Consider the following 119,539-nt stretch of genomic DNA (forward strand, 5'->3'; position numbering starts at 1 on the left):
TATCTCTGTGAACCTAGATGCAGCAATACTTAATAAAACATTAGCACATTGTGTTCAACATATTAATTGTACACCATGATCAAGTTATTTTTATTCTAGAGATGCAAGGATTCCATCTTCATGAAGAACTCAATAGATGTAGAGAAGGCCCTTGACACAATTCAGCACCCATTCATGATAAACACATTGAAGAATATAAGGATCAAAGGAACCTACCTCAATATCAAAGCCTATCTTTGAAAAATTCAAATACAACCTCATAGTAAATGGGGAAAACTTAAAAGCATTTCCTTTAAAGTCTGGCACCATACAAGAATGTCCACTCTCACCACTCCTATTTGATATAGTGCTAGACATTCTAGCCTAGCCACAGCAATTTGGCAAGAGAAGGAAATAAAAGTGATAAAACTAGGAAAGAAAGAAGTTAAAATATCACTGTTTGTAGGTGGTATGATACTATACCTAGAAGATCCCAAAACTCCATCAAACGACTGCTAGAGGTAACAAATTTGGCCAAATAACAGGTTACAAAGTCAGTATACGAAAATAAATAACTTTCCTGTATAAAAACATTTTCATAATACTGGTAAATACTTCCTCATTCCTGGTAAAGGCAGCTTGGGGAGATAAATGAGATATACAAGTGGCAGGGGGACCTTGTGTAGATGGGGGGACCTTGTATAATTATCTAAGTACAACTTATTAAACCACAAGTGTAACGTTTTCAGAGCTGAGAGGACCTTGGATATGACAAAATCTGGTTCTGGTGAGTTCTTCAGGGAGATGTCTCTTCAGGTGCTGCTGTGGTGGGCAAGGCAGGGCCAGACATGTAGCATAGCAAGTCTCCACAGGAGATTTGGATGCAACCTGATTATACACCACTGAACCATGCCAGGAAGTGAAGTGACTTCAGAGCAGAATGTCCCAGAAATGACACAAGAGTCATGTCTCCAGACCCCTGGTCCTCTACCACCTGTAGCCCAAAGCACCCAGCCAAGACTCCTAAGCTCTAACAATTCCATTAGGTAAGTATCAGTAAATTCCATCAAAGACATGTTTTTCAGTCATCATGACTTTTCTTATCCCAGAATAATACTGGTTTTTCTAACATATTTTAGATTTAATACTTCCCATAAAGCATTCATACATCTGTTACTAAACAATGGCAGATTAGAGATTCATAGCCTATTAAAACTGGAGGACTATCAACTGGCTTATTCATTTTGAAGATCAGAAAACTGATACCAGAGACATTAGTAACCTGACAAGCATTTCTAGAATTTAATTTTCCTTTTTTTGTCAATAAAATAGACTATGTTTTTTCTTCCTGGTCTGTAGAGATGAACTAGTATGCAATGCATAATATTAGTAATTTTTGACTTGGGTTCTTTTGTGTATAATGCAGTCTATTGGATTTTTCTGAATGTTTCTATTGAAAATAATTGTTGCTATATAACAGTGTAGTGGCAGCTGACCACAAGACCACAAAAAGTCTTCATCACATACTTAAAATAAATCCTTTTGAAGCGAGGGCAATTCATAGTAAATTAAAGGGGAACTTAAGGATATTTTTTAAGAAATACCAGTTTTAAGTAGGTAATTGTGAGGAAGATAATAATCATACAAGTCAAACTCAGGAGATTCTTCCATAAGCCCCAAAGTGAGATATCGATGCCTTGGATTGTCAAGAGTTCTTCACCAGTACATCTGAAATTCAATAAAACAATCTAAATTCCTAGCATCTGTCAAATTTTACTGAATACATTCCCTTTTCTTTTGTTAAAGAAACCTATAGTTTAACCAAATCATTAGGAGTTAGCCTTTCATATATAATAGCTAAAAGTCATTAAGTGCTTAAATTTTGCTACTATGCCAAGCAACTTGCACCTAATAGCTTAGTTATATCTTAAAACAATCCAAGGGGATATAGATATACACATTTAAAAGAGGAGGGGAGTAGACTTAACAAACTTGACCAAGCCTACAAAGATACACTGTGGAGCAAATTTCTAGCTTCTTTTATTTACAAATCTATAGTACTGCTGTCTTCAAAGGAAATATCTCATCTGATACACTTTCACTTACTTCTAATGGGACACCTTCAGTTTTACCTAATGACACCTATGACCCTTGCTAAGATGATCAAAGCTCCACACAGTTCTGCTCACCCACAAGACAGCCATCCTAAAAACATAGGCTAAGTATTGTAAAACTAGGACAAAGGGGAAGCAAGAGTTTCCAGCCAGAGTCATGTCTGTTGGCTCTTTGACCAAGACTGTGAAGAGCATCACAGATATTCAGCTCTAGAATGTCACCTGCAGTCCCAGGAATCAGACTTAGGGCTGAAGTACCAGCTGGAGCACAGCAGGAAGCACCATTCCTGCCACTGGTAGAAAAGCATGTGATACTAAAAACACCTAGTGTAGCTACAGTTATCAACAGCTGCCATTTATGTGCTATTGTCCCATGTTTTGGAATTTAGCAGTTATAAAAACATCTGTGACCTCTCTTTGCTGTAAGAGGAGCTTCATCCTTCCTCTTGTGAGGATAGGGTCCATGTAAGCATGAAGCCTGTGGTGGCTCTTCCTTATTTGTTCCCACTTTCCCTGTCTACTTTATTCTGACAAGCAGCCTTGCACAAATTTTGTGTTACAAAAATGCCATGCCCAGATCAAACAAAAGAGAGTAGAAAGGTAAGGAAAAGTCCTCTTCACAGATTTTCTGGTTGGTATAGAATTATTTCTATACTATTTGAAATATCCAGGAGAGTTTTAGTATTCTAGCATTCTCATTCTCTCTCTCTTTTATTAACTTAAGCATCAAAGTCAAATCATTTTCAATCATTGAAAAAGTAAGCATTATCAAAAATTTGAAGCAAGATACTTTAATTTTTTTTAATGACATTATATGAAAATAAGACTTCCTTCTCAATTTACTGAAATAATGTTTTTTTTTCTTTAAAGGGTATTTCCTTTAATAGGTAGTATTCAGTTTACACACACACACACAGAGAGAGAGAGAGAGAGAGAGAGAGAGAGAGAGAGAGAGAGAGAAACAAAAACAAAAACTGAGCAGCCTTTGATTTCACTACAGCTCCAACATATGTGAACAAAGGGAAGAGCCAGGACCTGGGGGACAATGTTCATTCCCTTGATGCTATCACTGCCCTGTTAGTTCTTACTGCTATCCACAGGCTAGGCTCATAGATACTATATAATCCATTCAGTCCAGAGATTATGAACCCTTGCTAAATTATTGAAACACCCATTTCAACTTCAAATGTTCTGAAAAATAAGAATTCAATCTCATAATCAAAACATTAAAATAATTTTTCAAAAGGGTGAATACAAACATTTCTCCACATTTAATACAACATTGACTGTAGTGGAATACAAGTACAGCATGTTCACATGCACTAGTATACAAGGTCTCACTTTATGAGTGGGAAAACTTACATTCAGAAAGATTCATTGAGCTTGGGCTCTAAACCCAGGGCACTTTCTATATCTTATCATACTGGTAAGAAATCTCATTATGACATGGAATGGAAACTTACATCACATAGCTGGCACAGCCACTGATTTCTGTTGCATTGAGTTCTGGACAGAAGTTTTGTCCCAAAAATTCATTATGCTGCAAAGCCTATATAAGGGGGACAATACAAGATAAAAGGTTGTGAATTTCAAAAGTGTCCAGGTACATAAGTGCATACCCATAATCCCAGATGGTGGGGAAACTCAGGCAGGAGGATGGCAAGTTCCAAGATAACCTGGGCAACTGAAGGTAAGGAGACTTGTCTTAAAAAATAAAAAGTGCTGGGGAAGTAGCTCAGTGGTAGGGTGCTTGCCCGGTATGCACAGGACTCTAGGTTAAACTCTTACTGAAAAAAGAAAAAGTTGCCAAAGAATTATCACAATTATGTCCTCAAGCTTAATCTCCATTACTGTTTCTAAAAACATACCAAGTCTTACATTCACAGCCTTTTTCACAGCATAGCGGCTAATATATTTGCCCTGGTAATCAAGAGGCCTAGGTCAGAGATGTTGCTTCTCATTGTAAAAAAGCGAGATCTCTGGCTATATAAGCCAAGCTTCCTTCTTCTCATTCAATTTTATGATCCCATAAAAACCAAAATTAAAATAATATGATAGTGCTTAGTGAACATTGTCAGTTTATAATAACAATGTTATTATAAATGACAGTTTATAATAACAATGTTTCCTCAGTTGTTTTCATCAAAAACTAGTTGTAATGATGGGAGTTAGAAATTTGGTTATATTGTGTTGAGACACAGCTTCCTTTGGAGCTGATTAACTTGCCAATATGGCTCTGGGTATTAGACAGTCTTCTTATTCTCTTTAAATTCAGCTTTTATTATTAACAATGTGCTCCAGTCTCCCTTCCTCCTAATGATTCCCTTATTGGACTAAAAAACAAAATATGTATTTCATTTATTAGTCAATTTTTTCTATTTACTAGATTTCTCCCCACACTTCATCTTCCTCAAACAGTGAAAAAACTGGGAAAACCCCAGGTGCCTTCCAGAAAGACAATTCCTGGATGGGAGAGGTTCATAGCCCATAGCCATAGATTTGGTTTTATTTTCATTGTTCTCACTTTGGGAACTCTGTCACAATGGCAGATAAGGACATTTTACCGTATACCCATAATGAGGAATACTCAAGTATTCAAGCCAGGATAGCCAAGGTGTCATGGTTCCAAAATTCACTGAAATACCCAACAAAACCTACAAAAAGCAAAACCAAGTGTCAATCAGTTCAGTGTTTTTATGAGGAACTCTAGATAAGACCCTACACAAGAACTCTACAACCTTCAAAACATTTCTGCTAGGACCTACTCTTTCTTGAAATATCTTCCACTTACTCTTAAATACTGATTTTGGTCCTTTACATGTATATACCTCTGTATAGCTAAGGCAGTTTATGATATTTAGTGAAGAACAATATACCTGTAATCAATATTATGTATTCTACTTATTTCAGGAGATTCTTTATTATCAAGACTCTGTCCTTAAATTTCTATGCAACTGTATACAAAGGAAGATTAAGTAGTAAGTTCATCCCTTGGTATCCAAAAGGAATTAGTTCCAGGAGCCCCCAGCAAATCCCATCCACAGATATCAAAATCTGACAATGCTTTTATCTATTATTTCTAAAATAGCATAACCTTTGCATAGAACCCTGCATATCTTTTATGTCTAAATACGTACATTCTGTATATTTTAAATCATTTACATATTTCTTTTGATACATAATACAAGTCAACCATCAAGGAAAAAAATTATACTTTATAGTGTTGGAACCAATGACAAGAAAAGAAAAAGTGTATATATTCAGAGACAAGTTTTGTATTGAAAAATTCTGATTAATGATTGGTTGAATCTTTGGATGTGGAACCCATGGACATGAAAGGCTGATGGTACTGACAACTTAAATTGTACCACCAGTATCTTCCCCCTTCATGAACCTGGACATCTAGAACAAAAACCAGAAGAATCCTGAGCATCACATGCTCCTCTCTACTTCTACACAATAATAAGATTTATCTTTTACAAGGGTTTGCATTTTGTGCCCATGCTATCGGAATTATTTAGGATTCAAAATGCTTGCATAAATACTCCAAAGACCTAACACAAAAAAAGAAAGAAAAAAAGAAAGAGTAACATGCTGAAGTTCAGCAGAACATGCAGTCAATACTTCCATTTTAAGCTACCATAAAACAGTCTCATGGTGGAAATGCCAGGAAAAACTGCTAGAGATAAACAAGAGACAGCTATGAGGTTCACATAACACTTATCCTAACTGGTGTGAAGTGCACTGGGATATGCAGAACAATGACTATGTAGAAGTGTGTCTGCATATGTTTAGACTGGACCTAACTAGGTGTTTAGCATATAAGTCAGCATCTCTGAGTTAAATGTGGTTTTATGACTGATTTTTTTATTTCCATATAGAATTCTTTACACAACAATTAGTCAAAGCATCAAATCAAACAAAAGTTCTTCATTTATTGAATGAGGTATTATTTGCAGTATGACGGTATAGAAACTGTAATCAAGATTTATCCCTTTCTCAATGATATACATTGTAGTTGCCAAATTCATAAATGGAAGAATTAAACTTTGGCACAAGATTATGCTAAATATGTATCATTGGAAGATATCTCCTCCTCCTGAACAGAAAAGATGTGTGTATTAATCGTTGATGCAATTGGGAGAAGGTTGGTAACTAATTATATGCTGATTCATCATATTGAGTGCAAAATTTAAGGCATATAAGATTAAAACTAAGTAAACATTAAAAACAATCAAAAGATGTACAGGAATATGTTGATATAGATCATCCAGGAACCCACAAGGGAGGGAACCTAGCACTGTGGACTTTGGATTTTCCAGTGCCTTCAATACTTCTTTTCAAAATATAAGAGGTACTCCAGTTAGACTTCTCATGCCACACACTGTTAAACTCCTCAAGGATCTTCACTTTCATCTTGAAGCCTACATAATCCAACAAATCATCTCTGCTGATTACAGAGCTGGCAATTCTCTTAACACCAGCATGAAGGTCAGGCACAGAACTTGTTGTTCTAATGAGGGAATTGGCCAATCATAATTCTTATGGGTTTTGAGTTTCCAGTTTACCAAGGTTTCATAATATGCCACCCAGAAGTATTTTAAAAAGCTCATTAGTGAGTATATGGTTAAAAGTTATAGTAACAAAATTAGGATACTAGCACAAAAAACTGGATAAGGGCCAGGAGGAAAGCAGCACATTCTCTAATATCAACTGCATGGCCTCGAGAAAACATTGGAGTCCTGTACAAAGTCCTAAAAGCAGGTTTCACAGGACAAGTGAAGAAGCAGGAAGGAACATGGTACAGATTCCCTCTCAAAGCAGTACAATTCGCACTCACCATCATAATCCCCAAATAGACATTCACAAAAATTGTCTCTAGGTCCATCGTCTTCTCACCTGCTCCCAGGACAAGTGCCATGGTACCAGTGGCATAAGCCACCAGCAAAACAATAAACATCAGCATGAAGAAAGCACCCACATCTGGTTTCAACACTTAGAAGGAAAAGAAAGGGTCAGTCCAGCTTCCTAGGTCACCTTGTATTTGAGATTGTTTATTTTGCAAATAACACTAAACATTCTGAAAAACTAATATCAGAATGAAAAATGTCACTTACTCTCCAACTATCATTAGTGTTTCCTTCCATGTAACCACATGAAGTTATCACACAATTTTCTTTTTTTTACATTTACTGCAGAAATACTTTTCTATGTAACATCTATGCTCCTTTATGTGAAACAATGCACAATTTCTGAGTTGCTGAGCCAGAGAGATATAGGCAACACAAATGGACCAAATTCTACTGTCACAGGAAATTTCTCAAGAGCACATTTAAGTAAACTGACATCTCCACATTGTTTATTGTTTTTTTTATAAATGCATTAGTGAAGAAACTGGGATCAGAATTCTATGATGCCACAGTGGGAGGAAAAGGGGAAGTAGTATGGACTGAACAAGAGCAAATTAAATTCTATGATTGTATAATTATGTCTACATGAACCGCAATATTATTTATAATGATAAGGTACTAATAAGACATTAAAAAATACCTGGGGTAAGGAAAAATGCTCCTATAACCTGAGTCCTTCTAGACAGTCTGATTGAAAATGGGCTAAATTAAGTTTCCTAAAGTACTCTATAAATTATACTGAGCTAATGATCTGGGTCATCCCATCTGAGGGTTTTGGAACAGTTGCAAGAACACTGATCAGAAGCCTGGGGGTCTAGATTTCATGATTAATTCTTTTTTTCTTTTTCTGGGGTACCAAGGATTAAACTCAGTGGCACTCCACCACTGAGCCACATCCCCAGCCCTATTTTTATTTTATTTAGATATAGGGTCTCACTGAGTTGCTTAGTGCCTCAGTTTTCTTGAGGCTGGCTTTGAATTCATGATCCTCCTCCCTCAGCCTCCCAAGCCACTGGGATTAGGACACTAGCACAAAAGACTGGATAAGGGCCAATCACACCATGCCCTGATTGATGAATTCTTTATCACACACCTGATTTTCTAAATGGAAGGCTTAAACTCTATCAGTGGTTCTTATCCTGTACTATGCTGTTACAAACAGATATTTCTTGTGTGTGTGTGTGTGTGTGTGTGTGTGTGTGTGTGTGTGTAAGGGGGTGGTGGAAATTCTGATATAGTACCTGAAGTGAAGCCTGAGCCTAATGCACAAAGGAATCTGTCTACAGCCATCAAATACGTATTTTTATTAAATGAATAAACACCAAAGTTACCAACTTTGTTTCTATGACTAGAGAAGAAGAGAGAGAAAGAATATGTGTGTATATTGATTTTTTAATTCCTCCCATTATATCCCTTTACATAAGGATATTACCAATCTGTATTTTATCTCTACAGAGATATATGTAGATACAGAGAAAATGTTGATAGATAAGCCATATCTTAGCTCCTCTGGCATAGCCACAAATAGTTATATAAATTTATTTCATATTTGTATATGACATATCTCTCAGTAAACTGCAGTTTTATAAATTGTTTTAAATTTGGCTGGCCCAATCATAGGGTGCATACTTGGAATCCCAAGTGTCTGGGAAGCTGGGGCAGGAGGATCCCAAGTTCAAAGTAGGCCTGAGCAATTTATCAGGACTCCATATCTAAACAAAATAAAAATAAAATGGCTGGTGATGTAGTGGAGTGGTATAGCACTTGCCTCTCATATTCACACTATGGGTTCGAGTCCTAGTAGCAATTAAAAAAAATGGTTGGGAAAACAACTTGACAACAATGCCATTGATAAACAGTTATTTTAGAGAGTGAACAATGTGTACATGTACTTCCATAGCTTACATACAGCTTGGTTTGTAGTTTTAATAACCATGAAACTGCTCACAGAGAGAAATGAGCATCACCTCATATGCAAGACTAAAGACACATCTTCTTCATCTTGCTACTTACGTAACATGAAGTATAGTACAGAAGTAAATAAAATAGTTGGAAACAACCTCCTGGGTATTAATTCAGCTAACAGTTCTCCAAAAAAATAAGGCAACACTCTGTAGTATCCACTGATGTGCTCATGTCTGGGGAGGAAAGAAAAAGCTTGCCACACACTCCAGATTAGTTCAAGAAGACTCAGCCCAGAAGAGGTGCTGCTCTGCAGACTCCTGCTGCCACCAGATCTGACACTGCACCTGCCCACAGGATCTAGTCTGATTTCCCACACCCTTCTCCACCTCAGGTACAGCCTCCCTGGGGCATCAGCCCCCATACTCTTGCTGTGCCCCTCTCTCATGAAGCACCCCCCCTGCTGCCACCCACTCTGACCCATATCAACCCTCCAGGGACAGAGTCTGCACCTCCTCACTCTCCTCAGAGATTCTGTTTCTCTTCTGAGGCTAGCTGTGCCTGAGAAGTGAGGAGCTAATCCCAGTGTAACAGAAGCTTCTCTTCTCCCCACTTTGAGGATAAAGGCCCCAGTGCACCTGAAGACTTTTAAAAACTCTTTATTTCTATTCTCAGGTTAAAAGCAGAAAAAGCCTTCTTCTCAATGATCACACGTCCAACATGCAGCTATGTCAGCTACCAAATCCTCATCTTTCCTCTTCCTAACATCTTTCTCCCATAATTCCAAATGCTTCTACCAGTGTCCTTATTTTTTCCCTCTCTGAGGATTCCTATCCTTGGCATATAAGTATAGGCAAATCTCTTTCATTTTTGAAAAATAAAAGAGATAAAATCAGTCTGCTTCTTACTGTAAGGCTGCCCTCTGAGTCTTTCTACTCCTCCATCCACTGAGGGCTAAACTAAGTCACATTCTTTGCCAATTTTATTTCCCATTTCTTATTTGCTGGTGATACTATCACTTACTTCCAAGCACCTGAAATTTTTTTTGCAAGTGTCACAATGACCTGTTATTCCCTAAAATATAAAGATACTTTTTACTTTGTTCATTGTTTGCTTTTTATGCAGCATTGGGATTGGTTGCTCATATCAAACCAAAAAACTCTCTTTCCTTTAGTGTCTGGATCCACATACTTTTAATTTTTTTACTCTCCTATAAGTGCATTTTCTCAGTTAATATTGGTAATCCCAAGCGGGTATCTCCAAAGTTCACACTGTGCATGGTAAGTATACACAAGTTATGGCAATCTCCAAGATCATATCCTTGTCCTCATTCTGGAAGTGACCTGACTGACCAACAGCTAGCTACCAATGTCCCTTTCTGAAACAGAGAGCTACTCACTTAAACAGTTTCTTTTGGAGCTCAAAGATCTCCCCAGCAGTCACACTGCTGAAACACTGGAAGACAATCAGCACATAGAGTGCCCAGGCCCTGCCAGGACAGAAAAGGAACAAAAGTAAATGGTAAACTCAATGTCATCAGCTCAGTTTTCTACCCACAAACTCTTTCCACAAATGACATAACATTAAATAAATTTTTTTTTCTTTAAAACATTTAGACATGTTCTGGTTAAAACTGAGAGGAAAGCATGTACTCATGAGGTCTTTCCCCATTTCTGTATCCCCACCATGGTGCCCCTGAAATTCCATATTATAGCCCTATTTGCAATTCATGGTCTTAGCTTACTGTGAGCTGAATTGTGTTTTTAAAAATTGATATGTGGAGGCAATCACCCCCAATATGAGGGTATCAGGAAGTAGGTGACTTAGGAAACAATAAGGTTAGATGAGGTCATGACAGTAGAAACCCCAAAATGTGATTAGAGTCCTTATAAGAAGAAACATCACATCATGCTCTACCATAAGAGGGTACAGAGTGAAGGTTGCTACCTGCAAGCCAGGAAGAGACCTTCATAGGAGAATGACCCTGCTGGAATGGAACCCTGAGCTCAAATTTCCATATTCGAGAATTTGAGAGAAAATAAATTTATGTTGTTTAAGCCACCATGTCTAAAGCATTTAATCATGGAATCTTGAGCTAATTCATAGGTTACAGAAATACTACCACCTTCAATTTAAGAAAAATGATATTTTTCCCAATGTATATTTGGAAGATCAATAAAGACCCAAAGTGTTAAAAAATTCACTTAGCCAGTTTGGTTTTCAAGTGGAGTAAAGAAAAAAAAAGGAAAACATGTGGAAGGAAAATGTCAGACAGCAGAGGGAACCCACATTATCTCTATACAACAGACACCTGACCATCAGCAAAGTCTTGACAGTTAGCCTTGACACGGGACAAGCACCCTCCTACCAGGCTTCCAAAGTGCTTCGAAAATAAATCAAACTGATCCTGATTCATGAAAAAAAATTGTGCACCTGTGTGAAAAGGTAGACTTTTAATGCTTCTTTTTAGCAAATTAATTGAGGTTTAAAAAAGAAAATGTCCAGTTAATCTACACTTTGATGGATTTATGGATGTCATGAAAGCAACCACAAGTACTTCAAATGTGAATGGGCTGCACTTCACAACCAAACAGTTTAATTAATATTGAGGATGTTAGTTGCAACTTTTTTTTTAAAAAAAGAGGTGATGTGACACATCATTTAAATAACAAAAACAAGAGAACATATTTAAAATTGTAATCCAAGTGAAGAACCCCAGTTACTCTAAGGTAAAAAATAAGAGTCTGTAGACAATAATTTTACATGAAGAAATAAGTATATAGGCTATTTTAAATGTAAATATTTATATAATGATTAAAAGGAGTAAAAATCATCCAGGCCTAGTAGAAAAGCAGCTACATAACTTTTGATACAGGACTAAACCTAATGTCAAGTTGAAACCTAATTTGAGAAATGAGGGACATAATAAGATTCAGTTTAATTTGTTGTTACATCTAACAGTACAGTAAAATTAATGATTCTGAAAAAAGGAGACTATGAATTTCCTTCTAAAACATAAGATACTTTATTTTATATTAAAGATTTTTTTTTTACTTTTAGGGAACTTCATTGATTAAAATTCTTTCCAAGTTGGTAAGCCACATCTATATTATCTATTTATCTGATTTATTTAAAATTTTTAATGATAAGTTCACAAAATTATACTTCCATGTTTACAGGTACAAAGGTATAGTTCAGGAAACATAATGTAAAATCATTAAATTGAGCTAATTAAGGTAATATCCACACCTCAAATATTTATCATTTTTATGGTAAGAACATTTGAAATTAATTCTCAGAAATTTTGAAATATATATTAGTATTTATTATATTCATCACATTGTATAATGCATCTCCAAGGAAAAGAAAAACCCTTATTCTGCCTGAGACTTTGTACACGTGACTATCTTCTTCTTGTTTTTCCTATCCCTCTTCCTTTGGCAACCACCATTCTACTCTTTGCTTCTAACAGTTCAATTTATTTAGAATATTTTGTTATCAGCTTACATTCATGATGTTAGGAATGCCAAAATTTATTTCTTAGAGCTGAACAGTACTCCATTGTGTATACACATCTCACTTTTCCTTATCCTTTTCCCTTTAGTTGAGAATGGACACTTAGATTGAGCGCAAATACCTCTGGGAGTGCAAATATCTCTTCAACAAACTGATTTCAACTATTTCATGTCAATACCTAGAACTGATATCCAATTATTTTAAAATACTTCCTAATTCATTTAATAGTCACCACAACATTGTACGATGATGAAGTCAAAGAAACTCTCAGTCCACACAGGATTGAGACCTAGTTCCTCAATTACACAGATTATAGAGAGTGCAAAGACAGTGCTTGATTCCAAAGAAGAACTAAACCATTGGCCTCCCTGACAATTTCAAATGATGAGGCACTGATATTAAGCCCTGAAGAAAGCATTAAGAATTTGGTTCCAGAAACGAAACTGAAACATTGTTTTCTAAAAAAAAAAAATGAATCATTAATCACCCAAGACAGATTACACAAGCTACACACAGAGTCTATTTTCTCACAGTCCGAGTTTTTATTTAAAAAAATAGCAATAAACTTAAGGCAAAATAAAATTAAAAGAAGGAAATTGTCCAATTTCTCCAGAAAACATCTGAAAAAATTACTGTATTTCTCTGGAGTTTTCTAGTACTTTAATGCCTTGCTTTTTAGTTTGTCTTTAAGTTTCCAATTAAGCATAGATTTCTCAATATTTCTCCTAAATGCTTTCAGGGATATAATAGACAGGAGCACAGTCTTTGGTCCTATTGGATTAAGAAATGGAATCTACACAGGGTACAAACCAAATATTAGCATATTTGGAAATGACCCAGAGATCTAAGCCTCTAAGGATGGTAAAATTATGATATAACTTGGGAAAAAAAATCTCTGTATAATCATATTGCAGAGAAACACTACCTGATTCCACACACAAGAAAACTTATTTTTGCATGAGGAAAAACTTATTTTTGCATGATGTTTAGCCAGGTGCAATGATGCACATATGCAATCACAGCTACTGGGGAGACTGAGGCTGGAGGACAACAAGTTTGAGACCAGCTTAGGCATCATAGTGAACCTTTCTCAAAATAAAAAAAATAAATAGTTCTGGGCGTGTAGTTCAGTAGTAGAGTACCTGTGGATTTAGTCCCTAGTGGAGGAGGAGGAGGAGGAGGAGGAGGAGGAGGAGGAGGAGGAGGAGGAGGAAAGAAAGAGGAGGGGGCTGGGGAGAGGAAAGAAAAAAGAGAATTGACTTTTATGTTTATTCTTTCTTTCAAAAATAATCAGCCTTTAATAGACATCAAAAAAGACTTGATATAACCTTTCTCAAGTGTCCTCAGTAGTAAAATGGGGATAAGACCATGTACCACTCTGGCTCTTGGGAGGGGTACCTAAGGTACTTAAAGTTGTGAATATCAAGCATGGAGTTCAGTGTCTAGGAAGAAGTGGTTTGCATACATGAATTATGATGAGAACCCTGAGTTCTGTGGTGTTGCTAAGCACCTATGCTATGAACATGACATAGCCACTAAAATGTCTCATCCTAAAATGATATTTTTGAAGGCACATTGTAATTAAACTAGATAATGATCACAACACTAAGATAAGTGTTATAAAACAGAAAAATAATTTAAAAAGATAGGAAAAGCTGATTCCTACAAATCTAACCTACACTCCCAAATCAAATGAATTATAAAACCATGAAGGAAATTAGCTCACATGTAACAAATGTCAACAAACAAGACTACATCGAATTTAAAAATATTTGTGTACCAAATGCACTATCAAAAAGGTAAAAGCGAACCTACACAATGGAAGAAAATATTTGCAAATCACATATTCAAAAAGGAATTAATTCAATTTTAAAATGAACAAAGGACATTTTACCAAAAATCCAGCAGATATGTATTATTTAGAAAAGGAAAAATTAACAACTTTTGGTAAGAACATGGTGAAATTGGAACCCTTGTTTGCTACTGATAAGAATGTAAAATGGTGCAGCACAGAGAAAGACAGAAGGCAGAGCCTCAAAAAATTAGCAGAATTACCATGTGGCCCAGCCATTGTATTTCTGAGTATCTATCACAAAGAACTGAAAATAGGGACTCAAAGAGATATTTATAAACCCATAGCAACATTATTCATAATAGCTAAAAGTTGGAAGCAACTCAAATTTGCATGAACTGATGAATAGATAAACAAAATGAAGTATATAGATATTACAATGGAGTATTATTTAGCCTTAAAAAGAAAAAAATCCCAATACATGCTACAACTTGGAGGAATCTTGAAGATATTATGCTAAAGGAAATAGGTCAATCATCAAAAGACAAATATTACAGGAGTACAATATATAATAAGGTTCTTAGTCAAATTCAGAGACACAGAATTGAATAGTATCAGGCAGAAGTGAATTTTGGGAATTACTGATTTATGGAGATTCCATTTGGGAAAATGAATACAATAATCTGGAGTTGGATGGTGGTGGTAGCTGCAAAATGGGAATATATTTGATACCACCCAACTATCAACTTCAGAATGATGAAAAGGGTATAAAATTTTAATTGTTTAGTTCACTACTTCATACATACATACATACATCTATAAAAATAACTCTTTCATTCAGTCTTTAATGCACTAACTCATCCTACCACAATAAAACAGTGGCATTTATTTACCATAAATTCAAATATTTAAAGGATGTTCATAAGCTTGAAAACAGTAACAGCATTTTCTCAAATTGATATCTATATTTACTTACCTATTCTGGACTTCAGTACAATCATCTTTTAGCATAAGGAAAGTGGTACCTCCAACCAGTCCCAGAATGAATTTGGCAAACATCTTATCAAAAAGAAAAATGGAAATAATTTCAATTTGAGGTAAAATTTTCACACATCATTTATTATTACAAGATATATGGCTACATAATCAAATCTCTCCATTGAAATCAACACTTTAAATGACTTGGCCAGAGTCCCTGGGAAAATAAACAACGTACATTATTAGACTACTTTCTAAATAAATTTAAAATTATCTGTTGTTTGGAAAACTGATGAGACAACAGATAAGATGATTGGGCAAACTAAGATTTCTGTCAGGGTCTAACAAGCTTTCCTGGATTAGGGACAGTTGAGGTCCTTCCTGAACCCACAAATGCCATACAGGGTAAAAGAGTCAAGCACACACTAGGGAAGTCATTTTTAGGAAAAAAAAAAAAACACTAAAGTCCAAGTGGATAAAGTTTTATACTTAAATGAATTCTCAATTTTTGTGTCCATGAACATGCATAGTTTCATGCTTTAAGAAGTTCAGATGAAAACAAGACATCTTTACTCTGATGATTAGAAATAAATTAAATTTCAAGGCTGGGAATGTAGCTCAGGAGTACATTGCTTGCCTAACATGCATAAGCCAATGGATTTCATTCCCAGCACCATAAAATTAACAAGTCATAAAATTTTAAAATCATATACAAACAATTTCTAGCAATGGAATTTTGTACAAAAAAGGAAGAAGGGTGAGCAGGATCCTTCCACTTCACCTCTGGTAAGACCCCATTTGTATGAGAAAGTACTTTGTCACTGTCACCAAATCACTCAGCCAGCTCTCTCTGGGGGCACCCAAGTGCTTCTATTATTACCTCCTCCACCTCCTCCATCACTGCTTGCCTTCAACCTCAGCCACTGAGGCCTACAGTCAACATGTCCCAACTGAGAGGCCCATCCCCACCCCCCAGGCCTCACCTACCTTCACCTATTCTGTCTGTGTGAATGGCTCCCAAAGAGCCATCACTTTTGTTTTTATGATAAAAAGTTTTAAAAGGATGCCTCAATTAGAAAAGGCTTAAGGGTAATGTATCCAATGTGGTATTTCCTAATGCAGGAATGGTCAGAGGTAAAAGGATTGGTTTATGAGAGCTGGAACTTCATCAGTGGTTTGATCAACTTGATGGATTAATAATTTATAGGCAGGTGGGAATGACTAGAGAAAGTAGGTGACTAGAGACAAGCTCTTGGGATTATATCTTGTTCCTGGCTCCACCTCTGCTCTGCCCCCCACTTCCCAGCCACCAATGGCTGAGTAGCTTTCCTCCACTATGCCCTCCCACTACAATATGCTGCCTCATTTTGGGCCCAAAATAATGGAATTGGCTGAAAATGTAATGAACCTCTAAAGCTAAGCCCACAATAACTTTTTCTCTTCTAATTTATTCTTGTCAGTTATTTCAGTCACTGTGATGAAAAGCAGATGAACAGTTATAATAGAATTTATTGAAATAACTATAATTATTATTATTCATGGGAAAATTATAAAAATTATAAAAATTATAGAAAAATGTTAATCTAAAGAAAACAAAATATCCCACTATTTATCTTGAAAACTTCAAACCTGAAAAGAAAATCTTAATATTACAATAGTTTCAAATCATAAAGTGTCCTGTAACAGACATTCTAGATAAGAAGCAAGCCAAAGTAGAAAAATGGACTCATAATCAGAAAAGATTGGTTTGTGAAGACCACAGCCTAGAAGAATATTATTTAAATGTTTTCTTTGCAAGATGTCTGTAAACATCCCTTTGCTAATAATAGAGAAATCCTGAAGAAAACTCCATTCTGCATATCTTCATTACTTTCAGAATAGACTCTCTTTCATGTCAGCAGAGCAATGTTCCAAATCAATGTCTATTGCTCTGCCAACATGCAGCATGAACATGTATATGAGTCTGTATTTTCATATGGTATACTTTAGAATATTTAGTGTTTCAAACTAGACTATGCATTTTTTGTTTCTTAGCATTCAGACATGACATTTTATACAGAATGTTATTATTGGAATGTTTCTTAAAAGTTTCAAAGCTTTTAAACTATATTTTAGTCACTTTCAAACACATTGACAAATCTCTGAATACTGTAATCATGTTATACTTTTATGAGGTGTCCATGTGTAATTTTTCTTGTATGAAGAAAAAGCAAACCAGTAGGCAAACTAAATATTGCAAAATTGGGCAAAGGATACTCTATGAGTTTTGTACATGTGGCTTCTGTTTTTAACAGAAGGATAAAAAAATAGATTCCTGAACAAAGTTTTTTTGTTTTTGTTTTTGATTAAATGTGTTTAACCAACATTTCTCAAGGTGTGTTCTGAGGGATGTTTTTTTTTGTTTGTTTTCACTAATAAACCAAAGGCTTAATATTCTAATGGAAAAAATGATTGTCTCAAAAATTAATGATAAAGACCTTCAAATTGATTAGATCAGAAAATCTTTGGCACATTAAATAAACTCTAAATCTTCTTATACAGATAATCAGTTCATTCCAAGATGTTCCAAATAAATGCAACTTCTGGTTACAAAGCAAGTCTGAATCATGTATGTAACTAGTTCAACTCAAACTAGGGCTCTGAGAGAACAGACACAAGATATTATAAACAGAGAATCAGAAAAACATTTTCACAACTCCATGTTCAAAACTTAGGAACCTAAAAAAAAAAAAATAGAATTTTAAAAACCCTAGGCCAATAAACTGCAGCCTAGAGGCCATAATAGGGTCAGCACCTATTTTTGCTCTGAGCAAAAGTTAGAATGGTTTTTATATTTTTAAAGAGTTGGCAAAAAATAGGTGAAGAATAATATTTCTCACTATATGAAATTTACTAGATATTCAATGTTTATGAATAATGTTTCATCAGAACACAGCCAGGTTCATTTGCTTATGCTGTTTTCACATTAAATGACAGGGTTGTCTATCTGAGATAAAGACCATGTTGGTCTGCAAAGTCTAAAATAATTACCATCTAGCTCTTGACTAAAAGAGTTTTCCTACTCCTACACCAAACTCCAGTATTTAACAAACTTAACAAAAGTTGCCCCACTAAGCTTGGGAGCTACAAGTTTCAACTCTTATTCTAGAAACCACTGTTCTCTTAACCTTGCTGGAATTGCCTTTGTGGAACAGAGTTTACTGATGAGGCAAATGGGCTGAACATGCAAACTGGAGGCTCTAGGCCTGCTGCTTGCACCTTAAGGAAGCCCAGGAAATGGTGCTGCACCCACACACATACACACACACACACACACACACACACACACACACACGACACACACACACACACACAAACACACACACACACACGACACACACAAACACACACACACAGAAAAAAAATAAGAAGCCTAGGACTGAAACAAAGCACAATTTACATAATTCGGGTACATTGCAAATAGCTGTGCTCTTATCATTCCTGCCCAAACTAGCTACCACATATGTGTTTTGGACAAGACACTTATAAACCAATTTAGAGGTAAGTAATTCAAAGAAAAGCCCAAATCACAGGGAAGAATCAACTCATTATATCACATCACTGTTTGAAAATGGGTAACTCAGGTTGATAGATCTAATACACCTAACATGCTCCAAATGACATCAAATATATTCTCAAAAAAGAAAACTGTACCCTTGACTGACAGGACATGAAAGTGTTCATGTTCCGACAGAAATGCCAAATCACAAGGATCAAAATATTTGGAAAAATTGACAGTATAATTCAAAAGTCATCTAGACCCTCAGATATAGTTGGAAAGTGATAATACTTCTATATGACAATTATGGTGCACAAGTAGCCACCAGTATTTCTTAGAACCAACCACATAATATCTTTCAGCACTCAACAGAGACTCCATGAATGATAATAAAAATAATACCCCCCCAAAACTAGTAACATTGATTTCCTTATATAAATGATGAACCAATGTCTGGAAGAACTAGTGTTTTGTGTGAGACAGAGATTAAAAGTAAAAACAACAATAACAACAAAACCTTCAAGAGTGATAATCAACAACCACACTAGAGCCAAACAAAAGAAAAAAGGAGCATCTTCTCATCTTAGTTAAGAGAGGTAATGAGAGAATAAATAGCCTTGTTAGGTCTGGCGGTGCACACCTGTAATCCCAGCAACTAGGGAGATTGAAGCTGGAAGATCACAAGTTCAAGGCCAGACTCAAAATTTTAGTGAGATCCTGTATCAATTTTTTTTAATGTAAAGGACTGGAATACAGCTCAGTGGTAGAGCAACCATGGGTCCAACCCCCAGTTCTGCAAAAACAAAAAACCAAAGAAAACAACAAAAACAGCTATCTATATGTAAAAATGTATGTTTTACTTGTTCTACTGACAATTTTTATATATCAAATGGAGTGGGGATGACAAGTAAATGGAATTGTACATAGAAGATACACATAATCCTGATAGAGACTATATCAGAACCAAATTGTTCCCACATTAGTATAAAAGAGCACAAGAGTCTGGTAGGTTACCTGAGGAATAGTGACCCTGGGGAAACCTAGAAGGTTTTTGGATGCACGCCAGAGAATCCATCTGAACTGATAGCAGAAGGAGGTGACGTGAGTGATCTCCTTAAAGCCTGAGCTCCTCTTCTGTCCATCTGAGAGCTCCTGTAATATAGCTTTTGTGTTTCTGTAGAAGGAGGAGTTGGTATAAAATTCAGCTAATGTGTCTACGACTGGCTTTTCTCTCTTGGAAATCTGTTTGACCCCGTTAGCTTTGGAATAAAATGGATAAAGAAGGGAAGTGTTATTAACAGATAACAGCTGATTTAACCTATTTTTATGTGACCCATTTCTTGGATAACACCTTAATTCTAAAGCTTGAATATATAAAAATCACAATTGTTGCCATTGCTTCACACTTTAATAAATATGCTTAATTGACCTGACTTCTGTCATAATCTTATGGATACAGAAAACTGACATCTTCCTAACTATTGGGACTCTAGTTCTTAATGTAGAAATCTTACCACAGTTATGATTCTTAATATAAAATCTGGTCCTTGCTTTCTACTATGTGCAAATGTATTAGGTGCCAAATTTCTTATTTTAAAAGCATATTTATTTTTAATGGAAACACACTTTACAACTCACAGTATCATATAAATATACATTAATAATTTAGATAAAAATACAGCACTCATGGAAACAAAGTCTGTTGACTTGTATCAGAACAAAACATTAATGTGAATTCAAAAGCAATGTTTAATGAACCAGTAGATTTCTAAGCTTTCACCAAATCAGGCAAAAATTTAAGAGAATCTAGGAGATTTTAGGAGATTCACATACCTTCACTGTCTTCTTCCTTTCTATTTAATACCACAGCAGAGAAGTCTCTCTTAAGCACATCCACAAAGAAGTATCCAGGGTTGTTGTAGGGCTCACACTGGTAGCCTATGAAAGAAAACCAAAGAACACAACCTGATGGTCTTGGGAACAAACTAGGATCACCTCCAGAGAGTGATGGAGGTGAGGCTAGAAAAAAGTAGAATCTAACAAATTCTCCTTCATCTTCTTACTCATTTCTCCGCTAATTTGACTCTTCAGAACATTTGACATTAGTCCTTATTCATCATAAATCATGAAACCAAAGAACCATTAAAATGCCCTGGTGCTTATCAGGACTTCTTCATAAATCTAAAGCTAGGTTCAAGGAAAAAAAATATTAAATTCCTGGGGTCACTATGCTCAGTTCACCTGGAAAATCCTGTAATGACGCTATGCATGTCATCAGTGATTGCTTCTCTTCCATTTAATACAGAGGTCCAAATGATCACCTCTCAAACTGCCATAATTCCAAATAGATGGGAAATATCCAAAGCAGCATTATCAAGAGAAGGTGACCAGAATAGCACACTCAAATTCTTGTGGCACAATCATCTAAACTTTGTCTAAGGTCTGACTCCTAAGCTCATCTACTCTGGATTCCACAAACTCATGAATGCTTCATCATTTTTAAATAATAGACATTAAATAAAAATTAAGAAAACTATCTAGTGAATATTTAAACTGCATTTGGGATCATAGAGAAACATCTATAATCATATCCAAATCTCTAAAATAAAGTAGATCACACAATCCATTTAAAAAATCACATAATTCAACCTGAAATACAAAGAAGCAGGTAGGCCAGAAATTTTGGTGCATCAAAGTCATATTTAGAACCAGCCACTCTAATGACTAGCAGGTCACTCAAATACATTCAGGGCCTAAATCTGCAATCTAATCTTACTAGAAAATAAAGTAACATGCCAATGAGCCCTCATGAAGGTAGAGCATGATCATATGTCAGAAGCAAAGCTGAAAAACCACAATCTGCTATATGGTCAAGATGAAGATAATGTTGGGCCTTTCAATAAATATTCAATTTATGGAATAACTGGCTGTTGGTCAAACCAGTTAATCATAGACCTTTTAGGGAAAGATCACTATAACTGTGAAGCAGAACAAAAGTTTAGTAGAAACACTCACATGCACACACACACACACACACACACACACACACTCAAATACAAAAAGGAGAAAGACCTACAGAACAAGCAAGTGCTGCAAAATGAAGCAAAATTTTGGTGCCCAAAATTTAGCACCAAACTGACTGAAGAAGCTTTACAGTGTTGGAACCCAATCTATACAGAGATCAAGCAGCACTCCTGCTTACCCCTCTGCTCTTTCCAGGAGTCTATAAAAGAAGGATCTAGTGCATGAAAATGTCACCATACCTGCTAATTTGAAGTACTCCAAAGCCTCCTGTGCAGGACCATGGTACATTAGTTTTCCTGAGGCCAATAAGGTGAGGCTGTCAAACAGCTTGAAAATGGAATAGCGAGGCTGATGAATGGTGAAGATGATTGTTCTTCCCTGCTTAGAAATGCTAAGTTAAAAAAGGAAAACTATTAGCCATTAAATATCTGATTCTTGCACTTCTTGCACACATATGCATACACATACACAAAAAACCTTATAAAATCATAAAAGGTATTATACTTATTGTATTTTCCAAAAAAACACAGAAGTATATTTATATATGTACATATATGTGTATACATACACATTCATATTGTGTATTTCCTAGGTCTGTCTATTAAAGATCTAGAAGCAATGTCCCATAACTAGCAGTGAAGTCACTAAAAAAAACATATCTTAGTTTCTAAATATTAACTACAGCAGATGGAACCAGGGACCCTATAAAAAACATCTCACATAGGAAAAGTACATGATGAGCCTAGAACATTATAGTGACCATAAAGTAAAGAAATGCTAGAATGATTTAGAAGATGTCAAAAGCAAAGTAAAGCCACATTAAAGAGGCTTCCACTGGTCAAATCAGGACAAATTTGGTCATCAAAACAGTGAACACCAGGTTTAATATATTGAGTCCAATGGGAAATGAATAATGAAGGAGAGAAACCTCTTCCTTCTGAAGAATATCAACTAGGACAAGGGCAAGCATTATTTGTGTGTGCTAAAACTGTTGGGGGAGAGATTTGATAAGGACAGAATGTTGACATAAAAACTGAATACCCTTCCCAACAGAACAGTAATCAACTACACAGGAAAGAAATAATAACTTCCCATCAGAGAAGTCCAACAGCCACCACTATGATCAGCTGATGGTGGTTCTCATCATTAGAGATGGGTGAAGCCTCAAGTACATCATGCAGAGGAACTACCTCATTTCATAGTCTGAATCTGCAGGTAGAACACAAGTATGGCCCCAGGCCAGGATCACCCCTTCAACTAGCTAAGAATTCAAAGGACATGACAGACAGGGAGGCTGAGGAACTCTCCAAGGTTAGAAAAAATGAAAAAAGAAAAAAATTGCATATTTCTATAAAGGGTCCAGAGGCAAAAAAAAAAAAAAAAAAGAAACTGACTTCAGGGAGACCTGGTGACATCTGACTGAAGTCCAGGGACTGCACAGTGGTAAAGCCATAATTGTTGACTTCCTTCTTGGGAAATGGCATTGTAGCAGGTCCTTGCCTCTTGGACTTGCCCTTGGAGGTGCTTAGGGGGTGGGGCATGATGTCAGAAAAGTTATAGGAAGAGAGAGCAGAGTTGGAGGAAGAAGCAGGAAATGTACTAAAATGTAATAGCTGGGGAGTTTAGGTGATAGAGATGAGATTTCTCAGTACTCTTCTTGAAGTTTTTCTGTCAATTTTCAACTAATCTTTTGTTCATTATAAGATGTGCAAAATTTAACTTTGAATGTTTCCTATAAATATTAACACCATAGCCTCCTTTCTTGATTGAAGAAAATGACATTTTATTTGTCTCCTTTTACTTCATTCTTTTGTTCAGTAGTCTTTCTCCCAATCTTCACACCCCAGGTTCACTTTCTGAGCAGATCCTATTGATTCCACCTTCAAAACAGATCAAACCCATATTCTTCTCACCTCCTCACCATAAGCATCCTGGTCCAGGCCCCATCATGCCTGAGTTCCTCCCTGGTGTCCTTCACTCTCCCTGGACTGTCTGCACAGCCTTCCCCACAGCCATTGCTCTGCTCTGACCTTTCATGACACTCCCAAATTCTCTAGAAACAGGAAAAGCCATGTCTTACAGTGGACAATGAAATCTATATAACCTGCCACCAGTCTACCTCTACCTCGCCTTATATTCTAACTGTGATGGGCTGAACTGTGGCTTCCCGAAACATGAATGTTGAAGTCCTAACTGCCAGTACCTCAGAATGTGGCTACATTTGGAGATGAAATCTTCTCAGAGGCCATTAAGGTTAAATTAGGTCACCGAGGGTCCTTGTCTGATAGTCAAGAGGAGATTAGGACACAAACAGAGAGAAAGAAGATGGCCACCTATAAGCCAATTTTCCTTCCTCAGAGTAAACAATCCTATGGACACTTTGATTTAAAGTTAAAATCTCCGGAGTTGAAAGAAAAGTGATTTCTGTTGCTCAGCCCCCACCCTGTGGTCTTGCTATAGCAGTACAGTGGCCAACCTCCACTCTCTTTGGTCACTGGTTTCTTTCCCTCTGGTTTTTCTGATGGTCCACAGGCATCAGGCATTTTTTGCCTCAGAGTCACTGGCTGGTCCTTCCAACCAGGATTCTTCTGCATATATATACCAGCTCTTGCTCACTGTGTCCCTGCAGTTCTCGTGTCACATGCTTGTGGTCTTCCCTAACCTCCCGGCTCTTTAAAACAGCTTTCCACCCACCACCAAGACTTGCCTTCCCTAATATTTTGTTTCATAATATTGATAATACTTCTTTGTTAATTGACTATTTCCCTCTAACAAAGAATGAAATTTTGCTGTTCATGTTGGAATTCCCTACAGCAGGAATATCAGGTACATAGAAGTAATCAGATATTAAATAAATGAAAGAAATTGTTCCCAATGAAATTACCTTTTCAGGAATGAAAGGACAGAAATTGCTATGCTTGAGTATAAACCAGTTGTGGGTTCATCCAAGAACAAGATGGAAGGATCACTAATCAGCTCCATTGCTATACAGGTCCTTTTTCTTGCTCCACAACATATAATCTAAAATACAGATTATTACATTATCAACAAGAATGGTCATGGTCACTATAATTAGTGTACTAACCTGTGCCAGCCCTACTAGAAATACTTAATCTTGTTATCTTAATTCTTCTGAACAGTAACTAAATGGAACCCTGGGAGAAAGACAAGTTTTTCTCTTTCACAAAATGAATAAATGAAGCTCAGGGAAGAGATGTCAAGTGGCTGGAGTTGATACAAGTTACTTTCTACATTTTTTCTTATTCTTGTCCACAATTGTGCTTCCCAGTCCTAAAAGATCCTGACATATAAGAATCTAAAAATAAATATTGATAGAAGAAAGGAAGAATGGAGAAAGTAAGGGTTTGAGAGAAAAAAACTTCCAAAGAAAAGCTATAGAATACTACCTTGATCACTACAAAAGTTAGAAGTAAATACTAATAAATATACTAAATATAGTTATGGAAGCCAAATTACCCCATAATGAGACATAGCAAAAGTCCTTGGAATTTCATCTTTTATCATTTCTAGAAAAATATCTCAATAGAGCAATGGAACAAAATTCATCAGAGGAAGAAAGGAAGTAAAACAGCTAAAAGGGGAAGAACAAAATGGGAAGAACAGTCAGTGCAAAGACATCAAATTTGCCTGACTTAACAATGAGGGTGGGCAGACCATAGAAATGCCCATGTGAGGAGCACCCTCTACACTGGAACATAATCCCTTCCTGGGATTCACCCATGATTAAGATTGTTTCTCCAGCTTCATTTCCACCTTCATATTATAGAACCAGTCATTTCCCCCATCACTACAGAAAACATCCACTGTGAGCACACACATTCTAGGAAACTTCTGATTAAGGTTACATTGTTGATCCAGGGAGGTCCTCTTTCCTGACTGACTCTATCGGGTTTTTTCACATTACCTTAGAATCAGCCACTGTTCTCAGGCCTAACTCTTGAATGACCTTGTTAACCTGTTCCTTTCTTTCATTATTCGTCATAGTTGGAAGCTGAAGAGCCGCTGAAAACTGTAAGTTTTCTCTCACCATCAGGGTGTCCATCACAGGATTGCTCTGAATGCAAATGGTATTTCATTAAGGCACAGTGAGTTTTTTCCTAAGACCACCCTTATAGTGAATGTAACTTAGTCCATAAAAATAACAAAGCCAAGGTAAAGTTATAGCTGATGGTAAACTTTCAGCTCCACAAATTGCAGAGCTTCACGTACAGAAAACTGCAGAGCCTAAAGGAAGCATTTCATCCCTATCTGCACACCGAGACGAAGCAAGAGTGAGTATGCTCACTATATCCAGACACTTCCAGATTGTTTAGTATAAAGATTTAACAAATGCATCTTCTGGGGGGAAGGAGAAAGGTGCAATAAGGGCAAAATGGGAGAAGAAGAGACAATTTTGGAATAATACAACAGCCAGAAATGACACCACTACCTTACAGGGGTCATATTCAAGGTCCTCTCAGTCTTTTAATTTAATCCCACCCTCAATCTTATAGGAGATTATGAAAAGCTGGTAAAAAGAAAGGTGGTTCATGAATCATGTCTTATATTCAATTGGAAGCATGGTAAACTACAAGCCAAGGATCTTGCATATATAGAAATAGGGGGAAGCTAAAAGGCAAATCCACTAATTCTTACTTGTGCCACATAACCTGAATGATGTGGGAAATTGGCTGGTCGAGGGGCTCCATTTACCAAAACTTCTCCAGATAATCCACGTGGATCTTTCCTTGCAGCTAAGACATCCAACAACCTATAAAAGGATATATATTTTGTGGGTCATTTTCTTCCTGCATACAGCCCATATCCATCAGCTTCTCTGGATTGAAATGTTGTGCAAATTGAAAAATGAACTAGTCAGGAAGTCTGTGGTTCAACTAAAATTTTGCATATACATATATGTGTGTATATATATATATATATATATATATATATATACATGTGAATACATTTATATTTTCACCTTCCTTTTCATTATAATTTATGATAACACCCAAAAAATAAGACAAATTTGGCTTATTCAACAAAGACCTCCAAAATGACTTTCCTGACTGAAGATCTTGGTGGATCTAACCCAGGCAATATATTCCTGTCTCTAAGAATGATGTCTTCAATTATACCTTTAGCTCCATCTCCCCACATTTTATATCATGCCCTACCTTTTTCTCCTCATTAGCTCATAATATGACCAACAGAAGAATGTCAATCATAAATTTGACCTAATAAGACTTTCTGGTCCTTGGAATGGAATAAATCTACAAACTAGCCCAACTGTATGTTATCCCCAGCACCTAAGACCATATTGCACATGCACAGCAAAGGCTCAATCAACACTTATTCCATAAATGGATTTTTAAAGCACACTGAAACTGCACAGAAAAGTCTTGCTTATACTTTCTGTTATACTCATGAAGATTTGCCTCCACTTGTTAATCCCCTGATGGCATTGAGACCACGTTTCATGGGACCAATGTAAGCATAAATATATACAGATATATTGCTACATTTTGAACAAAGTTCAATTGAGGTCTGCATTGAATACACTCAAGGAAGCATACTGATTAAATTTCAGACAGAAAATAAGAACAATATCAATGAAGAAAAAGGATTATTGAACAAAAGTCTAGTATACAAAGGATGTCAATCACTAGTCAGGACCTATAAGAAAGAAGACTCAGGCATCTCTCAATTCCTTTAATTTGTTTTGTGATCCATTTATTTCTTTTGGAAAACAACACATCTGATGATCAAAGTTTCTTCAATTTAGCCTGGGGATACAGCTCAGCAGTAGACCCAGTGCTAAGCATGTAGGATTCCTGAGTTTCATCACCAGCAGAACAACAACAAAAGTTATTTGAAATAACTAACAGATTCTCCTAAAGCCTCACTGTTCCACTTACACCTGGTTACACTCTGTAAAGTACATATCAGCATCTGAGAGATGTTTAAACACCAGCATTTTCCAATAGCCTCAACTGTAATATATTCAAGTTCTACTCGATTAACTTGAATATATTACAGTTGATATTCATAGAATATCAATGGTAATGGTCTCATTAGTAATACCTAACCAGACTGAAGAACAATGTATCTTAAGTAGAAATTCAAAATCTAGAATGAAGTACTCCAGAGGATAAGAAAGCATGACAGGTGCTTAAAACTTAAGAAAGATGTTTACTGATTAGAAAAGCAAACACAAACACAGAACAAACTGCAAAAGGCTCAGTTTAAAATTTGGAGACATCACTCCAACATGGGATGTCTTTTAAGGATGTCCAGGCCAGAATAGTATGTTTCAAACAATCTGGATGAGGGAGGTTACTGAATATTCAGATAGAGCAAGAAGAAGGGAAAAAATACAGCAGAACCACCATGGGTTACACAGGTTTGATAAAACAGAGCCTGGCTTACCCATGGAGAATTTGTAAGTAAGTCAAGATGTATTGCACAAAGAAAATAGTATCAGTGCAAGATCCAAGCTGACAGTTACTTTGTTCTCAGGTAATGATTTCCACAGAGGTAAATCCTATGATTTCACAACTGTCATTAGTGTGAACTTCCCAGTGCCATTGCCCCACAGTGCTTATATCCAAAAGGGCCTCAGCACTGACTGTTTGAACTGTCACAAATATTCTGTGAACCAGTGGGAGTTGAGGTGAAAGGTACATTTTGCTTTGCTCATTAACTGAGGTACCTCTCCTTGAAACATCAAAGACAGTGAGAATTCCATAAAGCTGAAGCAAGCTATAACACAAAGAAATCTCTCATTGTTTTTGTGTGACCTTTTCTTTCCTAAGGAAAAAATATACAAGTGATTGGGCAATCTGTGAACACCAAGGTATGTGTTTTCAGAGCTGCATTGTAGGATTTACACTGTCACATACAATTTTAAAGTTTAACATCTTGACAATTATGATAATTTAAAACCTATATGGAAGTTCTTTGTCAGTAATTTTCCAACCCTTTACCTTCTCTCCAATAATGATCATAACTCCCCCTACCTCAGTCAAGCATTGTCTCAATTTACAGTGACAACTGTAAATAAAGACACATTCTTGTCACTCCTATCTTTCTAGCTTTCTCCTTCCAATAAAGCATTATAATTAACAGGTATCTCTCTTATTCTCGATGGTTTTAAACATTTGGACAGAGCTATATTGGTTTAGATCGTTTAGAGTTCATTAGATACATCCCAGAGAAGCTCAGAGGGCCTTTAGTCCTGAGTACAGAAAGGGTAAGTTTGGGAGAAATTATTATTTTGTGTTTAAGGTGATCAAATTCCAAAAATCCTTGATGTGTCTAAAAGCAGAGCTCCAAAAAGAACTCAGTTGTCATAAATCCCTCCCCTTAGGAATAATTAGGAAAGAATAACTCACACCACAGACATTTTCACAAAACTATCACATCTCACATCTATCCTCCTAAGGATCCATTCAGCTAAATGTCATAGTATTCCATTTCATGCTGCTCTGCCACTGCAGCTTACTTTGAAAGTAATGCTTTTTCCCTTCCTCTTTTTTCTCTGTCCTTCCCTAACCACAGAGGAAGCAAAATTAACCTTCTTCCTGTCCAAAGCTGAGTTTTCTGTACTTTGGCTCACAGGCCAACAGCAATGAAGGAATCCAGTCTTCAGGGCTAGCACTGGAGGATCTAAGAAGTGGCTACCTCTCAAGGCTACAAATGAATTTTGACTCCTTAAATGGCAAAGCTGGAGAGTAGTCTTTATGTTCCCCCTCTAAAATCCCTGTCCTGTGTATCTAGCCTAACAATATAATTTCTTTTTCCTTTTTATGAAAACATTTTCCTTATTATTGGATAAGCATCAGGAATAAGGACAGAGCTCTCAGTATCAAAGTGACTTGTTTTCCCATATGTGCCCTTCTCTTGGCATACTACTTTGAGTCATACTTCTCTTTGAATCTAAGATTAAGTTATCTTACTAATCATATTAAAGTATATAGTTAGGCAGACACAAACAGGGAGTTGGGGGAGCAAAAATAGGGCTCACTCCATCTCAAGTGACAAAACTTCACATTGGGTGACAGAGAACCCTACTCATAAACAATTTCTTTCATAGCCAGATGTTACCTCCTTAAAACTAAAAGGAACTGGATGGAATCATATTAAGGGACTTTCCAGCCTGTGAGAATGCATAGGACATTGAGTCTCTGTCCTTTGGATGTCTCTGATTCACTGTAATATTATTTACATTGTGATTTTAATTTCCCCATGGCTTTCCCTTAATTACTAATGAAAAAATTTCTGACATGGCAGAGTTGATGGAAGCCCACTGAGTCAAGGCAGGAAGTGACTGTAACCACATCAAAGGAAAAATTTATGGGATACGAGGCTTCATGGGGTGACAGCCTATAAAAACCCACAATTCAGAAGAAAAAAGGCTAAGCCCCCCCCTCCTAGGACAGCCTACTTTACATTCTCTGAAGTGTACTTTCACTTTCATTTCATTAAATAAGCCCTTTGTACTTGCTTATTCTTGCACTACAAAACATTGTCAGCAAAATATTTCATGAGGAAGAAATGAAGAAGAAGAAGAAGAAGAAGAAGAAGAAGAAGAAGAAGAAGAAGAAGAAGAAGAAGAAGAAGAAGAAGGAGGAGGAGGAGGAGGAGGAGGAGGAGGAGGAGGAGGAGGAGGAGGAACAAAGAGAAGAACTACATTAAAGGATAGGTCAATATAAGAAGAAACAAAGTCAAGTTAAAAACCAAAAATGAACCAAAATGACTAGAAACACAAATCATATCTCAATACTAACCCTAAATGTTAATATCCTGAACTCATCAATCAAGAGACAAAGACTGGCATATAGAATTACAAAAAAAGGCCCAATAATATGTTGTCTTCAAGAGACTCATCTCCTAGGAAAAGACATCCACAGACTGAAGGTGAGATGTTGAGAAACAACATATCACTCACATGGACTTCGAACACAATAAGAAATTTTCTGGTGGAGTTTTCAGTAGTGTTGGTCTTGAAATTTCTCTTTTCATCATAAATTTTAGTAATTTGATTTTTCTCTCTCTTTATCTTAATTTGTGTATCTAAGAGTTTATCAGTTTTATTTGTTTTTTTTCAAAGAAAATTAGACAGATAAAAGAAATTAAAGGGGTATAAATAAGAAAAGAAGTACTCAAATGGTCACTGCTTGCTGATGACATGATTCTATACTTAGAAGACTCACAAAACTCCACCAGAAAACTTCTAGAACTAATAGATGAATTTAGCAAAGTGCCAGGATATAAAATCAATGCCCCTAAATCAAATGCATTTTTATACAAGTGATGAATCCACTTCAAGAGAAATTAGGAAAACTATTCCATCCATAAAAGTCTCAAAAAAATTAAAATACTTGGGAATCAATCTAACAAATGAGGTGAAAGATCTCTACAATTAAAACTATGGAACATTAAAGAAAGAAATTGACATAGACCTTAGAAGATGAAAAGATCTTTTACGCTCTCAGATAGGCAGAAATTAATATTGTCAAAATGGACATACCAGTAAAAGTTTTTGCATATTTAATGCAATTGTGATTAAAATCCCCATGACATCCTTTATAGAACTAGCAAAAGCAAGCTTTAAATTCATGTGGAAAAATAAAAATCCCAGAATAGCCAAAGCAATCCTTAGCAAGAAAATTGAAGCAGGAGGTATCAAAATACCAGATCTTAAACTATAATAACAGAGCAATAGTAACAAAAATGTCATGGCATTGGAACCAAAATAGACATGTAGATCAATAATATAAAATAGATAACACAGAGACCAACCCACATAAATACAGTTATCTCATACAAAGGTGCCAAAAACATACATTGGAGAAAAGATGGCCTATTCAACAAATAGTGATGGGAAAACTGGAAATCCATATGTAATAAAATGAAATTAAACTTCTATCCCTCACCCTACATAAAAATCAATTCAAAGTAGATCAAAGACAGAGTCACTAGAACAGAGATGCTGTGCCTAGTAGAAGAAAATATAGGCCCAAACAGAGATGCTGTGCCTAGTAGAAGAAAACATAGGCCCAGATCTTCATTATGTCTGAATAGGACCTGAATCTCTTAACAAGATTACTAAAGCACAAGAGGTAAAATTAAAAATCAATATATAGGATGGATTCAAACTAAAAAGCTTCTCCTTAGCAAAGGAAACAATCAAAAACATGAAGAGAGAGTGTACAGAATGGGAGAAAATCTTTACCACACACATCTCAGAGCACTAATCTCAAGGGGATATATATATATATATATATATATATATATATATATATATATATATACACACACATACATATACATACACACATACACACACACATATAGATAGATATAGATTGATATATATATATATATATATAGATAGATAGATAGAGATAGAGATATATAGAGATATAGATATAGATATGTATGTCCAAGAAACTTAAAACAAATAATCTAGTTAATACATGGGCTAAGGAATTTAACAGACACCTCACAGAAAAGGAAATACAATCAATCAACAACTTAGGAAAATGTTTATCATCTCTATCAATTATAGAAATGCAAATCAAAATATCTCTAAGATTTTATTTCAATCTAGTCATAATGGCAATTATCAAGAATACAAGGAGGAGTTGGGGTTATAGCTCAGTGGTAGGGTGCTCACGCAGCACTTGTGAGGCACTGGGTTTGATCCTCAGCACCACTTTAAAGTAAATAAAAGTAAAGGTATTGTGACCATCTACAACTAAAGGAAAATAAATAAATAATAAGAATACAAGCAATAACAATTATTGGCAAGGATGTGGGGAGAAAAGTACACGCATACATTGCTGAAGGACTGCAAATTGGTGCAACTACTCTGAACAGTGGTATGGAGATTCCTCAGAAAACTTGAAATGGAACCACCATTTGACCCAGCTATCCCACTCCTCAGTTCATACCCAAAAGACTTAAAATCAGCATAATATAGTGGTGAAGCCACATGAATGTTTATTGAAGTTCAATTCACAATAGCTAAACTATGGAATCAACCTAGATGCCCTTCAACAGATGAATGAATAAAGAAAATGTGGTTACATATACATGATGGAATACTACTCAGCCTTAAAGAGGAATGAAATTATAGCTTTTGAAGGTAAACAGATATAACTAGAGAATATCATGCTAAGTGAAATAATCCAATCCCCCCAAAACCAAAGGCTGAATGTTTTCTCTCATAAGCAGGTGCTGATCCATAGTGGGGGAATGATGGGTAGGGAAGAATGAACAAATTTTGGGTAGTGCAGAGTGAAATGAGGTTAGGCGAGGGACTGTAGAGATGGGAAGGTCAGTAGAACGAGACAGACATTATTATTCTATATACACGTATTATTATACTACTGTTGTATCTCTACACCAGTACAGCCAGAAGAATAAGAAGTTGTGCTCCATTTGTGTACAAATTATCAAAATGCATTCCACTGTCATGTGTGACTAATTAGAACAAATTAAATAAGTAAAAAAATAGAAAAGATTCATTGGTGGAGAAGGAAGTGCCACTACACAACGACTGATTTTGTGAGCTAAGTCTGAAACTGTAGAGGTTAGGAAGCACCAGATAGAGGTATAGAACTTGACAAAGTTAAAAATTATGAGTTTTCTTCTATCCACAAAGTACACAACAAATTACTTACAATAATATGATTCTTTATTTGTCAAAAGAGGTCTACCAAAAGACTCCAAAAAGCATTATTTATCGTATGTATTGCAGCTTAACATAATATGATGTGTCAGGGTAAAAAGTACCTGTGCTGGGAGGGTTTCAAGAGACAGAATAGAACAGGTTGCTCTCATGTCTGCTGTGTGGTGTGAAACCAAGTAAGCAGACAGTCATCTTCTCAGAAATATAGGTGAAAAAAAGCAGGGAAACTTTATTGGAATTTAATACTGATAACTCAAAGAAGATCAGGGACTGAGGAAGTTGGATATGACATTAAGAAAGAAAAAAAGGGAAGAAATCTCCAATACTACAGCTGCTACTGCTGCCAGAGGTAACAGCCAGAGTGGTCCCTCTGCAAGCACAGTGGAGGGAACCCACATTTTTAGGACTGAGGCATGTCTGGATTCAGAGAGATTAGAGATCAAAGATACTACCCAACTAAAATAAAAGGCACACTGCACAATAGTCTTGTATGGGAAAGAAACTGCATCTCTCCTAGCATAGGGAGGACAGAGAAAGGAACAATTTTGAAGCTGAAGCACAGGGACCAGCACCTAAGGAAGCTGAGTCCTGGCAAACCTTGGTCTGGCCCAAAACAAAGGCCAGGCAAACCCACACTTTATGATTTAGAGTGTGCCTAAGTGACTAGGAGAAATTAATCATGGAGATTCACACAGGGGACAACTGGTCATAGGAATGTACCCAGCTCTCACTCTCCTCCTCCCCCTCTAATCTGGCTGCTTTCAGGACCAGCTGGGAGAGACACACCTGGACAGGATTTCAGAGGGTGGGAGTGTGAAATACTGAATCTGGAGACTAAACCCAAGACCACAAAAATTGAGGTCCATGGGTGAAGTAGTGGACTAAAAAGTGGCTCCTCTATCACAGGAGTGGAAACCAGGGGAGACCTTGGAATGCAGTCTTCCAAGGTAGATTGTCTACTGCTAGGATCTGGAGGTTCCCTGATTTTGAATCTTCAGAACAATTGTCATCTAGTAAAGAGCCTGGAGCCTAGCTAAGCCTAAACCACCCTTCCAGCAGTTCCATCTATGGAATGACTTCTTTCACCCTAGCAATCCCACCCTGAGGGTAGAGCAAACATCACAATCCAGACAACCCTACTTCACTGCTGAGAAGGAAAGCTAAGAATCTTCTGAACTCCAGTGAAAATAATTCTTTAATTTTTTATTGAGATTTTTTTTTCTTTTTTCTTTTTTCTGCTCAATTGTGGCCTGAATGATTCATGGATATTTATACATATTCATTTTTGTTTGTTTTTTTCTCATTTCTACCATTTTTGAAACTAGTTATTTTTTATGGATAAATGTTTTTAGGACTAAGAAGTTTAATTAGCATATTTCACCTTTGTTTTGTATCTTATTTTTATTTTTAATTTTTAAAAGTTTCATTTTATATATTTTTATCCCACTTATGTTTTTTCCCTTGAATATCTGTCCTTTCTTCTAAGAAAAGCCTCAATTTTATATTGCACCTTTCCTTAATTTTTACTTTACCCTCTTTCCTCCTCCCTCATAAGCATCACATCCTATATCACTTCTGTTATCTCCCTGTCTACCATTTGAAGTTGTAAACCATTTGGCATATTTTCTGTTTTTATTGTTGGCACTTACTGATCATGTTATTTGTGTTTATTGTAACAATGTTGTAGAGGTTATAGTCATCAATATTTGGCTTAATGCTGTATATTGTTTGCATTTGTTGTTGTTATTATTTGTCTCCCTCTAAACTGTAAGGTACTGGAAACCTTCAGGGACACTGTAAGTCTTCTGGATAGAAACTCTACTGTCTTACTGATAGATGGGTAGACACACACACAACATGAAAAACAAGGGAACAAATAATCCCAAAGAAACCAAGCTACTTCAATAACAGAATCCATCACTACCACAGTGGAAGAAATATCTGAGAAGAAGTTTAGAATATACATAGTTCAACTAATCTGTGAGGTAAAGGACTATGTAAGGAGAGGAATAAAAGATGACTTCAATGAAGAGATTGAGATTGAAAAAATTAAGCAGAAATCCTTAAAATGGAAGAATCAATAAGCAAAATTAAAAATTCAATGGAAAACATCATCAACAGACTAGATTACTTGAAAGAGCATTCCGGACAATGAAGACAAAATATATAGTCTAGAAAATAAAGTTGACCATGGAAAAAAGATGTTAAGAGACCATGAACAGCACTTCCATAAAATATGGGACAACATGAAAAGACAAAACTCAAGATTTATTGAATAGATGATGAGTCAGGGATACAAACCAAAGAAACTCACAGTCTTTTCAATAAAATAATATCAGAAAACTTCCCAAACCTAAAGAATGGAATGGAAAATCATATAGAGGAGGCTTACAAGACCCCAAATATACAAAATTACAGAAGACCCACACCAAGTCACATTATTACAAAAATGCCTAACATACAGAATAAGGATAGAATTTTAAAGATTGCCAGAGAAAAATCACAAGCCATGTTTAAAGATAAACTAATGTGGATCTCAGCTGATTTCTCAACCCAGACCCTCAAAGATAGGAGGTCTTAGAATAATATATACCAACCTCTGAAAGAAAATGGATGCCAGCCAAGAATACTATACCCAGCAAAATTAAGCTTCAGATTTGATGACAAAATAAAAAAAAATTCCATGATGAACAAAAGTTAAAAAACTTCACAACTAGAAAGCGTGTTTTACAAAACACACTCAATAAAATATTTCCCAAAAACTAAATAAAAAAGAAACGTGACAAACAGCAAAGGAAGGGAATACACTAGAAGAAAAATCAAAGAGGAAACTAATTCAAATTAAAAACCAGAAATAAGTCAAAATGTCCAGAAATAAAAGTCATGTCTTAATAATAACATTGAATGTAAATGGCCTAAACTCATCAATCAAAAGACATAGACTGTCAAATTGGGTTTAAGAAAAGACCCAAGAGTAGGCTGTCTCCAAGAAACTTATAGGCAAAGACATCCACAAACTCAAGGTAAAAGAATGGGGGGGAAACATATCATTCACATAGATCTCATAAAGAAGCATAGGTTTCTATCCTCATATCACATGAAGTGGTTTTAAGCCAAAGCTAATCAAAAGGGACAAAAAAGGCCATTCATAGGGCTTAAGGGAATTATACATCAACAAGTCATAACATTTATAAATATTTATGCCCTAAACAATGGACTATCTATGTGCATTTAAAAAAGAAACTTCTCAATTTTAAGAATCAAATAAACCACAACACAAAAATAGTACTGGGTAACTTTAAAACAATTCTCTCACCACTGAATAGATCCTACAACAAAAACTAAATTAAAAAGGTAAAAAACTAAAAAATACAATTAACATTTAGATGTAGCAGACATAAATAGAATATTTCTTCCATCAATGACTGAATAAACTTTCTCCTCAGTAGCACATGGATCCTTCTCTAAAATAGACCATATCTTAGGCCACAAAGCCTCTTAGCAAATACAAAAACAATAGAGATAATTCCTTGAATTCTATTAGAACATAATGGAATAAAATTATAAATCAATGATAAAATGAAAAATGGAAACTATTCTAACACCTGGAGACTAACTATATGTCACTAGATGACAAATGGATAACAGAAAAAATCAGGAAAAAAATTAAAAACAATACTTAGAGACACATGAAAATAGTGATACAATGTATCAAAATCTCTAGACACTATTAAGGTAGTACTAAGAGAAAAGATCATTGTATTGTGAGCATTCTTTAAAATAATAGTCAACAAATAAATAACCTAACATGTCTACAATCCCTAGAAAAAGAAAAAAATCAATATGAAAAGCAGAAAAGACAGAAAATAATTAAAATCAGAGCTGACATCAATAATATTGAAACAAAAAATTACCAAAAAATGTTGGTTCTTTGAAGAAAATAATATTGTTAAACACTTAGCTAAGCTAATGATGTGAGAGAAAATTCAAATTACTAAAATTTAAAATGAAAAAGGAAATATCAAAATAGACACTACTAAAATACAGATGATAATCAGAAACTATTTTGAAAATTTGTACTCTAAAAAATTATAAAATCTTGAAGACATTGTAAAATTTCTAGAGACATAAGACCTATAAAATTGAACCAGGAAGCTATGGTAAATGGCGTCATTTTCTTAGTTTCTCTTCCAGAGGATTTGTCGCTAATGTAAAGAAATGCCTTTGATTTATGGGTGTTGATTTTATATCCTGCTACTTTGTTAAATTCATTTATTAGTTCTAGAAGTTTTCTGGTGGATTTTTTTTATTCTCTAGGTATAGAATCATGTTATTAGTAAATAGTGATAGTTGAGTTCTTCTTTTCCTATCTATATCCCTTTAATTTCTTCCATCTGTGTAATTGCTCTGTCTAGAGTTTTTAAAACTATATTAAATAGAAGTGGTGAGAGAGGGCATCCTTGTCTTCTTCCAGTTTTTAGAGGGAATGCTATCAATTTTCTCCATTTAGGATAATGCTGGCTTTTGGCTTACCATAGATAGCTTTTACAATGTTGAGATATGTTCCCATTATCCCTAGTTTTTCTAGTGTTTTGAACATGAAGATGTGCTGTATTTTGTTGAATGCTTTTTATGCATCTATTGAGATGATCATGTGATTTTTATCTTTAAGTCTTTTGATGTGGTGAATTACATTTATTGATTTCCATATGTTGAACCAACCTTGCATCCCTGGAATGAAACCCACTTGTTCATTCAAAAGCATATTATTTAGTGTCCAGGTGTTGTAGTAGCTTCTTTTTTAATTTTATCATTGATTTCTAATTTTATTCTATTATGATCTAATAGAATGCAGGGTAGCAACTCTGTTTTTTTTTTTGTAATTTCTAAGAGTTGCTTTGTGGCATAGTATATTGTCCATTTTAGAGAAGGATCCATGCTCTGCTGAAAAGAAAGTGTTTCTATCATTGATGGATGAAATATTCTATATATGTCAGTTAAGTCTAAGTCATTGATTGTATTATTGAGTTCCATAGTTTCTTTGTTTAGCTTTTGTTTGGAAGATCTATCCAGTGGTGAAATAGGTGTTAAAGTCACCCAGAATTATTGTGTTGTGGTCTACTTGATTCTTGAAATTGATAATAGTTTGTTTGATGAATGTAGATGCCCCATTGTTTGGGAAATATATATTTATAATTGTTATGTCTTGTTGATATATGCTTCCCTTAAGCAGAATGTTGTATTCTTTTTTATACCTTTTGGTTAACTTTGGCTTGGAAGTATGGAGGTTCCTTGGAAAACTTGTAATGGAACCACATTTGATCCGGCTATCTCACTCCTCAGATTATATCCAAAAGACTTAAAAGCAGCATACTACAGTGATGCAACTACATTAATGTTTATAGCAGAAGAATTCACAATAGCTAAATTGTGAAATCAACCTAGATGTCCTTCAATAGGCAAATAAATAAAGCAACTGCAATATATATATATATATATATATATATATATATATATATATATATATACAATGGGATATTATTAAGCATTAAAAGATAATAAAATCATGGCATTTGCAGGTAAATGGATGGAGCTGAAGAATATCGTGATAAGTGAAGTAAGCCAATCCCCAAAAAACAAGTACTGAATGTTTTCTCTGATATGGGGATGCTGATTAATAATGGGGATGGAGGAGGAGCATGAGAGGAATGGAGGAACTTTAGATAGGGTACAAGGGAGGGAGGGAGGGGTAGGGCAGGGGTATGGGCAGAAAAGATGGTGGAATGAAATGGACATCATTACCCTAAATATATGTTTGAAAACACAAATGGTGTGACTCTACTTTGTGTACAACCAGAGACATGAAAATTTGTGTTATATATGTGTGGTATGAATTCAAATGCATTCTGCTATCATGTATAAAAATTAGAATAAATGAATAAATTTTTAAAAATTGAACCAGGAAGACATAGAAGATTTAAACAGATCAATTTCAACCAATACAAATAAAAACACAATCAGAAGCCTACAAGCTAAGAAAAGCCCAGAATCAGATGGATTATCAGCCAAGTTTTACTTGATCTTCACAGAAGAACTAACACCAATACTCCTCAAGTTATTCCATGAAATAGAAAAGGAGGGAATGTTTCTAAACTCATTCTATCAAGCTAGTTATCACCCTATTACCAAAACTAGACAATGACATATCAAGGAAATAAAACTTCAGACCAATATCCCTGGTGAACATAGATATAAAAATTTTCAACAAAACTCTGGCAAATCACATAAAAAAACATTTTAAAGATAGTACACCATTATCAAGTGGGGTTCATCCCAAGTATGGTTCAAAATATGAAAATCAATAAATGCAATTTACCATATCAATAGGCTTAAAGTCATGAATCACCTGCTTATTTCAACAGATGCAGAAATCATTTGACAAAATATAGCATACAATACATTCAAGCTCAAAACACCAAAATTACTAAGGGTAGTAGGAACAAACCTCAACTTTGTAAAAGCAAGATGTATTAAACCCAAGTCCAACATCATTCTAAATGGAGAAAAACTGAAAGCATTCCTTCTAAAAACTGGAACAAGATAGGAATGCCCTCTTTCACTATTTCTGCAACATAGTCCTGAAAATGCTAGTCAGAGCAATTAGAATAAAAAAATTAAAGGGATACAAATAGAAAAAGAAGAGCTCACACTAGCCTCATTTGCTAATGATATGATTCTATATATAAAAGACTCACAAAACTCCACTAAAAACTTCTAGAATTCATAAATTTAGCAAAGTTGCAGGATATAAAATTAACACACATAAATGAATTGAATTTCTATACATCAGTGATGAATCAACTGAAAGAGAAATCAGGATAACTCTCTCATTCACAATAGTCCCCCAAAACAAAATACTTGGAACCATATCTAACAAAAGAGGTAAAAGACCTTTAAAATTAAACTATAGAACTCTAAGGAAAAAAATTAATGAAGACATTTAAAGAAGGAAAGTTATCCCATGTTCTTGGATAGACAGAATTAATATAGTTCAAAATTGCAATACTATGAAAAGGGCTATACACATTTAATATACTTCCCATGAAAATTTCAATAATGTTCTTCAGAGAAATAGGAAAAGTATTCACAAAATTCATTTATAAAAATAAAAGGTCCAGGGCTGGGGATGTGGCTCAAGCGGTAGCGTGCTCGCCTGGCATGCGTACACCCCGGGTTCGATCCTCAGCATCACATACAAACAAAGATGTTGTGTCCGCCGAAAACTAAAAAATAAATATTAAAAAATTCTCTCTCTCTCTCTAAAAAAAAATAAATAAAAGGCCCCAAATAGCCAAAGTAATCCTCAGCAAGTAAAGTGAAGCAGGAGATATCACAACACCAGAACTTAAATTATATTACAGAACTACATTAACAAAAAACAGCATGGTATTATCACCAAAACAGATGTAAAGACAAATGGTACACAACAGAAAACACAGAGACAAATCCACATAAATATAGTTATCTCATACTAGACAAAGGCAACATAAACATACAATGGAGAAAATATAGCCTCTTCAATAAATGGTGCTGGGAAAACTGGAAATTTATCTATAACAAAATAAAATTAGACCCCTATCTCTCACCTAGCACAAAACGCAACTCAAAGTTAATCAAGGACCTAGACATTAAACCAGAGACCCTGCATCTACTAGAGGAAAATATAGGCCCAAATCTCCATCATGTCCTCTTAGTAACAAAGGCATTCCTGTATATCAGCGACAAATCCTCTGAAACGGAAATGAGGACAACTACTCCATTCACAATATCCCCCCAAAAAATAAAATACTTGGGAATCAACCTAACAAAAGAAGTGAAAGATTTATACAATGAAAATTACAGAACCCTAAAGAAAGACATAGAAGAAGACCTTAGAAGATGGAAAAATATACCCTGCTCATGGATAGGCAGAACTAACATCATCAAAATGGCGATATTACCAAAAGTCCTATATAAGTTCAATGCAATGCCAATCAAAATCCCAACAGCATATCTTGTAGAAATCGATAAAAGAATCATGAAATTCATATGGAATAATAAAAGACCCAGAATAGCAAAAACAATACTAAGCAGGAAGTGTGAATCAGGCGGTATAGCGATACCAGACTTCAAACTATACTACAGAGCAATAGTTACAAAAACAGCATGGTACTGGTACCAAAACAGGTGGGTGGACCAATGGTACAGAATAGAGGACACAGTAACCAATCCACAAAACTACAACTATCTTATTTTTGATAAAGGGGCTAAAAGCATGCAATGGAGGAAGGATAGCATCTTCAACAAATGGTGCTGGGAAAACTGGAAATCCATTTGCACCAAAATGAATCTGAATCCCTATCTCTCGCCGTGCACAAAAGTTAACTCAAAATGGATCAAGGAGCTTGATATGAAATCAGAGACATGGCATCTGATAGAAGAAAAAGTTGGTTATGATCTACACGCTGTGGGATCGGGCTCCAAATTCCTCAATAGGACACCCATAGCGCTAGAGTTAACAAATAGAATCAACAAATGGGACTTACTCAAACTAAAAAAGTTTTTTCTCAGCAAAAGAAACAATAAGAGAGATAAACAGGGAGCCTACATCCTGGGAACAAATCTTTACTCCACACACTTCAGATAGAGCCCTAATAACCAGAATATACAAAGAACTCAAAAAATTAGACAATAAGATAACAAATAACCCAATCAATAAATGGGCAAAGGACCTGAACAGACACTTCTCAGAGGAGGACATACAATCAATCATTAAGTACATGAAAAAATGCTCACCATCGCTAGCAGTCAGAGAAATGCAAATCAAAACTACCCTAAGATACCATCTCACTCCAGTAAGACTGGCAGCCATTAGAAAGTCAAACAACAATAAGTGCTGGAGAGGATGCGGGGAAAAGGGCACTCTTGTTCATTGCTGGTGGGACTGCAAATTGGTGCAGCCAATTTGGAAAGCAGTATGGAGATTTCTTGGAAAGCTGGGAATGGAACCACCATTTGACCCAGCTATTCCCCTTCTCGGTCTATTCCCTAAAGCCCTAACAAGAGCATGCTACAGGGACACTGCTACATCGATGTTCATAGCAGCTCAATTCACATTAGCAAGACTGTGGAACCAGCCTAGATGCCCTTCAATAGATGAATGGATAAAAAAAATGTGGCATTTATATACTATGGAGTATTACTCTGCATTAAAAAATGACAAAATCATAGAATTTGGAGGGAAATGGATGGCATTAGAGCAGATTATGCTAAGTGAAGCTAGTCAATCTTTAAAAAACAAATACCAAATGACTCCTTTGATATAAGGGGAGTAAACAAGGACAGGGTAGGGACGAAGAGCTTGAGAAGAAGATTTACATTAAATAGGGATGAGAGGTGGGAGGGAAAGGGAGTGAGAAGGGAAATTGCATGGAAATGGAAGGCGATCCTCAGGGTTATACAAAATGTCATATAAGAGGAAAGGAGGGGCAAGACAAGATAATACAAATGGAAGAAATGATTTACAGTAGAAGGGGTAGAGAGAGAAAAGGGGAGGGGAGGGGAGGGGAGGGGGGATAGTAGAGAATAGGACAGACAGCAGAATACATCAGACACTAGAAAGGCAATATGTCAATCAATGGAAGGGAAACTGATGTGATACAGCAATTTGTATACGGGGTAAAAGCGGGAGTTCATAATCCACGTGAATCAACTGTGTAATATGATGTATTAAGAACTATGTAATGTTATGAACGACCAATAAAAAAAAAATTCCTCAATAAGACTCCTAAAGCCCAAGAAATAAAATTAAAAAATAATAAATGGTATAGTATCAAACTAAAAAGTGTCTTCAAATTAAAGAAAACAATCAAAAATATAAAGAGAGAGCCTATAGAATGGGGAAAAAATCTTTGCCACATGCACCTCAGATAGAGTAGTAAACTTCAGGATGTATAAAGAACTCAAAAAACTGAACAGCATAAAAACAAATAACCCAATCAATACATGGGCTAAGGAACTGAACAGATACTTCACACAGAAGAAGAAATAGGATCAGTCAATAAATACATGAGAAAAAGTTCAACATCACTAGTAATTAGAGAAATGCACTGAGATTTCATTTCACTGTAGTCAAAATAGCAATTATCAAGAATGCAAAAACCAATACATGTTGGTGAGAATGTGAGGAAAAGGGCACACTCAGACAATGCTGGTGGGACTGCAAATTGGTGCAACCATTCTGGAAAGCATTATGAAGATTTTTCAGAAAACATGGAATGGAACCACCATTTGACACAGTTATTTCCATTCCTTGGCATATATCCAAAAGACTTAAAATCACATAGTATAGTGATGCAGCCATATCAATGTTTATTGCAGCTCAATTCACAATAGCTATGCTATGGAAGCAACTTAGGTGCCTTTCCTCACTGTATCACTCAGTCATAAAGAAGAATGAAATTATGGCATTTGCCAGTAAATGGATGGAAATTGAGATTATTATTCTAAGTGAAATAAGCCAATCCCAAAAAGACAAAGGCTAAATGTTATCTCTGATATGCAGGTGTTGACTCAGAATAAGTGGAGGAGGGGTGGGTGGGCATTCACCAGATTGGACAGGACACATTGGGGAAAGGGAGAGGGGATGAGAATAAAAAAGACAGTTGAATGAATTAGAAATAACTTTCCTATGTTCATATATGAATACACAACCAGTATATCTCCACATCATGTACAACCACATATAATGTAATTATACTCCATGTATATATGATATGTCAAATATATTCTACTGTCATGTGTAACTAAAATTTAAAAAAAATTAAAAATATATTACTGGCTTCTGCAGTATAAACTTCCCAAATGACCCTCACCTTGATGGTCCCAACACAGGTAATAGGCTCCTTTATCTCTGATGCATGTGTTCACTGAAATATTTACCTCCTTTTCTAAACTTTTAATATTATTCCCTTATCTTTCCTCCTCATTAGCTAATAACAGGGACTATATGTTAATCATTTTATCATGTCATGCTAGTAAAGCTAAATTTAATAAGATTTTCTGGTTCTAGGATTAAAACCATAAGCTATTCCAAAGGCAAATTATCCACAGGATTTAGGCCCAGACAGGACATGAACAGAAAATGCATGTGATTTGTAAAAGCACACTGAAATGGCACCCAAAAGACTTATTTATGCTTTCTTCAGTACTCACACAGATTTGCCTCCACCTGAGGGTCCCATGATGGCATTAAGGCCAGGTTTCATGATCCCACTGTAAACACAAAAACATATTGGTATATTATTTCAATTTTTAAAGAGTTCTATAGATTTAGGGTCGGCAATGAATATATTCATTGAAAGCTGATGAAATTGCAGACAGATAGCAAGCATCAAATCTTAAAGAAAAAAATCATAGATTAAAAGTAGTCTAGAATACACAGGATATAAATCACTAGTCAGGACATATAAGGAAAATGCCTCAGAATTCTAAAACTTTCTTTCATTTATTCTTGAAACTGCTAATCCTAGTGTGAAACAATACATTCATGTCCAAAGTTTATGAAATAAATAGCAAATTCACATGAATACTCTTCATTACTCTTACTCCTCTTATTCAGAAGCTGAATAATGTTTTATGATCAGCCTCTTCAAATACTCTCACCTGCTTCCCAGTCAAGTTAGACACAATGAATGAACCAGTGATTTGTTGACTCTCAGCAGTAGTGTTCTCACTTTAAAAAAATCTAATCAGAACAAAAATCAACACATATTAAGTAAAAATAAAAGATGGGATAAAGCATTCCAGAATATAAGAAACCATAACCTGTTCTTTATATTTAAGAAAAACATCGTGCTAATAAAAAAAAAAAAAAGCAAAACACATTCCAGGATAGATGATTTACTGCTTTGTTAGAGTCTGATAAATGGACTGAAAAATGTTCATTAGTAGATGTCCCTGTAGCATGGATGTCCTTTAGGGATGTACAGGTACAAAATAGACACAAAGAATGAAATGGAGGAAGGACAACTAAGGGGAGGGACAATGTAGGTGTATAGTAATGATGAAATAGCAGCCTGACTTCACCCATTCAAAAATCTGGTGGCTATGCCAGTTTGTCTTTAGAATTGGAACATACAACAAGCTGGGTTGTTCTACAGTAGAATCAGTATCTATTCCTAGTTCAAGATCAAATCTGACAGCTATATGTCCTTACATAGGATTCCCAGGGAGGTCTATCCTATTACTGCCCAGCTGCCATGAGTAACGAATGTCCTAGTACAACTGCCACTTCAACATTCACATCCATGAAGACTTCAGCATTCATGGCCTATGACATTTGATGTGTCTCCCAATGATACTAGGGTTGCTGGAGACTGACTTGAAATGTGATTTTCACTTTGCTCATTAACTGAAAAACATCTCACTCAATCACTGGACGACTCTAATGAGAGTGTGGTAAACCAGGAGCAAGCTTTGACACAGAAAAATCTTAATCTTTTGGTAACACTCCTCCCCCAGGTTAAAGACATGTTAATGACTGGGTATGTCTGGAGGTATAGATCATTGTTAGAATGGATTATTAGCATGCATGGAGTCTTGGGTTCAATCATTAGCAATCTTCCAAATTCAAAAAGCTTGCATAAACTCTCAAAGTGCATTTTTCTACAGTTCTTCATGCATCTTCTTTATTAATACCCAGCAACTACTTCTAATGTGACCAGAAAAAGCTCTGTGATTCTCTAAGTCTTCCTTGACTGGAAAACTTCTCAGGCTTTTAAGATACATACTCAAGGAAGGAGCAAGCCATCATGAAAGATTCAACCAGAAACTGAATGTGAATATGTTAAGGCAAAGCATTTCAAACGCACCCTTGTTTGGCTTCCTTTGACACTAAACCCTAATATTACAGAAACAGCAGTAGTGTAGAATCCCAAATGCCACAGTTCAAATGTGGAGCAATGGCTAATTCCACATCCATTTAGGCAACATAATCATGACCTATCTATTTTGTATGAACAAGATTCTCTTCTAGGTGGGAGAGTGCTAAGACTAAATCAAGAAAACAAAGTCCTAGCCCCCTACAGTACACATTCTAGTCCAGAGATCAGTACCCTGCAGTTGGTCATATATTTTCTATTTTCATAAACATTGTGATTGGACAAAGCTATCCTCATTGGTCTAAGTAGAGTCTAGAGCTGCTTTCATGCTACAATTACAGTTAAGACCATCAACTATGTTCCACCAATCCTTGGCCTCCCCACCCTCCCTCTGCTCTTTTCTTACCCCTCACAAGCCATTCCCAACTTATTTTCTTCTTTCAGTATGTTCATGCAGAGGTTCTCCCTCCTCATAGATCTATTACACTTTACTAGATAATGGTCCACCCTTTGGCCATGTTTTGTTTATGGTCAGAGTAGGTAAATGCCATTCCTAGGACAAGTCAACCTCCCTGTACACACACACACACACACACACACACACACACAGAGTTTTTTCACTTTCTCAGTCTTCATGCACCTGGCCCTCCTATTCAGGGTGAGGGGCTTCTATTCTGTCCTTGAGTACTTTGATTGATCACAGCAATTAATGCAGGGAAACAGCTCTGGTTTTCAGACTCTTCGTTAGACAACAAAATTTCCAAGAACACAGGCCATATCTCTGTAACTAGTATCTTATACAATACCAGGCACATACTAGGAACCCAACATTTATTGAATAAGTGAATCTCCACCTTAGTCTATTGAGTCCCTAGTCAACAAGCTGGAAGGGATAAGAGACGTAAATGAACCCTCAAATTGTGTGTGTTTTATATCTATTCAACCTGCCCATATTGAAAGCATGGTACCTTCTATCTCTTTCATCAAAATCTGTATGAACAACTACTTCTTAATTATTGTGTTTCACAAAAGTCTTGTTAGCTTTTCATAAATCAAGTATATCTTGATTTATGTAGCAAAAGATCAAAGACTTCCATCCACCATTCCTCTCCTAGTCTGGATTTCTTAACCAACACAGTAGAGACACAAGAAGTAGGCAAGACAGCAGGTGTTGCTGCATAGACAAAGTTCTAATCCTGCACAGCAGCCCTGGCCTCAGCCCAGTTGGGCCTCAGATCCTGTCCATTTCTCTCCCACCCATGCATGCCTCAACATTTTCTACACTATCTTGTCTTCCCTTGCCCTCTGGAGAAAGTTGGTTGTCATTAACTAAAAATTGTACAGTCACAAAAAAATATCAAGAAAACAGAACATATGTCTAATTTCATATAGATTTGCCTCATCAAGCCTTGATCTGACTTAAAGTACTCTTTTATAACCACTTCCCAATCTTGAAGAGCCAGTAAAAAGTTTATGCTTTGACTAGGAAGACTTATTTCCATTATTACACAACTAGAACTCATAGGCCATGGTCTCTGAGAAAAGCCAAATTCACATTCTGACATCATAGAGGGGAAGCAGAGGCTCAAAAGTATCAGAAAAGTATTGACAACTGTAATGACCAGCATCTGTGAAAAACTCATGGAGGTACCTTGTAGTGATAGGTTACATTGAAACACTCATCTCCCTCCACTCTAGGTCCAACTTCAACATCACATTTTGAATTCTGAATTTGTTATTGGATGAAAAGAATAAAAATAAAATAATAATTTCTAGGTTACTTTAAAAACTACATAACAAGATACTCTTCTAGGTGGGATTCAATTAGCTTATAGGGATCTTATATTCTACCTGTCTTTATTAGAGTAAGCAATAAGTAAATTATTATAGTCTGTGAACAACTATAAATAGACCATTCATTTTAAAAACAGGTCTATTTGAAAAGAAAAGTATTTTCATGATATACTGTCATTTCAATCTCCTTGCTTCTAGAACATAAAGTGTACAAGTACCTAAAACTCATTCGTCTCTGAATCACGTTCGAGTAGTGAAATAGAAACACACTCTTTTTCAGAGTTGGGAAAGATCAGAGCTACAATTATATATCCACAATCAAAATGCAATAAACTAGTCTGGTGCAGTGGCACATGCCTGTAATCCCAGCAGCTCTGGAGGAAGGAGGATCAAGAGTTTCAGGTCAGCCTTGGCAACTTAGTGAGGCCCTAAGGAACTCAGTGACACCCTGTCTGCAAATAAATTGCAAAAATAAAGTTGGTGGGGGACAAAGCTGGAGATGTGGCTCAGTGGTTAAGTGTCCCATGGTTAAATTCACAGTACAAAAAAAAATAAACAATGAACTATACCACCAGACCTCTTTCCACCAAAAACATGGCTTATGCATTAAAAACTAAATGGCACATTAATTGTTCAGTTTCTCAAACAAAGATTGATGCACATGACAGAAACACTTTTAGGAATGTTGTGACAGTTAAGTTCCTTTCAGAGCTAAGCATACACTTAAGTGTTTCAATTATTTCAGTCCTAGGTTAGCCAAAAGAAATGAAAACATTTCTCAATATGTCTAAATTAATATTTGAACACAAATATTCATAGCAGTTTGTTGGTAATAGCCAAAACATGAAGTTCACTGTAGGTCAATAAAGTGGTCCTTTAAAATGTTCATGCACATACTTGATATCTGATAGTTTCTTGCTCTTGATTGTTTTCAAAGTAAATAGACAGCCTCTCTTCTCTTTTACTTCATAACAGATGTTGTGAAAACTTAACACAGGCCCTTTCTGTTCACTGAAGCTCATCCCAGGGAGGACATCAGAGTTGCGTTGGGGCATGGAGATTAAAACTGGGTCATTATTGGAAGACATCTGGAGAGTTCTGTCTTTCTGTATAGGGGAAATCAATAGAAATTTCATAGTTAAGGTAAATTAGATTTTAAACACCAGATAACAACACATGAACACATTTAAATCAAGCTTCATTTAAACTGTGTTACAGTGAGTAGGTTCCTTTCTAAAGAACAGCCTAAATCACTGTGATAAGAACATGTGACTGCATAACCAATGTGATTCTATGTAGGGTTTGGAAATGTACATGGAAATGTACAGGAAAACATTCTCCTAGTGAGAAAACACCAGGTGGGTAAGAGGCACCTTGTTAGAATGCCCTGCAATCTCTCTTAGGATCTAGTAATATAATTAATAATATGCAATGTCTACCTGGTGTGGCAATGCCCTGGATGCCTCTGTGTTAGAGCCTCATCAAGCCTTGACCTTGATTGTAGGCACATAGCTCCTGGGAATAAAGGAACTTGTTTGCTAGGTAACTAAAATTTTAACCAAGCTCTGTTGTTGCTGGAGCTGCCTGCCTAACAGTAACTTCAGACAATAGACTTTCTTGAGAACTGCACAAACCTTCTAACATTGCATAATGCAGCTATGAAATGTAACTGCAGAATAAGTAATCTTACTGATACTCTAAATAATAATGTGGTTATGGTACTAAAGGCCTAATGTAACCTATTGGTATAAATAAACGTGGCCACTTGGACAAGGAGCTGTTCTGCCACTTTCCTACCTCTGCACCTTGTCTTTGTGTTTCCCTTTATTATTTCTTCACAATTCTACAATATATACACTCAGATAAATGAGAAATTATATCCCATCTATGTATACTATATCAAAGTGCATAAATTCAGTCTACTGCCATGTATACCTAATTAAAACAAATTTTAAAAAAAATCAACCTTAGAATCTATAATGGGAGGCAGATACAAAGTAGAATACCTACACTCCAATTAGATGTCACTTTCCCAAATTAAAGTGTCCTAAAATGTAAACAGTATGAAAATTATTCAAAACCTAGGAAGGAAGAAAAAGGCCCATGATTGTTAGTCTTGTCTGGCTTGTAAATCATATGATACAACTTCAATTCAAGAACAGCCTACATGCTCATCATGCAGCTCAATTTTTAAAAAATATTGGAGTTTAGAATATTGTTAATACCAAAAGGAGCTTAGTCAAGCAGTCAGGGGCTAGAGAGATTTTTCTGAATTTATAGTTTCAAATTGTACAACTCTGTTGTGCACCTTCAATCAGCTAAAAAGGTAAACTCTAACACTGTTTTGTACTGACAGTATTATTTCTTTATTGGGCAAACATATGAAAATGACCAAGTAAATCAAATCAATAGTTAAACAGCTCAATGCTTTAAAGAAAAATTGAATATTAAGTTAACAAGTGAAGTTACAAATGTTTCATTAAACAAGTTACAAAAGGCTCCTTAAATAGATTCAGAGTTAGAGCAGGTGCTGAACTGAGCTTGTTAAATAAGTTTGAAATGCTAACTGCAATAATTCTAGTTTTCATTTTTAAGGCCAAAGTCACCCATAAAGTACTTGCTCTCTGCCTATGGTGGACCAGCTGTTCCAAACTGATCATCCTTCTGAGAATAACCATAGAAGGATACAGAACATGAAAACGAGTATGTGAGGAGTTTTCTGGTGAGAGCAACGAAGCCACAGGGACTAAGGAACCAAAATCTCAGTAAGCAGAGATCAGCTCTGGGCAATCCCAGCACCCCTTGCCTTTTCCTCTCTAGATATTTGCAAATGCAAACTTTTCACACATAGGACAACTCTCAGGAGCCAGGCAGAAAGATGCTGCTAGCAGTATATTCCAGATGCCCCTAATATATTTGAGCAAAAAATCTCAGCAGTCTTCCAGCCAGGGAGATAAAAGTTCGATTATGGGCCAGCAAAGATCCCTAGAAACAAAAGCTTTTGAGATTCTAGAAACAATATGGCCTGGGAATATGGGAAAACCAAAAAGACCATTCTCTTCTTTATCAAGGTCATCTTCTCAGCCTTTGCTAGAAGAAAGTTAAATCCATTCTCAACAAAGATTTCATTGGATAGGCATGATGGCACATACTTGGAATCTCAGTGACTCAGAGGCTGAGGCAGTAGAATCGAAAGTTTCAAGTTAGTCTCAGCAACTTAGCAAGGCCCTAAGCAATATAGTGAGATCCTGTCTTAAAATTTAAAAATTGGGTGGTGGATGTGGCTCACTGGTTAAAGACACTGGACTCAATTCCTGGTTAAAGAAGAAGAAAAAAGTGCAAGAAAAATAAAGATCATCATCTAAATGTTCAACCTAAAATTACCAGACATGCCAGAATAAAGGAGCTAAAGTTTCAAATCAGAACATAAAAGAAAACCCACAGATAATCTAGCCTGGAGTTATCAAACACTGGCATTTAAATCGCTGATTAATATGTTCAGGAAAGAGATTATCACCAAATAATGACTGAGGTAGGACAGGTGGTCAGGAAAGTGCTCTCCAATGAAGCTATTGAGCAGTCACTCAGGGAGGCGATCTGGAGGAGAAGTGCTCATCTAAGTACTAGCCTAAGGAACCAGCAAGAGGACAAAGACCTGAAAAGTAAGGGAGGGCAAGAAGACAGGTGATAAGGTCACAGGAACACCATTTTAGGCAGAACCCACCAACAACCACCATAAGGAATTTGACTTGGATTAGGAATGAAATTGAGAGATACTAGAAAGTTCTGAGTGAAGGAATGGCATGATTTAACTACTTTTAAAAAGACCACTCTGACTTTTGTAAGTCAGTAGGGGTGCAGCAAGGAGATTATATGAGACTACTGTAACAACCCGAGAGCCATCTTGGGGATGCTGTTCTGAACCCCTATTTTATCATAAGGTCTTAGAAGACTTATTTATATCTATATGTGTTGTCCCAGTGCAACACCTCTTGGAACTCCAAGAACAGAGACACCACCAGGTTTATCACACACAACACACCAACACCACACCACCTGCAGCAATCTCTCATGTCATGAAAATAGGGGTGCAGGTGGGAAAGACACTGAGCTTCAAGCAGAGGAGACCGTCACTGACAGCAAGGGCACAGCCAAATCAAGGATTTATAAGGGTACTTTATGAACTTTTTCCAAACCATCCCACTGCCTGCCTCAGCCAGCCCATGATAAATTTGGGGAATAAAAAGAGTACAATACAAAATAATGGTTGAATTTATGGCCATTGGAAATAAGAGAAAAACTCTTGTAAATTTAAAATGGATCTTTTATTGAGAAATTCCTATGAATTCAAATAAAAGAAGGAGGTAACAAGACATGGGGGAAAGGGTGTCTGAGGAAGTCAGGAGGATGATACTGGGAGATGCCCTGAAAAGTCCTCACCCTTTGTCTCCTTTCTTCATCAAGCTGACCCCACCCTACTGGCACCCCATTTAGGCCTTCTTTGAAAGGTAGATAAAGTCAGCACCTCACCATCAGTCCTTCCTCTTTCTTTGTAAAACTCAGCTCCAGTGGCTTCAGTGGGAGATTACAAAACTTGTTTCTATCTAGAAACTTCTTTTTCACCCTCTAGATAAATTGAATTGGATTACCTAATTTTGGATCTAAGAACTAAATTCCAGCCAGAACCTGCTCTAAATAGCATCAAGGCTTTTCCAGTCACAAACCCAAGGGACTGAGCTAATAGTGATCAATAAACTAAAGAGACCCTGGTTCAGCAGGGTCTCTGACCAAGCAAGACTTCATTCCCTTCTTATGCAAACAAACTTATTCATAGACACTTGGATGGGAGCAGAAGGTAAAATAGCAATTTTTTCTCTGTACTTATCACCCATTCCTATCTTAAACAACTGTTACTCTGCTAACTTTGAATATGATCCACTGAATATATTTCTCTGTAAATAAATTAACTGTGTAGCTCAAGGAATGAATACTAGTGATTTTTGTGGGATCATGATGCAAGAATGACTCTGAATATATTAATATTAATATAAAGATATATTAATAACCCCAGAAGTGTACTTTAAGTAGGAGAGATATGTGGTATGCAAGTAAAATTATACAAGACATCATTGAAAAAGAAAAAAATATATAAGAACAAAATCAACTAGACTATCAACTTTTGGTTGACATTCTGAGGTGAACTCAGCCTTATTTTAAAGAACAGATGAGGTTTTCATTGGTCTATAGGACCTGTAGATACAGGTAGAAGCCATTTGGGCTCTTCAATTTTTATTAAAACATTTGAATCCTAATTTCCTACCCCACATTATATGGTTCATCTTTAACACAATATAAACCTTCTTCCATGATACTGTCTTCAATTGCTACCAAACTCATATCAAAAACTGTCAGCACAGTGCCTTTGGTGACAGATATTCCAATCACCCTCATCTGACCTTTACACATTGTAGATGTACAAGTAAATGTCACACCAAATACTTACCTATGTGAAATTAGTGTGGGTCAATGGAAATGTGTGTGTGTGTGTTGTGTGTGTGTGTGTGTGTGTGTGTGTTAAACTAAGGACAGACATATTTACAAAGTATTTAGTGAACATGGAGCCAACCTATCTCTGTATGAAATCTAGACTTATTCCCAAATGAGATCCAGCCATCAAACAGTAGCACATGTGACCAGAGGGTCTTAATGTCCAAGTGTGTACTGAAACACTTAGAATAAGGACAGTTACAGCTACAACAATCCTCCTTAGAAAGTGCACTGAGAACATGCACTACTGCATGCATATGGACAGCCCTGAGGCTGCTCTCCATTGCCATTCCTCAGTCTCTTCTGCATCTTCATGTAACACACACACACACACACACACACACTCACACACACACACACACACACACACATTTTCCTCCAAAATAATTGCCAAGAAAACAGCACATAGACCAATGGTAGAATAGAAGACTCATAGACAAAACTATTCAGAAATAGTCATCTGATCCTTTTTGACAAAGGTGCAAAAAATACACATGGGAGAAAGGACAGTCTTTTTAAAACTGGTGCTTGGAAAGCAGGTCATCCATATGTAGAAGAATGAGCGTACAGAAGAATGAACGTAGAAGCATGAAAATGCAACAATTTCTGCCATTATGTACAATCACAATGTATCAAAAGTGTAAAAATAAAAATAAAAAAACCATTTAAAATTAAAAAAAAGTAAATGCCAGAGAAAGCTTGTCTGAAGAACCAGTTTCAGAAGGAAAGACTGATCATTACTTTCTCTTATGGCCTCCAGGATGCAACATTTTTTAAGTGCAGAGGTCCTTTCAGTTCACCTGTGTCCATTCCAAAGTGCTCCCTCAGGCAATGTTCCACTCTGGGTGGTATTTTTTTTTAACTTTCTTTATTTATTTTTTCCTAGTTTTCTCCCTCCCCCACCTTTTTTTTTTCTAGTTTTAACTTTCTTATACTCACTTCAAATGCTTCATGGACGCCTAATGATATTAATTGCAGAAATAGGTCTTATACATGTGTTTATTGTAATACAACTTACTTAAAATAGTGTTTTCCTTAAAGGAAATCTTGAATAATGCCCAGGGCCCTGGAATAATCATGCCCATTTGTTACATTTGTTACTGTGAATCTGTATTTTTTTTTCTGAAAAAGGAGTGAGTATTTGCATTTCTAATTCCTACTTATACACACATTTTTTAAAACTGATTTACAATCTAGTTTTTGGTTTGCACTTTTTTGCATTATTGGAATGTTTTCATGTATTATTTTTGATGTGTTGCCAATAGCTGGATAATTTTTAAAGTTAACTATTAAAACTAAAACTAAAATAGCCACATAAAATTCTGAAAAAAAGAGCTCAGTAAGTTTTCTTTTTTTTTTTAATTGTTGGTTGTTCAAAACATTACATAGTTCTTGATATATCATATTTCACATTTTGATTCAAGCATCCACCAATATTAACTCTCCTTATCTTCACACATTTGAGAACAGGCAACAGTTTTATCTTAACCGACCCATGCAGGACTCCCCACCAGACCTGGAATTAGTTGCACCCCCACATCATTTTCTGAAAAAAAAAAAAAAAAAACATTCTGTAAGAACAGTTTTTATTTCCTCTCAAATCAAACTGCCAATAGTACAAACTCTGTTTGAGCAGTGTGCTCTTGTCTAACAAAATGTGCACCGGATACCCACACACCTTTCCTGTTACACAAATTTGCTTACTTAATAATAGTTCAAGTGACCAAGGGCACCAGTCTCAGGATATAAAGCATGGATATGGAGAGCAAAAGGAGCCAGCTTGATCTTCCACACATGCCCTGAAGCAGAGCTTCCACTGAACAAGGACACCAAGCATCTCTACTGCTGTGGAAACCCTCAAGCATTTTCCCCAGCTCCCCTGGTTTTTCCCTGTTTTCCCTGCCTGCCGCTTCCCGAGCTTGCCTTCTCACTGAAAGACTGAGTGCCTCCCCTTCCCTCCTGTGCTCTGGGGCTGCGGTCTGTGCTGACCCAGGACATTGCATGCAACTGCCGCAGAGCGGTCCCTGGACCAGAATGCCCCTAATGCTGCCACTGCTCTCTGGATCTGGCACTCACCACCAGCTGTGCCTGGGAAGAGGCGAAAGCACAGTTCAAGGCCGCTCATGAGCTGTACTGATAGGAAGCTGCCTGGATGCTGCTTCGCCTCAAGAGGCTCAGGTTGCTGGGCCAGAATGCCAGAGGCCTCCTGTGTCCTGAGGTCTGGCTCCACAGGTCAGGGCGGGGGCAGAAGGCAAAAGGCTTGGCGCTGCCTGACAGACAGGGATAAGCCCCAGCGCCCTAAGCCTTGAGATTGCATGGTATGTGACCCCCGCCCCCCTCCCGTGGAGTCTATGAAATGGAAAAGACTGTCCCTGACCACTAAGGACAGATCAAAAAACATCACCTCTGTTTTTGTTTTTTGTTTTTCTTTTTTCCTGCAAATGAATAGAAGCAATTTGCTCTGATATCTGTGGGTACTTCCCGGGCTGATGGACACCTCCTGTGGCTTGGATGTGTTTGCGACTGTTACCAGGCTCTGTGAGTACTCTCTAAAAATACATTTTATTCAGTTTCATTTTAAACCAAAATTAGAATAAATTGTTCATAGCTACTCTTAGTGACTGTTGTGGTCTTTGAAACATTTCAAACATGAGATCTATTTATTTAAAAAGGAAAAAGTAAATGTGAAATTGAGATAAAGCATAAATAACAGAAACAGGATTATAGGTTGTATAGAGCATTTTGGAGTGACATAATATAAATAAGTCAGAGTGCTGGGGATAAAGCTTAATGATAGAGGTATTACAACCAAGGTGTATCCCTTGTACATAGATTAAAAAAAAAAACATATACCAAAAAATTCTATGTAGAAAATAGTTGGACGAAAAAATCGAAATATTTGTTGTAGGAAATAACATGAGTATCTTTTTTTTCCCTTCTTCCTCTATTTTAGAGTAGTTTTATTTACATTTGTTTTAATGCAAAGATACAAATTTTATAATAAAAATCATTATTTTTATAGGTAAAATCAATTGATAAAATGCTTAGAGTCATACCTTCACCCAAAACAGGGTCAAAGAAGTTTTCACCTTATTTTTCATCTAATTTATAAAATACTTTAGTTTTTTGTTTGTTTGTTTTATGTTTTAATTGTCGTTTGTTTTGTTCTTGTTGTTGTTTTTGATATGCCAGTAATTCCTTAGGTAAATGGAGGGGTCTTTGTGAAAGCTTCTGCCTTATGTGTGGAAGTACTGAATGGAAGGACTTCTGCTTCCAGTATTTTTTCTAGGTTAACACCCTACATCCAACTCTGTGCTTACCTTATTTTATGGCTTGGATCTTTAGTGTCCCTGGAACAGCTCATGTGTTAATGCAGGAATGTTCAGAAGTGAAATGTTATGAGAGCTGCAATCTAATTAGCAGATATTCTTTTGAAGGAGTAATAATTTAAATGGGTTACTGGGTAATAACAGCAGGCCAATGGTACCACAGTCTGGCTAGGCACAAATAAGCAGGAGGTTGAGCCACTTATAGATTCAAGCAAGAACTAACTTTATTTTTGAACTCAAGGGAATGCCACCCACGCAACCCTCCAGGAACTCAGCCTCTGGGAGCTCCAGGGGAACTCAATCAACCCACGGGAACTCTCTAGGAACTCTGCTAGAGCTCAACCAGAACTGGAACTTGGGAGAACTCAAATATAGCGGGCACCAGAGGCAGCAGGAACCGCCCCTTCTGGCAAAATGCCAGGCACCATCCTGACCTGGCCATGGCTCTCAACACAATGGGTCATATTGGGAGGAAGAGGCAGGTCATGAAGGATGTGCCCTGAGGATCATATCTTGTCTCTTGCTCCACCTCAATATCTCTTGCTCACCCTATCTTTCCATCTGTCTCTCTATTTAGTTAGCTAGCTATATAATATTTTACTCCATGCTTACTGGTTTCCAAGAACTGAGAAAATTTCCTCCCCCATGCCCTTCTGCCATGAGTTCTGCCTCACTTGAATCCATCCAAGTCTGTGCTTTGGGACTCTATGACTATAGAATTAACCTCTAAAAATGTCAACCCCAAATAAATGTTTCCTCCTCTAAGTATTCTTATCAGGGATCTTGGTCTTGGCAGAAACAAGCTACCACACCTTGGTTCAAAACAGTCTCAAGATCTCGATTCTTCAAAGGTCAGTCTGTTAGATCAGATGTCTGGAATAAGCTTGTTCAATAATGTAGACACAATCATGAAGGAGCACATTAGAATTAATGGGAAACAGGTAGCTGGGTTTAAAACTATCCGGAATTCACGGAAATATTAGGATTACTTAGTAGTAGTTTGATACTTGCCTAGTCTTCCCAGGTAAGTCAACACTTTCCTTTTATTCCCACAGTAAAAGTAAACATTTGGGAGTATGTACAGTGATAGATTGGCCCAAGGTCAACTTCTCTGCTTCTTGTGGCAAATCACAAGGGCTGCTACCACACTAAGGCATATAGGCTATCCTTAGAGATTATACCCAGCTGTTTTGAGAAATATTAAAGTCTTCTCTTACTACCTATATTTGGGGTTAACATGCCAAGATTGACTTCTTGTCTTACATGGGCAAAAAGGCCAATGGGCTTTCTAGTGTCCAGGAGACCTAGAACAGAAGAAGTGGTGGTTTTCCTTAGTGACTTGGAAGGCATTTGGCATTTTCTAGACAAACTGACAGAGGCTGTTTATATCATCCTTTGGGAGCTTCATAAAGAGAACTTGGCTATTACTGCAAAATTGGGGATGAGAATGAATCAAAATCTTGCCATCCTCTGGAATCCATGCCATTGTCTCCTGGTAGTAGCACTGTTAGTCTCACTAGTGCCCCTTTCTAGGTAGGGAGCAGACTTCCTTGCTTCCAAGGCAGCTCAAAATCCATATAATTTACAAATGGTTGAGAGATCTTGTCTTCTTTCTTGGAGACATTGTCCCTCACTTGGCTAAGAAATATATACTCAGAATCATGTTCTGCACTGAGATTTCTTGCGACTTACTAGTGAGAAAAGGTCAGGCAGTGGACAGTAGGAAAGGGACAGTAAATGTTGACAAGAGGGCATGCAGAAAAGCAGCCATTTTAACATGGCTGACATGTTATAAAACAGTTCCCATTTATCAGAAAGGACATATATTTCCATTTCACGGAAAACAACTGTGTAATACTTAATATAGCCCTCCTGTCTACCCCTCTCCCGCCACTATGTGCAGCACAAGTGAAATATCAAGAATCTATCAAGAGGAGCTTATCAACTTCTCCTTATATGCCTTTATTTATTTTTTGTCAACTTTAAATTTTTTTGTTATAAATGTCAGTAGAACATATTTGGTATATCATATATAGAGAGAGTATAACTTCCCATTCTTGTGGTTGTACATGATGTAGATTTATACTAATAGTGTATTCACATACAAACATAGGAATGCTATGTCCAATTCATTCTCACCTCCTCTCACTTCCTCCAACTTGCCCTGTCCAATCTGGTGAACTACCCTCTAACCCCTGTCTATTGAGAGTCAGCAGCCTTTGTTTTTTGGAGATTGGCTTATTTCATATAGCATGATAGTCTCCAGTTCCATCCATTTTTGGCAAATACCATAATTTTATAATTTCTTCTGTATGGATGAGTAATATTCCGTCGTGTATATGTACCACATTTCTTCATCCATTCATTTACTAAAAGGCACCTAAGTTGGTTCCATAGCTTAGATATTGTGAATTGACCTGCTATAAATATTGATATAGCTGTGTCACTATAGTATGCTGATTTTAAGTCTTTTGTAATGGGATAACTGGGTCAAATGGTGGAGGAGTGGGATAATTGGATCAAATGGTAGTTCCAATCCAAGTTTTCTGAGTAATCTCCATACTGCTTTCCAGAGTAGCTGCACCATTTTGCAGTACCACCAGCAATATATGAGTGTACCTTTTCCCCAGATCCTCACAAACTTGTTATTGTTACTTGTGTTCTTGATAATTGCCATTTTAACCGGAGTGAGATGAAATTTCAGTGTAGTTTTAGCTTGCATTTCCCTAATTGCTGGTGATATTGAACATTTTTTCATATATTTCTTCCATGACAAATTGCCATAAACTTTGACTTAAAAACACAGAAATTTATTACCTTATATATCTGTGGGTCAGAAATCTGACATGAGTCTATCTATTGGGGTAGAATAAAGATGTCAACACTCTCTGTTTCTTTCTGGAACATTTCAACTTTTTTATAGGCTCTTTGCATTTCCTGGCTCATGGATTCATTCTCCCATCTTCAACGCCAGAAACATGGAATCTCTTTGACTTTGTCTCTCATCACTTATCTCTTTGAATCTTTTTTCTGTCATCATGTTCCACATCTGCTGATCCTTTTTAGATTCATCTGATAGCAGCCTTAATTTCACCTGTAACCTTAATTCCCTTTATTATAGCCTAACATACTCACATTCTGGGCATTCAGGCAAGAATGTGTTAGGGAGGCTAATATTCTGTTTAACTTGTGGAAAGGAGGAAAATGAAACTGCAGAAAATCACTCAGTTTCACTGAGTTGGTAGGAAGTTTATTTTAACTAGGGACATCTGAGATTCAGCACAGCTGATCAGGAAGAAGCTATTTTAGCACTTTTCTTATCTGCCTATATAGACAGAGCCTTCCGGGAGTGAAGCTGCTATAAATTCATTTATGGGAAACTTCACTGCCACGAAGGAGAATAACTAACTATGCCTGGATGAAAAACTGCATAACCAAACATTATCACAGACTATTACAATTTCCATCTGTTTCTCTAGAAGTCCATTTATTTCCCAAAATAACTTTCTTCACCTCCACCCTTTTCCATGTTAAGTTGATATATAAACTCCTATTTCTAGCTATCCAGAATCCTCCTTATGTGCATGATCCTACAGGCATATAGGTAAACCTTGTCCATTTTTCTGTTGAACCATTAATAGTAGATTAATTTGTAGGCTCCTCAGTTGAGTGAACATCTAGTGTTCAGCACTGAGTTGCCAGATATCCTGATATCTGATATTGAGTGAGACAAAGCAGGATCAGGGGAATTTTATGTTGTTTTAAAAAAACAATGCCCCCCCCCAAATAAAAAAAAAACATGTCCAGAGTGAGTATGCAGTCTCAGTCTGTAGAATTAACCCCTTAATCTTCACCTTCACACTGTTCAGATCTACCTGCTATCTACAATCATGAGCTAGCATCAGAGGTATTATCTTCAACAAAGTTAGTGGGAAACAAATCTTACTATTCTCAGCGAAGTGACTTCTTATGTTAGTGATTTTTAATGTCACCTGAAAGCAAAAAACTAAAATAAAGTGAATCAAGATTGAAAGGAAAGTGACCACAACACTCGGAGCAACAAAAAAGATCTTTATTGCAGCAGTGCAACAAAGAGAAAAGAAGGAAGGAAAGACAGAGAGAGAGAGAAAGAAGAGATGAACTGGGAGAGAGCAAGAGCAAGAGAGAGACAGAGAGCGTGCGCAAGAAAGATAAAGAGAGAGAGAGCAAGAGAGAGAGAGGAAGAGAGAGAGAGCAAGAGAGAGGGGGGGCTGGCAGGAGGGAGTTTTTATAGCCCAAATCTAATGGGGCCTCTGGGTCTGCAAGCTGCCTTGTTGGCCCAAGGGGGGTTGAGTGCTCAGCCTTGAGCGGGACTTGACACAAACAGGTGATAAAGGACCAGATAGAGGGGGGTTTGAGTGCTTGGGCTATCTTGCAGCCAACATCTGTTCAGCCTGCCCTGCAGACAACACAGTTCAGCCTGCTCTGCACCCAACAAAGATCTCCCTCAGGTTCACAGAAACTTGCATGATCATCATGTTTTTGTACATCCAATATCAACTCTGTTTTTGTTTTCTTTTGGAGTTCCACTTTAACCAACTGGCTCATGCACATTTTAAGACCCAGAATCAGTTAAAACATCATTTCATTTTTTGAAAAACCATTGTGCATTCTCAAGTTTGTGTTTCTTATTTTTTCAAATTGAATTTTATCAATTTATTTTTTATTAAATTGAGTTTTAAGTACATGACAGCAGAATTCATTACAAATTTTATTACACATATAGAGCACAATTTTAATATCTCTGTATATAAAGTGTGTTCATGCCAATTCATGTCTTTATCATGTACTTTGTTTTTATTTTTATTTTTTTGCATTACAATTTTTATTACACATATATACCACAATTTTTTATATATCTGTTTGTATATAAAGTGGGTTGACACCCAATTTGTGTCTTCATAGATGTACTTTGGATAATGACATCCATCCACATTCCACCATCCTTGCTAATCCCCTGCCTCCTCCCTATCCTTCCCATCCCTCTGCCCTATCTAGAATTTATCTATTCCTCCCATGCTTCCCCTCCCTACCCCACTATGAGTTAGCCTCTTTATATCAGAGAAAATATTTGGCATTTTTTGGGGGGGGATTGGTTAACTTCACTTAGTATTATCTTTTCCAATGCCATCCATTTACCTGCAAATGTCATGATTTTATTCTCTTTTATTGCTGAGTAATATTCCATTGTGTATATATGCCACTTTTTTTATCCTTTCATCTACTAAAGGGCATCTAGGTTAGCTCCACAGTTTAGCTATTGTAAATTGTGAATTGTGCTGCTATAAACATTGATGTGGCTGTGTCCCTGTAGTATGCTGTTTTTAAGTCCTTTGGGTATGGTCCAAGGGAGGGATCGCTGGATCAAATGGTGGTTCCATTCCCAGATTTCCAAGGAATCTCCATACTGCTTTCCATACTGGCTGCACCAATCTGCAGTCCCACCAGCAATGTGTGAGTGTACCTTTTTCCCCACATCCTCGTCAACACTAATTATTCTTTGTCTTCATAATAGCTGCCATTCTGACTGGACTGAGATGATATCTTAGAGTAGTTTTGATTTACGTTTCTCTGATTGCTAGAGATGATGAGCATTTTTTCATATATTTGTTGATTGATTGTATATCTTCTTCTTAGAGTGTCTGTTCAGGTCCTTGGCTGTTGGGGTTTTTAGCCCCTGTCTCCTCCTGACCAGAGGGAGAAGCCGGAAAAGCACACCCCGACCAGGAGGAGCCAAGAAAGGTAAAGGTTGCCTGGCCACCCACCCCAGCCCTCCCTCCCGGGAGGACAATCAGATGTGCCAGGGAGAACAGTCAAAGCAGGATCTTGTTTAATAAGGAAGTACACACAGCTTATAGCACAGGAGCCAATCAGAATAAAGGTCAGAGGGGTGGAGCAAGTTCACATGTACACCCACCCCATAGTCTGTAAGGGAAGGCACAAGCTGTCCACAAGGGCGGAAGGGTCCTGGACCTATCCTGAAGTGGTCACTGTCACCACCCACAGAACCGCCTCCTGGCTGATAGCCAGGAGCTGTCCCATCCACATGTGCAGCCTCAAGACCAAGAAGCAGGCAGCCACGCCCTACACTTGGCCCATTTGTTGATTGGGTTATTTATTTTTTTGTTGCTTAGCCTTTTGAGTTCTTTATATACCCTAGAGATTAGTGCTCTATCTGATGTGTGAGAGGTAAAAATTTACTTCCAGGATGTAGGCTCTCTGTTCACCTCACAAGTTATTTCTTTTGCTGAAAAGAAACTTGTTAGTTCTCTTCAATCCCATTTATTGATTCTTGGTATTAATTCTTGCACTGTAGAAGTCTTATTAAGGAAGTTGGAGCCTAAACCCACATGATGAAGATTAGGGCCTACTTTTTCTTCTGTTAGATGCAGAGTCTCTGGTTTAATTCCATAAAGAGGTGAAAGATCTATACAATGAAAAATATAGAACCCTAAGGAGAGAAATCAAAGAAGACCTTAGAAGATGGAAAGATCTACCTTGCTCTTGGATAGGCAGAATTAATATTATCAAAATGACTATACTACCAAAATCACTGTACAGATTTAATGCAATTCCAATAAAAATCCCAATGGCATTCCTCATAGAAATAAGCAAAGCAATCATGAAATTCATCTGGAAAAATAAGAGACCCAGAATAGCTAAAGCAATCCTTAGCAGGAAGAGCAAAGCAGGTGGCATCACTATACCAGTCCTTAAACTATTCCACAGAGCAATAGTAACAAAACAGCATGGTATTGGCACTAAAACAGACTAGTAGACCAATGGTACAGAATAGAGGACACAGAGATTAACCCATAAAATTACAATTATCTTATATTAGACAAAGGTGCCAAAAACATGCACTGGAGAAAAAAATAGCATCATCATCAAACAGTGCTGGGAAAACTGGAAATCCATATGGAACAAAATTAAATTAAACCCCTATCTCTTACCATGCACAAAACTTAACTCAAGTTTGTATTTCATACTCACTTTCAAATAAAACTGCCAGTGGTTCCAAAGTCATCTCCCAGGAGAAGTGTGCTCTTTTCTAATAAAATGTGCCCCCAGTATACCAAGCTTTCCTGTCACAAATTTATTCACAAGGCTTCCTATCCTTTCAAGTGAGCAAAGACTCTTGCCATGGGACACATGTGCTCAGAGGCAATGTGTTAACAGTCTGAATAAACGTTGAGAAGAGTCAGCTGGAGCTTGCAAACATGCCCAGAAGCCACAACTTCCCTTGGATAAGGACACCATGAAAATCCTGAAGGGATTTTCCCAGCTCCCCAGGCTCCTTTCCCTTCTCCTCCTTCCACCCACCATTCCCTCCTCAGTAGAGGACAGAATGCCTCTCCTTTCCTCCTGCTCTTTTGGAATTCGGTCTGTGTAGACCCAGGGCACGTTGGCAGCCACAGCAGAGACCTTCCCTAGGACCAAACACACAACTCGGGCACCCGCCTGTCCAGAAGCTGGGGAGCCAGCAGTGAGGAGGTGGCACCAGCGGTATAAATGTGGCTGGGACAAGCAGGGTTTAGCAGCAGTCCTCCTAGTGGTCACTCCAGCGCGGCTTGCTCCCCTTGATGTGGGAGAGGTGAGGAAAGGAGAAGACCCAGGCAGCTTGCCAGGCAGCCTTAAGCACCTAAGCCTGGGCACCTGAGGCCAATTAAGAAATACCTTCTTTGGTTGTTAAGTTCACAGGTAGCTAAGTCCTGCCAAATAGAGTACAATGGGAAAAATTATTAGGGGCTGGTAATCAGTCTGGAGTGTGTCAGATAGTACAGTAGAGAATGTAATAACAGTGTTCCCTGAATACTAGGCAGTAAGGCTACATGGTAAGAGTCCACCACACTGAATTTCAATACCCATAGCAATCTTTTAAGTCCACTTTTTTCATTGAACTATAATGTAGACTTTTAAAAGTCCAAGAAATAAAATTAGCTTTTTAAAATTTACAACATGAATACACCTGTACATCTGCCATGTTAAGGTCTGTAAACAAGTCAAAATAACACCTGGCATTTTGCCAGGGGAATGTTAGAGTTCCTAAACAAGTCTGGATGGTGCCTGGTAAAATGCCAGAGGGCGTGGTTTGAGAAGTAACAAAAGCAAGCCATTAAGTGTGGAGATTCCTTATTGGTTGACTGATGCATCTAGTTTATGCTAATTAAGACAAGCTGTGCAAAATGTATAAATACCTCTGTTGTCCTACAATAAACGGCTCCTACTCCTGCTGTATCAACATACACAAGTTATTCGTCACCCCCTGGTTATTTTGCTGCAGCCGGACTGCGGCACTGCCACCCAGACATTTGAAAAGAGCTTTAACAATTTGCCCAAAACTTCTCTCCTGCTCCTTCCTGGTTCTTATCCCATCCAAGCAGTGCCACCATTCTGAAATATATATTAGTTTTTGTGTTTTTAATTAGTTATTTATATAATTATTAACTTATGCATGCTAGAGATCACCATTGAGTTATATCTCCAACCTGTGGGAATTTTAATAAATCTTCTCTTTATTCTGAACTCTGTCCTTGGTTTCCCATGAAGCTCTCACCAAGTCCCTGGGGATCTTTTCATTGCCATATTCTCCTTTTTTAAAAATCTATGACTGAGCTTCCTGATGAGATATTTTACATACATCTCATCTCTGTCTTAAAACTGCTTCATGATCCCACCTGCCCAAACATGTTTTAGTCATAGTCTTTATCTGGGTGAATATTGCCATCACCTGCAAGAACATCTCACCCAAAGCTTGAGTGGCATCTGAAACACCTTCCCTTCCCTTTCTTACAACATTGTTCTACCTCTTTAGCACCTATCAAAAGTATCTTTTTTCATATAGCACTTGTTCTCATTTAAGCCCTCATCATTTTTTCCATGAATTATGCATTGTTTTTATTCATGTGACTCTTCAGTAACTTAACTGAAAACATATTTAGGGCCTAAATTTGTGAGGTAAGTGATGTAAAAGAATACAATTGGGGAACAGGGTTCCCCTATAGAGAAGACCTCTCAGAAGCCTTAAACAATAAAGGGAAATGTTCTGATGAGTGAGAACTACATAAATGAGCATCCTGAGGCAGGAAAACATTCAGAACATTCCAGAAGTTGAATTATAAGTTACTGGAAACTGCCATCCAATGAGAATGGAAAGGTAGTCATGGGTCAGATCCTAGATCAGATGGGCTTTCTACAGAAGTGATTACAGAAGGAAGTAGAACTTTAAAGTACGAGAATGACACAACTTTAAATGATAAGATGACCACTGAATTCCATGTGGACCACATTGGATACAAGCCCCTCTCCCTATGCCCAGACTTTTAGGATTGCCAGGAATTACCTCTAGGTGCTCCTGATTCTGAAACTAGATGAATTAAGATTTATCTCCCATACCACTTCCAAAATAAACTTTAAAATCTTAAGATAATGGACTAGTATTTCACTACATAGCCTTTGCCTACTTGCTCAAAACTAACACTCTTGGGCTGGGGTTGTAGTGTTCGCCTAGCAAGTGCAAGGCCCTGGGTTCGATTCTCAGCACCATATAAAAATTAAATAAATAAATATTGAGTCCAACTACAACTAAAAAATAAATATTAAAAAAAATTTTAAAAACTGACGCTCTCTAAAAACATCTGGTACTTTAACCATATCAAACCATGTGTAAATTTTTTTTCTTTTTTTTCTTTTTAGATATACATGACAGCAGAGTGAATTTTGACGTATTATACATACATGGAGTAATGAAGCATAACTTATTCTAATTAGGATCCATTCTTATAGTTGAACATGATGTGAAGTTACACCATTCTTGTATTCATATATGAACATAGGAAAATTATGTCTAATTTGTTCAACTCTCTATCCTATTCCCATTCCCCTTCCCCTCCCTGCATTCCCTTTTGCCCAATACAATGCACTTCTAATCTTCCCTCCCCATTCTACTTATTGTATAATAGCATCGAATGTAAGAGAGAAAATTTGGCCTTTGGTCTTTGGGGACTGACTTATTTCACTTACCATGATAGTCTCCAGTTCCATCCATTTACCAGCAAATGCCATCATCTCATTCTTCTTTGTGGCTCAGCAATTTTCCAGTGTGTGTGTGTGTGTGTGTGTGTGTGTGTGTGTGTGTGTGTGTGTGTGTATTATATTTTCCTTATTCATTCGTCTATTGAACAGCACCTAGGTTGGTTCCATAGCTTAGCTATTGTGATTTGTGTTGCTATAAACATTGATGTGGCTGTATCAGTGCAGTATGCTGGTAATATACTGATTTTAAGTCCTTCAGGTGTATGCAGAGGAAAGAGATAACTGGGTCAAATGGTGGTCTCTTTCCAAATTTTCTGAGGAATCTCCATACTGCTTTCTAGAGCAGGTGCAACAATTTGAAGTCCCACCAGCACTACATGAGTGTATTTTCCCCCACATCCTCACCAACATTTTTTATTACTCATATTCTTGATAATTGCCATTCTGACTAGAGTGACATATCTCAGTGTAGTTTTAATTTGCATTTGTCTAATTGTTATAGATCTTGAATATATATTTTTATATATTGCTTGACGGGTCACATTTTTTCTTTTGCAAAGTGTCTGTTCAGTTCCTTTGCCCATTTATTGATTGGGTTATTTGTTATTTTGTGTTGCTTTTTGAGTTATTTAGAAATCCTGGAGGTTAATTCTCTGAGACTTTTCCCATTCTGTAGTCTCCTCTTCACATTCTTAATTTCTTCCTTTGCTGTGAAAAAGCCTTTTAGTTTGATGCCATCCTATTTATTGATTATTGATTTTACTTCTGGTACTTTAAGAGTCTTGTTCAGGAATTCTGTTCCTAAGCAGACATGATAAAGAGTTGGGCCCATATTTTCTTCTACTAGGCACAGGGTCCCTGGTCTAATGTCTAGGTCCTTGATTGAGTTTTTTGTGGGGTGAGAGAAAGTGGTTAAATTTCATTCTGCTACATTTGAATTTCCACATTTCCTGTATGTTTTGTTGAAGAAGCTATGTTTTTCCAATGTATGTTTATGCTGCTTTGGGCTAGTATGAGATACCTGTATCTCTGTGTCTTCTATTCTGTTCCATTAGTCTTCATGTCTGTTTTGCTGCAAATACCATGCCATTTTTGTAACTATGGCTCTTTAAGTTCTGATCTTGTGATGCCTCCTGCTTCACTTTTTTCACTGAGGATTGCTTTGGTTATACTGGGTCTCTTATTTTTCCAAATGAATTTCATAACCACTTTTTCTATTTCTATGAAAAGTGTGATTGGAATTTTAATAGGAATTGCATTAAGTTTATGCAGCACTTTTGGTAGTATGGTCATTTTGACAATATTAATTCTCTCTATCCAAGAACATGGGAGATCTTTGCATCTTCTAAGGGCTTCTTTAGTTTCTTTCTTTAGTGTTTCATAATTTTCATTGTAGAGATATTTAACTTCTTTCTTTGTTAGATTGATTCTCAAAGATTTTTGTTTGTTTTTTAAGGCTGTTATGAGGGATAGTTTTCTTAATTTCTCTTTTAGTTGATTCATTATTGGTGTATGGACACATGATTGATTTATAGGTGTTAATTTTATATCCTGCTACTTTGCTGAATTTGTTTATGGTGGTGTCTTTTGGGCCTTCTAAATATAGATTTATTTCTTTGGCAAATAGGAATGATTTGAGAGCTTTTATTCCTATTCATATCCCTTTAATTTCTTTCTTCTGTATAATTGTTTTGGCTAGAGTTTCTAGGACTATGTTGGATAGAAGTGGTGAAAGAGGGTCTTCCTGTCTTTTTCCAGTTTTTAGAGGATATACTTTCAATTTTTCTCTATTTAGAATGATGTTGGCCTTAGGTTTAACATATATAGCTTTTACGATGTTAAGGAATCTTTCTACTATCCCTAGTTTTTATAGTGTTTTGAATGTGAATGAATTCTATATTTTGTCAAATTCCTTTTCTTAATCTATTAAGATAATCATGAGATTATTTTCCTTAACTCTATTGATGTGGTGAATTATTGATTTCCACATGCCGAAACAACCTTACATTCCTGGGATGAACTCAACTAGATAAAGGTGCACTACCTTTTAAATATGTTTTTGTATGCAATTTCCCATTATTTTATTAAGACTCTTGCATCTATGTTCATCAGGGATATCGTTCTCAAGTTTTCTTTCCTTGATGCATCTTTGTCTGGTTTTGAATCAGGGTGATACTGGCTTCATAAAATATGTTTGGAAGGGTTCCCTCCTTTTCTATGGAATAATTTGAGGAACATAGGTGTTTGTTCATCTTTGAAAGTCTGGTAGAACTTGGCTGAGAATCCTTCTGGTCCTGGGCTTTTCTTCCTTGCTAGGCTTTTGATGGCATCTTCAATTCCATTGCTTGAAAATGATCTGTATAAATTTTCTATGTCCTCCTGATTCAATTTGGACTCATTCATTTCTATGTCCTCCTGATTCAGTTTAGATCATACAATCTAGAAATTTGACAGTCTTCAAAATTTTTTATTTTATTGGACCATAAATTTTCAAAATTGTTTCTGGTTATCATCTGTATTTCAGTAGTGTTATGTCTTGTTGATGTAAAATTCCCTGAAGCAGTATGAAATGACCTTCTGGGTCCTTTCTCATTAACTTTGGCTTAAAGTCAATTTTATGTGATATGAGGTTAGAATCTCCTGCTTATTTGTGAGATCCAGATAAATGATATATTTTTTCCCATCCTTTTAGCTTCAGTTTGTGGATGTCTTTTCCTATAAGGTGAGTCTCTGGAAGACAGCATATTGTTTTGTCTTGTTTTTAATCCAATCTGTCAGTCTATGTCTTTTGATTGATGAGTTTAGGCCACTTATATTCAATGTTATTATTGAGAAATTATTTTTATTGCTAGTCATTTTGATTTCTTTCTGGTTTTCACTTTGAATTTGTTTTTCTTTGATTGTCTATTCTTCTAGTGTAGTCCCTCCATTTTCTGGTTTTAACTTTTATTTCTCATTTCTTCTTTATGAAACATTTTATTGAGTATGTTTTCTAATGCAGGCTTTCTAGTTTTGAATTCTTTTAACTTTTGTTTATCATGGAAGATTTTTATTTCATCTTCAAATCTGAAGCTTATTTTTTCTGGGTATAGTATTCTTGGCTGGTATCCATTTTCTATCAGAGTTTGATATATATTATTCCAAGACCTCTTAGCTTTGAGGGTTTTGATTGAGAAATCAGCTGAGGTGCATATTGGTTTCCCTGTACATGTAAACTGTTACTTTTATCTGGCAATATTTAAAAGTCTATCCTTATTCTATATGTTAGACATTATCATAATACTGTGACTTAGTGTGGGTCCGCTGGAATTTTGTATATTTGGGGTCCTATAAGCCTCCTGTATTTGATTTTCTATTTAATCACTAAGGTTTGGAAAATTTTCTGATATTATTTCATTGAATAGATTGTGCATTCCTTTGGTTTGTATCTGCAAGCCTTAATCTATCCTGATAAACCCTATATTTGTTCTTTTCATGTTATCCCATATTTGTTGGAAGTTCTGTTCATGGTCTTTTAAATATTTTCTCCATGGTCTACTCTATTTTAAAGATCATTATTTTGTCTCCATTATGTAAAACTTGGTCTTCCAAGTGGTGTAGTTTGTTCATGATGCTTTTCATTGAATTTTCAATTTGGTTTATTGTTTCATTTTGGGGATCTCTGCTTGATTTTTCAGAATCTCTGTTTATTAAAAGGTTCTTTCACTTCCTCTGTGTTATTTCACTCCTTATGTCAACCTATACCTTGCAAATCAGTTTAATTATGAACATTCTAAACTATTCTCTGAGATTTCTTCCACCATGGTATTGGAGGACTCTGTTATTGAAGTATCTTGGTTTTTGGAGGGTGATTTTTTTCCCTTGCTTTTTCATGTTATTTGTGTGTTTATCCATTTAAAATTATGATTTTAAGGCAGTAGAATTTCTACATTGTGGACTTACAGTGTCCTTGAAGGTTTCCAGTACATCACAGTTTAGTGGGAGAAAAATTAAAACACACAATACAAACAATATATAGCATTAAATCAAATAGTTCCTATTATGACATCTACAATATTAATTGTCACAATAAATAGAAATCATGTGGTCAGTTATTGCCCATAGTAATCAGGGTAAGTTTGCAAAAGATCTTATAATTTCAAATGATGGACAGGGAGAAAGCAGACGTGACATAGAATGTGATAATTATGAGGAAGGAAGAGAGAACCTAGAAGTAAAAAATTAAAGGAAGAGTGAAAGAGAGAACAATCAAAATTAGTTGTTAGGAGAAGAAAAGGGAGAAAGAGAACCAAGGGTAAGAGATAAGTGAGAGAAATAATATATAAAATTTAAAAAATAAAAATAAAAGAATACAAAATAAAATCAAAATATATTACTCATCCTAGTCCTGAAAAACAGATTCATGAAAAAATCTGGCTTCAAAAGTGCTAGAAATGAGAAAAAAAAATATGAATATGTATATGTGTGTCCATGAACCATTCAGGTCACAATTAAACAGAAAAGAAAAAATAATAATTTTAATTTTAAATTATTTAATTTTAAATTAGGAAAAAAAGATCTTAATGAAAATTTAAAGAATTTTTTCCACTGGAGTTTAAAAGATTCTCAGCTTCCCTACTCCGCAATGTTAGATGGGATGGGCTGCAGTGTGATATCTGCTCCACTCTCAGATTGGGATTGCTGGAGTGTGAGAGGATATCCTGTAGGTAGAGCTTTTAGTGGTGGGGTTTAGGCTTTGGTAGGCTTCAGGTTCTTCATTGAATAGTGATTAGTCTAAAGATTTTAAATCAGCATACTGGCAGGGCCCAGCAGTTATCAGTCCATACTGGAAGACTACACCCCAGAGATCTCCCCTAGGTTCTACTCATGTGGTGGAAGAGCCAATTTTTAGCCCCCTCCATCACCTGTGGACCCTATGTTTCCTTGTCTATCAGGCTCAGTCTTCAATTCTTCCACCCTTGTGAATTCCTGGCTATGCACATCTCTCTCAGCAAGTAATGCAAGTGGCAGGATTGAAGGGGAAGGGAGAAGCTGGGTGGACTTCCATAATCAGTATACATGTGTGCAAACCTCTCTCCATTTTTTACTTTCTCCTGGTCACTTACATACACTCTATGTCATGCAGTATGGGTTTGCCAGGAACAAGTTCCCTCAGCTGCCAGCCCCTGCACAATGGCTGCAAAATCCTTCCTTCCTCTGGCCTCCACAAGCAGCAGGAGAGCTTCACCTTCTTCCCCACAGAAGGAAATTATGTAGCATGCCTTTCAATTTAGTTGGGCAATACCTTTGATCTCTGATCTCTCCATATCCAAACATACCTCAGGCCTTCTAAAAATAAAATAATTCCCTTATCCCTCCAAGTTGCTCTTGGAGGGACATCTCTGGCTATTGCCTCCAATGTTAGTCACTACAACCCCAACAATGGCACTGGGGATTTATATCTCATTTTATTATATCCAAACTTCTGAGTCCCTAACCTGTTTTGAATGTCCAATATTAAATCTCAGTAAAGCCCTCCCCGCCCCCCCCTTTTTTTTTCACTCACCTTGCTGAGAAGCTGCCTATCTGCTTTCTTGATATCACACCATGGAGCAGCCAAGAAAATGACCTCATGTGTTCTGCCATCTTGAGAAACTTCTACATAAGGTTTTGGAGTTTTTTTATACCATATGTATGTGTGTGTGTATATATATATATATATATATATATATATATATACACATATATGTGTGTGTGTATTTTATGAAAAAAATATAGATATTTTATGAAAATAAATATATACATATATTTATTTTATGAAATGTTGATTATGGTATTGACTATAGAAAATATTTAATACTATTGGAGAAAAGCTAAACCCAAGACTTAGTTAAAACAATTAACATTTAATATACAGAGCACTATGAAGAAAATGGCATCTCATTGAAATGATAGTATTAGCCAGTGAATCTTTACTTCACCCACAGGATGGAAAAATTGACTATAAGGCTGCTTTCACTATGAATCTGTCAAACAGAATAACCATTGGGAATTCGGGTCACCCAAGAAAATGGAAGGATCCTGCTAAAAGCTGTCTTGAAAGAATGAGCTCAGTGGTAGACGATCTCTTGATTCAATCTCCAGTATAACCAAAAATAAAACAAAACAAAATATAAGTAAAAAGACAAATATAATACGAAAGTGGGATAAACATACTAGTATATATTCTTATTAAATTCATATTTTGAAAGTTGGTATTATAATTTTGATAATTTGCCTTGTTCTGATTGGTCTAGTGTGAGGGTAAGTTATAGATGTATGTAATATGAAAGCACGTACACAGTGAGGTAGGAATGGCCAGAACTGTACAAAACACAGTAAAAATTTATTCACCTGATATTCACATAATAACCAGGAAAACTGTATAAGTTTTGAGATGATGCCTTAGTCAAATCATAAGAAGAAAAAAATTTTCCTTAAAGTTCAAATATAAAAATACAAACCTTTGTCCAGACACATGTTGTAACAACATTGCAGGCAGCTCTGAAGGGCTAAAATGATATACAAGATCACCAGTAACTGGGGATCTCTGTTGACTGGCCCCCAAATTGCTTGATTCCTGTAAGTATTTTGCTTTTAGGAAGGGTAGCTGGATGTACTGTGACCTCCTGAACTGTAGCCCAGAACAGTGAAACAATGATGGTAGAAAAGTGGTGAAATCCGGACAGAGTGTGCAGTTGAATTAACAGCAAGGCATTGATGTAAATTGTTAGCCTCATCACTATACCTTGTTTTATATGAATCATATAAAATATTAATATTAAGTGAATCTGGGTAAAAGGCACATGAGAACTTCCTACACTATCTTTTCAACTTTTCTATAAATCTTAGATTACTTGAAAATTAAAAGTTTACCAAAAAATGTGGGAAGGAGACTTAAATATGTACTGGTGCACACAAAACAAACCTGAGCTGTAGTGATGTTCTGATAACAGTAACAGAGATGAATACACAAGTGTCATTTCAAAAACAACCCATGGAGAAAAGAGGAAGTAGTGGTTGAGAAAAGGGCACATGGGCCTCCTGAGTGCTGGCCATGTTTTACCTTCTTGACCTGAACTGGGGTTGCACACATGTCTTCATTTTTGGTAATTCACTGAACTGTACTTTTTTTACATACCCTTCAATCAAAGAAAGGATTAAAAATATTTCAGTATTACTGGCAAATACTTTCCCATTTCTGGTAAAGGTGAGGATGAACACAGAGTATAGAAATAAACAAGGTGTACAAGTGGGGGGGATCCTGTGTGGGCCCAGATACAACAGTCATTAGACTATAAGTCTAAAGTTTTTAAACCTGGAAGGACCTTGGAAATGACCAAATTTAGCCCTGGCAAATTCTTCATGGAGGCAGGTTCACAGGTGCTGCTGTGTTGAGACAGGCAGGGCCAGACATGGGTGTCTTAACAGAGCTCTCAGGAGATTCTGAAGCAACCACATATATGCCACCGAGACATCTGGGGAGTGAAGTGATTTCAGAGCCAGAATATCCCAGAAATTCACAAGAACCATATCCTCGGCCTGGCTTTCTGTATAACTAAATCTCAAACCCATAGTAAAGACTACTGAGATTTGAGACCCCCACTAGAAGTATCAGTAAGTTCCACCAACCTTAATAAGATTATCATAGACATGTTTTGTTATCATCATGAATTTTTTTACCCTAGAAATATCACTGTTTTTTTCAATCTAATTTAGATTTCATTCTTCCAATATAGCATTAATATTTTAACATATTTGTTATTTATTAAGTAATGGCAGGTCATAGTTCATAAACTATTAAAAGAGAAGGGCTACTAACCTATGTATTGAGGTTGAAAAATGAGAAAACTAATCAGTCAGAGATATTATAACTAGTCAAGAGTTTCTAGAATTCAATTCTTTTTTCAGACTGATAAATTCAACTGAATTTCTCCCCATAATTATTGTCTAATAAGAGGAACTTATATATACTAGTTTTGGGCTTGGATTCTTTCATTTATAGTTCTGTTAGTTGTGATTTTTCTGAAAATTTTTTCTATTGAAAACACTTCAACAGTATGTTGGCAATCATGCACAACAAAAAAGTCTTCATTGGATACTTAAAATAAATTAAGGTGCTTCTTATTAATGTAAGAGTAACTCATAGTATATTAAAGGTGATTTTAATTACTTCTTTTAAGAAATAACAATTTTAGGTAGGCAATTGTGAGGAAAATTATCATCATAAAAGCCAAAGCCACATGATTCTTCCATAAACTCCAAGGTGAGAGATCGATGCCCTGGTTTGTCAAGAATTCTTCACCAGTACATCTGAAATTCAACACAAAAATATATGACTATATTCCTAACATCTTTCAAATTGTACTAAATATAGTTGCTATTCCTTTGTTAAAGAAGTCTACAGGTCATCTAAACATTCAGTATCTGTCATTTCATAAGTAATAGATAACAGTCATTGAGTACTTCAAATTTTGCTAGATATATTAAGCAACCTGCGCCTTACAGCTTGGTTAATTCGTAAAACAATCTAAAGGAATATAAATATTATGCATATTTCAAAAAGGAGATGATGCAGGCTTAACTTACTTGGCCAATTTTACAGATTCACACTATGAACCAATTTCCTAGGCTTCTCAGATTCATCTGTTTTCAAATCTATAATGCTGCTCTCTTCAAAGGAAATACTGATCAAGCAAATTCATTTTCTCCTCTTGGGAAAACCTTAGTTTTGATGATGACAACTCTGTCCCCTGTTTATATGATCAAAGCTCCTTAAATTCTGCTTACATCACAAGATAGTCATCCAAAAAATAGGCTAAGAATTCTAAAACCAGAACCAGGGGGGAAAAGGGTTTGTGAACAGAATTCTGTTCTGTCAGCTCTCACACCAATACTATAATGATTATTGCAGATAGTCATCGACAGGAAGATACCAGCAGGTCTAGGATCAGGCTCAAACCTTAAGTAGCAGGTGGAGGAGAGCAGGATGGAGTGCCTCTGTCAGAGGTGAGAAAGCACCTGGGCAGGGCTTACCAGTAGCCAATCCAGAGGTTCACAGACTATAAGCCCTTAGTAAACCATGAAAACAGTCTATTACAAATTCAAATGTTCTGAAAAAGAACTCATTTTTTTTTCACATTCGATAATATTTTACTATTAAGAGAACAAGAGTTACACAACATGTTCACATACATTAGTGCACAACAACTCACTTTACAAGTTAGAAAACTTAGGCTTAGAAAGTCTTATTGACCTTGAAAGGATCCTTACCAGCTCTGAGGCCAGGGACTTTTCCATATCATACTATGATAGTAAGCAAACCCAATGTGACACTGAATGCAAACTTACATTACATAATTGGAACAGCTACTGATTTCTGTTGTATTGAGTTCTGGACAGTAGTTTCGTCCCAAAAATTCACTGTGTTGCAAAGCCTAAAACACAAGGGGGAGAAGGGTAAGATAAATAGTTTCAAGGGATTATCACAAGGGGGCAGGGTAAATAGTGTCAAGGGATTATCACAATTATGCTCTCAAGTTTAATGTTTATTATTATTTCTAAAAAATATTCTCTTTCTTGCCATGTCTTTGCCACAGCAAAGTACCTAATTTTCCCTGGAAATAAAGTAGACTAGGGTTGAGATGCTGGTTCCCATTGGATAAGAAAGGAGAACTCTGGTTAGATTAGACTGTGGTTACTTCCTTCTCTCCCAATTTTATAGTTTGAACACTATAATTAAAATGATATAACATTGAAATGGTTCTGTGATTGGGTTTGGAATCTCTGATGGCTTCATAACTGTGGCATGCTTGGTGGCTAGGAATTTTCTGTGCAAAGACACAGAATGCCTGGCTGCTAGGAAAATTTCTGTGCAAAGACATGGGATGCCTATCTGCTGTAGGAATGCTCTGCATAAGGAGGATCTGTGCTAGAGTCTTATCAGCCTTAACCTTGACCTCAGGCTCACAGCTCCTGAGAATAAACAAAACTCTCTTGTTAGACAACCACGATGTTTCACCAAGCTCCGTTGCACCTGAACCTGTCCACATAACAGTAAATTTAAACAATGGACACTTGAGAGCCACACAAACCTCTTAACATTACATATTGCAACTATAGCATGTAAGTGAGGAATAAGCTGCATAATGTTACTTACTCTGTAAGCTGCCTAATGACACAATGAGCAATAACGTACTACTGATGCCAATGATCTAATGAAACTTATTGATATAAATAAATAAAGCTGACAGCTTGACTATTCTGCTATTCTGCCTCTGTATCTTGTCTCTGTGTCTCTTTTTATTTTCCTTACATAATAGAGCTCAAAGAATATTGCTGATTTATAATAGCAAAAATCTCTTATTTATTTTTTCCAATCCATTTTAATTATGATAGTCAAAAATGTAATCATTCTGTATTGACACAGGTTATTTTGGAGTTGAATAGCTCATGAAAGACAATATGGTTTTGAGTATTATATGATTTTCGTTCTGTTCTAGTTTTCCTTTTGATATAAACTATAAATTCTAGTCTCTCATCCTCTCATTTACTTCCTTATTTAACTAAAACACTACATGTTTATCATCAACTTTTATCTTCACATTTTACTATGAGATTTATCTATGACTTTCCTCTTCCTCAAACAATGGGGTGACTGGGGAAAACCCCATGTGACTCCAGGAACTTGTGCTAACTGAGGCTAACAGGAGAGTTTCATTCATTGTTCTTGAAAGGAGACTCCAAAATCACAGACATTCACAGCTCATGGCTGGGGAAATGAGCTGGTCAGGCTTTATTTTGCTTTTCTCATAGCTTGGAAACACATGTACTGTAAGAGAAGAAGACAACTTACCAAATAGCCATAGTGAGGGTTACTGAAATACTCAAGCCATGATAGCCAAGGTGGAAGAGGAGTGAAAGTCAGCAATATACCCAATAAACCCTATAAAAAGCAAAGACCATGAATCAGAACCCAACTTGTGATTTTATGAAGAATTCTAGATAATACCCTCTTCAACTTTCAACTCTACACCTTTCCAAACATTTCCACTAGGATCAACTCTCTTCCAGTTACTCTAAAAAAAATCTTCATTGTTTGAATGTGTATACACCTCTGTGTATCTAAGGTTGTTTATTATTTTAAAGGAAGGACCATTTCCTATAATCTGTATAATATATACTATTTGGATGATCTAAAATTATTAAGACTATGTCCTCAACATTCTCTGTAACTGCACACAATGGAAGTTTAAGAAATAGTCATTCCTTGGTACCTGAGGGGGATTGGTTCCAGAACCTCAGTTCACAGATACCAAAATCTTCAGGTATTCAAATACCTTATTTTTAAAATGGAGTAGTATTTGCATGTAAATCATGTACTTCCTTTTTTTACTTTAATATTACTTCTTATATATTTCAAATCCTTTCCATATTCCTTAATGATACTATAACATAAATTCTATATAAGTAGTTGAAAATACATATTTTATGGCATAATGACTAAAAAATGACATTAAGAATAATTTGAGGTTCAGAATGCAGGCTTCAGATTACCCAAAGCCTAGAACTGATAAACACAATAATATGATGAAGTACAGCAGAAAATATGGTCAATACTTCCATTTAAAGCTATCAGAAATCAATATTACAATAGAGATGCTAGGAACAACTTCTCAAAACACAAGGAACAGCTATGAGGTTCATATAACACTTGTCCTAAATGGTACAATTTAGGTGGTACTTGGTACCACTAGGATAGCAACATAATGACAATGTTGTATGTCTGCCCACATTTAGATTTTACCTAACGAAGTGCTTCATATAACACATACCATCTCTGAGTAATATGTGGTTTTATGACTATGGTTTTAAGGTTCTACCAAGATCCTTTACACAATATTCAGTCAAAACATACAATAAATCAAACAATTCATCTGTATTTATTAAAGGATATTTTATTTATTAGATGAAATATAAACAAGACATTACTTTCTGAATGAGATACATTGTAGTTGACAAATTCAGAAATAAAAGATTTACACTTTGACAAGAACTTATGCTGATTATGTATCACTGAAAGACATCTATTGTAGCAGAGATGACAAGTGCATTAATTGGTTAAGCACTCCTATTTAGTCCATGTCATGGAACAAAAATGTGAGAACTATGTTGGGGATATAGCTCAGTGGGTAGGGTGTTTGCCTCATGTGCACAAAGCCTTGGGTTCAATCCCCAGCACCACACACACACACACAAAAAAAAAAACATGGAACTTGTTCTGTTTATCTGTTAATTCATCTATGTGATTACAAACTTTAGGGCCATGTGAGATTAGAATTAAGTAACCATTATAAAGAAAAGATAAGCAGAAATACTTGATATAGAGATTCTTACAAACACAAAAAGGGAATCACCTAGTACTGTGGACTTTAGAATTTTCCAGGATTCTTAAAACACTCCTTTTCAAAATACAGGACCCAGGTAAGACACCCCTCCCCATGCCACACACTATTACACTTCTCAAGGAGCTTCACATTCACCTTGGAGTTTCAATGCATCCAATGAAACTGTCTCCACTGGTTAAACAGCTGGGAGTTCTCTAACTCCAGCATGAAAAGCAGGTAGAGAGTCTACTGATCTCATTACTCTGGTTTCTAAAGTTCAAGGTCTTATTCAATACTATCAAGAAGTGTCTCTTAAAAGCTCATCACTAAACACATGTTCATACTAACGACATTAGAACACTAGCAAAATAAGCTTGGATAAAGTTGAGAAGGAAAGCTGGTAAATTCTCTAGAATATACCTCATCTAGGCCTCCTGGAAGCATCCAAGTCCCATGTATAGAATACTCAAAGTAGGTTTTAAATGACAGGTAAAGGTACAAGGAAGAAAGAAGGGGAAATTTCCTTCTGAGAGAAGTACAGTTCATACTCACCAGCATTAACAGATAATAGGTACTTAAAACTGCTGCTATGAACAAACGTTGATATGAACCTATAGCCAGTACCAGGGAAGCAGTTGAATAGTACACCATCAAAACAGTAAGCATCCTGATTGAGAAAGCTTCTGCCTCCAGTTTCAATCCTTAGAAAGAAAAGAAGGGTTTAGCCCTGCTGCCTAGGTCAATATGTATTCAGGATCATTTACCATGCAAATAATGCTAATATTCAGAGCAATTAATACCTGAATGAAGAAAGTTACCCACATCCAACTACCATGGGCCAGCAATTTTAATTTTCACCTATATATAATTGCATGAAGTTACCACACAGATTTATTTTGTACATTTACTTCCAAAGCACTTTTCCGTATAGCACCTCTGTTTTCCTATGTGGAATTAGGACAAACTTCAGAACTACTTAGATGGAGAGGCACAGGCAACACAACTGGTCAAATTATACTGCCTTCTCCTATACTCAGACATCACCACATTGCTCACTATTTGCTGTCACTGCATTACTGAAGAAATAGGGATCAGGTTTCACAACTTCAGTGGTTTTAATGCCTGGAGGAATGAAAGGAATCTCCATACCTAAGTCTCCCAGACAAATCATCACATGGCTCTGTGATAGAGAATGGAATAAGATAAGTATACTTTAAAAAGTGTACCAAGCAAACATTCATTATATAGTTTAAAGATTTGGAACAGCTATAAGAACACTGATCAGGAGTCTGGGGCCTAGATACCATGATCAATTCCTTATAATACACCTCTTATTTGTAAACCGGAAGTTTTTGGTTCTTATACTATAGTGTGTTATCATAAATAGATATTTCCAGTGTATGTGAGAAAGAGAGAAACACATAGAAATTCAGAAGCAATGACCCTGGGGTAAATTCTGAGAACAATGCAACAATGATCTATTAAATCAATAAACCCCAAAGTAACCATCTTTTTCTCATTATTAAGGGTATAGGGAAAGAAGACATGTTCACAGATTCTTTACTTTTCTATATATCTCTGTAGACCTTATCAATAATACATACCAATCTAAATTTTATCTGTATATAGTCACATGTTGAGAGACAAAGAGAGACGATATAGATAGATAGGCAATAACTATCACAGCTCCTCAGCATAGTGTTGAGTTTTTTATAAATTATTTCTATGTTTCTTCATGATACGTGGCATCTTGGTAAAATGAAGTTTTGTAAATATTGAAAGTTCTGTTGAGTAGAGCATGGGGCATGTGTGCAATCCCAGTTCTTCAGCGGACTGAAGCAAGATGATCTAAATTTTCAGACCAGTCTGAGAAGCTTAGAAAGACCCTGATCAAGACAAAAATTTTTAAAACAGCTGGGGATGTATCTCAGAGATAGAGCGTTTGTCTATCATCCATGAAGCCATTGGATTGATACCCAGCATGGCACCAAAATCAAAAACAAGAAGCTTCACTTGGGAAAGACTTGACAACAATACTCAACTGAATGGCTATTGTTGAGCATGCACAATAGATCCATACTTCCCTAGTGATGGGAAGTGTGTACTTCTAGTTGTAGGAACCATAAACTTGCTTGCAAAAGAAATTGGTTTTAACACATAAGCAAAACTAAGGACACATTCTCTTTGTATCGTTACTTATCTATCAAGAAGTATGCTACACAAGTACATATAATTGGCAGCAAACTCCTGGGTAGTAATTCAGATACCAGTTTTCCAAAGAAGTAAGATGACACTTCATACCATCCACTAATAAGCTCTTGTCTACAAAACAAAAACACACACCACGCATCCCAGATTAGTCCAAGGCACAGCCCAGCAGAGACGCTGCTGTCCAGGTTCCTGCTGCCACCAGGTCTGCCACCAGCTGCCCACGGGCTCCAGGCTGACCCTCCCACCCTGCCCCTATCCCTTCTCCATTGCAGGTATAGCCTCCCTGGAGGTGGGACACAGAGTCTGCATCTCCTCACTCTTCTCAGATACCCTGCTTCTCCTCTCAGGCTGACTCCCTCTTAGTAGTACAAAAAGGGCTAATTTTAGCAGTAACAGAAGATTTTCTTCACTCCAATTCTGACCCTGTAAAAGATGACACTGTTATTCTCCAAGGGCTCAAAGCAACTTATGATCCCTAAACTTTTTATACTTCTGCTACTCTCATGTTAGAAAAAGAAAATGACTTCTCCCTCCAAAGATCACCAAGCAATACACCCATCAGCTACCAAACCCTCATCTTTCTTCTTCCTGATGTCTTTCTCCTGAAATTCCAAACTCTTCCACCAGTATCTTCATTCCTTCCCTTTCTGATAATTCCAGTCCTTGGCATATAAATAGGGTAAAATATCTTCCAGCTTTGAAAGCAGAAGAAACAACCCAGTCTGCTTTTTAGTGTAAGACTGCCCTCTTGATCTTTCTATTCCTTCATCCACTAAGGCCAACTGTACTCCCACCTCCAATTGCTAATCCTACAACTTAACTCTCTACCAAGAACTTCAAACTTTTCTTGCAAGGGTCATGGTGGCCTGTTATTTCCAAAAAACCTAAAGATACTTTTCAGCTCTTTATTGCTGGCTTTCTCTGCAGCACTGCAAACTGATGACCACACCTAATTCTGAAACTTTGTTTTCCTTTGGTGACAGGCCCCACAAGCTCTTGATTTTCTATTTCACTCTTGACTGCTTGTTTTCAATTAATTGTGATAACTTGCATACATATTTCAAAAGCTCATGTTACACAATGATAAATACATACAGTTTATATTTGTCAACTAAACAAACCAAGAAATAAAAGAAAAATACTGGTAATCCTCTGGGTCACACCTTTGACCCAATTATAGATCCACTCCCGAAATAGAAACCTACTCACCTAAAGAGCTTCTCCAGTTCAACACTCTTTCCTCCTAACAGGCCAGCCAAACTCTGGAAGATAGTCAGTGTACAGAGTGCCCGGGCTCTGCCAGGACAGAAAAACATACAAACAAAAAAAATCCTCAGTCAATTCAAAGCTATTAGATCAGCTTTCAACTCACAGGATCTCCTTCCACAAATTATATAACATTTTTCTTTAAAATAGAGTCTTTAGTATTTTGTTATGGCAGCCTGAGCTATCTGGTCAAAGAAATACCATCACCTTGAATTCAGTGTTTCTCTGTTTATATTTGAAATTTAATCCAAGCAATTTTGAAAGGTATATTATTATTTAGCATCTTCACAGCAATGAGCAATGTATCTCAAAAAAATAAAAAAAAATATGTGTCTCTTCAATCTGAGACTTTGTACCCTTTGATCATAATCTCCTCATTCTGCCCATCCCTCAGATTCTGGCAACCACCATTTATTATTCTATTCCATGCTTCTAAGAATTATTTAATTGTTCTGGAATGTATGTATAAGTGAGAATATGTATTATTTGTCTTTCTGAGCCTGGATTAATTTACTTTCCATAATATTCTCCACTTCCATCCATGTTGTCACAAATGACAAAATTTCATTTTTCAGGGCTGAACAGTATTCCATTATGTATACATACTACATTTTTTTCCCATTCATCTGCTGACAGGCATTTTGATGTCTTAACTTGGCTATTGTGAATAGTGCTGCAAAGAACATAGGACTGATGACACCTTTTTCACAAACTGATTTCAAATAATTTCCATAAATATCTACAATTGGGATTAGTGGAATCATTTTAAAATACATTTTCCAAATTTGCTTAGCCATAACTACAACCTTATAAAGCTATTAAATCAAAGGTGCTCACACTCTACATAGAATTCAAAGCCAGTTCTTAGTTATACAGGTTAGAGAAAGTGCAAGGATAGTACTTGATCCCAAAGAAGAACAAAACCTTTGGCCTCCCTAGCAATTTCAAATGATAAAGGACTGATAGTCACTGCTGGAGAGTGCTTTAAGGGCATAGTTTCCAAAATGATGCAAAACTACTGTTTTCTAATCAAAAGAATAAATCACTGATCACCCCAGGAGGGATTAGGTACTCCACACACACAGGCTACTTTCACATAGCCAAATGCCCACAGAAAATGTGAACAAAGGTAAGTCAAAAGGACAAATTAAAATAAGGTTGATGTCTAAATTCTTCAAAAATAATCTCAAGAAATTGACCAAGATGCTTAGCATAAACAATGTTTTTTGGAACTGGGGGTTGAACCCAAGGGCACTTTACCACTCAGCTCCAGCCCCAGTCCTTATTTTTTGTCTTGAGACAGGATCTTGCTAAGCTGCTGAGGCTGTTCTGACTCCACCTCCCAAGTAGGTGGGATTATAGGAAGTACCTGGCTCTGACATAAACAATTTACAGGGAAAAAAAAATTTACGCTGATATACAGTTTCAGAGGTTTCAGTCCACCCTTGGCTGACTCCTTTGGTTGGGGTAAAAGCAGAATATTATGGCAGAAGTGATGCTGGAGGAAAGCTGCTCAGCTCATTGCAGCCAGGAAGCAGAGAGAAAGAGAGAGGAGGAGGGGCCAGGGAAAAGATCAACCTTCCACCAGGGCATGCCCCCAGTGACCTGCTACCTCCAATGAGGTCCCACACCCACGAGTCTTTCTAACTTTCAATTGATGAATCCACTGGGGAGAAATGTGCCTTCATGATTCTATCATTACCTGAAAGTCCCACCTCTGAACACTCCTGCATTGGGGAAACCCTTCAACACATGAGAGTTTGGGGGATAGTGTAAATCTAAACAATGCTCATTCTTAGTTTAGAAAATAGCCAGCCTTCTCCATGTATCAAAACAGACTGGACACAAGCTTTTACAATCACCCTCTATAATAAAATGGGGATAAGACCATACAGCCCCTTTGGCTGTTTAGAGGTAACCTTAGGCTCTGGATGACAAGCAGCCATCCCATCAGGTAGCCACGTATGGTTCTCCATACGTGAACTATGAGGAGAACCCTGGGTCTGGGATGTTGCTGAGCACCTATGTTCAGGACATGACACAGCCAGTTAAATCTCTCATCATGAGGAGAGATTAAAGGACACATTACAGTTGAAACTAGGCAACAATCACAACAAGTAATATGAGTGCTCCACACAACAGGAAAAACTGAGTCCTGTCCTCTTATCTGACACTCCTATGTTCCAAAAAAAAAAAAAAACCAAAATTCAAAGAAATTGACTCACTAGTAACAACAACAACAACAGACAATCTTGATTACATCAAAAATAGAAACATTTATGTGTCAAACACACTACCAACAGAGTGAATAGATAACCCAAAAAATAGGAGAAACTATTCACAAATTAAGTAACTGATAAAGGATCAGAAATTCATAAATATAAAGAACTCCAAGTCAACAATAATGAAAAAATAAAACAATTAAATTTTGAAAAGGCAAAAGGCTTCACAAGATATTCACCAAAAATCCAATAGATCCCTATTTACAAAAATAAAAATGAACAAGTTCTGGTGGGGATGTGGAGAAACTGGGACCCCTGCCTGCCGCTGGAACAATGGAAAATGGTGCAGCTGCAGTGGAGGACAGCATGGCAGGTCTTGGAAATCTTAACAGAAAGTCCTTATGACCCAGCCATTCAATATACCCCATTGAGGTGAAAGCAGAGACTCACAGAGATAATTCTACTAATCACAGTATAACTCACAATAGCCAAAAAGGGGTCAATGACACAGACTTTCATGAATGGATGCATAAACAATATAGTGGACAATTAGTTGGCCTTAAAAAACAAATTCCAACATATACTACAGTATGGATGAACCTTGAGAACATTATGCTAAGGGAAATAAGCCAGTCATATGCAAAAAAAATATTATATGACTGCAACAGAGAAAGTCACAGATGGTTGCCAAGGGTTGGGAGAGGTGGGTATGGAGACTTACTATTCAATGGTATGAAGATTGCATTTCAGAATATGAAAGAAAGGTCTGGAGGTGGATAGCAGTGATGGATGCTCAGTAAAAATGTATGTGATGCCACTGAACTGTACATATAAAAATGGTTGAAAGGGTAAACTTCAGCTTGCATATAATTTACCACACATATGTATACATGTGTAAAAAAGAATATTGACTCTTTCCTGAGTTTTTCATCATACTTATCATAAATCCAAATTCTTGAATGGATGTCTACAAGCTTGAATAATGTAATGGAAATTTATCAAAATCAAGATCCAAATTTACCTACCTATGGTAGATGTCAGTACAATCATGTTTTAGTGCCAGGAAAAATGCACCTATGACCACTCCCAGAATGACTGCCACAGTTATCTTTTCAAAAAGAAAAATGAACATAAAAAGGGTAAGAATTTCAATTAGAGTTAAGATTTTTCATGTCATTTATTATTATATGATATATATATATATATATATATATATATTTATATATATATAAAAAATCACATCTCTCCATTTCAATGAACACTTTAATGGTGTGGCCAGAGTCACTAGGAGAATATAAAGCAGTATATGTTATGAAAATGCTATCTAAATTAGATGGAAAATTAAGGTATCTTTTCTTCAGGGAATTGGCAGGACAACAAGTAGACTACTGGACAAGCTAAAATTACTCTCAGTGTCTACCAGGCACTGTCAGTTAAGGGTCCAGTTCAATTCAGGTACTGAACCCAAAAATGCTACTAAAGTTAACAGACATGCAGGGATCTGGGGAAGTCATTTGGGAACAAATGAAACTCAATGCTATAACAGTATTAAAATGTGAAATAATCAGTGAAGGACATTTATGGCATAAAGGAAAATAAAGTTTAAAAAAAAATGAAGCATGATCTGTAAAGAATAGTTTGTGAGGACCCTAATCTGGAAAGACTTCCAAATAAATGCTGATGGTTCTACCAATGTGCAATATAAACAGGTAAACAAGAGTCTTTACTTTCATACAGAATAACTTTTAAGAATATTTAATTTTTCAGTTTCAACACTCCATATTCTTAGTTTTTTTCATTCCAACTTTACATCTTATACTACCAATAAGTATTAGGATGTTTCCTATAGTTTTCAAACATTTAACAAAACAAAGAATTGCATGACAACATCATGCACACTATTATGAGGTTACACATATTATTCTGTCTTACATTAAAAAAAAGAAAACTAAGCATTAGTAGCAATAATGGCCATATATCTGAGCTTTGTGCATCTGGTTTGTTTTAAACACAAAGATGAAAAAGGAGTTCCCCCAAAATGTTACTCAGTCTTTGTTCAAATATGTTGAACCAACATTTCTCAAGGATATGTTCTGAGGGATGTCTATAGCTTTCACTAAAAAAAAAAAAATCTATAGATGTTCAATATGTTAATAGAAACAATGATTCTCAGACAGATTGATAACAATGTCTTCCAAATTGATTTAATCAGGAAAACTTTAGCACACTGAATAAACTCTAAATAATTTTATATAGATAATTCATTTATTCTAAGAACTTCCAAATACAACTGCTGGCTAGAGGTCAAGTCTGAACTGTATAAATAACTAGTTTAAATCAAAACATAGTTATCAGGTAACAGATAGGGTCTTATAAGAAGGAAGCCATAAAACAAATCTATCTTAACATTTTAACAAATCTATCTTTAAAACTTAAGCAAAAAGAACACTCCAGTTTAAGAATCCTAAACCACAAGGATCATTAAACTATGCTCCACAGGTCAAATGAGGCCAACTACTGTTTTTTCTTCTGCCAACAAACTAATAACAGCTTTATAAAGTAAAAAAAAAATCATAAAAATACTATGTCTTTTGATAGGAGATTTATATGAAATTCATGATCCATGAATCAAAGTTTTAGGAGAACATAGCCAGGTTCATTTTTTTATGTATGAACTAAGGCTGCTTTCACTCTAATGTGAGAGGTAACTACCTGAGACAAGGACTATATGGAGCTGAAAAGCCTAAAATATTAACTATTTGGCGCTTTCCACAAAAGAGTTTGCCTCTACCTACACCAACATTCCAGCATTTACAAAATTGTTGAGATTTGTCCCACTAAACTCAGGGATCTCTAAGAGTTCTCCCCTTATTCTAGAGACTACTATTCTCTGAATATTGCTGGACTTCCTTTTGCAGAACTGAGTTCACTGATGAGACCAGAAGGCTGAACACCAAGCCTGGAGGCACTGGGCTTCTGTTTGCATCTTAAGGACACCTAGGACCAAATGCACCATCCTGGTGTATTTCCAAGTAGCTATGTCCTAATAATACTCTGTCCAGAACTACTACTTTGAGAAGCAAGTAAGAAACATAATACATAAATCATATGAAAGAATGAATGGATTACATCACATTGTTCAAAAATATATAATGCAGGTTGATAGATCTAAGTCATCTGACATGCTACCAAATGACATCAAATTTGCTCTGAAACAGTAAAACTTTACCTTTGATTGGTAGGACATAAAACCGTCCATGGTCTGAGAGAAATGACAGATCAAAAGCACAACAAATATTTGCAGAAATTGACAATCTGACTCAAATACAGATGCAGGCAATAATTAAATATGAACATTATGATGGTTAACGTTAAATAGTCAGTAGTACTTCATTAGAGCCAACAAAAGCCATCTTTCAATACTCAACTGAAAATCAATGATTGATAATGTGCATTTGGTCCTAGGCCTCCTTAAGATGCAGACAGAGGCCTAGTGTCTCCAGGCTTGGTGTTCAACCCCAAACAATCAGCTAAACTGATTTCCTTACAAATGACAGAAAATGAACTGGAAGTTAGAAAAGCTTTGTATGACACAGGGGATAAAAACAACAGAAAAACCTTGAGAAGTGATAATCAACAATGACCACAGAGCTAGCCAAAGAAGAAAATTACATTATATCATCCTAGTTAAGAGGGTTAACCTGACAGTGAATAGCCTTGTTAAGTCTGGTTACTATCTGTGCATAAAATGCAAACCCTTTGAGGTATCTAGTGCTTTCTAAAGTTTAAAATCTCTCAATAAGGAAGGTGAATTATAAGGAACAGCACTTTGCATACAGGATCCTCCACCAGACAGTGGGCAGCCCAGACAATGGTCAGCCTAGACAACCCTCAACTGTATTCATTAACATCATGTTCGCTCACTGCCACATTTCAAGGGCAAAACAACCCTCTTGCCCCTACTGCCTTTCATCTCCCGTCCCTGTTCTCCCTCTGTTGGTGATTAAATTTTCTGTATAGACCTTTCTGCAATCTGATATATTAATTATCATGTCTCTACCCTCATAACAAATGAATTTTGTGAGACCAGAAATGTTTATTTTTACTCATTTTGTGTACTGCTTTGTGAGTTCCCAAAATGCAACACATGATCCTGTGAATGACTCTGCAAATGAAAGTGGACAGCTATGCAATACCCATACATATCTGAGACACACTGTCTTTATTTTTTTTTTGAGGAAAATTTTTTTCTACTCAATATTACCCATTATAATTTGTCTAAATCAACAAAAATTCTGGGTGAGGTAATCCAAGAATCACTAAGAAACTTTCCCATAAGTAAAACTTGTGATTTTTTTTTGTTGTTGTTCTATTGGCCATGAATACATACCAAATGAAGGAAGAATAATAAGTGAATGGAAGAGAATAAACCAATTCCTGAAGTAGATCATATCAAAACCATGTTAATTCTACAGGGGTATTTCACAGCATAATTAAAAGAGTTTTCAGGTCACCTGAAATATGTTTTCTTCAGGATCACTCAGCAAGTTCTTGAAAAAACGCCAGACAATCCATCTGAGCTGATGATAGAAGGAGGTGATATAGGTGGTCTCCTTGAAGGCTGAGCTCCTCTTCTTCTGAACACCTGAGAGTTGGTCTAACTCAGCTTTCGTTTCTCTGTAGATGGAGGAGTTGAGGTAAAACTCAACTAATGTTTCTATGACTGGTATTTTACCCTTGGAGAGCTCTTCAGTCTCGCTGACTTTCAAAGAAAAAATGAATAAAGAACAAAAACACTACTATCAGACAACAAGTTATTTAATCCATTTTTCTATTACCCCTTTCTTCAATAACAATTTGATTTTAAAGCTTGAATATAAAAATTACTAGCTTTATTGCCACATTTCACATTAGGAATACACAGGTGAATGAGCTGGCTACTACTATGATTGTAATTACGGATACAGGAAACTCACTGACCTTTTCCTCCCAACTTGGAACATAACTATTAAAATAAATATCTTCATACAGAGTGATAATGTTAATATAAAAATCTGGTCCTTTAATTATACATGTTAATGCATAAAAAACTGTTTCTAATTTATAAGTACTATAACAATGAGCATATTTATTTTTAAATGGAACCCCCCCCCCATAAAATCAAAAGTACATATAAATGCTCACTCATAAAACAAACAAACAAAAAACCATAGCACTGACAGGTAACAAAGCCTATCTGCTGACTGGTATCAGAACACAACATTAATGCAAATTCACAAAGCCCTGTTAGAATATCCTTCCATATCACAAAACCTCAGCCAAATTGATTAGGCAAAAACTGTAAATCTGAGACTGATGTACCTTCACGCCCTTCTTCCTCTCTGTTTAATACCATAGCAGAAAATTCTCCATTAATGATCTCCAGAAAGAAGACTGCAGGGCTGTTGTACAGCTCACAGGGATAACCTGCAAAAGAAGGCCCTCCAACAACTCAACCCAATGGTCTTCGAAAGTAAAGAGGACTCACACAGTGTGAGACGGGTGAGACTAGGGAAGGCAGAATTATCATCTTCTCCCTCATTTTCATACATACATACATATATACATACATACATACATATCCAACCAAATGTGGACTCTTTAGAACATATTACATTAGTTATTATCTACAATAAGTAGTAAAATTCAATAAGCTATCTAAATTTCCTGGAGTTTATCAATACTCCTTCATAAGACTAAGGCTAAGTACAGGAAGGAAGTTTTGAAGGCCCGATGCATTGTATTCTCTGAGTTGATCCAGGAAATACTGGAATGGCAGTACTAATGACAACAAGATAGCTTTTCCACCTATTAAATTCATATTTCAAATTTATCATTTGTCAATCTGTCATAATTCCAAAGAGGAACAAATCCTTCAGAGTAGCATTCTGGAAAGAAAATGACCAGTACAGTACACGTGAACTCTTTCCTTCACTTGTGGTGGCATAAATCATCTAAACTTTGCCTGTGATCTGATTCTTATCTCCTCTGGACTCCCCAGACCCATACATGCTTGGGTACTTTTTTAAATTTTTTTTTAAAGAGAGAGAGAGAGAGAGAGTGTTTTTTCTTTAAGGAGAGAGTGTGAGGAGAGAGAGAGAGAGAGAGAGAGAGAGAGAGAGAGAGAGAGAGAGATTGATTTTTAAAAAATATTTTATTTTATTTTTTTTTAGTTTTTGGCAGACACAACATCTTTGTTTGTATGTGGTGCTGAGGATCAAACCCGGGCCGCACGCACACCAGTGGAGCACGCTACTCCTTGAGCCACATCCCCAGCCCCCATGCTTGATTATTTTTAAAGGAGAGATATTAAACAAAAACAAATTTAAAAAGACAACTGCTTGGGGTCATAGAGAAGCATCTATGATCATACCCAAATATCTCTGAAGCAGATTGTATGTGCTGTTAAAAAAATCACATAATTTAATAAAAAATTCAAAGAATCAGACATCCCTGAAATATTGGTCTAATCAGATTTGGGATTAGCCATTCCATTGACTAATAGATCACTCACACCCACTTAAGTCCTAAATCTTGAGTCTAATGTTTCTAGAAAGTTAAGTAGCATCTCCACGAGCTCTCATGAAGGCAGAGCAAGATTACATGTCATGGTAAAAACTAAAAAAGCAATATGTTATAGGTCTCAAAATAATAATTTTGGGCCATTCCATAAATATTTAACTGACAGAATAACTGGATATAAATCCAAGTAGTTAAATTTTGAACTTTCAGGGAAAGATCACTGTTACGGTTTGGATATGAATTTCCCCAAATATTCATGTTGTTTTAATCAACTGTGACCAAAAGACCTGAAAATAAAAACATAGAGGAGGAAAAGATTATTTTGGCTCATGATTTCAGAGGTTCAGTCCACCATCAGTCAACTCCGTAGTGGTGGGCCCAGGTGAGATAGAACATCATGGTAGAAGGGCATGGAGTAGGAAAGCATCTCAGGACATAATAATTAGGAATTAGGGAGAGAGTTTCACTCACCAGGAACAAAATATAAGCCCAAAATGTATGTCCTCAGTGACCTACTTCCTCTAGCCACCCCCTATTTGCCTATAGTTATGATCCAGTTAATATATACCAGTGGATTAATCCATTGATCAGGTTATACCTCTCATAGTCTGATCAATTTACCTCTGAACATTGTTATGCCATCTCACACATGACCTCTTGGGGAAACCTCATATCTAAACCACAACACACATGTTTAAGGCACGGTACATAATATAGCAATCTCATAAATTAATAACTTGAATGGACTACTGTGTGGTGGGAGGAATTAAGTCACTGGAAGTATGCCCTGGAAGAATTTATCATGCTCCTGATTTCCTCTTCCCTCCCTCCCTCTCTCTCTCTGTCTCTGTCTCTCTGTCTCTCTCTCTCCCTCCATCTCTCCCTCCCTCCCTCCTCGCTGGCAAGAGTTGAACAGTTTCCACCACTACACCTTTCTGTCATGATGTTTCTCACCAAAGGCCCAAAGAAATGAAGCTTAGTTCTCACCTAAGGCGCAAAGCAATGCATATAGCTGTATTGGAGTGAAACCTCCAAAACCATGAGCCAAAATAAATATTTCCTCCTCTAAGTTACTGTTCTCAATTATTGATCACAACAATGAAGAGTTGATTAAGAAGAAGTGTGGTCATTTCTGTGACTATACCTGACCATGTGCTTCAGAAGCCTTTGAAAATGATTTGTGGGAGGAATTTGGAAAAATGTGGAGATACAAGGTAGAGAAGCTTTGGAATGTTGTAAGCAGAGGTTAATGGACAATTATGGTGTGATCTCAGGAGACCAGAATGTCAACAAGAATGTGGACAGTAAAGATTGTGTTCATGAGATTTCAGATAGTAATGAGGACTGTTTTGGGAACTGGACTAAAGTCCATAAGTGGTACATTCTGACAAGGAAGTTGTTTCCATTTTGTTCATGTCTCGACACTCTCTGAGGCTGAATTTAAAAATGATGAACTAATTAATCTACTGGAGGAAATTTCAAGGCAACAAATCATTGGGACTGTGGCATAGTTATTGCTAGTAGCTTTTAGCCATATTTTTAGTGAGAAATGGCAACAAGAAGCAGAGAAGAAACATTTAAAATTTGTCTGTTTGGCCAGAAAAACACTTGTAAAACTGCAAATAAGGAAGGTGTGGTTGCTGAAGAAATCAGAGCCTTTAAAGAGAAACCAATGTTTCATGGAGAAAAAAGGAAAGATGTTTAAAGGAGTAAAAATGATAACTAGTTTGAAAGACTCTGCTTTGAGAAGAGAGTCCTGGGTTACATTGCAGGTACAGGGCCACCTAGAAACTTGTCCTGCCAGGACTCATTTCACTGTCCAAGCACTCAGTAGCTGCTACAGCTATTGTTTGAGCAGACCCAGCTACTGTTCCTACAGGCAGTGGGCCTTGGTGTCATCTGTGTTGTGCCAGTTTTAAATAATGCAGAATTCTGAAGTAGGGGGTTCATGAAAGTTTTTACCCAGATTTCAAAGAAAGGCCTGGGAGATAGGAATTTGGGTCAAGGTCACAGTCTCTGCAGGCAGCCCCTGAGAGGGTGATGTGAGATTCTGTGAGAGGAAGCTAAATCAGTAATGGAGTTGCCAGGACTAAGAGATGTCATGAACCATGGAATGTCTGCTGAGGAAGGATATATGCAAAGAACAAGGCTTTTTTGGAGACTGTTTATTCCCTTTTGGAATGGAAATGTCTACTCTGTTCCATTGTATATTAGAAACATGTAACTTACCTATTATTATCTATATGGGCACACAGCTAAGGTGTTACCTTGAGTCTCACAGAATACTTTGGATTTAGAGTTTTGAGAAATGTTGGAATTGTTAAAGACTAGAGGAACTTGTAGGACTGAATGCATTTTACATTATGAGATGAATATGAGCCTTTTGGGGTTAGGGCAGAATATTATGGTTTGGATATAAAGTATACACTTTAAATACTTAAATACTAAAGAATTTAAGACTCGGTCTCCAATGTACAGAGATGGAGCTTTTAAGAAATTATTTGATTATGAGGGCTCTAACTTCCTCAGGAAACTAATTCATTTCATGGGATAATAATGAGAATATATTACTTAGAAGTGGGACCTAATTTGAAAAAGTAGGTCACTGGGTTCATGCGCTGGAAGGATTTATTTTGTCCCCAACCCATTTCCTCTCCTTTCGTCTCCCCTCCCCACCTTTCCTTCTCATTCTCTCCCTCCTCTTTCTCCTCTTCTTCTTTTTCTTCTCTCTCTCTCTCCCCCCTCCCCCCCTCCTTCCCTCCTTCTCTCTCTCTCTCTCTCTCTCTCATCTCTCTTTCTCTTTCCTGGTTGCCATGAGCTGAACAGTTCTCCTCCACCCTTTTTCTGCCTCACCTCAGGCCGAAAGCAATGAATCCAGTAGACTGTGGACTGAAACTTCTGAAACTTGAAGCAAAAAAACCATCATACTTTTTGTAATTAGTTTTTCTCAGATATGTATTATAGGAATGAAGAGCTAACACACACAGTCACTGGGAAGCAGAACAGCCAGAGGACCAGTACAAACACTCTCACACACATATGCTGCCATATGAAGAAAATGTTTGGCAACAAAGTGACCAAGGATGTTTTAGAGTGGCAGAACCTGAGATAAATTTATACAAAGATCAAACAGCGCTCCCATCAACACCCCTGTTCTCTCCCAGAATTCCAAGAATGAAGGATCTAGTCCATGAAAACGTCAACCAAACCTGCTGATGCAAAGTATTCCAAAGCCTTCTGTGCAGGACCTTGGTACAATAGTTTTCCTGAGGCCAATAAGGTGAGGCTGTCAAACAGCTTGAAGATGGAATACCGAGGGTGATTAATGGTAAAGATGATTGTTGGTCCCTGGTCAGATATCCTAAGTCAAAAGAGGGAAGATAATGAATCATTACACATCTGAACCTTGCCCTTCCTAATAAAACAGTTTATTCTTACTACTAAAACAAGAGTTCGAAGTTCAACTTCATTTTCTCTTATAGTCTTATCACCTAATCTTATGTTACCTACATGACACCTTGGGAATCTAAATTCAACATTTTTTAAAATATTTTTTCTACTTGTAGTTGGACACCATACCTTGATTTATGTATCTTTTTGGTTTCTTTTTTTTTTTTTTAGTTGTTGATAGACCTTTATTTTTTATTTATTTTTATTTTTATTTATTTTTTTTAGAGAGTGAGAGAGGAGAGTGAGAGAGAGAGAGAGAGAGAGAGAGAGAGAGAGAGAGAGAGAGAGAGAATTTTTAATATTTATTTTTCAGTTCTCGGCGGACACAACATCTTTGTTGGTATGTGGTGCTGAGGATCGAACCCGGGTCGCACGCATACCAGGCGAGCACGCTACCGCTTGAGCCACATCCCCAGCCCCCAGACCTTTATTTTTTAATACATGGTGCTGATGATTTAACCCAGTGTCTCATTTATGCCAGCCAAGTGTGCTATTGCTGAGCCACAGCCTCACTCCTAATTCAATGTTTTTATTAGTACTAAATTGTTAGAAATTCACTTTAATATTCAATTTAAAAATTAAACATGGTATCATTCTTTATTATTTCAACAACACTGCAACTCAAAAAAAAAATTCATGATGGGCTGGAGATATAGCTCATCAAAAGTGCTTTCCTAACATATGTAAGACCCTGGGTTTCATACCCAGATATGCAAAAAAATTAAAAAAATCAAGATTTTTGTGCACCTTAGTAATTATTGTGAAAAAGTAGTAATTATTATGGGCTTTGTATCTTTAATAATAACAACTAAGGGAATTTTTTATTTGCTTGTTTTGAAAGAATTTTTCATATACATTATTCATATTCTTTGTGTTCTAAACAGGTTTTAACTTGGCAGCATTTAGAGTCAGTTTTTTCCTTGGAAGAATTTTTCAGTGTTTATAAGTACCATAAGAGCAATTAAAATACATAATCAAGATAAATAAAAAAGATGATTCTTACCAAGAAAAATAAAAAATAAAAACATTAGGCTTCTGAAAAGATGGTCCATCGACTGTCTAGAATCTACTATAGGGCTTGTTAAAAATACAGATGCCTGGACAGTCCTCCTAGACACTGAATTAGAATTTCTGAGGATGATACAGGGAGTCCATATTATTAACAAGCTGTCCAGGCAACCTACAAGTATAATCAAGTTTGAGAAGTAGTAATAGAGTAAATAGTAAGACAACAGTCTGGGCTGGGGATGTGGCTCAAGCAGTAGGTAACACGCTTGCCTGGTATGCGCGGGGCTCTGGGTTCCATCCTCAGCACCATATAAAAGCAAAATAAAGATGTTGTGTTCACCGAAAACTGAAAAATAAATACTAAAAAATTCTCTCTTTCTCTTCTCTCTCTCTTTAAAAAAAGACAATAGTCATACAAATAATTCTAATTGATGATTTGTCTTCTATCACTTTAGGATTAGTTTTCCTTTTTTCTACCTTGATAAAACAATGAACATTCTGAAGTATGTACTATGAGGTTGCTAAATGCTTTAGAAATTACTTCATTTTAATTTTCACACTATTGTAATAAGGTAGTTTCAATATTATAATTTCATAACTTTTAACAGGAAAAGCTTAAAAGTTAAGCGAATACCCACTAACTCACAATTATGAAGAAGTAAGGCTATGATTCTATCTCTGGTTTAATTTGTAGTAGAAATAGTGTTAAAAGGCCATTTCACATGAGTTATTACTATGGATGCAAAAAATAAAGGTAAAAATGTTCAAAGTAGATATTTAAAATGTTTATGAGCCAGGTGTGGTGGTATGTGACTGTAATCTCAGCTAGGCAGGAGGTTGAGGCAGGAAGATTTCAAGTCTGAAGTTAGCCTAAGCCACTTGGTGTACCACTGTCCCAAAATAAGAAGTAAGAAGGTCACAGGATCAGTGGTAGAGCACACTGAGGTTCAATCCTGAGAGCAACAACAACAGCAACAAACAAACAAAAAAAAAACTTTAGAAGACCCACTTCAATCTACAAATTTGATTAGTTCCTAGTATAGTTTAGTGCCCAAGGGTGCTCTGCCCCAAAGAGATTTGGGCAAGAAGTTCAAAAATTTCAATAGAATGTGGAATAGATATAGCTAAGGGTTCCTTGTAAAGGCTAACAACCTAAGCTAAAGATGATACAAGTGGAACATCAAAAGGACCAACAGGACTCAGCTAAGAAAAGGATACTCCTGGTCAAAGAAACTCAGTGTTACAAAAGCAAGAGGTGTGTTTATATGTGTCTGAGAGGCAGTGACTTGGTATTAAATGAATAAGGTAACTAAAGAGGCTACAAAAAGAGAATGACAAGCCTAAGATTGGCCCTTCTCTCAGAAACTGGAACTGTATTCAGTAGACATCATTGAGCTGGTAGACAACTAGAAGCAGGAAACAGAATTGTACGAGAGCCCTGCTACCCAAAGTGTGATTGGATGGGCAGTGGCATTAGTATCAGTATTTCCTCTTAAAGTCCTCTAGGGGAAATCCTGGGCTCCACCTCAGACTTAAAGAAACAGAATCTACAATTTAATCAGACTCCAAGTGACTGTGCATAGCAGGGCTTGATCTCTGCAAGAGGCAGGATTCTTGAATGCTACTCAGTAAGAAACATAAAGGAAATAGTTACAATATTCTGTATCAATTCATCATTGTCTAATGAACACTGTCAGCAGAGCTGTAGATAATAAAAAATTTCCTGGGTATGTTCTATAAAGGTACTTGAACTCCAGGCCCATAACCTGGCATCTTCATTTATATGTAAGTTGACATCTAGAGCATAAGATATTTAAACAAACAGCCATCTTTGCATTGTCTTGTTTTTTTCTCTCCTATCAGAAACTTTCTCATGGGTGCATGGCCATCAGAGAAAGCAAGGTAAGTACTAGGGGAAGCCATGAAGGTGGTGTGTCAGGCACCTTACAGTATGAAGTAGAGGGGTTTCCAGAGGTAGGAGACAAAGATATAGCCCAAAGCAAGTGGCAGACTGGTTGCATTAAACAATTAAATCATAGACAGACCAAGTAAGTGAATGTATTAAAATAAAAGGAGTCACATCTCTCATGGTCTGAAGTGACTTGCAAAGGCTGAAAGGGAAAGAACTAAAAATGACACAGAGGTATTGGACTGGAAATAAAAATAAAAATATGAACTCATGGGTATCTAAATATATACTCTTATTTAAACAGCAATTATTACAGAAATATGTTTACATATTTTTATAATATATATACATATATACACAAAGAGAGAGACAGAGAGAGAGAGACAGAGAGAGAAAGAGAAAGGAGGACTGAAAATATTGCTCAGGTGTAGAGTAAGTGCTTAGCAAATATGAGGCCATGGGTAGGAACCCTGCCACACACACAATAAAAACCCCACTACACACACACACACACACACACACACACACACACACACATCTGTATACACACATATAAAATTCATGCAGGGAAAATGTTTCCAAATAAAATAGAATATATTTCCATATTTTATATAAACACATACAGTAAGCCTAGGTATGCCTACTGAAGATCTAAAAGCAATGCCACTCCAATAGCAGTGAGCACAATAGCAACCATATTTTGATTTCTTAATATTAATTAAACCAGAACAAACCACATCCATCCACAAATAGCTAACTCAGGAAAAGTGCAACATAAACATGGAACATCACAGTGACTACAAAGTAATGATGGAAGAATGATCAGGGAGAGGTCAAAAGAACACACAGACCATTGAAAAGCCATCCCCTAGTCAAATAAGGATCAATTTAATCATTAAAACAGTGAAGAAAAGCAGATTCCAACCCATTGCATCACACAGAAAATGAACAGGGGAAAAACTCTTCCTTAGATAAAATGTCAACAATTACCTGTTAGGCAACTACCACAAGAACAGGAGTTATTAGCTTATGCTAAAATTGGTAGGTGAGACTTGAGGAGGAACACAATCTTGGTATAATAGGCAATTATCTTCCCAGAAAAAAAAATACTAATCTACTCTAAAGAAGAAAAGTACTTTCCCAGCAGAGAAGCCCAGAAGACCCCAACATGATCAAATGAGGGAAGTTCACACCACCTATGAGACCGGAATCTGCTCACGGAACATAGGGATGGACCCAGTAGAGGGTCACCCCATGAAATCCACCAAAACTTGCAAGGGCGTGACAGACAGGAAAGGACTGTGGAACTCACACAGATTATCAAACCAACCAAAACAGGAACACCAGAAAAGACATGTTTCAGTGAAGAATCCCAAGGCACTGCAGGAAACAGACACTGCAGGGGAAGCTGGTGACATGTGACTAGAGTCTAAGCACTGGGTGCTTGTGAAGCCCCCACTGTCAACTTCCTTACCTGAAGGCTGGTGTAGTGGAACATCCTTGCCTCTTGGAATTTACACTGGGGAGAATTTACCAGAGATGGAGAATGAGGTCAGAAAAAAACTTACACAGGTGGAACATAGATGGAGGAAGAGGGGAGCAAATGCAGTAAAATAGAAGTTAGGGAATCCAGGTGAGGGAACTGGGAATTTTTTTTTCATTAAACTTTTCTTGGAACTTTCCTGTCAGTTTGAAATAATTTTTTATAATTTTAAAGAAGATGTTCAAAAATTAATCTTAAAATTTCTCCTATTACATTCCTGCCAGTCTCCTTTCTTGATAGAAATGAATGAATTTTTTTCCCATTTTTCTACTTTTCCAGGCCCCCACTTAGGATTCATAACAGGCCAAGTCCATTTCCTAAGCTCATCCAGTTGGTTCCACCTTCAAAAAAGACCCAGAACCCATGCTTTTCTTACCACCTGACCACCAGCATCCTAGTAGGACGGGGCCTACTTCTGCAGCTATTTCTTGGTGTCCTTCATTCACCTTGGCCTCATTGTGCAGTCAATGCTGACACTCTCAAAATGTCCCTGGACCTTAGCAGCAGAAAATATGTCTCACAGGGGCCAATGAGGTCTATGTATTCTGTCCCAAGCCCAACTTTACTTTACATAATTTCTAATTGTCTGAATTGTGGCCTCTCCAAAACTGATATGTTAAAGTCCTAACACCCAGCACCTCAGAATGTGGCTACCTCTGGAGAGTCTTTAAAGAAGTCACTAAGATTAAAGAAGGTCATTAAGTGGTGACTCATCTGACTGTGTCTATTGAAGGATCCAAGAAGAAACAACTTGTAGACACCTTGATCTCAACTTCCAGCTTTCAGAGCTGGAAGAAAAGTAGTATCTGTTATTCAGCCCCCCAGCCTCTTGTTATAAGAGTCTAGCAGCCAACCTGCACTGGGTTCTGTCCCTCTGGCCTCTCTGATGCTCCACACACATCAAGCATCAAGCATGCTATGCCTCAGGGTCACTGGCAGCTCCTTCCAACCAGAACTCTCTGCTGACAGAAAGAGCAGGACTCACTCTGTCACAGGTCTCTCGTCACATACTTGTGGTCCTCCTTGACTATCCTGTTTTTTAAAACAATTCCTCACTCCCTTCATGGCCTTTCTTCCCCAAGTTGTTCATTAATTTTTCTTAATAACACTTCTTTGCTCCTTGACTATTTCTCTTTAAGAAGAAAGGAAAGAATTTTGCTCTTCACTTCTGAAACCCTGGCACACTGAACCCCTGGTACATAGAAGTTATCCAATTGTAAATAAATAAAAGAACAATGTTCCTACAGTATTTACCTTTTCAGGAGCAAAAGTACAGTATTTGCTGTGCTTATATGTAAACCAGTTGTTGGTCGATCCAAGAATAAGATGGGAGGATCAGCAATCAGCTCCATTGCTATACTGGTCCTTTTTTTCTCTCCTCTAGATAAAATCTAAAACACAGATTATTACATTATCAACAAGAACCACTATGGTCAACACCATAGTGAATTAACTTCATTTGGTGGATTAACTTGATTCCTACAAGATACTTTTTCTCTATTACCCTCATTATTCTGAACAACAAATAAATGGACACCTGAAAGAAGAAGGAGGTCTCTATTTGAAGAGATAAGTACCTGGAGGCTAAGAGCAGAGGATCCAAGTGGCTGGACCTGATATGAAGCTCATACTTTAACATTCTGTATATTCCTCACCAAGTCAAAGGTTTAAAGACAGTGAGTAACAAAACTAAAAGATATGGACCTGACACAGTGAAACCACAGTCTAAAACAGGAGATAAAGCTAGGATATGAAAAAGGAAAACACCTTAAGTATTCTATTAGTCTTCTAACAACAACCCCCCTTCCCCCCACACACACACTTCATTGCTACTGACAAAAGTCCCTGAGTGGACTTATGAAAAGGGTACACTTGAAGCCAGGAGAGCTCTCGTTCTACTATATCACATAAGCACTTTTTAATTCCCATAAGATTTCCTAAATTGATACCATCTACACCCTAACTCAATACATAATTCCCAATTAATCATTTCAGATAAAAGCAGGATGTGGGATAGTCCGCAGGTACCTGGTTCAAACTTTTCAACCAGTCAATATCATTGTGTGTGCTGAGAGGACTAGAATACTTCTGGGGAGAAAGGCAGTAGGGAACAATTCTCAAATGAAGAGTCTCCAAAACAAATAATCAAATGCAACCCATAGCCCTTGATTGGGAACTTTTAATAACTGAGCTTTAAAAAGACATCTGAAGACAATTTGGGAAATGTGGATGAATATGGTTTGACATAGTTGGTGATATGAGGACATGATGTTACTCTTCATTTTGTTAGTTGGTAATGGCTTTGTGGGAAGGTAGGCAAATGTCCTTTTTTCCCAATGCATATAAGTATTTTGGGGTGAAATATCATACAAATTTGTATAAAATAGTTCCGTAAGACAGAGTTATAATAATTATGAGAGATATTAACAATTGAGAAATCAAGGTGAAGAGTACTAGTAATTATATTAATTTCCATATAATTAACATAATAATAGATACATACTAAACATAATGTATAATATATAAATAATACAATGTACATATAATATATAACTATTATATTAATTACCCCAAATCACATCATTATAGTAATCAGACCATCTTGTCTAGATTTCTGTTATGTTCAAAATATCATAAAAACTAAAACTATATAAAATTATTTGATACTATTAGAGTATGTTAATTATAAGAAATCAAAAACAGCCTTTACATATGTTCCCCAGAAATCCAAGAAAGTAACTAAGGACAATGAATAAAATGGTAAAGAACAGAGTTAAAAAAAAAAAAAGTACCAAACTAGAATGAGAAGATCAAATAAATAAAGAGAGCCAAGGAAAAGAAAATCAATACTCAGTAATAAAAAATAAGTAGCATCACAGGACTATTTTTCTAAATAAAACACTTCACATAAAGCCTATCAGCAAGTATAATAGGAAGCAGCAGCCAATAGGATGCTCCACCCACATTCTTCCTTTTTTTAGGAGGGAAGATCCGGGGCTTCATTCAAAGACACTACATTCTAAAAAACTCATCATCACATACAGCTCCAAATATCTGCTCAGCAAACCCTCCACATGGAGTGGTGAACTGTAAAGTTCATCATTCTCTCCATGATCCTGCAAACCCACAAAAGGTTGAGTTACTTAGTCCATTCTATTACTCTTGCCCACAAACGTACTTCTCAAACCTAAGAGCCTGGTAGATGAGTCTGGAAATAAATATTGGCAGAAAAAATGGGAATGAGGAGAGGATGAGAAAAAAAAAATTGCCAAAGATAAGCTATAGAAAAAATTAGTAGCAATGCAAATTAGAAGTCAGTCCTACTGTGATCAAATATAATTCTGGAAGTCAAATTACAGACAAGTTATATATACAAAGAAATAATACCTGGAACTTGTCATTTATCAATTCCAGAAATATGCCTCAAAAAAGCCATGAAACAAAGGTCCCAGGAAGAAGAGAAAGAAAAGAGCAGTGAAAGTCAGGAAGAGAAAAACAGGAAGAAGAAAAGTTAGAGCAAAGACATCAAATGAGCCCTGACTACAGCAATGAGACCACACTCCACTCCAGGGATTCCACCATCTTTAAGATTGTTTCTCCAGCTTCATTTCCACCTTCACAATAGTTATGTAGTCATTTTTCTCATCATTACAGAAAACAGCCACACATGTCATAAGAAACTTCTGATTAAGGTCACACTGTCCACACAGGGAGGTCTGCTTTCCTGGCTACAATTCTACCAGTTTTTTTCACATTACCTTGGAATCAGCCACTTCACTTAGATCTAAATCCTCAATGATCTTGTTGATCCTCTCATTTTTTTTAAGATTTGTCATAGTTGTTGGAAGCCGAAGAGCTGCTGAGAACTGCAAATTTTCTCTCACTGTCAGGGTGTTGATCAGGACATTATTCTGAAGGAAAATACAATTTTCATGAGACATACTAAATCTTTTCTTAGACTATTAATCTAGTATATGTAACTCAATAGATGAAAATAACAAACCCAAGAAAATGCTGTAGTTAATGCTGTGTTTTCAACTCTGCTAACTACAGAGACTCCATATACAGACAGCTGCAGAGCCCAGGGAGGAATTTCAACACCCATCTGAACATCCAAGTGGAGCACAGGGAAGTATGATATGACTACTGGCAGACACATTCAAGTATGTTCTCAGGAAGGAAAAGAGGCAGGGAGCGCAAAAACAGATATCAGCAGACCCTTCTGAAAATGATACAAGTAGAATTGATATCCATGCCCTACATAGGTCATATTCCAGGTCCTCTCTGCCTTTCCATTTAACTCCACCCTCTTTCTAATAGGAAATTATGAGAAGCAGATGTAAGAAAAGTTGATTCTATGAGTATGTCACAAAATCAACTAGAAGCACAATAAACTGCAAACCAAGGCACTTCCCTATATAGAAACATATGAAACCTAAAAATAAACCAACTAATACTTACTTGAACCACAAAACCTGAATAATATTTGAAATTGGCAGGTCGAGGTCCTCCATTGATCAAGACATCTCCGGATAATCCACTTAGATCTTTCCTTGCAGTTAAAATGTTTAACAACCTACAAAAGGACAAACATGGTACAGCTTTTTTTTTCCCCTTCAATACAGGCCACCTCTCTCAGCTACTGTTAGTTCAAATTCTGTACAAGTTATAAAATTAACTAATTAAGAGATATACAACTTAACTAAAACTTTGTACATATGTGTGTTTGTGTGTTTCTGTGTGTTTGTGTATGTGTATGTGTGTTTACATTCAAATCCTCACCTTACTTTTCATTTATGCCATAAGAAAGCACAGAAATATAAAAGCAAGGCAAATTTGGCTTATCCTGCATAGACCTCCCAAAGGACCCTCCTGTCCATCTGACATTGGTGGATCCAACCCAGGAAATGTGCTCTTTTATCTAAATGTGTCTTCAATTATTCCTATGTTCCATCTCCCCACATTTAATATTATTCCCTTCTTATTCTTCCTCATTAGCTCATAGTAGGTTCGACAGGTGTACCTCAACCACTTTATGATGCTGTATTAGTGAGAATGATAAAAGTTATTTCTAAAAGCACACTGAAACTACAAAAAGAAAGCTAACTTATAACTTCTGTTATACTCACAAAGACTTGTTTTGACCTTTGGGTACCATAATGGCATTGAGACCAGGTTTCATGATTCCACTGAAACACAAAAGCAAAAATGAGTAATGATTCCATTTCAAACAAAGTTCTATTAAATTAGGATCTATGTCAAATACACTTAAGGAAATTTCATGAAATTGCATCAGATTATCATTAACATCTCTTAATTATTTTTTAAAAAAAGAAGCAGGAAATTACTTACTGAAAATAGGTATATTCTGACTGAACAGAAGTTAGTTACATTCCTACCTGTGACTTTATGCTCACATAGTGTGTCAGTCATTTATATTAGACTTGCCCTTCCCCCTTCTTTTCTTAATAGGAATATGATGGATGTCCTGGGAGTAGGGCAACAGACACCAAAATCTGGGAATACAGGATAGGAAGCAGTGAGAGAGTAGAGGGGAAAAGTTGTAGGCTGTGAAGAAGCTTATATGATAAAATAAAAGAACTGAACAAATCAGTAATTATATTAAGACTATGAAGAGGCATTTTTTCACTGTTTTTAAATAGACTTTTTAAAAAATACATTTTTAAACATGGAAAATGTGTGAAGAATCTACAGTGCTAGGTTGGAATTGGTGCATTAATTAGAAGAAATAGGTTTTAATCTACACAATAGTTATAGAAGAGTATAGATGGAAGGGTGCTGAGGAACCATCTGCCATCCACCACTCCACTTACCCCTCCTGGACAGAACCACAACCTCATGTACTTGCATAAGGGATTCAGTTTTATTTTTTTAAACAAAGTTTTATATATATATATATATATATATATATATACACACACACACACACACACACACACACACACACATATATATGTGTGTGTGTGTGTGTGTGTGTATGCATGTTCATGCATATATATATTCTCTAGGCATGTCCACTGAGGTGGTTTAATTCTAAAGACACATGAATAGCAATGAGCATTCTAAACACTCAGATGATGGTTTATAAATACCATTCTCCACAAATCCACAGAATGAACATCAGCTGATTCTGGCCTAGGGTCAGTGCAGTTTGGATTTTTCTTTGTAATAGGATTAAACCTAGGGACTCATACATGATAAACAAGCACTCTATAATTGAGCTACAGCTTCAGCCTTTTAAAAATTTTAGTTTGATACAAGGTCTTTCTAAATTGTCCAGTCTGGACTTGAATTGTGATTCTCCTGTTTTGGTGTCCTGAATAACTAGGATTACAGGTATATGCCTCAACATTAAAAGTGTATGGAACTTCTAGCTATAACAAGAAAATACTCAAAGAATGAAAGAATAAGTCAAAACAGTGAAGGAGGAAGGGAACTCAAATTGAATGGTCTCCCACTGACTAAGTTCAGACCAACAGAAGTATCAAGATAAATAACAATAATAATACATTACCACTAAGTGTTATTGAAAGAGGAATCCTTGACTATTTTCAATAGAGTAAATTAAAGAGGAAATGGTAAACTGAAGCTTTTTCCTCTTAGTTTCATGCAAATTATGAGATAATGGAAATAAATCACCCTTTGGTAACTATCATATTTTCTCATCCAGACAGGAGTCATGAATGGGAGCTGAAGCTGGTGAATTGAAATATAATAAGGAGCAAGATTCTGGATTAATGTCAGAGCACCACCCTTCACAATAGTAATGAAGTGCAAAGAGGAAAATAGTGACACTGTGGTGAAATTTGGCAGACAGATGCATGACCAGGTGATCAATTTTAACATCACCTGGAGTGGGATGGAATTAGAAGGTACCAGTCTGGATGAGCCTGAAGAAACATGATGTGGTGAGGAGCACAGTGATGGACAGCCCTCAGAACCACTCCTGCCTTCATTCTGAGGATACCTGTCTCCTCAGCTGCTGCCAGACAACAAATGAGTGATGACACAGGAGAGGGTCCTTCTTTCTAGAAAGTAAGGCTGAAAGAGCTAGGGATAGAAAATGATCATGTGAACAGTCTGCTCTCAAATGATTCCCAAAATACAATAGTAAAGATGGATGAAAAAGGAGACACAGTAGGGCCAGGCTCAGTGGCATGCGCCTGTTATCCTAGTGGCTTGGGAGGTGGAGGCTGGAGGATGTCAAGTTCAAAGCCAGTTTTAGCAATTTACTGAGGCACTAAGCAATTCAGTGAGACTCTGTCTCTAATAAAATACAACATAAGTCTAGGGATGTGGCTCAATGGTCAAGTGCCCCTGAGTTCATTCCCCAGTACCCCGCCCCTGAAGAAAGAGACACAATGATGGGAGTAAACAGTGGAATGTAAACAGGTAAGGAGTCTAGTGAAAGGATTATGTTCATTCAGGTTTATGTTTGAAGTCATTTAAAAAATAATCATTAATCTGAAAATTTCCCAAAGAGAAGAATGGATTTTCCTCACCATTATAGAATATTCATAAATCTTCAGGAATGGATAATTTTTTCCCATAGTTATTAAACATTGGTAAGGAAAAGTTCAAGCACTGTGTATGAAGACAAACTAAGCTTAAGGGAAAGTTTTTCATGAGGTATGAAAATATTTTCAATTCTCAAGGTCAAATTTGGTTTAACTTCTTCTTACAAAAGGAAAGCAAAAAAGTATCCAAAGGAAAATCGAGATTCTCACAACATTTCTTGGAATATACTTACTGTTTTGAATGGTGACTTGTATTATTTTTTATTTGTATTTGATAAAATACAAATAAAAAATAATACGAGTAACTCTTCCTCCATCCAATAGCCTACTAACCTGAAGTGAGCAGACAGGAGAAAGATCTGAAACACAACAACCAAAAATGGGTGTCCTTTCCCACAGATACTTACACCAGAAATACGAGAAACAACAGTCCCCGAAATTGTAAAAATTGTAAGAACTTCAAGATTTGACTGCACTTTTATTAGCCTAAGAGAACAAAACCATGACCCCTGTCCTTTGCTGAGAGGCACAACACTGAGCCTTAAGCACAACAAGAAGTCTTGAGCAGAGGTGACACTTAGGGTATCCCATCACTAGTCTACTTGGAGGAAAAGATAATCTAGAGGTGTTTGGGAGTGTGGCTCAATGGTAGCAAGATGGCTCACTGTGCACAAGGCCAAGGGCTTGATTCCCAAAACCAAAGTGGGCAGGGGCAGGTAAATGTACCTTCACATGAAGAATGCACTTTATATGTATTTAGCCTACACATATTCAAATCAAATTACCTTTTACCTCTTTCAACACAAAATCTGAAAGTACCAATATTGTCTTGATTATCTCACAAAACTCTTGTCAGCTTTTCATAAGTCAATTCTATCTAATCATTAACAAAGGATAAAAGCTTTAGATCCACTATTTCTCTTCTTATTCACCTGGTCAGGACTTCTTAACCAACACAAGAGAGACAAGAAGCAGGCATGACAGCAGGTATTGCCAGAGAAGAGTTACAATCCTGGACAGAGCCCCTGAGCTCAGCCCATGAACCCTCAGATCCTCACCATTTTTCTCTCAGGCACACCCCAATACTGTCTACCCAACCCTGTCACTTCCTTGTCTTCTGAAATATGTTAGGCACTAATGACAGTAAAGACCACAGATGCATACAAAATGTCAAGAAAACAGGTCAAACACCTGATTTTATATAGACCTATAACCATACCAGGACTCTTATAACCACTTTCCCAGCCTTGGAGAGTCAGAAAAAGTTGCTTGCTTACACTAGGAGTAGTTATTTCCTCTAGTGAAAAACAAAACAAAACAAAACAACAACAACAAAAAAAAACAAGAAACAAGTGTTGCCAGGGCAAATCAAAATTCATTTCCCCTCATGATTATCTCACAAAACTCTTGTCAGCTTTTTATTAGTCAATTCTATCTAATCATTAGAGGGAAGCGCAGTTCTCTAGCAATCAGACAAACATTAACAACCCTAATGGCCAGCATCTGTGAGCTCATATAGATACAAGTAGCGAGAGGTTTCAAACTCACTGCCACTTTAATAATTAAATGACACATTAATTGCACAGTCATAAAAACAAACAAAACACGATGCAGTTCATAAATTTTCTTCAAAGTTTAAACTACCTGATAACTGATTCAATCATATCAGTCCTTGTTTAGCCTAAAGGAAAGAAAGCATGCATCTATATGTCTCTACAAAACTTGTACTCAAATGCTCACAGCAGTCTATTGGTAGTAAGCAAAGCCTATAGGTCAATAAAGTGAACTTTTAAAAAATTCATGCACATACCTGATATTTGATAGTATTTCTTTCTCAACCATTCTTCGTTGGAGCAGAGAGCCACTCTTCACTTGTACTCGATAGCAGATATTATGAAAACTCAACACAGCTCCTTGGGTAATTGTCTCCTGGTCACGAGCGATCATCTCAGGGAGGTCATTGGTGTGTCTTTGTAGCATTGGGATAACAACCTGGTCATTACTGGAAGACATCTTTAGAGGCTTTGCCTTTCTGTGGAGGGAAAAGTAATAGTAAGTTGATATTCCATATATAAATGAGATTGTAAACTCTAGATACCAATTCATTGAAAACAAAATGGTTTTAAACTGTGCTGCAGTGAGTAAATTCTTTTCCAATGAACAAACAGCCTGAATCACTATGATAAGAATAACCTTAGAACCTAAAATGAGAGACAGATGAAACTTTAAATGCTTGTACTCAAATTAGATGTCAGATAAATTCCAATAAGCAAAATAGTTGAGTATGAAAATTACCTACAACTCATAAAGCAGAAAAAAGACAAGTGAGCCAGGTACATTGACACATGCACACCTGTAAGCCCAGTGAATCTGAAGTCTAAGGCAGGAGGATTGCAATCTCAGAGGTCAACCTGGGCAACTTAGCAAGACCCTGTCTCAAAAGAAATATAAATGTACCTCAGTTGTACAGAACCCTTGGATTCAATTACCAGTACTTAAAAAAATAAAAAGGTAAGGACTGCTCCTGACTTCAAAAAGCATATTATGATACAGCTTCAGTTCTGGGACAGCCTACATGAGCATCATAATATCCTCTGTACTTTTTTTAATGTTGGAAGTGTTCATAGTGTTGTTACCAAAAAGGGCTTAGGCAAGCAGACAGAGACAGGAGAATTCTCTGTATTTAGAGTCCAGACTTCACATATCTGGTTATTATGTACTTTCAGTCAAATAAGAAGGTAGTCTACAATATTGTTTACAATGCAACAGATTTCATTACTAGGAAAACATTTAAATTCTAGGAAGATATCAAATTAAGTATAAAAATGATTAAGTTAATTAAACCAATAGTTAAGCAGATCAAGACTTGAAAACAAAAACTGAAAAAAGAAATCAAAATTAAGAATTCAAGCCATAAGTGGTTGTGCATACCTACAGTCCTAGCTATATGATTAGGCTGAGGCAGGATCATCATGAATTCCAGGTAGCACTGGTAGTACAGTGAGACTCTGTCTCTTATAAGAAAAATAAGGGACTGTGGGAGTGTAGCATAGTGGTAGAGTGCATGTTTGAGACCATGAGTTTGACCCCAGTACAGGGAAAAAAACATTAAGCATTCAATAGTTGAGTTTAGCTACAGTTTAAACAATGACAATGGAAGAGAATTAGTAGAGTTTACTGAATTGAAGAGAATTAATAAACTTTAGTTTTCTGAATTGAAGAGAATTACATAAAAGAGGGCACAATAGGAAGAGCCTGATCTACATGTAACTAGAGATATGGGAGAGGAGGGAAAAATGAAGCAGCACCAGTCATTAAAAAAATACTGGCCATAGTTTGGAGGTTGAAGCAGGCAGACTGCATGTAAGGGCAAGACCACAATTTTAAAGTTTAATATGTTGGAGGCAACAGCAACTTCAGAATCCATATGAAAGATCTTTGTCATTCCCATACCTTGACCTTCTCTCCTCTAATGATCTTGTCCTCCCTACTCTGCTTCACTATGCCTATTTCTAGTCCCCCTTGTCTAAACAATATCACATCAGTACCACTAAACAAAGAACTGGTCACTCTGGTCCCCTTTGTTTTCCAGTATAGTTATATTGATTAAAATTCCTTTACTGCTTTTTGACATTACTTTTTCTGCCAGTTTTTAGAGACTAGTGTCTGGACCTAAGTTTCTGGGATTCCACCACATTGGACCTCTGGCCTAGGACTTCAGAAACAATACTTAAAGCAAGCAAAATTATGACAAGCCATTTCAAGAAGTACAAGAAGTACAACTGTTGCATGCATTATGGAAACACTGAGAGGGCTCTTCCATTGTCAATCCTCAGTCTCCTCTACATTCTTGTGTGACACACACGAAAGACACAGCCCTCAAAAGTAAATGCCAGGTAAAGCTTCTCTGAAGAGACACAATGTTATCCCCTTTATTGTCACTAAACTGTGTGACAGACCATTCTGTATTCATTATGGCCTCCTAGGTATAACATAATTATTAAGTGCAGAGGGCCCTTGGGTCAGCCCATGTCCATTGTAATGTGCTCCCTCATGGCAGCTTTCTACTCTAGGTTGTATATGATTTTGTAAACATCATATTTATGCTCACTTCAAATGCTTCAAGGATGCTTAATGACAATAAATGCAGAAACAGATTTTGCACACTTGTGTAATTTAATACACCTTGTTTCAAAAAGAATGTGTTTCCTAAGAGAATTTCTGTATAATACCCAGGACCTGGAATAAAGAAGCCCAATATACATTTGTTACTATGAATCTCTATACATTTCTGAAAAAATAATCAGCAATTACATTTCCATTATTAGGTAAGAAAATAAAACAAGGTACTATTATAGATACACACACTAGCTGATATATTTACAACTTAATTTTTTGGTCATATATTTGAACAATTTTAGCATAATTTTTATATGTATTGTAAAAGGCTGGTTAATTTTTAAAGTTAATTATTAAAACTTAACCACTCACAGAAAAATTACAAAAGGAAATTCAATAATTCTTTAACAAACCACCCAAACTTGGAGTTAAACTTCATTTCCTGTGAATTAAAAAAAGACCCAATATATTAGTCAATGCCTTTAAAATATGAATGTGAACAAAATTCTCCTACACCTTTAGGAACTCCTAAGCTCAGTAAATTTATGTCCATTCAATATCAATTCCATTTATCTTCATACACTTGGAGACATGTAAGGATTTTACCTTAACCAACCTGCAAAAACCCACTATAATCAACTGTTCCAACACATCATTTTCTGAAAATCCATTCTGAATCATCAGTTTGTATTTCATAGTCATTTTCAAATGAAACTGCCAGGTTCCGCACATATAATAAGGACTTAAGACTCTCCACTTGAGCCTATGAATATCCAGTTGGCAAGTAAAAGAAGGATTAAAATCTTGGAATCTCTGGATCCATGTTACATCTGTCTCCTTTACTCTCAGTCACCTTGGATTCTGGAAATGACAGACCTGACCAATAAACCCCTTGTGATGAGTGGAAACTACCCCTGCACACACCACACAAAACACACATACACATACAACTAGGAAATACCAGCTTTCTTATCTCTACCAGGTTCCCACCAGACCAACTGTGAGAATGATCACTCATGCCATAGTCTGACAAAAGCTGCCTAACTATGAATACTTCTATGTAGTTCCCCTTGTCTTAATAATCTAGAAGTTCATATCAATGCCCCCAAATACAGGGTCTGGAAGCAATGGTCTACTTCCCAGTATACCTATACTGATTAAACTTCCTTTCCGCTTTTCACCATTACTCTTTCATTTGATTTTGAGACAAGGGACAGAACTGATTGCTAACTCCTCCCCACCCCACCCCCATCTCATCAGGCCTCTGGACTATGACTCTGGTTAACAAAAACTCCCATCATCTCACTTGAGCAGCATGCTTGCTATTTTTTTAACAAATCACAATATAAACCAACTTTCCTGCCAAACAAATTTGCCCAAGTTGTGTGTGCTCAGAGGCAGGGGAGTTAACAGGTCTTGACTCAAACATTGAGAGGAGTCAGCTGGATCTTTCAAACAGGTCCAAAGAAACAGCTTCCTCTTAATAAGATGCCAATCATTTTCTGCTGTGCTGTTGAATTCCTGAAGAGCTTTCCCCAAATACCCCTGGCTCCTTTCCAGGCTGCCTCCTTCCTGCAGTCTGGGACCACCATGAAAAATCTGACCCCTTAAAATTAAGAGCATAGAAATTCTGAGTGGGGAAATGAGACTGGTCCACCTCCCCTTAAAAGAGGGTCAAATGCTCCTCAGCAACAGGTACAAGTGAATAAACACAAAGACCCTTACTTTTTTTCAAGGAAGCAGCCTAACACTTCGTCAGAGCCATGTCTCCCTCTGACTCCCCAGACAGCCTTCCAACGGATTCACTTGGGGTTTTACCCACAAGCCAAGTCCAGTGGGGGGTTTCCGGGCTCCCCATCCCCCAGAGTTCTGGGGACGTGGCCTGTGCAGATCCTGGACCACGCCCACAGCCACCTCAGAGACCTTCACAGGACCCAGAGGTCCCCAGTGAATCTGCTGTCTTGGGGTCAGCCACTCACCACTGGAGGCGCCTGGGAAGGTGCGGGCGGCCCAGTTCAGTGCTGCGGGTGGCTAGGAAGTGGTGTAGACGAGGCTTCGCCTTACCGGGATCCGGCTTCCGTCGGCTGCCTCCCAAGAGCTGGCTCCCCAAAGCCCAGACAGTAAAACGAAAGAGGAAGGGGTGGTGCCGCTACCAGGAAGCAGTATGTAAGCATCAGGGGGCCTGAGAGCCCAGGTTCTGGGAGAGTGTCCCAAGATAAGAAGAGGAAGCCCTGCTGGTTGAAATAAGCCCTCACAGGGAGGGAGGAAGGGGTGCTGTCATGCACGCTGCAGGGCTGACACTTGCTGTTGGCAACATGGAACACCTCCCTCTTCTTCACCAGTGCTTCTCATTGACTAATGTACAGAACTTTTCCTGCAAGTTGGTGAGGAACACATCCAATTATTAGTTTAAACCTACTAATCCTTTGATTTATGTGTGGAACTTCAGTTTTACAGAATTCCTGCTAATATTTGTCCTATATCCTTTATTTTTTCCTTTGAGCAATGAGGATCGAACTCGGGGCTTTGAGAATCCTAGGCAAGCTGTCTAGCTCTGAGCAACATTTTCAGCCCTCTTTAAATTTTATTTTGAGATAGGAACTTGTTAAGTTGCCTACACTGGCCTAGAATTGCAATCCTACCTCAGCCTCCTGGCTAGTTGTGATCATTGGTGAGGGCCATGGTGGCCAGCTCAGTGTGTCCTTATTTTATGTCCACCATAGACTTGTTAGAATACATTCCAGCACAGAGCAAGCAAAGAATTTATGTTTCCTGTGCAAAGTGGCAGCTTCATTAAGGCCTGATACTTGAGCCAAAGACATCTTGGTTCTACTATCTACATCTGGTATAGTGACATGTTATAGCAATTTCATCTCCTTATTGGCCCATGGGTAATCATGGGAAAAAAAGTTGATTTCTAATGGCTTAAGTTTATATGTTATGCTTGTTTATCCTTTTGTTAATTAATTTTCAGAATTTATGGTTTTAAAATGCTTCTTGGTTATGTTATTTGTGGTTTGTTTTCTATTTGGGGGGATATGCTCAATTTTTTTCTTTTTCTTTCATTCTTATTTTTGTTTGTTTTAAATTTAGAGCAACAGAAATTCATTGTCTTGAAGTTCTGGAACTAGAAGTTCAAATAAAGTGAAGGTAGGGTTATGTTCCCTCTAAAACTGTAGGGATCCTTCCTTGCCTCCATGTCACTCCCAGTGATTGCTAGCAACTCTTGGTCTCTTTGGCATGGAACTGTATCACTCAAATTCTCTATCTTCATGTAGAACTCTTCCTGTCTCTGTCTTCACTAGGTGCTCTCCCTGCCTCTGTCTTTCAGTGGACAACCTATTATAAGCACACCTGTCCAGCTAATTTTTAATTTTATGGGTATACTGTTTTTCTCTTCTTGGCTTAGCATAGTAGCAAGTTTTGTAAATATTCCAGAGATACCTAAAGAAGAAACTAAGTGATCTCTTTTGATAGTAGAGACTGAATATCCCTTATTAGAAATACCTGAGACTAGAAGTGTTTCAGACTTTGGACTTTTTTAGATGTTGGTCTGTTTGCATACATATCCTGTGATATTTGGGGGATGTGACCCAAGTTCATATAATCTTTGCATGGATGTAATTTATACAATATCAATGTACAGCATTTTAATAATTTAATGGATAAAACAAAATTATATTGCGTGGAAATTTCCATTTGTAGTATCATACCTGCCCCTCAAAGAGTTTCAGATTTTGGAACAATTTCAGATTTAGGGACATGCATCTTGTATGAAGTTAGATGTGTATATATAGTATGTCACATATTCATTTCAAGCCCTTCATATGTATAGGTCATTTTTGTCTACTTTCTCTGTCAAAGATTGAGATATGTAGGATTAAGTTTCCAACTACAATGTAATTTTCCTATTGCTCTTCCTATACAATCTGGTATTGTTTTATATATCTTAAAGCTCTGTTATTCCATATATAAAATTCATGATAATTAAATCATATGTGTGAACCATTTATCCATATTAAATAACTTTTGTTAGATTCCATAGTCAACCTATTGAGTATAAGACTCCTTTACCCCTTTTAAGAAGCATTTCCTTCTCATATATTTTCTCAAAATTCCATTTGTCTTTAATTTTACTTTGAGGGGTCTTATACAAATTCTAAGGTGATTTTTTAATTTTTAACCAATATTTGGAAACTCTGTCATCAGTAAAAGTTTAAATCATTTTTATTTATACTTTAGCCAAATTTCTATCACCTTAGTTCTTTCTTTTTATATACTTTTACATAATTTTTATTAATATTTTTTCTTAATTTTAATTCTTTTATTAATTTCTTTTATTTGCTCTTTCATTCATGCCATGCAATTTACACAGAGATATGAATTTATTTGTTTTTAATATTTCTATCACCATTTCCCCAACAATATTAAGAATACAATAGTATCTATTAACTATTTTGAAATAATACACCATGTTTTAAAGGCAGCTTTTGGTAGTTTACATGCTGGTAGTTTGATGCTCTGTGTCTTATGTTTTGTTCTGGCTTAGTTTTTGGAAAATTAGGGGTTGGTACAGGATTGCAATAACAGAATAAAATATGTGCACATGGATACATATGTGTCCTTTAGCTGATGCATTGTAATATTCACTTTTCCTTTCTGGTCCTCACTTCAGGTTCTCTGTTCCATGTGGCAGCTGTGTCCTTCACAATTCATTTCATTTAGTGAGAGTGAGTGCCACCTTCCAAGTCTTTTGAATATGCTGATTTCTCCATTGGTATTGAAAGGAGAAGTGATGCAACTGTCACATCCCAGTTGCATTTTAAGGTGTTCAAATGCTTTCATATACATTTCTTTAGCTGGGCTTCACAAAACCTCTAGATAATATTATGCTCATTTTCTTGAAAATAGAAATCAAACCCAGGAGAGTTAATAGCTGTCCAAAATCCCAAGACACCAAGCCTCAGAATCATGAATCCCAGAGTCAGGATGGAGCAAAGATGAAACACTGACTCAAATTGTCTGACACTAAATCCAGGGGTCATTTACATTCCAGTTACATAGAATTATGATGTAGCTGACTTCTGAAGTGTGTAGAATGGGCACTCAAATACAGCTGAGACAGCCCAGGATTTAGGGAAGGTGAGAAACTAAGTTCATGTTTGCTCATTAAAGATGTTTCAATAATCATTGAAAGCTGAAAGGCTTTGTTTCTCTGGCTGTCCAGCAGGGGGTGCTGTACAACCAAGGAGATCTGTTGCTTATCTCTTACTGAACAAAACCAATATAAAGTTTCCAAGAATTTCAAAAGTGAAAGTCAATATTGGGTTTGGAACGCAACAGGAAAATAAAGGAGATACATTTTTTAAATTAGTAGCTAAGATACCTATATGTACTTATTATGCATAACTATACCATTATTTAGAATTCAAATATTTTAAGTAATTTTTCAAAATTCCTAAAGATAAACTGCAAACCCACAGGTGAGAAAATAGCAGAATGCTCTATATTAATCTATCCAAAGCACCTTCTACTTTCATATTAGTTGAAAGAAATTAACTTGTTTAGGTGTTTTAGGAAACTTCACTCCCTATACTTTCATGTCAGCTTTGTCCCATCAATTGGCTCAGAATCCACAGAAGACCTCTGCAGACTGTCTTATATCTGTGTCCATCTCTATATTGGAACTGCTCAGACAGCTTGTTCCCTGGGGAAATTATGAGCTCCTTTTCTGGAAGGATAAGTAGGCTCTTGTTAATCTTCATGTTCAATACCTGTTCCATGAATATGAATGTTAGAATTCTACACCCTTAACTAGGGTCCAATACAGTTCTAGGTATGGCAGGTCATGTAGCTCTAGAAGATGAATGTTCTTGTCCTACCAACTTTGATTTATAGCATAACAGGTGAGGGCATCTTACTAGGGTATCTGAAAATTATTCCTAATCCTCCTGATATATTACACAAGTGGCATATAAGAGAGATAGATAGATAGATAGATAGATATTGCTATTAACAAATGTGGGTTTTGGATGTCTTGGTCACCAAGAAAGCAAAGCTTAGAAGGTGATTCTCCCTTCCTTGCCCTACCAGAGTCAACAATATCAAGAGGACCACCTTGAGACTTATCGAGAGCTTGTTTTACTATACTTATATATCATGTTTTCTCCCTCCATGAATCAGTTGATGCACTGTGGTTGATACTATATTTTGGCTATTTTGAATAGTGCTGCAATAATGGGAGTGCAGAGATCTTTGAGTATACTGATTTCATTTCCTTATACATTTTAGTGAGGATACTAGCACATATGGTATTTCCACTTTTAGTTTGTTAGGGAATCTCCAAATAAAGTATAGTTATATAAAGTTTGAATTGGAGAGGCAAAATTTTTCTGGTTTAAAATCCCTATTTCTCAAATGTATATTTGTCATTTTAAATTTATATTGGCACATATGCATATTTGAAGGATTTCTCTGTTTTTTTTTTTTTTGTGTGTGTGTGTGTGTGCTCTTTGGTAAATATACTTCCAATGTCTAGTATATTAAGAAAGAATTATTATCCAAAGTACATGTATGAAGACACAAATTGGTGTGAATATATTTGTATACAACCAGAGATGTGAAAAATTGTGCTCTATATGTGTAATAAAAATTGTAATTCATTCCGCTGTCGCATATAAACTTTTAAAATCAATAAAACAAAATAAAGAATGCTTGTTCCTTTTTAGATTGTGACAGTAGCACCAGAGCACTGAAGCAGGGAAGGATAACACAAATGGAGCAAGAGAAAAACACAGTGGACCAATTGGCATGGGAACACCTGTAGAACAGAAAGGCAGTCTGAGCTTAGATGATTTAGAGGTGGCACAGTGAGCAGTATGTGAAATGTTGTCCATGTTTCTCAACTTGTGAGCAGAAAGCTGAAGCAGGAAGCAGTCTTGTGGGGCTCATGCTGGATCATGCTGTGGGAAACCTGGGAGATCATAGCAAATATTGTCTCAGTGTGCCAGCTAGCACATACTATGTGGCCTGAATGTGATTAAAACAGAGATGATTGCATACAGGGGAATTCAGGTCAGGGATTCATAGGGGAGTGAAACTCTCTTTTCCTTTATGGCTGGTGCTTGCACAACCATCTGGAGAGTGTTGGGAACTGAACAGGTGGGCATGACTGCATTCAGGGAGACTTGGATTTTTATGGGTGGTAAAATGTACAAGACTTGCCTTTCCTCTTTCAATCAAGGAAATTGGTTAGCCCACAGTATGTGTTGAAATTTTGGGAAGCCCCTGGGGTTCAGATAACCAGCAGAAATCAACCTGTGCCCCCCCCCAGAGATGTGTTGATCTAATCTCTATGGAGTAGAAAACAGCCAACAAGTTCCACAGATCCTAGATGTCAGTCATTGGAACTTCCTATTTAGGTCTAACTCTGCATCAACCCTGCCCTACAATTGTAATCAGTCTAATATGTCCAGACAGAACTCCAATAGAGAGTACTTCCCATTGTATCCTACCTCATGCTGGTAAACAATGAAGCTGACAGCCATTTCAGTCAATTTCTGTTCCCAACACTCCTGCCAGCCACTTGGTAAGCAACACAAAAGAAGGAAGGGTTTAATATCCCAAGCACTTGCCAACTCTAAGGGGTGAATAGCCCAAGAAGAAATAGATCATATCAGAATCTCTGACAATTCTAATAGGAAAGTTTATAGCCATGTGTGTTCACATAAAATAATCATAAATGTCCCAAATAAACAACCTAATAATGCATCACAAGATATAGAAAACCAAGAATAAACAAATTATAAAATGAGTAGAATTGATAAAATAATTAACATCAGAGTCAATATTAATACAATACAGAATAAAGAAGATACAAAGAATCAATGAAATAAATGGTTAGTTTTCTGAAAAGATAAACCAGACTAATAAATGCTTAATCAAACTAACCAAAAGAAAGACAAGACCCAAATTTATAAAATGAAAGAAAAGGGATATCACTTAGACATCTTGGAAATCCAGAAGATTATTAAGCAATATTTTGAAAATCTTTAAATCAATAAATTGGAAAATGTAGAAAAAATAGATATATTTGTAGATATATGCCTCCCTCCCCCCAAAAAAACTGCACTTAGAGGATATTAAAAAATGCAGAAAGAACAAAAGCAAGTAATGTAATTGAAACAGTAACAT

The 119,539-nt window shown here is 36.6% G+C and overlaps 2 protein-coding genes across 2 annotated transcripts; both read right to left on the bottom strand.

Moving 5' to 3' along the window:
* Nucleotides 1-1,559: 1,559 nt before the first annotated feature.
* On the bottom strand, nt 1,560-49,253 carry LOC113178178 (broad substrate specificity ATP-binding cassette transporter ABCG2-like). The gene is made up of 15 exons (XM_077794267.1): nt 49,063-49,253; nt 44,705-44,764; nt 26,410-26,524; nt 25,679-25,828; nt 24,638-24,774; nt 21,993-22,144; nt 20,563-20,667; nt 19,744-19,988; nt 15,190-15,272; nt 10,305-10,394; nt 9,017-9,141; nt 6,934-7,088; nt 4,658-4,747; nt 3,557-3,642; nt 1,560-1,707 (listed from the first exon to the last, which is right to left on the bottom strand). Exons 1-15 carry the CDS (start codon nt 49,251-49,253, stop codon nt 1,560-1,562), a joined length of 1,932 nt encoding a protein of 643 aa, XP_077650393.1.
* A 26,028-nt stretch (nt 49,254-75,281) lies between these two features.
* On the bottom strand, nt 75,282-109,240 carry LOC144251242 (broad substrate specificity ATP-binding cassette transporter ABCG2-like). The gene is made up of 15 exons (XM_077794268.1): nt 109,038-109,240; nt 104,819-104,878; nt 104,151-104,265; nt 103,448-103,600; nt 100,944-101,080; nt 94,989-95,140; nt 90,591-90,684; nt 89,733-89,988; nt 86,244-86,326; nt 82,940-83,026; nt 81,722-81,841; nt 80,072-80,222; nt 77,989-78,078; nt 76,485-76,570; nt 75,282-75,446 (listed from the first exon to the last, which is right to left on the bottom strand). The coding sequence occupies exons 1-15, from the start codon at nt 109,238-109,240 to the stop codon at nt 75,299-75,301; spliced, it is 1,935 nt and encodes a 644-aa protein (XP_077650394.1). The 3' UTR covers nt 75,282-75,298.
* Between the last annotated feature and the right edge of the window lie 10,299 nt (nt 109,241-119,539).

The sequence above is a fragment of the Urocitellus parryii genome, assembly GCF_045843805.1.
Source record: "Urocitellus parryii isolate mUroPar1 chromosome 10 unlocalized genomic scaffold, mUroPar1.hap1 SUPER_10_unloc_3, whole genome shotgun sequence".
NCBI lineage: Eukaryota > Metazoa > Chordata > Mammalia > Rodentia > Sciuridae > Urocitellus > Urocitellus parryii.

Bases quoted from the DNA above. Each gene is read 5' to 3' on its own strand.
- LOC144251242 (XM_077794268.1), bottom strand. From the start codon at position 109,240: ATGTCTTCCAGTAATGACCAGGTTGTTATCCCAATGCTACAAAGACAC. The intron at 89,989-90,590 runs AGGGCGTGAAGG...ATTCATTTTTTC, and splicing joins GTATTAAACAGAGAGGAAGA to TTTGAAAGTCAGCGAGACTG. The intron at 78,079-80,071 runs GTGAGTATGAAC...TGCTTTTTATAG, and splicing joins CCTATTATCTGTTAATGCTG to GGTTTATTGGGTATATTGCT.
- LOC113178178 (XM_077794267.1), bottom strand. From the start codon at position 49,253: ATGTCTTCCAATAATGACCCAGTTTTAATCTCCATGCCCCAACGCAAC. The intron at 26,525-44,704 runs GTGAGTACTGAA...ATCCTTTTATAG, and splicing joins TCAGGTGGAGGCAAATCTGT to GTTGTTGGATGTCTTAGCTG. The intron at 25,829-26,409 runs GTAAGAATTAGT...ATTTGCATTCAG, and splicing joins ATTCAGGTTATGTGGCACAA to AGCAATCCTGTGATGGACAC.